Source organism: Lepidochelys olivacea (assembly GCF_965140295.1).
Source record: "Lepidochelys olivacea isolate rLepOli2 genome assembly, chromosome: 1".
In the NCBI taxonomy this organism is placed as follows: Eukaryota; Metazoa; Chordata; order Testudines; family Cheloniidae; genus Lepidochelys; species Lepidochelys olivacea.
Window position 1 is genome coordinate 193821653 of NC_140411.1, and position 127735 is coordinate 193949387.

Genomic DNA, 127735 nt, shown 5'->3' on the forward strand with positions numbered 1-127735 from the left:
ATAAAAACTAGTGTATGTGCAAACTATTAAACATTATACTCAATTTAGGGAAACTGAGGCTGAGAAGTATGGTGACTTTCTTAAGGTTACATAGGGAGCTGGAATAGAAACGGGAGTAGTTTGAATTCGAATCCTTTGCTCCGGCCACTTAAACTTATCCCATTTTAGGAATTTGTAAACTACAAAGGTTCGGGCCCTATAGATTAGAGAGGAGTAAATTATAATTCCCTACACCGTAATTTATTAGTTGCATGGAGATTTAAGATTCAGATTTCAAAGATGCAAAGCTCAACTAAGTGCCCAAATCCCATTTGGTCCTCTCATAATCTCCCCTTTAGGGCACGTTTCAGTTCTACCCTGATCATTTATCTGCTGGAGTTTATGCATCAGGTAAGAGTGAAATCACAAAGGCATGTGGACATGCGTAGGGAGGCTTCATCAAAGAAATAGGTTTAAAGATAGGGTTTGGAGAAGAAGGGCAATAATATGCAGGCACTACAGTGCCTTAGAGCTAGCATACCATTTAGTGAAAAAACAAGCCTCAAAGCTGCTTGTAATTTAGATATAACCACCACTATTCAATGCCTCAGAGGAGGTATTGCTATTCCATTGCACATTTTAAAACTTTGGTTTTGAATTGGTTCCTTCTTCAGAGTACATTTAAGAATGATATGAAAATGTATTATATTAAGGCCCCGATCCTGAAAAGCCTCATAGACTTTAACAGCACTGTTCAGTGCACACATTTAAATATGTATTTATTAGGGCTGTCGATTAATCGCAGTTAACTCACACAATGAACTCAAAAAATTAATCACGATTAATTGCAGTTTTAATCCCACTGTTAAACAATAGAATATCAATTGAAATTTATTGAATATTTTGGATGGTTTTCTACATTTTCATATATAGTATTCTGTGTTGTAACTGAAATCAAAGTGTATAAATATTTGCACTGTAAAAATGATAAACAAAAAAATAGTATTTTTCAATTCGCCTCATACAAGTACTGTAGGGCACTCTCTTTGTCGTGAAAGTGCAATTTACAAATGTAGATTTTTTTTTGTTACATAACTGCTCTCAAAAACAAAAGAATGTAAAACTTCAGAGCCTACAAGTCCATTCAGTCCTACCTCTTGTTCAGCCAATCACTAAGACAAACAAGTTTGTTTACATTTACAGGAGATAATGCTGTCCTCTTCTTATTTACAATGTCACCTGAAATGAGAAAAGACATTTGCATGGCTTTTTTGTAGCCAGCATTGCAATTTATGTATCAGATATGCTAAACATTTGTATGCCCCTTCATGCTTCAGCCACCATTCCAGAGGACATGTTTCCATGCTGATGATACTCATTAAAAAAAAATGAGTTAATTAATTTTGTGACTGAACTCCTTGGGGGAGAATAGTATGTCCCCTGCTCTGTTTTACCCGCATTCTGCCATATATTTCATTTTATAGCAGTCTCGGATGATGACCCAGCACATGTTGTTCATTTTAAGAACCCTTTTCACTGCAGATTTCACAAAACTCAAAGAAGGTACCAATGTGAGATTTTTAAAGATAGCTACAGCACTCGATCCAAGGTTTAAGAATCTGAAGTGCCTTCCAAAATCTCAGAAGGATGAGGTGTGGCGCATGCTTTCAGAACTCTTAAAAGAGCAACACTCCGATGTGAAAACTACAGAACTTGAACCACCAAAAAGGAAAATCAACCTTTTACTGGTGGCATCTGACTCAGGTGATGAAAATGAACATGTGTCAGTCTGCACTGCTTTGGATGGTTATCGAGCAGAACCTGTCATCAGCATGGATGCATGTCCCCTGCAATGGTGGTTAAAGCATGAAGGGACATATGAAACTTTAGCATATCTGGCACATAAATATCTTGTGACACTGGCTACAAAAGTGCCATGAGAACACCTTTTCTCACTTTCAGGTGACATTGTAAACAAGAAGCAGGCAGCATTATCTCCTGCAAATGTAAACAAACTCATTTGTCTGAGGGATTGGCTGAACAAGAAGGAGGGCTGAATGAACACTGAACGCTCTAAAATTTTACATTGTTTTATTATTGAATGCAGTTATTTTTTGTTCATAATTCTACATTTGTAAGCTCAACTTTCATGATAAAGAGATTGCACTACAGTACTTGTATTAGGTGAACTGAAAAATACTATTTCTTATGGTGTTTTTTTACAGTGCAAGTATTTGTAATCAAAATTAAATATAAAGTGAGCACCGTACACTTTGTATTCTGTGTTGTAATTGAAATCAATATATTCGAAAAATGTTGTAAACATCCAAAAAAATGTAAATAAATGGTGTTCTATTATTGTTTAACAGTGCGATTAATCAAAAAAAAAATTTTAATTGCTTGACAGCCCTAGTATTTATGTCTTTGCAGGACTAGAATCTTCTATTTCAAGTTGAATGCTGGAGCTAGTTGCAATTTTTCCTCAATGAAATTGCTCAAAATTTGGCCTTTTCAAATATGGATTCAAATGTTTTTAACAATTAATTTATGTATTTTACAGTTTTTCAACAAACTTTAAGTGAAATGTTTTTTCTGGCAGCTGTCCCAAAAATATTTCTCCCCCCTCCCCATTTTTTCAAGTTTGGGTTTTTTCCTTTTGTTTCAAAATTGCCTGGTTTGATCCATCAGCTTAGTGAAATTTTCCTCTCCCCACCCCAAAGCTAACAAGTTTGATTTTAGAATGTTTCCCCACTTATCAATCCCTTCCTTCTTCCCCCACTCCCCCTACCAATCATTTAAAAATATTCATTTAAAAATCATTTAAAATATTTATCATCATTTAAAAATATTTATTTGAGCTCATGCTCAAATAAATTGGTTAGTCTCTAAGGTGCCACAAGTCCTCCTTTTCTTTTTGCGAATACAGACTAACACAGCTGCTACTCTGAAACCTGTCAGAATAAACAGTTTCAAATTTGCATAACATCCACAAAATTTAATTTTCATTCTGCAACCAGGTCTAGTAACTATGCCCCATATCAGAATATATAAAACTTGTTTTCACAAAGACAATTATTATTAGTAGTAAATCACAACTATAACAATATACAATTTATTAATTATTATCATTATTATTATTATTAAGCACTGCAATAGTGTCTAGAGGCCAGAGCTCATTAGTGCTTAGCAATGTACAAATACATAACTCATCATCACTAATGAAAATATTGGCCTATAAAATTAGTATCAAATATAACCAATCCATATATAAATTGGTATAGGCATATTTTGAGATCTAAACCTTCAGACTGTCGTAACTGGTAATACTCATAGTAGTAATCATTATTTCTTATGATGGTAGTATCAGCATCTAAGTAGACAATCTACAAATTAAGTACTGGTGTCAGAATCCAACCTAAAGTCAAAATGATGAGCAGTAGATTTTAGCATGTCTAAACTAGTTCTGGGATTAGAGTCTTCACCCTCAATATTTTAAACATTTTTTTAGTACACGCTACATCTAGATGTCCGACACTTTCAGTGTAAATTCAGGATAAAAGCCTCAGATTCCATTAGATTGTATTCATAACACTTTTTATTCATTCTTGACAAATATCTGTAGTAGCAATTGTGTTCTCAAGAGCTTTTAGAGAGAGAAAAAGTGTCAAATACTGTACAAACACAGGCACACGAGCACTCTTGCAGGGAGGGGTTGTCAGCTGTTTTGAAGCTGCAGTTCTCAGCCAGCAGAGCAGAAGGACTTATTTCTCCCGGTCAATTAGTATACTTGTTCCATTGATAGGTAGTCACCAGTAGATGGCCAATGATAATCCCTGGAAAGTGGCTTTTGGAATTCAGACTGCTGGTGTCTGAGGAGGAGCAAAAAGAAAATGAAACTCGTCTACTATCATTTATCCTCTTTTACTCTCAACTCTTCTGCCATGCTTTTCAACGTCAGTCTGGTCTCCTTCACTTGATGTTGTCTTCTTGCTGGAAGAGGTGAAGAAAGGAAGATTAGTGGGCACAAATACTAAGGTGGATGCTACTTCATGCTCCCACCATGCAGGACATCAACAGCTACGGGGAATGGATTGATTGTGACATAAGTACTGATCTTATCTCCTGCTTCCTGACAGAAGGCGCCATTACTGCTGATTGTTTAGACTATTACCAGGTAATATTGGAGAAATGGGAAGAACAAGGAAAAGACTCACAGGTCACAAGAAAGACTGGATTGATTTCCTTTGGCTGCTCATTGGCCTGGCTTTTCTTTTTGTTTTTGCATGCTTGTAGAGAAATACAGCTGCTGCCATGGGACCCAACTCTTCCTCTTGTTTGCACTAAGACTGGTTCTTGCTCACCTGCTCAGAGTCAAACTGATTGCCATGTGTGGGGTCAGGAAGGAGTTTTCCTCCAGGTCAGACTGGAAATGACCTCGGGTTGTCTTTTTTTTTTTTTGCCTTCCTCTGCAGTGTGTGGGCCTGGGTCACTTGCCAGGATTATCTGGTTATATCTCACTTAATCATTTCCCTGCCATTGCAGGGGCCTCAAACACAGGTGCACCTTGGTCCCTCCTATTCTCTGCCTGTGGCACATAATAGTCTAGTCTCCTGTGGGCTGTAATCTCATTTTGGTTGTTGAGTTAGCGTCTGGATGCTGGGTGGTGGCCTGCAATACACAGGAAGTCAGACTAGATCACGGGTCTCAGACACATGGAGTTATTTCCTGTGGCCGCCAAACTCCCCTCACCTGCCGCCTCCCCTCCCCGCCCAGTGCGCTGCGTGCCTGCTCCTCTGCCTACCTCCAGGCACTTCCCACCACCAAACAGCTGTTTGGCAGTGCTTAGGGCTTTCCAGCAGGCAGGGGGGAAGAGCGCTATGGGGAAGAGGCGGGGAAGAGGCGGGGCCGTGCCCAGGATTTGTGGAAGGGGTTGGAATAGGGGCAGGGAGGGGGCGGAATTGGGGTGGGGACTTTGGGGAAGGGTTCGGATGGGGCGGGGCTTCATGGAAGGGGTGGGGCTGGGGCAGAGGGGGGCAGGTGTCAGTGATGTGCCCCTCAGGCCAATGTACTAGTCCTCATGTGGACCGCGTGGTGATTTAAGTTTCAGAGTAACAGCCGTGTTAGTCTGTATTTGCAAAAAGAAAAGGAGTACTTGTGGCACCTTAGAGACTAACCAATTTATTTGAGCATGAGCTTTAAGTTTGAGATTCCCGGGCTAGATGACCTGGTGGTCCCTTCTGGTCTTCAACTCTATGACTCTTCTGCCAAAACTGCACAATTGTTGTGACTTGCATGGTCATTTCCCATTGCAGTCATTGCTCTGTCCATATTGCTTTCAAAAGTTGACACTTATTCGTCCTAGCATGCCTGTGGTCTACCTTAAACATCCCTTGCACTAGGCTTTCCAGACATGCGAAATACAATCTCACCCTCCAGCTGAACAGATGCCCTGTATTTTCTATTGCAGCAAGTAGAATTTGTGGACCTTTTGAAGATAAGGCATTTGTGTGATCTGTGATGCATGCAAAAAAATTGAACTTCCACCAACTTTTATTAATATGATTTTAATGGAGATAATCCAGATACAATATACTTTGTTGCCATTTGACCATTTCCAGATTACAAAACCAAAGGCACATATCTGTGAATCCACGGAGAAAACTTTGACACCCTTGTGTATACACCAGGGAAATTTGGTCTTCCACAGCCATAACCCCAGCTAACAATGCCAGTCAAAAACCATTTTCCATCGCCGTTGCTTCGACATGATAGGGGTCCCCCAGAATCACCCTAAGAAAAGAATATTTTAGTTTAGATATTCTATGGTAAAAAGAGTAATAAAACCTAGGCAAAATTCCACAGTATTTTGGGCAACAACTTGGGCAACAACTCCATGGAGCTCAGTGGAAATTTTGCTTAATGACAGAAAAACTTGGCCCAGTAGGTCTGACTAGGAATAAAAGAAATGAATGCCATTAAATACAAATGGATAAGTCTGATCTGCATTGTATCACCTATTCTACTAACATTTGCTGTCATCTAACATGCACGGGATATGATCTTAGAATTATATAGACTCTTATTTTTTTGTCCAAACTAGGGGTACCTTCACTTGCGATTGAAAAGTATTATCTTTATTAATGGATTTAATGCAATACATTTTAGGATTCAATATCATCCTTGCAACTTAGAACAAAGACCAAATTCCGCCCTCTAATAGATGCACACATCTCATTGTCTTCTAACATACCAGCAGCTGCATGAATGCATCTGAGGAGCAAAGATCAGGCCCTGCACAAATAGTTCAACAATAATATTCCACAAATAGCTTTTTTAACTCCAAAATAAAATATGAAATAACATTTAAGTGGGAACAGGACTGGACCTTTAAGTCAAATACAAATAGAAACAATGTGGAACTCATGAGTGAGAGATAGCCAAGCATATTTGTTTTAAGTCGTGTTTCTTCCTTTCTATGACACTATACAGTTTAAACAGGCTTCAGAATGAAGAAAATATGTATGGAAAAATAATAAAGGCATTTGAAAATAGGGGAGTATGATAAAGAAATCTGCTCTGAACGATACTAACCCTTATAAAAACACAAGGCAACTACAATGCTATAAAAGACAACCTAGTAGCAGTATTCTCTATCACTAGGGTACTCTGGTAACAGTACTATTTGCAAAATTTCATAGAAATAGATGATCCATGGTATAGTTCCTCCACATTCATGATACAAATCTAAAGTCGACATGATGATTCAAGTCTACTCTACTTTGAGATTTTACCCCACATCTGGCAATTGGGAGCCAATCAACAAAGCTCCATCAGGGTGGTTACTAGAACTGGTCAAAAATTGCAAGAGAGAAAAGCTGATTTGAAAGCTGGAGTAAGCTTTCAGAGACATGTTCTGATTTCATCCAATATTTTGAAGGAAACAATTTAAATGTTGTGTTTCAACTTCACTGTTTTGAATTTTATCTTATACAATACACTAATAAAATAGAAGTCAAAATCAAAGATTTTGATCAGGTCATTTCAATGTTACCAAAACAAAAGTTCAGAAATTTCAATGTTTTTGTCCCAATTTGGAAATTCCAGGTTTTGACTAGCTCTAAGAATCACAAAAATCAGCCAGTGGTGCTTACTCCAGCTTTCAATGGGACAAGGCATCAATGCTGCAAATTGTGGCTTTCCTTGACTATGTATGACACCCACTCACATAGCTGTAGTAGTGTTAACTCCTGATTGGTGGATTGGGGCAAATTCCTTATGTAGGCAAGGCCTTAGATACTTATTTTTTCAGTATCACTTTCCAACACTAGCAAAAGGACAGGACAGGTTTATAGGTCAATCCCACTTCCATCCTGGCCAGGACAGGATTTAAAAACACTCAGATTCTGGCCCTCAAGTTTTAAAAGAGCAGATATACTCATCTTAGTGACTGAGCAAAGTGATTGTACAAATGACATTACAGAATTCCATGTTTATTGTCTTTCAGTGACTCCACATCAAGTATGCCATTCACTTGTGAAATTATGCTTGCTTGCTTTCTTGCACTTCAGCTGTCAACCTTGTAATCCCAACCTGGCATCCAAGAGTCAGGCTAGGTTCAGGCTTTCTTTTAAGTCTTCATCTGTTTGAAGGCAGTATTTATCCTGAGACCTTGTGATCCTGACTTGCATTTCTGTGACCCATTGGCCCTGTAACTGAAACTTAGCAAACAGTGCTATTGATGCACACAAAGAAGTAAGTCTCAGCTTCTTCTTTGCTGTGTTGGTTTTGTAGTACTAACCAGAGTAATAATATTTCCTTTCCCACCACTGCCAACACATTTAATGCTAGTGAAGTCAGCAAGCACACAGATGGCAGATTTACTGATAAAAGGGTCTTTTGCACAGCTGTTTTTCAGAGCAGAACTATACATACATCAAGACAGTTAGCCAATAGTTCTTTACCACTTATAAAACTACAATGAAAGATCAAAGAGAATGATTTAATTTGAGCTGTATTTAAAAAACCTACTTTGCAGCCATCTTTTGTCCCAGACATCATCCCCGCACATAGCATCCGGGCTGTGATAATCCCATATGTGGAATGACACAATGTTTGGTCAACAATTTCTACCTCAGCTTTCTGCAGAATTGCTGAACCCTGGTCATCTGGAAAACACATTGAAAGAAAGCCAACCTGATTTAACAGACTTCAAAAATACTGCTCATGTATTTGACAGTTAGTGTGTTAGCTTCTGGAGACTCCCTCCCAACAGTTTAACTCCTGTTGCTCCAGATCCAGGCAATTATCTCAATACAACCCATGAAGATAATGTATTGTTCAATACAAATGTAAGTTCAATACAACTTGTGTTAAACAATTAACTTCCTTTCTTTTAAAACTTACATCTCATTGTCTTCTAACGTACCAGCAGCTGCATGAATGCATCTGAGGAGCAAAGATCAGGCCCTACACAAATAGTTCAACAATAATATTCCACAACACCTAACACCATACAAAGATTAGTTCCATGCAAGTTTAATCCAAACTACATAAACACATGAGATTTTTAGTTCTACCTGGTTCTACAGAAACTCTAGCCAGTTGAATTCTCCAATCAGGATGTCAAGTTACCATCAGAACGAACAGTCGTAGTGTCTGGAGTTAACCTCCCTAAGACACTTCTAGAAGCTTACCCCCTTCAGACAGGAAGAACAGAACACACGCACTACAGGGCAGTAGGAAATAAGGAATCCTGCCCCGTCCTTCCATTTGAGTGTAGTCTTGTTTTATGCAGCAAAGAGTGAAGACTAACCAGCCACAAGTCAAATTCAACCTTGGAGTGAGCCAGTACAACTTCACTTGAGTCAACGGAGATGCATTTGCTTACAACGGAACTCAGTTTGGACCTATCAGTGAACGAAAGTAAAGAGCTCACCTGCTTCTTGCCTTTGACCCCAGCCTGTTATCCAGCACTTCTCGCCACTGTGTGTTTTATGTGAAAGTGGAGGTATGCAGATCGGTTGAATGACGTGTTTCATTGTGTCAGGCCATGGCAGGCTTAGCTGTAGCAGTGCAACATCATAGTCATAGTTTCTGCTGTTATAGTATTCGTGAACAATGATTCTTCTCACTGCAGACACAAACTTGGCGTTCCCTTGCGTGCGCATGCCTAAGTGCGCAGTCCAAGCTCGAGGATCGGATAGCCTGATTGACAATGGATTAATGTACAATCAATCTTCAAGGCAAATTCTTGGAAACATCTTCATGACACAATGCCCAGGAAAACCCTGGTGTTGAATTATAAAATGCAATTTTTAAACCCAAAAGAAGAAAACCAAAACCACAAAATATGGAACTAACAGAATACGTGCTGGTATCACGTTTTACCCAAAATGCTTTTACTGCAGCTTCCTATTCCCTTTTTAAGCTTCCTTGTTGTCTTAGCTACATAGTAATTCTTTGGGACGAGGACCTTGTCCTCACACCTCCCTGTAAAGGCGTCTAACTTGCTATTAGCAGCACACTGTTAGTAATACCACCTTGTAGATACCTGCATCGAAGGCCTTTTCTACACTGGTGGCAGCATATAGGGTATGTGTAGTTACACGCCACAGTGAAAAGCAGGCTGTGTCCACACTGTGGTGTGTAGGTAGCTACATGTGGCTCTGACAGTGGGAATGCAGCAAGACACTAGTCTGCTAAAGTTCGCATGGTAGACATGAGAGGCCCTGCTTGGGCATGTAGAAAGGTGCGTAGGGTATATACTGTAAGGTTCTGGCATGTCTTTACCTGCCGAAGCAGATCCTCACTGGCTACACTGTTATTTATACTCATGCTGTGAGGGAATACAGTGTACGTACTCAACATGCCACCAAAACTTAATTTAGACTATGTGAAATGAAAGGTAAATTTAAAAACTGGACTCCTCGACATCATTAGGATTTCTGTACATGTGAAGTGCAGGGGAATTATTTTTGTAAGATGATACTGGTTAAACCCCCTCATTATTTAATTCATAGTATTAAATGAACTGAAATCAAGTGACAGTGTTCAGTTAAGTCACCCTGTGCCATATCTACCAGAAACCACCACATTCAGAGGTACTGAAAATGCTTCAGGTCCATTAAGTGGATGTCACTGTTTACCTGTTTCCTTGAAAACAATGAGCCGCAGACAGAAGCCATTCCCTAGAGATCACCGATGCCCCACAATAAGCAACTCCAACAAAATGGAGGCTGACTTGCCAGGGCCATTCACCTTCCTGTGCATCAGAGCCTCCTATGATTCGATGGTAGATATCACTGATTTTACTACTGCCGCAGCCTTTAAAAGAAGATTGATAAGTTTATTATTTCTATGACACTAACACCCATCATGTGCGAGGATGCTTCCCAAATGGAGGAAGAAAGAATCCTTCTTCCCACCATCAACTTCAACAAAGGCATTTTGAAATGCATTTCACTGAAAGGCCCTGAACCAAAAACCCTGGAGACAGGGGGTCCTAGATTTATCTTACCTATTCTTGGAAAGAAAAGATGGTCTTGTGGTTACTGCACCGGACTGGGGAGTTCTGGGTTCTCCTCCTAGCTTTGCCACAGACTTCCGGAGCAATTGTGAGCCAGTCACTCACTCTCTGTGCCTCAATTCACCATCTGCAAAGCAGAGATAACCCTTCCCTACCTCGCAGAGATGTTGGGAGAATAAATTTACTGTGGGTGGGTTTCAATATATAAACTAGATACAGGGGGGTGGGGGGGAGACCAGATACCAGATACTTTTGGAGGAGCTACACAGCATTACTGAACTACTCTACTTGTTGCTGCCCTTCTCTTGAAACTGTGAAGAAAGCGGCAGTTGAGTGGGAGGTTTATGACTTGGATTCCTGTCCACTCAGGAATGGATTGGAGCCAAAAAAGTTTATTTCACACAGACTACACTTGCAGTGGTCAATAACTTGGCGTAGAAATCACTGTTGCCGGCTCCTGTAAACTTACGAATACAACAATTTTGGCCCCTGCTACTGGCAGTCTCACAATGACATGAAAAGCTCCACACATCATGTGACTTAGGACACAAGGGAGAAAGATTTCCCCCTTCCCGCCCTATCCCGCAAAGCCCTGTTACCTAGAAGACGATGCACTAAACTACAAATCTATATACCATGAGCTCTTATCCCAGCTCTCCACTGATGACTGTTTATGTTTCTAGGCATTTCACCACCTCTCTTATGAGCCACTCTTTTTAGGAGTTTCATACCCTTCAGGGGTTAACTATCACTCACTCATCCCACAGATGAGGTAATTAAGAGCTTGCACAAGGTCACTTCAGAAAGACTGGGGACTAGAACACAAGTCTCCATTGTAAGAGAGCTTAGTCTCACCCATTTTGCCACAGGGCATTCAGAAGGAAAATGGCAAATTAGGTGCTTCAATTAGCTACATGAACCATATGGCTCTGTCTCACTCACTAGCAGTTGGATCACTCAGACCTTTATGACACTGCCACTACTTCCATGCTAAGAGTTCTGCGGGGGGGGGGGGGGGTATGCTCAAGTGCTAGAGGCTCATGCTTTTAGATCCATCAGTCCTTGGTTCAGCCCCCAAGAGTGACTCAAACAGGAGTCTTGTTACATGTCTCCCTCTATAGACTGGTTTACAGCAAAGATAACAGCATGCCTTCCCTCTCACCAATTATTCCTATAACTGGAAGAGGTCTGTGGGAAGGATCTGAAGGTTGTGCACTTATGGTGTATGCAGGGGTAAAAAAACATATTTCTGTATCCAAGTTAACATAAGGAGCCCAGGATGTTTTATGTAGCAGAACACTGGATTTAGAAATGAATTTGTTGTATTAACATTTGTTTTCTTGTTGTCCTTTCATAGCCTGCATTTTCAGTGTGTGTGTTTTGGTTAATGGGAGCCATCACTTTAAGAACGGGATATGGCCAATAGAGTATTTGAGACACAGCAATGCGTGGAACATTCTGCCTGAAGTCCCCCGAGAGGAGTGGAGGACCGTACCTGCCTCCAGAAAGATCAGACCTGAGTTAGCATACTTACCCTTTCCACAAAGCAATGCCTCCTTTTCAAAGGTTGTTTGGTGGGCAGCCCTATACAAAAGGATCTTGGCTAGTCCCATTCCCAGCTCCCGTATCACAAACTCATTGCCATGCTTTGCATGAGAAGGTAAGCTCTTCAGGTGAGAGATGCTTTTGTGTTTGGACACTGCGTAACAATGAGGTTCTGACCTTATTTGAGTCCCCTGGCTAGAACTTATTTAAAAAGGGGACAAAAAATAGTCTCAGTATAAATTAGCAGGAGCTGGCAACATTAATTTGGCACGTGCACTGGGGTGGGCAAGTGAAGTTCAAAAGTCAGATGACAGACAAACACCATGATTTAAATGTTAAGTGTCGTGATTTTTTGGTGTCCAGCTTATGTTTTGGGATTGGCAATACTGGGATGTGTATGTGAGCAACTTGCTGGTATAAAGAGATACGAATATTCTCTGACTTATATTTGTAGCTAACAGATTGGAAAACAAACCAAGATTCTACCTTCTCATCATGCCAACGTAAGATTTTTATTATTATTGATTACATGTATTGCAGTAGCACCTCGGATCCCAATCACAGAACCGTTGTAGGCACAGTCCTAACCTAACATGGAACATTCCCTGCCAAAAGGCGTGAGCCTACACTAAGTAATGGAAGAATAATACAATAAATGAAATAAACAGATGCCACTGAGATAGCACAGATCTTCATTATAGAGCATCTCTTTTTTCATGCTTTGATCTGCATTAAAATAATTCATGTTGCCATTTAAGTTCCAAATGGTGCCAATAACACTTGACCTTGAAAGAGGCAGGTTACACTTCTCAGAGCGATTTGTCTAAGACCACCTGCAAATTCAGGCAGATATTATTGCATTGGTTTAATCACTATGTTCCATGCTATACTTTTTCCCGTGCACAGAGGACTAGTATCCTGTGATGTCAGCCATGCACCTTTCATTAGCACACAGCTCATAGTAAAAAAGTTAGATTTTATGTAACTTTTCAAGATAACTGTTTATCCTTGGCAGCTCTCCCTTCTCCCTCCAAATTTACCATGATCCTCAGAAAATTCAAATCACCGATGGTTTGCTGAGGCATCCATCCTCTTAATAGGATTTTATCATCATGTAATGGGAACAATATCTTCTAAATTAAGTGACTGAGGAAGCTGGTGCATCAGTTAAAAAACTCTCTGCAGTGTTGGCAAATTTTTAACTTGAATAGATCTGATTCTTTGACTGACTACCCAACTTCACTCTGCAACTCACCCTGCTCTCTAGCTCCCCAGACAAGAATCTATTTTAAACCTGAAGATTAAAACCACACACACAAGTTTGAGTTAAGGCTCCTCACAATACAAACACTAAAAAATGATGGAAGTTCCGTAACAACACAAATGAAACCTAATATCACTTGATTTCCAAACTTCAACTTATTAACAATGTTCTTAACACGTTCTGAACATACTTACCACTGAGTAGAAAGTGTATGTACTTTAAATAGGAAAAAATGTAATTTAAATATAAAAAGCTAAAATTTGAAGATTAATAATTGAGAGAGCCTCTTACTGCAGTTGCTTTCATCACTTCCATCAAGACAGTCTGCTGTTCCATCACACTTTGCATTTTGCTTTCTAATGCAAATATTATCTCTGCACTTGAAAGTTTGGTTGGTGCAAGGAATACCTGAAACAGGAAACAAAAAGGAACCATATGCTTCTGGAATGTCAATCCAGCAACGTGGACTAAGAAATGGTCTCCACTAGTTGGCCAAACCCCCACTACAAAAACCCCTTGTCAAGGTTCCTCCCCCACTCTGAACTCTAGGGTACAGATGTGGGGACCTGCATGTAAACCTCCTAAGCTTACTTTTACCAGCTTAGGTTAAAACTTCCCCAACGTACAAATTAATTTTATCCTTTGTCCTTGGAATATCCACTGCCACCACCAAACTCTAACTGGGTTTACTGGGAAACGTAGTTTGGACACGTCTTTCCCCCCAAAATCCTCCCAACCCTTGCACCCCACTTCCTGGGAAAGGTTTGGTAAAAATCCTCACCAATTTGCATAGGTGACCACAGACCCAAACCCTTGGATCTGAGAACAATGAAAAAGCATTCAGTTTTCTTACAAGAAGACTTTTAATAGAAATAGAAGTAAACAGAAGTAAAGAAATCACCTCTGTAAAATCAGGATGGTAGATACCTTACAGGGTAATTAGATTCAAAACATAGAGAATCCCTCTAGGCAAAACCTTAAGTTACAAAAAAGACACACAGACAGAAATAGTCATTCTATTCAGCACAGTTCTTTTCTCAGCCATTTAAAGAAATCATAATCTAATGCATACCTAGCTAGATTACTTACTAAAAGTTCTAAGACTCCATTCCTGTTCTATCCCCGGCAAAAGCAGCGTACCGACAGACACAGACCCTTTGTTTCTCTCCCTCCTCCCAGCTTTTGAAAGTATCTTGTCTCCTCATTGGTCATTTTGGTCAGGTGCCAGCGAGGTTACCTTTAGCTTCTTAACCCTTTACAGGTGAGAGGAGCTTTCCCCTGGCCAGGAGGGATTTCAAAGGGGTTTACCCTTCCCTTTATATTTATGACCCCTATTAGATATTCAGCTTATACTGGCAAAAACTGAACAGAGTAAGCTATACCAGCAAAAGAAAATTTTCCTCATATAAGCAGCATCTCCAATAAGGCTTTTGGTGACATAGCTATGCTGGGAGGTGTGATTCTTTTTCATGCTCCTAACCAGCAAAGTTATGCTGTAAAAATTTAAGTGTAGGCAAGGCCTAAGTGTAGACTGGAAAACAATGAAAGTCATTAGCAAAGACGTCAACGCTTTTATTACAACAGCATAAGTTAACCATAGCAACTCAATGAGGGAAGCTTTAATAATCATATTTTAGGTAAGGTGTATTCCAACCTCTGAGTCCTTCATATCTTTTTCTATTCCTTCTTGGGTCACATTAAATAAATGAAACACTAATTTCTTGCCAACTCAGAAATATCCTATGAAATTTCACATGGCTAGAATAAAAGTTAAATAGGAGTAAAACATGGCTAGCCTGAAAAAAATATTTTTGTTGAATTTCCCCAATTTTGGTCTTTTGGTGTCTTGCTGATCTGAGAAATATCTGTGCTTGAAACAAAACTATGCTGACTCCTAATAAGACTTACCTCTTACATAGCTCTTTACAGGCACTGAATCCTAAGAGCAGCCTCAGAGGTTTGTTGGGCTTTTTTACAAGCATCTCAGGAAGCTAAGCATCATTTCATGCCTACACAAAAACAATTGTCTAAAGATTTTCATGTTAGAGCTTGTCTATGCCCTTTAGAGTAACTCATTTGGGCCAGATATTCCAACTAGAGTTGGGTAAGTGATGGAGAGGAAACATACATGACCAAAAAGTAACCATACTTTTGGTGCAGTTCTGCTCATCTCTGCCATCCTCACAGTCATGTATTCCATTGCAGGCAAGTGAAGTATACTGCATCAAGAAGCTGGCATTACAGTTCTCTTTGGGCACAGCTGGAGTAGGAAGAAAGCAAGAGATCAGCAACGCAAATATCATGGTTAAGTCTGGAGGTCTGTGTAGAGTTTTATTAATACCAACGCTGCCACCATCTAAAAGATTTATACATCTTCCTCTATCACCAGGTGCTTTACACAGGTAAGAATTATTACTGTCTTATGCATGAGGAAACCAAAGAGAAGAACACTAAGTAAATCACCCAAGGTCACAAAACTAGTCAGTGGCAGATTCAGAAATTAAACCCACATCGGTTGTAATTATTGAGCCTACAAATTTATCCTAATTGTGATGTCAGCTGTAAAAATTGAGTGTAAGTTCATAAGATTTCACAATAACCTGTAACAACAAATGATGATACGCAAAGATACAAAAGGGAAACAAAGACTGAATTAGTCCAACTAAAAAGGCCTACTGATATAACTCCAGGACTGTGCTATGATCATGCCTGGTAAACAAGGAAAGTGTGGAACAGGATATTAGGGAACCAATATTGGTGTGTTGGAAACTAAGCCTAGTTGGTGGCCAAAACAACGAGAGGACGGGCTATTCCATCCATTGCTGCTTTGGGGCTCCTTAAAGAAGGAGACTTGGAGAGAAGTCATCATGGTTGCCACCCCACCATCTCCTGGGACACTGGAACTTCATCATCCTAATCTGAACAATGTCCTGACCAGACTGGGCCAGAGAGAGGAACCCAAATAACATCGCCACCTCCCCTGGCTCCAGCTGAATCCCAACCACCACCTGGGATGAAACGGGATTGGATTTTAACAAGAACAAACAGCTCCAGCCAATCACAACTAATTTCTTCTCTTTCCCCACAAAGGACAAATATTAACATCTTTAATACCACCTAAGAGACTGTCAAATAAGGGCATTTTCCTTCTGAAACCTCTCTCTAGCTAGAGAAAAAGGGAACAAGCAATATTATTAAAATTAAAGTCTTAATACTTTACATTTCAAATGCTTTAACTATTTTTCCTTCTTTTCTTTCTCTTTAATAAAAAAGTTTAAAGTGTTTACCATGGTACTAAGCAGGCTGAGGTCTCGATATACCAAACCCCAACCCTTATTTAACACTGTTTAAAGCTGCACGGTTTCAGGATCATGGTAACAACTTCAACTCTTTGGGCCTGTATATTCCATCTCAATTAACACACTACACCCTATTGATTTTAACTGTAACTGGTTATTTCCAATCTGATGTTCAGCCATCCCTTCCATTATAGTTTTCAGATAATGCATCCTTAATGACTGAAGGCTAGTGCACTAACCCACTATATAGCCTGTCCCCAACAGCACCCATTAATGTGCATTTCGAATAAAGTCGCATTGCTAAGATGAAGAGGATGAGGAAGTGGGTGGGACATAGAATGTTTTTGTTTTCCAGAGGAAAACAAACATGACTTCTTTCAGTTATTTTTGGATAACTGATTGACCTATATCCCCTTGCTCTTTAATATCACCATCGTGGCTATGGCAAATAAACAAGGCTCAAAAATTTTTCACAATTGTTTAAGCAACCAAATCTGAATTAATCTCAGGCCTGCAAAAACAGGCTGGAAATCTCAAGTTTTCTAGTACTATCTTCTTTAAATTCCAACAGAAAAAATGCTAACACATACTTTGGGTTTCCGTTTGCAAATAATAAGCAAATACTAACCACAAAAGAGTTCATCGCTTTCATCAAAGCAGTCATTTACCCCATCACAGCGCTGAGCCTGCTCAATGCATAAACCGGTGGAACATTTGAAGTACTCGGCTGGACATGCTGAAGGCAAAATGCATAATCTATCAATTCTCTGCTTCCAAATATTTGTAATTCACAACAGGAAAGTAACGCGATTAAAATATTGTAAGAAAACAAAGTAAAATAGCTCATCTTAACTAATTAGCCTCTCACAGTTTGTATGGTAACTTTTGTTAGTTTCTAAGGTGCCACAGGTACTCCTGTTCTTTTTGCGGATACAGGCTAACACGGCTTCTACTCTGAAACCTGTTAAAAAATATTGTTAGCTGTGTTATTACTGCCCCCTTAACTTACTGGAAAGCATTTAATGTTAGCCATACTCTTGCACCCTACTCTTCACTTAACTTTCACCATAGAAACAAGAATGGCCTGGTTCTTTTTTTAATATTCAGATTCCTTTCTGATGTCCATTTCTGTTTATGCATGTCAAATGCAAATGTCACTGCAGTATGGACCAGTCCAGTTCCAGTGTAGAAGATGGGCATAAGAAAGTTTAGAGTATAAGATTTATACACACAGTCCCCCTCAATTAAACAGATCTCAGTTGGGATTTTTTCCTACTATAGCCTCATGTATTTCCCCCTCCCTCACATACATCTTTTCTGTGTTACGCTGCCCAATAAAGATTCCCTGTGGTTTTACACCAACTACCTACAACTTCTGCTGTTCATAGCTGGTTCTTTAGTTATGATTGCTGCATGGTAGAGTACGCAAACCCATAGAAAAAACTGTATGGTCAGAGTTTGTTAATTGGTGAACTGTTTAATTGAGGGAGCTCTCTGGAGCAGCAACAACAAAGACAGGCATTAACAATGGCTTTGGTGTGTGTGTGTGGGGGTGACAGAATGGCAAATTTAGCTGACATTTTAGAACACTGTGAACCAGTTGATAAATCTCAGGGTAGGTCATTGACTTATTTTAGGTTTAAACTCTTTTACTTAAGGTTAATGAAGAAAACAGGATTTACTTGGAATATTTATTCTCAAGTTAATTCAGTTTCTCGGGAAATCCATTTGTCATGAATCTTAATAAAACTAAACTTGTGGTAAATATTTTAATTCAAAAAGGGATTTTATAAACATGCATGGCAAAAAACTGAAATCCATTTTACGTTGGCTGATGTTGTAGCTCCCATATTCCACCAGAAGCGGCTGCTCTGAAAGCTTGGAACTACACTGAAGCTCAACGTTCACTACAGAGCTTGCGACACGGAAAACTGTTTGGTGATCAATGTAGTAGCCACAGTACCTAAAAGTGAGTGATGATAACATTAGTTAAAAAGCCGCTTTTGCACTAAAGTGCTTCACATATTATTTAAGTATAACATCGCCAAAGTGCAGCCACCTAGTACACAGTATAGCTGCCTAACAGATTTCAGCCTAGGAGACAAGGGAAAATGAGAAATGTGATGTTATCCCTCACAGAGCAGATGAGACTGTTTTCTTTTTGGAGGGGATGGGGGAGAAGAGGTCTCATCTGAAAGACACATGCACAGTAAGCTACATAGCTCAATGTACTTCTCACTGAACTACAGAGGGGGAAATCGAACCTACTGCACTATTGCCAACCTCAAGCATTCAAAAAAAAAATAATCATGGGACTGACTTAAAAATTGAGAGACTTTATTTAAACACCACATTCAGGATTTTTGCCTTGTAGGTTCTGAGCCCTGAGGCTCTCACTGCATGCCTTCAAGCTGTTCCCTGCAGGAGTGAGGGAGAAACTTAACTTTCTTTAATGAATACTGAGATTTTGCATGTAGCCTCTTGACTCCAGGAGCTTGGGCTTGAACATATACACCAAAAATCCCAAGACTTGTGATAAAATCATGAGAGTTGGCAACACTATTACTGGGATTTGAACCTAAGATTTCAGTAAGCCTGTGATTTTAGATAAGGTATGGTGATTGGTTGTGCAGCCAAAGTGCTCGGGCACCATCGGGGGGGGCGGGAGGGGGAGGGAAATCATCATAAACCATCTACACAAAGTTCCCATCACTGCAGGAACAGGCTTTAATGGATAAAGTGAACTAAAAATGTTAACACTCCAGATTTAAGGTAGAAATGAGGAAACTATGGCAACAGTGTTAAACTGCTGACCGGTACATGGAAGTGTTCATCTTCATTGGAACATAACTCTTAACATGGAATACAGTGCTCTACTGCATTCGTTGCTATGTCCAGAAGCACCGGCACCTGGCAATTAGGTTTTTAAGTTCCAGAAATATTTTTTTTTCTTATTGAAACTGTGCTGGGGGAAAAGGAGAAGCTCAGCATTGTGGATTGACTGGGGTAGGGAGAGAAGGCTGCTTTCTTAAATCTTAGTACAATTTTACTATGGCTAGCCTTCTCCTTGTCAGTTTGACTAGTGCCATTTGCAAGAGAAAACTTAATAGCAACAGGCAGCTCCTTAAGTCCCCAGTGTATTGATCATAGAATCACAGGACTGGAAGGGACCTCAAGAGGTCATCTAATCCAGTCCCCTGCACTCATGGCAGGACTAAGTATTATCTAGACGAGTGGTTCTCAACTCTGGTCCACCGCTTGTTCTGGGAAAGCCCCGGTGCACCGGGCTGGTTTGTTTACCTACCGCGTCAGAAAGTTTGGCTGATCGCGGCTCCCACTGGCCACGGTTTGCTGCTCTAGGCCAATGGGGGCTGCGGGAAGGGCAGCCAGCATGTCCCTCAGCCCGCACCAATTTCTACAGCCCCCCATTGGCCTAAAGCGGCGAACCACGGCCAGTGGGAGCTGCGATCAGCCGAACCTGCGGACGCGGCAGGTAAACAAACTGGCCTGGCCCGCCAGGGGCTTTCCCTGAACAAGCAGTGGACCACAGTTGAGAACCACTGATCTAGACACTGACAGGTGTTTGTCTAACCTGCTCTTAAAAAATCTCCAATGAAGGAGATTCCACAGCCTCCCTAGGAAACTTATTCCAGTGCTTAACCACCCTGACAGTTAGGAAGTTTTTCCTAATGTCCCTTGCTGAAATTTAAGCCCATTGCTTCATGTCTTATCCTCAGAGGTTAAGAACAAAAATTCTTCTCCCTCGTGGTAGCCTCTGAAACATTCCACTGCACGTACAGTAGAAGGGTTTGGAAAATATCACAGGACCAAAATCTGAAACAGAATCTAACAACTTAGGGAGCTTTCTTATGAGCTGGGTGTAGTGCAGGTAACTATGAGAGGTGACTTGTTTGTACTGCACCTTTAACTTTCTAGCAGTCTTCCTGCCAAGGGCAGATGCTATTCTGAGAGGTAGAGCTGATGCAGTGCAGAAGAGAACATACGTGCTGTCTCTTGGAGACTTATTCTGTTTTGTTCTTTCAGTTAGTGTGAAATAATTCAAAATGGAACTAGATTATAGTTCTATTCAGGGCAAAATAAATACTGGAACCCAAAAACTTCACCATGAAAAGTGAATGTTTTGAAAACATTAAGAAAATGTTACATTGAAAGTATATTTGGTATAGATATGACAAACAAACTGGTGGAAAGAAGTTCTCCAAATGGTCTTCTGGTGACCAGCCTAAGTGGTCCCCGTGTCCTCATAAAAATGTAGAATTCCAGCTGCCCTCTTATTCCTAAGGAGAGGGCAGGAAACAGTCAGAAGGATAAAGGAGGACCTGGATGTTTTGAGAGAAAGGGTACCAGGGAAAAAATAAGTTACCTGGCAAGCAACCACCAAGCCCACATCTACTATTAATATTCAAGGGCTTTTCCCTTTGAAAGCAAAGTCTTTAAACAAGTGGACTGAATGAAAGATGGAGAACTGCCTTGGGTGCACATCTCGTTTAAGCTGCCATCTTGGCAAACAGCTTCTCTGGATTTCTGCCTAGATGCCACTTACTGAATCTGAGAAAGCTAAATTGCCCATAGATGCCAAGAAACACTTAAGCCAGCCCGTCCAGCTGCATTTCTATGGCACCTTTAATCAAAAGATGCCACAGAGGCTGCACGTGATCTGTAGACACTGCCATAAAACAATATTTATATTTAGCATGTGTATACACACACACACACAATAAATATATATATAAAAAGAATGCCATCCATCAGCCTTTTAGACTCATTTTAAAAATAGGGTAAGCTTTTGAAAGTGGAAAAAATTCTGAGCAACATTTAAGCACTGAGGCTCGTCTAGAATTTGACAGTAATAAAGGAAAAGTTCCCCAAACTAACAGTTTATCATAAGGAATAATCTGTCAGCTTTAAGGCCTTACCTACACTAGCAAAATACCCATCATTATCAAGAGGTGATAGCAATGGAAGCAGTTGAATTGATGCTGAACACCTTTAATTTGCAGGCATAGCCAAGAGCAGAATTGTTTCAAAAACAACTTTGGTTAACACCTACTAAACTCAAGAAAGGATCGTAGGAATTATTGGATTTGGGGCACTGTTTGAGAAGGACTGATTTGTAGGCTGGAACTAGAAGTTACATTTTATTCATTCTGTTTATTATGGTACTTCTGTTGTATTAATTTAGGCTCAATATCTGGGCCAAATATCTGTTTAATGTTGGACAGTGACTGGGTTATGTAAACACTTTTAAACAAGGTTTGGTATACAGAGACCTCAACCAGCTTAATACCATGTCATACACATCGTTAATAATTTTAACCTTTTATTAAAGATACAGAAAAAAAGTAAGACTGGTGTTGACATTCACTTGCAACCTCACTGCTTGAAAAACACCAGGACAGCACAGAGTCTTACTTTGAGACCTGGCAAACTTCTAACAGCATCGGGCCTTTTAGGACACTGCTTTTAGTTGTCACTTTCTAATCACAGGCTTACAGCAGTGTTACAGAATACATAGGTTGGCCAGCTAAGCCAGACACTTATTAAACAGAAGGAAAAGGGAGAGAGATAGGCAAGAGAAAAAAGAAGGTAGGGAAGGAAAAGGACATATTTAGGTGCACAGGAGGAGAAAAGGGGGCAAAGTCTCACATCTCAGGTGGTGTTTAGGATTTAGCTGAAACCAGCATTGATGGGGATGTCATGAGAGTCCCCCTCTGGCCAGGATATTTCTCAGGATGACAAAGGCCCCGGGGGGGGGGGTCTCAAGAGATGGTGGGATGGCAGCCATAATGGCGAAGCTTGCTCTAGTAGCCAATTATTCCCCCAAAGTCTCTTTCAGAACCTCAAAAGGGAGCGATGGGTAGAATTCCCCAGCCTCATTATTTTGTCCAGCAATTAGGCCTAGGTTCTGACACACTAATTTTCATTCACTGATCTCCAGTCCCCAACTCCTCTTGTTTACCAGGTATAATCTTAACACTGGCCTTGAGTTATATCAGTAGACCTTTTTGTTTGGCATAATTCAGTCAGTCTCTGTTTCGTATCTTTTCCTCCACATCACCATTTATCATTACAAGTTATTGTGACATCTTATGAACTTACAACTCACTTTTTACATTTGAGCTTACAATTAGGGTAAATTTCTAGGCCCAGTTATCGCAACAGGACCTGAACCACATTGTGCTAGATGCTGTATAAACAGATAAGAGTATATTCAATACAGAAGATAGCAGAGAAGTTAATCAGTCCACTTGTCATGAGGATTCAAGGAACTAATGGACATTAACCAGCATCTGTGTGCACCACAACCATCTGCTGTATAGAATGGAAAAGTTGTTCCTGTGAGGGGTTTCGGTGCAATAAAGCTCCCATGCAAAGCAAAATTAAGTATGAAGGAGATTCTGCTCCAGCAGCAAATGGAAAGAGGTATATGGCTTTTTAAATGGCACAAGAACAGCTATGCAAAGTGTGAGTTGTAAAACCCCAAACCATGTTCACACAGCTGAGCAGAAGGGAGCTCATGCACGTGCATTGTTGACCAAGCCCCCCCTCCCCCCCAGTTCTGTTGCCCTACTACTAGGAGCAGGGACTTACTGCATTTTGTCAGTGCCAATAGGAGTGTGTGTGGTTCATTTGCCACATGCTTGCTAACACTCCCACAGCAAGAGAGGACCTGCCAGAATGCGCACACAGCAGGAGGTTTATTAGACATCTGATTCCTCCCTACTAGCTAGCAGAGACCTGCTCCATACCTCAACTTCCTTCAATACAAGGGGGCCCCACTCTGCACCCAACACCTCCATAGTGAAGAAACCAGCTACCATACTTGACCACCTGCTCCCAAAGCCAGGAAAGACTGCCTCCTCTCACCCCCACAAGATGACCTGCCAGTGACTTCTGATGGGATGCACAATGAGGTGCTGAAGCAGAGTAGTTTTTAAAACAGTCCCTTGTGGAAATGTTTACAGCTTATCACAGTATGTGGAATTCTTCTGGTGGTGTTTTCACACACAGAAACATTAACTATAAGACATCTATTTTTAGAAGCCTGTAAAAACTTTAGCAAAATCAGTTCTCAGAATGTGTGTGCTCTCTGGGTAGGCAGAAGTTTTTTGGGCTCACTGAATAGACAGTGAAAGTCATACAGTAGGACTAGTGGGTTCCTGACTGATTACTGTCCCCATGTAATCAGAACAGACAGCTGTAGTAATTTTCGGATGCGGGGGTCCCAGTCATCACAGCTACAGTATATTCCAAGGCCTTACTCCAATCCTCAAAACCACACCAGTCTCCAGCAGCGTTTTAACCAGGTTCACCCAACATAGTTAATGCTGTCGTTAGAACTGGTCAGAAGTGCATTTATTTTCCAGACACTTGCTGCAAAAGTTTGTTTAGTTGAACATCTGGTTTTCCTTTGAAAAGCAGTTTTAATGGAAAATTTGACCCAGCCCTAGCTGTAATATCACCAGGTTACCAAGATCAGGAATATGGTCCCAGTCCTCACATTCGAAAATTACACCACTAAAATAAAGTTACCATGGGCCATACTTTAAAAAAAAAAAGAAAAAAAAGTCCTATGACTCAGCAGGCAAGCAGCTGGACCATAATTATTTTAAAAGAGGCTCTTCATGGAGAGATTCCCACTAATAAAGCCCCACCCCAGCTTCATTTTCAGATATCACATTGGATATGAAATCGTCCCAGAAGTCTTCTTACATCCTAAATCCTTCAAGGTACTGTGACAATATGTATCCCTATATTGACCCTTTTTACAGTTTTGCACAAAGTATGCCTTGTGAGGTATCATTTGAAAACTCATACTTTGCTGATCATTACTGTCCTGTAAAATATGTTTGACAACATGGTATGTAAAGTTATAAGATTCTACTCTATGACATTGCTGAGACATGTTCCGAGTTTAGAAAAGCAGGCACAAACCAGTTCCTCAGAGACGAAAGGCAAACTGATGCCTCAGACAGATGTCAACAAAATCAAATCGACTATCACCTGGCTAAGAGACCATTCTTTGGCAAGAAAAAAGGATGTGGGCAAGATATCTACATTTTGGCAAGGAAATAGCGAGAGGTTCCTGTCCCCACAGACTTGGTCTCCTGAACCTCAGCTGGAGGAGATTTTCGAAGAAAAAGAGAACTATAAGAAAGGGGAACAGATGCCCCAAAATACTCCCCCCTTTCTCTCCACTCAAAGTATCAACACCTCCTAAAAGACAAGGCAAGTAACACTGAACTGGAGGAGGGATCCTGGCTGAAAGGAATCCAGCCAGTAAGACTGCTGAAGCATGTGGTGAGAGAGACCTTTTCTTTGAATTCATTTAGCTTAAGTTAGATATTAGTTTGTGATTTACCTTTTTTTTTCTTGTAACCAATTCTGACTTTTGTGCCTCATTACTTGTAATCATTTAAAAATCTCTCTTTCTGTAGTTAATAAACTTGTTTTATTTTTTTTATCTAAACCAGTGTGATCAGACTGAAGTGTTTGGAAAACTCCATTTGAAATAACAGGATTTGTGCATATATCATTTTCTATTAATAAAATGATGGACTTTCTATGAGGTTGTGTTGTTCAGGAGAGAGCTTGGCAGTACAAGACACACATTTCTGGGGGAAAGTCTAGGACTAGGAATTTGCTGGTGTTACTCCACAGTGTAATTCAAGAGTGGTTGGCCATAGCACTCATATTGTATAGCTGGAAGTAATTTACATGATGGAGGCTGCGTGTGAGCAGACCAGGAGTGGTTACTCACAGCAAAGCAGTGTAAGAGACACCCCAGTCTGGAGAATTGAGGGGATACAGCTATTCAACAGTCCAGATTGTACCCTGGGGAATTTCACAGGTACTCTATAACTAGTTCAGGAAAAAATGAAGTCCTCCGGATGTCTATTTGATATGGGAAGTACTTAGTGTCCATGTAGTACAGTAACCAGCTTCCATAAAAAGTCAATGCCAGAAGCTTCAGAAGGAGGTTGAGCCTCTCATTTAAATACTTAACTGTATAGGATTATAACAATGGGAAGGCATTTTTTCTAGCTAGTGAGCTTTTCATATCCTCAAGTAGGCCCAAACTTGGACTAGTTTCTAAAGCAGGTTCAGAAGTTAAAGTTTGAGTTAACAGCTAACTGGATTTGATGTTCCAGTAAAGCAAGATTGTGGGGGCGGAGGAGAGCGGGGAACCCAACAAGTAAAGAGTGAAGGGAAGGGTTAAAAAAAACCAACAACCTGCAACAGAGTGAAAAATGGATGCAAAGAGCCTGTGGGGGGAAAACTAAAGAATCAGCAATATTCTAATGACAGGTAAATGTACCACACACAGGGCACACAACTATGCCAGCTTAGCACTTTGGGTAGGGGATGGGGATAGGGACAGAAGAACCATGCCTTCCCTAATAAAGTCCTCATGATACCTGATATGCTTTCACTAGACTCCAATAAGATTCAATAACTCTTTTGAGCAATCATGAAATTAAGTTACAGGTTAAAAAGTTGTACAAAAAATTCAGTTTGATTAAGCCGGTGAACCCAAAGCTATTTTGCATGGTTCACAGGACATCCGTCTTCATAACATTCTCCCATTCCTATCTCTTGCATGAGGAGAGAGAGAGAGAGAGCCCTTCTCTTCAGCCTAGCTGTTCTTTTAATTAGAAAAATATCTGATTTTAGGTTTATAGTTATACAAATCATTCCAAACAAAGGGGCATGTTACAGATGCTATGCTTGTTGCTGAATCTCTCTTCTTCCCGCTTTTTCTAAGAATTACTTAACCCAGATGCCTCAGTAGCATGAATGAGTTTACCGACAATTCCTAGTTTAATAACCATGTGGAAATACTTACATGTGTTCATTAATTCTCCACCATCCCCGCTCACAGCCCTTGATGCTCTTCTCACTGATAGTGTAGTTATGAAACTTCAGTGCTATACCCAGGCTCTTTTGAGGAGTCTGTAGCAAACAAGCAGGAAAGCTGGTAAAAACATTTTGTGCACACAGGGAATTAAAATCTTTAGATTTGTCTTAACAATTATTATGCTCTCGAGATACCAAGCTACAGGGGAGCACTGGCTTGCACAGTTCAACAGAGAGCACCTGAGCAGGCCTGATGGTTTTTCAGCTGCCAGCAAAAGCTAAGGTTGGCAGAGGCCAAGTGCAGCTGCAGGCTTTCCATCCCTCTTAAGCAAACAATCCTTTCCTCTTCTGACCATATATGGAATGCGGCTTTCAAACTGAGATCAAAGGCCTCTGGCTATTCCAACTTCATTAGAGCAAGGGCAGACAGCCATGGCTGACTGACAGCTAAGACTCTGAGGTACATACTGAGTTCTCCATAACATCATGCTTTTTGGTAGCGCATTGCATCCAGAGGATTTCAAAGCATTTTAAAACCCAGAGTAAGCCTGAGGATATCACAGACGTATGTAATCAACAGAGGTTCCACTTTACAGGAACAGAAGGCAAGTGACTAGAAGCTAGTAGTCATGATCTCATCACTACCTTTTAATGATGAGAGAAGTATAATTTGGCCACACGCACAGCATTTGCACAGTGCAGCACTAGTGCTTGGCTCGAGTTAGTTCTTACATACCAAAAAGCAATTCCTGTGTATGTTGTGAAGGGCCTTTTGAGTTAAGAATAGTAGGGGACAAGGTAAAAGCTCTCAGCAGTCTGGAGCAAGTTCACTATAGCCCCAGTTCTTCTCCCTTCATACTCGGTCATTCCAAATGTTCTTATCTAGTTTCCAACAATACAACAGCCACTCAATCTGTTCCCTTTCTATCTCTTATTCCTTGCCTGGTTCTCTAGCTCCCCTACTCATCCCCTCCTCGTTATCTATATATGCAGTTCTTTTTCACTATTCACCATGCAGCACTTCATTTTATTTGCTTTCTCACTTTTTGCTGACTTCAGTTTGAACATTCTAACATGCACATAAGAACACCACTAACTCCTGCCTCTTCAGTGAGTTACTCCTTCCCTCCCCCGCAACTCCTTGAGTGTGATTGATGGCTCTTTCTGATGCTTTGATTTCCTCTCCTTTAACTCACTTTAGGTTTCCATCCATTTCCACTCTACCAATACTGCATTTATCAAAGTTCCCAGTTGTTTCCATGCTTTCTATTGAGGCTCACATCTCTCCTCTGCTTAAGTATCCTAACAGCTCAAGACCAATGTGGAAAAATCTTAACTCCCTCCCATCACCGTGAAAAAACACCATTGTCCTCCTCAATACACATGTTTGAAAGCTTCTGTTTGGTTTTGACTCTTTCCTCCCACATCAAAACTATTAAGTCCCGATGGATTTCCTCCACTCTGTCTCTAGAGAGTCCAACTTATCTCCTGTTTCAGAGTAGCAGCCGTGTTAGTCTATATTCACAAAAAGAAAAGGAGTAAATTTCGCACCTTAGAGACTAACAAATTTAAGCTATATCTATATTTTGGCTCTTCCACATGAACCCTGCTCCCAAGCTACTCAAAATCCTACCACCAAAAAAAGAGCAGCTACTCCCCATTCTGAATCTCTTCACCTCCTTCCTCATCCAATTCAAAATTTTTCACCACTTTTAATACACTATTGCTGTGTAGATCACTGCTCTTAGTTATTTCCTTTGATGCCCTCCTGCTATCTACACTGACTCGCTCTTTGTTTGTTCCCTAATACCTTAACGAGTTCCAAGGGTACAAGGTAAGTTAAACAGAGTTGTCGGGCTTCCATTTTCCAGAAGGGACCAGGATACATTGCAGAATGCAAAGGGAAGGACTTCCAAGTGGGAGATCATTCTTCAGTTCTCTGGTAAAGCACAGAGTTTAGTGTCCCTGCAGCTCTCATGATAGAACTCTCTTTTGTCCTCTAGATAAACTCCTCCCCACATTCATGCTGATAATAGTTAGGCTGCTGGTGTACCGAGAACACTAGCTAACATGCTGACCAATATTGTCTCATTGATTCCTTGTGCTCCCCAGTTTGTCTGTATCCATCTGCTGGCTGATCCTTAGACTGTAAACTCTTCGGGGCAAGGGCCATTTTGTAGTTGTGTTTGTGCAGTGCACAGCACAATGGGGCCCTGGTCTATGACGGGGACTGCTACACACTACCACAATACAAATAATGACAGTTAAAATGAAAAAAAAGTTCTAACATACTGAGAAAAGTGACCAAAGTTTTCCCAAAAAATTGTGGAAATTGGTCGGTCTCCACAGTGAAACAAGGGCAACATTTTGAATCTGGTTTTTTTGTTTTTTTTTTTTTGGTTGTTTTGTTTTTAAACCAGCTTCGTTTTCTTTGTAATAACCTGAGCCCAATACTTCCTATAATAAGATCCTGTTTTCAGTTGCTTACAACTGCAAACCTAAACTGTGTGTGGGCTGAAGTTTTCTGTGCTGGAAGTCTGATACAGGCTAAATATTTCTGGCAAACTATTTCAGCGGTTTCTGAGAACAAAAACTCGGGCAAAATGTTTTGCCCATGTTAAAAAACTGACAACCAGACTGGGTGAAAAAAATTTTGCCAATATTTTAATGACCAAAAAATGCAATTTCAGTAGCAGCAAAACTATTAGTGAATTTACTGAAAAGTTTCAACCAAACCAAAAAAATCAAAATGTACCAGTAATGTTGAAATGTACAGTTACATTTCAGTATTACCAAAACATTTCAATTTTTCAGGCCGGAGTCACAAAGTGGGGGAGGGGGAGGAAGAGGAGGTGGTGGTTCCACTGGCCTCCTCATAATCTTTAGCCCAGGGGATAGGGCACTAACTGAGGATGTGGGAGACCTGGATTCAATTGCCCCCTCTACCTGAGGTGGAGAAGGGATTTTAACTTGTGTTTCCCACATTTGAGAAGAGTGCCTTAGTCACTGAGCTACGAGATATTCTGGCATGGGTCTCTCTAGTCTATTCTACACAGGTTTTTATATTGTGCTCATGATGGTAGTATTTGAGCACCTTCCAATTGTGAGTTAAACCAGGAGACTGCACATCTATCATGCAGCGTTTGTTCCCTCAGGCTGTCCACACTTTGAGCTATGGGCATAATTCCCAGCTTGAGGAAAGATACCCAGGCTAGTTCCGACAGAACTAATGCACTAAAAATGGAGCATAGCCACGGTGACATGCTGCCCTGAATACGTGTCTCAGACAGCAAGTGCTCAGGGTGGATGGCCCCTCATACTGCCACAGCTATACTCTTTTTAGTGCACTAGCTCTGATGAAGCTAATGCAGGTATGTCTCCTCAAGCTGGGAATTACACACCACCTCGAAGAGTAGACATTGCCACACTCTCCTGTTGAAGCAGTTCCAATTTGTATAAATAATTAATATGACTGGAGCAGGGACTCCAAGCTACAGACTCAGTCTCTTTTCCTGGTGAAGTGACTGTTCACTGACATCACAAATAACTAGGACTTGTCACTATGAATCCTGAAATGTACAATGCACGAAGAGTGCCTGCAGATCCACGGATATGAGAGGAGAACACAGAGGCGTTCAAAGTAATATTACTACAATTCAAGGTGTACACAAGACCCCACTTTTATTAAATGACCATCCAAAAAGGTACCAAGTATTTTGCAACATTAGTTACCTGCATTTATCAGCCACCTCTTCAACACAAGTAAAGACTGTGCAGAATCAGTCTGAGATGTTTTAGAAGACTGGCTGAACCGTTTGGAGTTGAGATGATCAGAAGGCAAACACTGTCTACACACAGCCTGGGGACAGGTGTCACTGCACTTCACGCTGTTTTGCATTGCTTTACATTTGTATACATTAGCACCAGGGGCCAGATTTTCCAAAAGAGCTGAGCTTCCCTTTAGGCAGCAAAGTGACTGTTGGGTGCTAAGGTGTTGACAAATCTTGCCTTACGCATTAAATGAGAGGCACTTAATTCTGGCGCAGAGGTGAAAGTAAGCCGGTACGGTCAGGTCCGGAGTACCTGTAAAAAAAGATCCAGTAGTGTACTGGCAAATAAGTGGAGCATTCAGTACCGGCTCACTTTCACCTCTTTTGGCTGCAGAACAAAAAGTTCAAACTAAAAGCTAATAAAAGCTTGGAAAGGGAAAACTCATTGTCACATTTGTGTTGTTGTTTCTCTCCCTCTCCTCCTCCAGCCCACGGTTCCCCCCGACCCCCGCACTAAGCAGGGGCTCCCCTCTAGCTTGTAGCAGGAAGCAGGAGGACTGGCTGAGGGAGAAGCCTCCCCAGGTAGCCTGCTGCCTGCATAAGAACAGTTTAAATTTAGCTGTTCACTCCGTGGTCTGAACCACAGATTCCGGGCTATTTCTGGCTTCCTTGTTAATTTCACTCAGGGTTGTTGCTGGGAGCGGGGTAGAGCGGGTTGTGTGAGACCAAGGCAGGGGCAGAAATACAATAGCCATTTGGCTGCACAGCTTAAATCCAGAGGTAATAAAAGCCAGTGGAAGGGGAAAACTCACTGTCACATTGGTTTCTCTCCTCCTCCAGCCAGGCTGCAACAGGGCTAGGCTCAGTGCTTCCCGGAACCCTCCCACTCAGCAGAGGCTGCAGCGGCTCCCCTCTAGCTTGGAGCAGGGGGACTGGCTGAGGGAGAAGCCTCCCCAGGATGTGTGCTGTTTGCATAAAAACAGTTTAAACTTGCTGCTCCCTCCCTGGTTCAGACTGGGATTCGGGGCTCTTTCTGGCATCCTTGTTAATTTCATTCACAGTTGTTGGGGTGGGGGGGTGAGACCAAGGCAGGGGCAGAATATAATAGGCATTTTACTGCACAGCTTAAATCCAGAGGTAATAAAAGCCAGTGGAAGGGGAAAACTCACTGTCACATTGAGAAAAGGAGGACTTGTGGCACCTTAGAGACTAACCAATTTATTAGAGCATAAGCTTTCGTGAGCTACAGCTCACTTCCTCAGATGCATATCGTGGAAACTGCAGCAGGCTTTATATATACACAGAGAATATGAAACAATACCTATTTCATATTCTCTGTTTCATATTCTCTGTGTATATATAAAGCCTGCTGCAGTTTCCACGATATGCATCTGAGGAAGTGAGCTGTAGCTCACGAAAGCTTATGCTCTAATAAATTGGTTAGTTTCTAAGGTGCCACAAGTACTCCTTTTCTTTTTGCGAATACAGACTAACACGGCTGTTACTCTGAAAACTGTCACATTGGTTTCTCTCCTCCCTCCTCCTCCAGCCAGGCTGCCCAACAGCCTAGGCTCCCTGTTCCCCCCACCCCCTCAGCAAGGGCTGCAGTGGCTCCCCTCTAGCTTGGAGCAGGGGGACTGGCTGAGGGAGAAGCCTCCCCAGGATGCCTGCTGTCTGCATAAGAACAGTTTAAATTTAGCTGTTCACTCCCTGGTCTGAACCCTGGAATTAGGGGCTATTTCTGGCTTCCTTGTTAATTTCACTCAAGGTTGTTGTACCAAAGCCTGGGCAGTTCTTTTCTGCCCCCTGGATGAGGCGATCTTCAATAATATAACACACAAAAAATACAATCAAAATCAGGAATCATTTCCAAGTTCAAATCTATCCCATTCCCTCCCCAGCAGAGGATTATGGTTGTGATGTCCAAACTGCTTGCAGATCCTCTTTGAAATGTTACTGTTTAAAGAAAAACAAAAACATGGAGAACATGGTGGGAAGATGTGTTCTGATGATCGGGGTTTATTTTGGGCAAAGCAATTTTGGTAAAACAACTAAAGATTCACAGGGAAAGCAAATAGCCCCATAGACAAAACCACAAAGGACTGGAGGGGAAAACTGGATATTCAGGGAAATTATTGTGCCTCCTTTGAAAGAAATAGTAGTTTTCATTCCACCCTCTTTATATATTGCATTAAACACCTGAAATGTCCTGAGGACATAGGGGCTCAGATCTCTTTTTGTTTTGTGGGTGTCGGTGTCCTGCAGAGTGCGGAGGCTGAAATTGACAAAACTTTCTCTAAGTATCTTGTATATTTCATGGCAGTTATTCTAGTTGTCCTTCATTCACCCCAGTCTTCCCCTACTAATAGCCACCCATTGGTGTGTCCCTGCACCCTTGCAGCTAACACCTCAGGAACTTCTGCTTAATGTGTGCTGCTTAATGGCACCTTGCCCCTGGACGGGGGGCTGTTGGTCCGATTCCTACACTAAAGAGCTATCTTTTCTGAGAGATCCATCCATACTGGACATATACATTTAGAACATACCTGGAATAAGAATAGATTTAGATCTAAAAAGTCAGAGATCAAGGATTGTTTAATCTCCCTCCCAGGCACATAAAAGTGTGGGTTGCTTGTATTTGGACTGTACGGGTGAGAAATGTAACTTACTTCCACCTCTGGCCCCGCCCCTTCTGCCTGAGGCCCCGCCCCTTCTGGGGGGAGGGGAAGAGTGGGACCCGTACCGGTAAGAGCTGTATTTTACTTTCACCCCTGCTCTGGTGGAAAATGCGATATCAGCTGCGTGAATGCTGAGCACTTACAATCTGGCCCCACATCCCAGGTGAATGGCAGCAGACAGAACACACTTTTTGTTACACAAGTGACTTCACACCTGCACATTTTAAATTATTTATGTCTAAGCATTTCATGAATAATTCTTGTTAACAAATAAATCTGATTTAATCTCCTGGCTTTTCAAGTAAAATTCGCAGCCACTGTTATTGCAGACCCGCTTGTCTATTTCGAGATGCTACTTTCTGTTGGGCCTTTCAGTGGTTACTTTCTAGAGGTGCCAATGCATTGCATGTATTCAGCAATAACCATTCTACAAGATGACTACCCCATTTCTCAGAAAGCACGTCACTACCTACCAAAAGCCTCCCTTTGGCCTACTCTTAGGATTCTGTTGCCTAAATTGTGCAAAATGCCTAAAGAAGAATAGACATTACCTGAAAATTCCACGTACAAATGCATTTTGGAGGATAGTAGCTTGGATAATATGGACTCACAATTCGCCCCTCAAAGTCAGTTTTCTCTTTTGTCAATATACTTTTTCCACATTCTAAAAACAGAAATATTTTGGTGAGGTTTCACATTATTTTAAATATCCCAGTTTTGGAGCCTGTTGGATAAGTGTCTAAGTTAGTTGCTGTCCTTTGGCTACACAACAGGACAACTTAAATGTTCTGTTCTGGCCCACCCACAAAAGATCAGAGGTCAGAGCTGTACAAAAATAGCAGCAGCAGAGTGGCACTGAAAATGCAGACACTGAACTGGCAAGCTCCAAGAATGCTGCCTCAGAAAATCCACTCCATGTCTCTCCCAAAACAAGCAAGTCACCAGATCACATTAACTGTTCGGTCCTCAACAGCTGCCAACTAACAACCTCAAGCCAACACACTGCAGCTCAAAAGTAGAGGTGGCTCACAGAAGTCATTTTACAAGACCTTGTCAGACTGATGAGCTGTATTTCGTGTTTGTAAAAAAAAAAAAAAAACCCACACAGTGAGTTTATGTCTGAAAGTTTACTTTTTAAAAGTTTAACCACACTCAGTTATACGGACCTAAAATATTACCAAGTAGTATATTTGCAACCAAAACACATCTGCATTGTAGTAGTGCATGAGAATCTCTGTTTTATAAAGCCCAGAAGGACCATTGCCATTATATTGTCTGATCGCCTATATAACACAGGCGTTAGGGACTTCTCAAAATAATTCCTGTTTGAACTAAAGCATATCTTGATTTCCAAAATTGCTATTGCAGGAGAATCCACCAGGACCTTCAGTAAGTTGTTCCAATGGTTAAACATCCTCAATATTAAAAATTTGCACTTATTTCCACTCTACGTTTGTCTAGCTTCAGCCTCCAGCCATTGGACTAAGTTATACCTTCATCTGCTAGATCGTAGAGCCCTTTTTCATCAAATTTCTGTTCCCCAAGCAAGTACTTTTAGCCCGATGAAGTCACCTCTTAATCTCAAAGAGAAAATGAAAAGAAATGGATTATTTACAAAGGTCTAAAACCTGCTTGTCTATATTTATTGCCCAAACAGAGAAATTTAAAACGTAAACAAGATCTGAAGAGTTAAACAACAAAATTGCTTGAATGCTGAATACTTTAGTACTCAACACCTTCAGTCTTAGTACTGCCAGTCAGACTCCAGCCTGTAGGAGCAGCTGCATAAGTAGCTAAAGCAGGGACCCAGGAATGCTAATAATCTCAGAGACTGGATTTGCTCTGCCCTGTGCTGATTGGCTGTTTGCTTCAACCCCTCCCTCACCATCTCTTCTCCTCAGCTTCACGCCACACCTGCCCCTGCAACATCCCCTCTCCTTTCAGTTTCCTTTCCATGTAACTTTTCCCCTCCTTACTCCCCACAACTCATACCCCACAAGCCAAGAATAAAATTGTGGCACCAACATGTTTGCCACCATCATATCATTCACTCTACTTGTCCATTATACCCATTTCCCCTACCCTGTGTCTGTCTCATTTAGACTATGAGCTCTTTGGGGGCAGAGACTGTCTAGTGCGCTGTATTTGTACAGCACCTAGCACAATGGGGCCCCATTCCTGGTTGCCTCTTAAGCATTCCTCTTATAAACATGATTAATTAAAATAACATGTCCAAACACAGTATTTGTTTATGTTTATAAATGGACAATGGCCCTTCAGTTGGTCAAAAATCTGCAACAACTTCTTGTCTCACCCATAGTACTACACTGTGATCCCGAAAAGCTGCCTGCAGTAAATAATGACTTCTTAACAGGAAGCTGTGAGTGGGAGGAATAGTTTACACTTGTGTGCCTTATTTATAGACAGTCACTCAGTTAACACAACAACTCCATCTACTGGCATATTGGAGTTCAGGACTTGTGACTAGTTTGAAATACAAGTTCAGTCAAGTTGTTTTTAAATGTACTTCCATGACTGCTTTCACTTAACAATAGATAATCCAAACAAGCATGACCACAGGAAGGGAAAAAAAAATAGGGAAATTTTATCATGCTGGGAGTCAGCATGATAAAAAAACAATTCAGAAGAGAGAGAAGTGGGTGCTGAAGCACATGAGAGAGAGATTGAGATGATATAGGAGGTAGAAGAGAAAGAAGGACTAAAGGAAGCTGACCAGGAGTTATCCAAATTCATTAAGTCAGCCTATGGGGTTTGAGTGGCATCTCCATGAAAAATACAAATTCATTTAAATAATAACTTACTTTCTTGTGTAATGACCTCAAAGTACCCGTGAACTTCCTTCAGTTGCTGTATTTGTGTTGACTTAAACGTTACCAGCATCAGGTTATTTGTGGAAACAAATGACATTAATGAGATGGTTGGTTCACAAATTCTAAAGGAGAAAACAGTGACAGCACACACATGAATAGTATTGTATTAAAAGCACATCAGTGTTGTTATTAAATGTGCAAAGTTTCCATGGACAACCAAGTTTGTAAAGCCATCTTCCGTCCAAACTCTACTTTAAAATCACTGACCTGTCCTTCTAGAACAGAGGTGGGCAAACGACAGCCCGCGGGCCACATCCAGCCTGTGGGACCCTCCTGCCTGGCCCCTGAGCTCCTGGCCTAGGAGGCTAGCCCCCGGCCCCTCCCCCGCTGTCCCTCCTCCCCTGCAGCCTCAGCGCCCCGTGCCGCACCGCCAGCCACCGGTGCTCCAGGCAGTGCGGTAAAGGGCGGGGGGGTTGGATAGAGGACAGGGGAGTTGGGGGCGGTGTTCAGGAGGCGGGGGTGGGGATAGGGGTTGGGGCAGTCAGAGGGCGGGGAACAGGGGGGTTGGATGGGGCAGGAGTCCTGGGGGGGCAGTCAGGAAGGAGAGGAGGGGTTGGATCGGGCGGCAGTCAGGGGACAGGGAGAAGGGGGGGTTGGAGGGGGCAGGGGTCCCGGGGAGCAAGTCAGGAATGAGATGGGGGGGTTGGAGGGGCGGCAGGGGGGTCCAGGGGTGGTCAGGGGACAGGGAATGGTGGATAGGGTAGGAGCCCCGGGGGGGCCATCGGGGGGTGAGAAGCAGGGGGTGTGGGGTGTTGGGCCACGCCTGGCTGTTTGGAGAGACACAGCCTCCCCTAACCAGCCCTCCATACAATTTTGGAAACCTGATGTGGCCCTCAGGCCAAAACGTTTGTCCGACTCTGCTCTAGAAAGACATGTGCTTTCATACTATTTTCTGGTCAGCAATCAGTGAAGCTAGCTCATGGTTTGCTACTTTTGCTTTTAGCGGGGGTAGGGAGGTGTTTGGGGGTTTTCCATTTTAATACTGAAAATAAACCAGACAATGCACAAGTACTTCTGATCAACTGCACCATATTATTCTTTTTAGTTATAAAAGGACACTCCTCAGAGAAAAAAATCTGGCCCTGTCAGTTCCGGTGGCATTTCAAAGAGCAACACACACATTTGATCCCCACAACTTCTAGTGATGCATATGCCCTTCCATATTCTAGTCTTATTCACATTTCCAGCCCTCAAATCTTGCTTCCATACTAAATATAATTGCCAAAGTCTGCTGCTCTGTGGAACTCAAAGCTGAATGAGTCATTCAGAGACTTCACAGGACTCATCTCAGCTGCAACCATAAACAAAGCTGGTGGTGGGAAAGTTTCCTAAATGCCTTTTCCTTTTCTTATCCGTTAAACATGCCAGCTCTCCTTCCTCTCTCGTCATCATTTCACTCAGCTCCCCATCTCTCCTGTTCAGCTGCTTGACCATTTTGCCACCAAATGTCTCAGTCATTTATGTGATCACAGACATTCTCCATAACAGTTCCTCCCCCTTCTTCCTCACTCCCTGACTGACTGAGAGGTTGGGGACATGTCACTTAATCCCTTAAGGTCTCTTCCTTTTCCTCCCTCAGGCAGTATTGACATTTTTGATTCCCTCTGGATTTTTAAAGACACAAAGAGCAGAATCGCTCAAATTAAGTTCTTATCTATCCAGGTAGGTTAGATTTTCTGCCACAGAAATAAGATTTTTTTTATTCATATTGACACTATTGAAATGTTTGCCAAGATAATAATATTTTAAGAACTGGGTATGACAGAAGCCAATATCCTGGACTCGCCTTATGAAACAAAGATAAAAATTTGCTGAATTAAGTTAAACTCCACTGACCTGAAGCCTAGAGTGGGCGCCCTAGCAGGCCCATGGAGAGGGGGGAGAGGACAGGTACCATTTGTGATACTGGCAGGCCAAATGCCAACTCTTGCCCAGGCTACAGGCATTAGCTCAGAACTGACAACCTCGTAGCTGGAGACCAGGCCAGGTCACCTGTATGTGAGTTTTGCTCAAAATAGGTATTAGTCTCTAAAGAATGTATTTAGTGTTTAGACTCTAGGAAATGCTTGTATGTTGCTGCATGTATCAATCTCACTTATACTATAAAGATTATAAGGTAGTATTTAAGTGTTTGCTCTGAAATTGTAAACCCCCCCAATCAGGAGAGAAGCATTACCAAAGTGTGAAATACTAGTTTGCCACAGGAGCGGTTATCTCCTGCCCAACAGAAGAAGGCGCATAGACACCATTCAAACCATTGTGGACAAAAGGACTGTTGATTGCTCCCCTCCGCAACCCACGAAGAGAAGAAGTGCACATGAACTCAACCCATCATCATAAATTCTGGGAGAAGAGAATAAAAATCTCAGACAAGAGGAAACTGCATCTTTTTGGTTGTTTGAACGCTGGAGGGCCAGAGATTCTAAACTGAACTCAGAGATCCCCAGGGGCTGTGCCCTGAAAGACACTTTGAATAGACAGATCACTACAACTCTGTCACTCTTAGGATTTAGATGGTAACTCACTAGTGTGTGTGCATACGCTTGCTTTAACCTGTAAATAAGTCAGTCCTTTTTTCTAGTGAATAAACCTTTAAATAAATTTATTACAGTACCGGCTACAGGTATTGTCCTTGGTGTAGATCTTCTAGAGTATCAACTGATCTGGGGTAAGTGATTGGTCTCTTGGGACTGGAAGCAACCTGAATATGGTGTGACTTTTCGTTTAAGTGGCCATTTACCACTAAGTCCAGTTTGTCTGGGTGGCAAGATAGTCCCGTTAGACTTCTCCAGTCTGTCTGTGACTCCATAGTAAGACTGATATAGTGATCCAGACGTTCACATTTGTTACTGGCTTGGTGAAATCTAATTATAGAACTCATCGAGTTTGGAGGGTCTGCCCTCTTTTCTGAGAGTATGCCCTGAGGTAGGCACTCTCGGTCATGAACCACTCCAGACATGGTACCAGCTGTAAGGGCGAGCGCTGGGGGTGTGGGGGTGGAGACAAGCGAGCGGGAGGGTGGGGCCTCAGGGGAAAGGGGTAGGGCCAAGGTTCAGGCTCTGGTGGTCTCTCTCCCCCCCCACACACACACACTTACACTTTTAGGACGCTTTCACTCCCCTGACTCCAGGCAGCTTGACACCATTTCCCTGAACTCTTACATTCGTTAGTGAGACACACAAGAGTACAGATGACAAAACCAGTAAGAAAAAAAAAATGGTCTTATCACCTTTCTAAGAACCAAAACATTTACATTCTGAAGCCAATCACAGTCTGGCTGGTTCGGGGAAATTGTATTGGCCTTTCACAGTTCACTTACAGAAAAGTGTAACAAGGATGTTGCCACTAATAGTGGTCTGGAAACCTGTATGAACTGAGCCAGTGATCTCAGTAAAGTTTCCACAGGATGGGTGTTCAGAATACAAAATCCTCCACCCTCTTACTGGGCAGGAAAAAGGGATTTAAAGGGCTACAAAATTAAGCTTTCCATCTGTACATGGTGTTCCCTCCAGGTCAGAGTTGAATCACTTGAGCAGAGCAGAGTGGAAGAAGCGGTCACTGCCCATATTACTCCTGTACTCTATATTATTATTCCAATAGTATTCAGTGGACCCAATCAGGGCACAAGAACCCATTGTGCTAAGTACCACACAAACACAGAACAAAAATATCTGTCTGACCCTCCAAAAAAAACCCTGCTCACCAACTCTCTCCAGCTACAAAAATTCACAGTACTCAAACTTTTAAGTAAGGTATAAACTGTACAATCCTTAAAATACAAATATTACTTGCACTTGAAAGCCATAGGACAGCTGAGAAAAGATCACACAGTGGAACTGGAGTAGTGTCAGCAGAACCAAGATAGTAGTTTTTAGAGCAGTGCAAGGTAATCAGTTTTCACACAAGAAAGCAAAGTTTCTTGTCATCTCCTAATTTATTCAAAGGATGAAATTTTGAAATTTCTTGCAGTCTACCCATGCTTCCTGAAAGGAAATGGAAATTCTGCCCAATAACAAGCTGCATATTTTCACACTTTTGCATCTAAGTTAACAATTTACCATTTTCCAAATGCCTTTTCATTAGCAAGACCAGTTTTTCCACTCATTTCTTCACGTAAGATAATGAAGTTCATTATCATCATTTGTACAAAACACAAAATTTAGTGAGTACTTAAACTAAAAAGTAAAAACACAAAAAAACCTCATGAAAAGCTTGCAGAACCAAAGAATTCTCATTTAAAATATATACATACCGGTAGAGTATCTTACTTTTGATTGGCATCAAGGAGTCATAAATGGTCAGTGAGTCAGTGATGCAGTTATCTGCTTCAATGCGAATAGACGCTATAGAGAGACGAATTAGATGGCCCACTAATGCAATCAATTTGAAATAACAAATAATTCTCCCTGAGGTAGCAGTGATGTCCAGTGGAAAGTGCCGATGCAGACGATCTGCGTATAGATCATATATGCAATTTGTTCCTGTAGAAATACCACATTTTCAACATTAATATTGACTCACTGCACCTAGTCAAGTCGGGGTTGGGTGCGGGAGAAGGAGAGTGAAACAAGATGGACAAATGTAACAAGTGTTTTCATAAAGTTTCTTGTGAACAGAACATGCCAATATATCCCACTGGCTTTTACAGCCTTATTTATCCACAAGTCTATGATTAAAGACAGTTATAGCCACAAGAAAATTGGGAGAGAATAAAAGCAGGGTGCATGCCAGCATGAATAAATATTTGAAGAAGCATTTGCACTAGAAGTACTGTCATTTTGAAAAGCTGCTATTTGCACAATACATTTGACATACACAAGGGTTCACGGGTCAACAGAAAAAAGAGGTAAATTCTAATTGTTCATTGTGAAAAGTTTGTCCAGCCACATGGCAGAAATCTGTGAGATTTCTGGTCTTCACTGTGCACCATTGATTTCTAAGCTTCAGAACATCCAAAGTACACTGTTGTGTTGCTGTCATTAAGGTTTCTCAACTGAAGTGTCCATCTGCTTAGATATTGCTCTTTTACTTGTTAAAAGAAACAGGCTAACAATTCTGCCAGCAAGTGTCTACAGCGCAAATAGTACAAATTATTAGGGTTTGGTGCAACATTCCCAAGAAAGCCCCAAACCACATATAACTTGTCTGGTTTCAGTTTATGACAAAAATTGAAATCTGAACAAAGCTCATTGGAAAGTACCACTGAAGTTGGCAAACTTTAATTTAAGTTAAGATGAGCCAGTTTATGTAACTGTCAAGCCCTTAGTTTCAATTCAAAAAGCTTTGGGATTTTCAATTTATTCATACCTGAAACTCTTAGCACTATTCTTTAAAAGGAAAGAGGGGGAATACAAAAGAATTGGGCCCACACAAGGTAATTACCTCAGTCTTTACAAATGAAAAGGGTACATTTTCCTCAGCTCAGATAGTTACCCCCTTGAAACATCAATGAAAAGATTACTGGAATATTTGTAAATGCATCTGTGGGTGAACCCAAAAGCAGCTGTTTTACTATGTTGCAACTGGTAAACCAAATTAAATATTTCTCTTAACATGACGAGTAGCAGCAAGTTCCTAGCAAGGTTGCCAACAAGTCTTCTTTGCAGAAGTGTAAATTATTAGAGCTGAGAGGCTAATCAGTGGTGAGTTAATGCATGAAAAAGCAGGTATTTCTGAGGCTTTCAAATGTCCCTTAATATTCTTGAAATATTTATTCACATCAATGACTGAACAGCATAAATGTCACATACCTTCAACATAAACTCAATTTCTCTCTCACATAGTTCTTTTTTTTTTTCAGAATTAGTGCAGTTATTAGTCACCAAAAATCAGTTTTTGATTCATAACAGATGTTCATTCCACCCACTGCCCCCAGTACAAGATCAGCTTTGCTGACAACTAATTTTTATTAATTTCATTTGACTACAGTAATTTTGTGGGTTATTTTAGTAATTGTGAAAGTAAATCATTTCAATAACTAACTGAAGTCAGGCATGAAACAAGATAGCACCAGTGCAAGTTTTCCTAGACCACTCTGGAAAATTAATTTAAATGTTTACCTGCAGCCCCATGGTATTCCAGTATCAAGCTTCTTTTAGATACCAATTACCAACTGCTCTCACATACACAGTGAGTGTATCATGTGGACAAAGGAGGACTAGAACGTGATGTCATCTTTTCCATTCATGTTTAGGAGAGAGAATCTCAAACATCTGTTTGTATCAAATGGTCCTCTTTTTCCTTCTCCCCTCCCTCTTTTCCCATCTAGAGGAGCCACATACAGGACTAAATTAATGCAAGATCTGATCTTCATGTTATTGCCATTACCATGGAGTTGGAACACACATCTTGTACTATTTCAGTCCCATAAGTGGCTCCTTAACATACTTAAAAAAGCATGTAGAAAGAACCCTGTAGACCCCGTGCCAACTGCTGCTATGGCCTAGAATGAATCCAAGAAACAATCAAGTACATGAACATTTTAGCAAATGAGATCTGAGTTTCAAGCAACTCCGATTTATGGCAAGAGTGTGAAACCAAGTGAGGCTCTGCATGGTGTCAACCCCTAAGGTCAGGAAAAACTAAGCAGTTTTGAGCAACTTTTGCTTTAAGTTATGGGATTCATTCAGACACTAAACTCATTATGTAATTTCAGAGGGAACAAAGTGGAGGACAATAATACACCCCGAAAACCTAAGCCTTGGAGTTTCACACAGACATAATTATAAAGCATATATCGATAGTGGTTTGTGATGTCTATCAAAATACCACCAAACAATATTTTCAGAGACAGATTCTGTGCTTGGGCACAAGCAGGACTTTGACTGCAATGGCAGCTCCACACATACATGCCATGGCTGAATTTTACCCTGGTAGAACAAAACTGAGCAAACTGCACATCTCATTACAAGGGAATAAAACATAGTGACTATGAAAACAAAACAAACAACCACCACCACCAAAATTACCTGTTCCAGTTGTTGAAGAATAATCTGATCGAAGCCCAGCTGCACTGGAAAAGAAATTAAAGTGAACCTGCTCATATTTTACATGGAATTCAAAAAATCTAATATTTAAATCTAGCCAAATCCATATAAACTTAGTAATGACTACACTTTACATATTTCAGCTATCAGTTTCATAATACTCTGTGGAGAGTGTCTGACACCTGAATAGGCTCAGCAGAGAAAGAGCAGTGAGAATTCTGTGGAATAAATTCATATAATTTTAGTAATTCCAGCTCTCACACTTTTAAGGGAGATTCAACACTGAGAAAATCCCATCCATCCTAGAACCTGTCCAATTGCTGATCATCAGAAACCCTATTTGTTTCTCAGGCTACACACCTGCCAGAGTGTGCTATCTGGCCACTATGGAGGCAGAACACACAGTTTTGTGTTAGATCTTAGGGGCCCACACTGCTCAACTTGCACATGTTGTAATCTGATTTAGGGCCATGTCATCAGTGAATGCACTGAATGATGCATCACCCGTGTCCTCGTCCTCACTAAAATCTAAAGGCCCCCAACTGCGTGAGCTGCTGAGCACTCAACTGCCACTGAAGGCAGTAGGAGTTGAGCATGCTCAGCACCTTCAAGATTCGGCCCTTAATACAGGATAGGAACTTCCTGGTCATCAGTCACATAAGAAGTCTCTCACTGCCTTCCACAATCAGGGCACAGCCCCCTTTCTAGGCAAACATAGATGAGAAAGGTCCTCACCAAAAAAGCATGGTCCTTTGCCTTTGTTCTTAAAAAAACAACAATCCTTAGATTAAAGGCAAACAGATTGAACTAATGTTAGTGAGAGGACTGGGATTTGTGTCTTACAAAATCAGGAAGTTCACTCTTATGGTGCCAACAAATTAAACTGAATTCAAACCTTCCCAAAGTTGGGGAGCCTTGGGATTCAGTGCTTCAGTTCATCTTCCACCTGAAATGGGACCTCGATGTAGCTTTTTGCTTTTATCATAAATTAATAGTGGAGCTGAGGATAGGAGACCTGGTAGTTTTATAACAGTTGCTATTCTAGGATAACAGACTTCTAATACATGAAGTAATTCATTAAGGATGCAGACATGTACAAATACTGACCACTCAACACAATGGAGTCCATGTCGACTGCAAGCCCTTGAAGGCTCCCCACTGAGGTGCGGTTGATGATACTTGTCTGAACAGAGTCCTTTAAAATGGCAGCCACACAGTCCTCGCAGAACACTTGGCCTTTAGCCTGTGGTACCACAAATACGATCCAAAAATGAATAAGAAGGCCTCCATTGTTGTTGTTACTGAAATTAAATGTACATATAGATTCTGTCATATTGCAATGTTCGTCAAATTGGACATTTTCATGGGCTTCTGGATAGTGATTTAGAAGAGTACGGTTCCCACTTTATATCTGGGTTCATTGTTTTGACACACTGGGCAGTCTCACTCTCTCTTCAGAAGACACGATTTAAGATCATAAACAATTAGAGTAACTTTCAGAGGGCCCCCACCTTCTACTGAGGCAAATGGAAATCTTTCCACCTGATTTGGAGTTGGCTTGGTTCCCTAAGGAATGAAGTAGGAATGAAGGAAAGATCATCTCTCCCATAATGTTATCCTTGAACAACCACTTTGTGGTATGCTAAAACAGTTTCTACTACTATTTAATCCTATCTTTAGGTTTCATAAGAGAACTGAGCCTCTATCTATCTTCTGTCTGCTCCCCTGGCTGAAGCCTGGTCTACATTTTAAAGTTATATCAGTATAACTACGTGGCTGGGGTGTGGTTTTACCACCAACTTAGTTAAACTGATACAAGCCCAAGCCTGGGCAGAGTTATACTGGTAGAAAGATACCTTACTGGTATAGTTAAATCTGGTCTATATATTAAAAAGTTTTTCTGACACAACTGTGTCAGTTAAGAGTGTGTTAAAATAAATAAAAAAGAAAAATTATTTATTTATTTTTGTCACACCCCAAACAGCTAACGCTATTCCAGCAAAAGCCCTAGTGTAGATGGAGATATTCTGGCAAAAAGTGTCATTTTGTCAGTGTAGAATGTTTTTTTCAGGGAACTGGTATAATTCTAAGTTGGTAAAACAACTCTTTTGCTGGAATAAGCTGAACCTGCACTAGAGAGTTTTCTCCTACAGCTATACTGGCAGACTTTTTTCAGTGCAGGCAAGGTTCATTCTCTTTCCCCTACAGGAATAGCTACATCAATATAAAACATCTTTATCGCAGTGTAACTGCATCCACACTAAGGGTATGTCTACACTACAAAATTATGTCAACCTAAGTTACATCAATATACAACCACCACAGTAATTAAATGGCTTTTGCATGTCCACACTATGCTCCTGGTATCAGCAGGAGCACTTTACCAATTTAATTGTCAGCGTGGGGTGTGGGAAGGCTTCTGAAAGCCATCAAGTCGATGTAAGCAACGCAGTGTCTACACTGACACTGCATTGACCTAACCAGGTCAACCCAAGCGCTACATCTCTCGCAGAGCTGGAGTTAAGTTGACATAGTGGGTGCAACATTTTAGTGTAGACGCTTACAGATTTAGGTCAGTGTAAACTGCCTTGCGATGACTTAACTCTGTAGTGCAGACCAGAGCTAAGGGGTTGTACTGCTTTAAACTACACCATTAGACAAACTATTAGTTTATTTCGTTCAACTGGTGCAAATCCCCAGGTATACACCAGTTCAGATTAACAGACGCTTATTTCAAGTTAGCTTAAACCAATTTCTAACAGACAAACTAAACTAAAGTAAGCCTAGTTCAAATGGATATAAAACAGTGTATACGCACCCTTTTGCATTGGTTAACTAAATCAGTAGGGTAAATTCATCTCTTTAGTTTCAAGTGGCAACCAAGATTTCAGTTCATGATTGTTTTGCCTCCCCCCAAGCCCGCCCACAAGTTTCAAACCCTCGACCTTTGTCTACACAGAAATTTGCACTGGTGTAATTAAACCTGTTTAAACACCTTTATGAGCTTAAGACTGATTGTACAGCATTAGCTAACCCCTAGCCAGGTTTAAGTGTTACCACACATGAAGCGGTACTGGTTTAACTCAGTTTAAACAGATTTAGTTTTATCAGTGCAAATGTGTGCATGGACCAGGCAGAACCAAAATAACTCCGAGTGAGTTTCACACAAAATTTAGTTTGTATGGTGAACTACACTCCCCAGGATTACAGCATTCAAGCATCATCACCACACCTGACAAAGACATGCACACACACTGCGTTGAGTTTTACCTGACATCGGAAACAATGGACTGTTTATAAAATTTGGAGAAGGCAGAGGTTGTGTAAACCAAGTTCATCTGGAAGAGAAAGAAAAATGTTATGTGGATGAAAAAGTTAGTGTTTCTACAAGTCAGCTACAGCTTGTAACTTCCAGACAGGTCTTAAGGAGAATGGGCACGTGCTCAGTATGCTAAACATGTATTTAACTATGTGTAGCCAGGACTTAACTGCACCTTCCGTGCAATGACTTGTTTATATTGTATTTACATTTCAGTGTATAGTATATAGAGCAATAGTTATATTCCAATCAATTTATTTTATAATTATATGGTAAAAATGAGAACGTAAGCCATTTTTCAGTAACAGTGCACTGTGACACCTGTGTATTTTTATGTCTGATTTTGTAAGCAAGTAGATTAAGTGAGATGAAACTTGGGGGTATGCAAGACAAATCAGACTCCTGAAAGGGGTACAGTAGCCTGGAAAGCTTGAGACGCCACTTCTTAGAATGTTCCAAAATAGAGTTATAACTTGGTTTTCCTACCATATTGTTGGAAGAAGCATACTACACTTCGCCACTAGATGGCATATGCCTGAAGTAGTTTTGAACCACTTTCCCTCCTGTAGACAGCATTTAATTCAGCATGGACATGAATTGCTAGACACTGTGGCCATCTCTTTTGGAGGAAGGCATGAGCTACAAAATCAAGGAGGGACTGATATTTTGTTTGTGCCCAATTTATAATGTTAAATGTAAGGAACTAAATAATAATGTCAGGAAACACTAATTAAAAACCTGTAAATCAAAGGGAGTTGTGAATGTTCAATACTTCTCCAGATTAGGCTTGAAGTGATTTATTAACAATTAGGTCTTTTCACTGAGGGGAAGGAAGGTAACTTGATGAGTTTCCCCTATTTCACTGCCTCTCATGTGAAAGCCATATACTGCAGTGACCTTTGAGCCAGAATGGAAGGACAAAGGTGCATCATTTCAAAAACATGTTACAGAATACAGGGGCAAAAGAACTTCCCCTCCTTACTCGGTGTGTCACATTAGACTATTCCATTTAATTTTCTCTATGGTTACATGAACAATTCCCTTCTCAAGCAGATAAGATTCAGGTGAAAAAGAAGCAGTCACCACATGGCCTCTAAAACACATTCTTTTCCTTTTAAAAAGCCCTATTTCTCCTACCCTCCCCAAAATTAAATTCTGTGGAATGGTAAAGATCAGAACTGGGTGTGACAAGGCCACTTATGAGAGTGAGACACAAACAGAGCTCACACCTGGATTTAGAACCTCCAATAATCAAGCAGGTTTGTCACTTTTTTTTTCCAGGCATGTCAACATTCAAATACCCCACCAAAAACGTGTGAAACAGAACAAGTAAATTTAACTTATCCACTTGCAAGTATTTTGTGAGCCAGATCCTACAATTACCCTCCTCCCCATCATGCTGCTATTTATTACAGAAGTGCAGTACATCCATATGTATATGGAAATAAGTTGCCAGTAGATAGAGCTCCAGAGCACGTAACAGATGATGGGTTTTGCAGGAACAAGAATACTAGTGATGCACTGTAAATGGCTTCCAATGACTGCTCTTGTCAGCATTGCAAACTCGCAACATTTTATCATTAGTCTTTCACTATATTTAGTTGGCAATACATAGCTCTTATATGAACATGTAACGGTTTCATTTTTAAAAGTTTCTGGTCCTCCTGGCTGCAGGAAAAACTGCAATACGTTAACAAAAAGGCTGAAACATCAGAAAGCAAATAAAAAATACCTAGCATTACTCTTCAAAATCTCCTGATTTGTTGCAGCCTGATTCATGATTGCTGAATGCTTGTGGCTGACAACACTGCCATCTCTGAACACCAGACTTCTCCCTCTCTAAATCTTCACTATTTTCCTAGAACAACTGCCTTCATGTCTCCATTTTCCTCTTTGGCACAAACTCTTGTGTTTGACCATTTTCCCTGAGTTCAGCAGTTCCACCACACTATGGAATGCTCTGTGAGCTGCTCCTGCTGTGTCTGACTGGAGCAAAGCATTTTGGGAAGAATACACTTCTTCAAAACAGGCAAGCATTAGGAGGAAATTAAATGCATTCAAGAGCTCTAAGGACATTACTGATGCTGCAGGCCAGGAAACAGTCAACAGATATCAAGTTAATAAAAAGTCTTCACATTCAATATCTCGAGCTTAATATTAAATGGCAGTTCATTTCTGCAGAGTGACCCGAAAAAAGGGGTTTATGGGATTCCATGTTGGTTTCTTTTCAGTGTCTCCCATATCAAGTACATCCATTGATGGATGCAGGACTGTGTGAAAGGTTTGTAAACTTAAATAGACCCATCCTGAGTTTAATTTGTAACAAACAAGACTCAAAAGCAACCAGGTTTTTTCTTCCTTCCACATGGCTGGTGAGACAAAGGCAGATAGGAGACTAAGGGAGTTAGCCAGCAGATATTCTACACAGAAGCACTCATTATGGGAGGAAAATGGCATGTCACCAACACCACTGCTAGCTCTTCGTCTGCCTGTGGGATCCCCCACCAGACAGGCATCTTGAACCTAAAGGCTTCCACCCTAGGCCAGGGGTGGGCAAACTACGGAGTAAGTTGTAATTAAGTAGATTAAGCAAAATAAAAACACCAAACATCTAAAACGCAGACAGATACAGAATTGGTAAATAAGTTGCCACAGGAACAAAAGGTAAGGGGAAAAAAAGAGTTCAGGCGAGGTGGCAGTTTCTCAAAGAGATGCTATTACAGGCACAACTGCAAGCTATATGGATACGAAGAAAAGATAGGAAGAATAAGAACAGACCAATATGGCTCCATCAAAAAGTGGAAACATGGATAAATTGCTAAGGAGAAATGCGGAAGAATAGCTCGAGCAGATAGGGATAAAATCAGAAAGACTAAGGCACGCAATGAGTTAAACCTAGCAAGGGACATAAAAGGCAATAAAAGAGTTTCTTTAAATACATTAGGAGCAAGAGAAAGATGCAGGAAAGAGTAGTTCCTCTACTTAGTGAGGAAGAAGCGCTAATAACTGATGCTATCAAGAAGGCAAAAGATGTTTAATGCCTATTTTGCTTCAGTCTTAAAAAAAAGAAAAAAAAAAGTAAATGTTGACCCGATGCTAATATTAACTGTGTGAAGTAACAAGGAAGCAAGGAGTTCAAGCCAAAATAGAGAATGAACAGGTTAAAGTTAGATACATTCAGTCAGCAGGGCCTGAAGAAATTCATCCTGGAGTACTTAAGGAACTAGCTGATGCCATCTTGGAATTGATAGCAGTTACCTTTGAGAACTCTCAGAGGACGGGTGAGATCCCAGATAACTGAAGACAGGCAGACATAGTGCCTTTCTTTAAAAGGGGAACAAAGAGGACCTGGAAATGTATACAGTAGTGAGCTTAACTTCAGTACCCAGAAAGATACTGGAACAAATTATTAAACAATAATTTGTAAGCACCTAAAGGATAACAAGGTTTTAATGAATAGACATCATGGATTTGTCAAGAACAAATCATGCCAAGCTAACCTAATTTCTTTTGTTGGCAGGCTTACTGGCCTAGTGGATGGGGGAAGCAGTAGATACGTTTTGATTTTAGTAAGGCTTTTGACACAGTCTCACATCTCATAAGGTAAGTAGGGAAATGCGGTCTAGATGAAACTACTATAAGGTGGGTGCACAACTGGCTGAAAGACCATACTAAAAGAGTTATTATCAATGGTTTGCTATCAAACTGGGAGGACGACATCTGTAGTAGGGGGTCAGTCCTGGGTCTGGTACTATTCAATAATTTCATTAAGTGACTTGGATATCAGAGTGGAGAGTATGCTTATAAAACTTGCAGATGACACCAAGCCAGGAAGGGTTGCAAGCACTTGGGAGCGCAGAAGTACTGATCTTCACAAATTGGAGAATTGGTCTGAATTCAACAAGATTAAATTCAATAAAAACCAAGGGGAAAAAAATCAAATGCACAACTACACAAGGAGAAATAACTGGCTAGATAGCAGTACTGCTGAAGAGTATCTGGGGGCAATGATGATCACAACTTCAATGAGTCAACAATGTGATGCAATTGCAAAAAAAGGCAAATTTTTGTATTGTAAGGTGTATTAACAGGAATATTGGATATAAGACATGGGGATCAGGGGGTAATTATCCTGCTCTACTCAGCATTGGTAAGGCCTCTGATGGACTACTGTGTGCAATTCTGGGTGGAAAGATGTGGACAAATTGCAGAGAGTCAAGGAGAGCAACAACAACAACAGAGGGTAAAAGGTTTAGAAAACCTGACCTATGAGGAAAGGTTAAAAAACTGGACTTGTTTCTCGTTTGAGAAAAGACGATTTCGGTAGGAGCAGGGGGAGACTTGATAACAAGTGTTCAAAATATGTTCAAGGGCTGTTATAAAGAAGACAGTGATCAATTGTTCTCCATGTCCACTGAAGGTAGGACACGTAGTAATGGGCGCCATCCGCAGTTTGGGAGATTTAGGTTGGATATTAGAAAAGAGTTAAACACTGGAATAGGCTTCCAAGGGAGGTTGTGGAATCCCGGTCATTTGCGGTTTTTAAAAAAGAGATTAGACAAAACACCTGTCCGGAATGATCTAGGTTTACTTGGTCCTGCCTCGGAGCAGCAGGCTTGACATGATGACTTCTGAAGGTCCCTTCCAGCCCTACATTTCTAGGATTACTCCAGGCGGCAAACCCTGTACACAGCCAGTGTTACTGCCAAAACTGAAGCTTCTTCTAATATCATTCATGGCTCTGAACTGTTTGCTAACACTGTAACATGATCTATGTTCTTACCACTTGCTGCACGTTCTGTGCCACTGAGAGGAATTCTCTTGACTCCTTCTGCCTATATTCTGGGAGAAAGTCTATGTTGGCGACACGAAATAATCCAACAAAATACAAGGCATCTTTGTTTTCTGCTTCAACTGCAAAATAGAGGAAGGTTAATTTCTTTTTTTAAAATTCTTTTTTAATAGCAACTCAGCTAGGGGAAGTATGTAACCCACACACCTTCTGGATATAGTGTTCTGTCCCATCTAGTGGCACCAAGACCACTTAAAGAGAGATAAAATGAGTCTGCTCTACAGCCTTAGCTAACAGGCAGTTGGCTTTTAGCTCATGCACTAAGCTTCAGAGGTCCCCGGTTCGATCCTGCCCGCCGATGACTGGGGTCTGTCGGTGTTATACGAGCATTCAAGTTAGCATGGTTAGCCACCATGAGGAGAGAATGCTTTGCATCTCTATAAAGTGATCACTTGAAGTGGCTGATGCTTGGAGCTGCAGTGAGTTATTCCAGCAACAGTCATGTTCAACATTGAGCTAAAGCAAAACTCACTGTGATGCAGGTTCCAAGGGTACGTCTACACTGCAATTAGACACCTGCAGCTGGCCCATGCCAGCTGACTTGGGCTCGCACAAAGAGGCATTTCATTGTGCTGTAGAAGTTCAGGCATGGGCTGCAGCCCAAGCTCTGGGACCCTTCCACCTCGCAGGGTCCTACAACCTGGGCTCCAGCCTGAGCCAGAACATCTACACACAATTAAATGCCCCTTTGTTCAAGCCTGGCAAGCCCAACTCAGTGCAGACATACCATAAGGGACAAAGGAAAGCATCTTAAAAGACCATCGTGAATCAATTCATGTGCAATGCAGGAAGAGACCTCGGATCAACTGAGGCCTAAAAGCAATTTACTGAGTGCCTTCAATAACATACTGATGTGTGAAATATGCATGAGCTTTCAGTAACTCACCAATGAAGAGCCACAGTAAGGTCCAAGTTATAACACCTATCACAAACAGCACCAGCGTAAAAAGAATTATTTTATTTTGAAAATTCCATATTGTTCTCTTTACTTTCCTCTTAGATTTGGATTTGCCATGGTTTTTCCTTGGAAGTATCTTCTTTGCCAACTTCTCTTCTGCATTTACTATTTGGATTGAAATATTTGATACCTAACAAACAAATAAAATCAATGTACAGTGAGCCACGGGGAACATTTCAAACAGCATTCAGCGAACCTGCACCCAGAAGAGAGGAAATTTTTCTTTTTACATTTCCCCCCGAAGTTACTATACAAACCCAATTTATTATTAAGTCAGCACTATATCTAGGAACCTCCCCTCAGCCCCCCCCCCCACCTCCTACATGGTGTGGGGCCCAGCTGTGCTAAGCACATACAAACACAACAAAAAGATGGTTCCAAACAATTTACAATCTAAACTGTATGTATGCAACCCACACTGCATTTGTGCATGACCAGCCCCCACATGGGGGTGGTGGGGGAAGTATCATTTTGGCAGGAACAGAAAAGTAAAGAGACAGCAGCTACTGCAGCTTAGGGTAGTAGTAATAAAAAAGCATCATGAACAATGTCGCCTATCACAGTGCAATGGTGGATAGAGCTGTGAGAAAGCAAGTTTTGCTTTGAGAATTCTTTGCTGACCAATTCTATTTTGGGGTGGAGCTTAGCAAATAGGTAACAGGAAATCCTTTCCAGTCCCTCGGAGTATTGGTTATGTCCTTACCTTTTTGTATATTTCAGCAGACAAGCAATAGAATACAAAGAGCAGCGGGAGAAGGCAGAGTGGAAGCTCAGTTAGGAGGCATTAGTGCAAATTGGGGCAGAGAAGGAGGTTGGAGTACAAACTAAATTTTTCCCCTCCAGAAACTGTCTTTCATCAGAAAAAACCATTTTGGGAAGAAATACTACGTATTTTGCTTGTTGCAAATCCAGAAAAGTTCACACTGGTTCTATCAACAACAGAGGTTTGTTTTTCTGTGCAGCTCTGGTTAAGAGCAGCATGCACATCTGTAGCTTAACCACCAGCCTAAGCCAGACTTAATTGGCTTTTCAGTTACAAAAGCAGCTGTATATTAACTTCCCTAATATAGTACTCCTTTTAAGAGAAGGGCTCTTGACATCATTACAGAAGGAACAGATATAATACAATACAAGATCCAGAAAAATCGACAACAGGCAGATAGGACGGGCAGTTCTCACATGCCCCCTAGCCTCTTAGGCCATCTTTAACTTTGTTTACCACAGACATAGCAAAATAGGAAGGTATGAAATGCCTGTATTTAACCATTAAACATCTAGCATCCAACCAGTCTATGTCATGTCAGTTTCTAAATAATTAGCAATTTTCTATACCCTTATGGAAAAGCACTACAGACTTAACAGACATCATCTCTTTCTTTAAGGTATCCTATTGAATACAGTAATCGAGAAAGCTTAAAAATAGAAAAAGGATATTGTTGTCTATTTGACAGCTGCAGTCAAAAGTTTTCAAGGAACTAGTAAATGTGGGTGTCCAACACGACAGCTGAAGGACCCTATCTTCAGAAAACACTTAGGACCCATCCTCTTTAAAAGAGTCAGGCTCTTTTAAGATACCAAATAGGACACCCAAAAGTCACTAATTGCACGTACAGGTCAAGATTGATTTCTATAGAAGCTGAGCCATCTTATTCCTATTCATTTCTTTCGGGCCTAACTGCAAAGACGGGTAGGTTTAAAAGAATTTTAGTGTAAGAAGGAGATGCACATACTCCCTCAAACTGTAGGAATGCATGATGGCTGCCTAGTACTTGCATTGTTAATGAGTGCATATGTAAATTCATACTTCAGATTTGATCAGTCTGTTAGCTACCATCATTTTATCTGGGAGAAAAAAAAAAGAACTTAATGTATCAAGCCTTTTGTGCATGGCAAGCTTTTGTGCATAATGCCGGAGCACCGAGTTGATGATAGCAGCGCTAATGGCTAAGCTGTATATTTACAAAATGATTTACTGAGAAGAGGTATTTAGTTTAACCCAAAACATTTCATAGTAATAGAAGCATTAAGAGTTTAAAACATCATGGATTAGGTTTTCTATTTTATTCAAACCATGCATCTTTCTCCTGCTTCTAATCAATTTTTGCACTATAAAATGCAGTTAAGCTAATAAAGCAATTTAAGTATCACAATACACTAAATTATTTAATGACTCCTCATTCTTTCTGCCACATGTAATCTCCAATGCAGTGATAGCCTTAGTTATACATTTGAAAGGTAGCTATACTTAGTTTAATGCTGGATTTCTTTCCTGGAAATAGATTTCTTAGCAGAAATCTGCTCCTTGTCATGAAACCAGTCTATCCCTTCCATTTTGTCACACTGACATTTGATATTTCAATTCTGTCAGTAAATGCTCATTGCAATGCATCAGAAGACACACAAATAGACTGAATTTTTAACTCAAAGCGATAAAACATAATTAACAATAAAAATTTAGAGGTTGTCAATTTACGAATAGGTTTAACCCTCTATGCACAGTGCACAGGTCTGGTACAATAGTGGAGGGTACTTAAATCACCTACTTACACTTAAGTCATCTTCAGGTTTGGCGGACGTGTGACTGTTTTGTTCATCCATTCTGGAGACTTACTTGTCAAGTTCACACCAGGTTTAAAAGAGACGCTATTCCTAGGCCTTATTCCCAGCTCCGTTCCAAGGAGAAGTGGTACTCATATCCAGGACAACTTGCTAAGGAAGGCATCAATTTACATTCATGAATTTCCAACTGTAATTTCATCTGCCTTGTTGCTCTGTTGTGATCATTAAAAGGACACTATCAAGTAACTTTAGCCCCCAAATGTTTGGGACTGGAGGTGGGGGAGGGTGGGGTCTGTTGTTTTTTGGTGTTTTTTTTTTTTTATAGAGTTTTAACAGACTCCTGCAGCATGTTAATGCACCAAAATCAGACTATTGACATTAACTGAATAAGAATTAGAAACAAGCAGACTTAACTAGCTGCAATGGAGAGAGCAAGAAATGAACAGATGGGTAAGTTACATCACTTAAGATGTAGATCTAAGAAATTCTTTCAAAAGTATGAAGAGCTATTAGTAACAGGTAAGAATTTTTATTGACAAAAATTTGACTATAGTTTCTAAAAGCAAGTCAAATAAATAAGTACTTTGGGTTGGTTTTTTTTAACATGCATTTTGTTTTGTACTGTGATATACAAATAAGTTGATCCAAGTAAGCCTCAAGTATCTTATATTGTTAAATAAAGCACCCTAAGAATTGGGATTTTTAAAAGTCTCTTCAGGGATAATTTTTTTAATATATATTTTATATATTAAATTGGGTGAACGGCTTCAGCCAAAAAATGATAATAATAATAATTTTTTAAAAAAAATTTAAACTATTCATTTCAGTCCTTTTTAAAACAGCTGCTCACTTAAAAAAAAACAACACCCTAATTTTTTCAAGAAAGCAAAAAATGCGGGGGGGCGAGAGGGGGGATGACACAAACCTGAAATGAAAAGCTGATAAAACATGGTTACAGTAAGAAAAAAAAAGAAAAGTAATTTTGGTTTGAAGCAAACTGATTTTTTTGCTCCTGATTCTTCAGTTCAGCCTCCCCAAAAACCAACACACACAAAAAAGGGGCAATTATTCATTAAGCTCTGTTAAAAAGACTAGTACCCCAGCAGTGGATGGGTAAGGAAGAACTAAGAATTTGACAGACTTCTAACAACAGTCTTGCAGAAAAGAGTTCCCTAGGCAGGGACAATGGATCAGACGAACAATCTGTCTAGTCCAGTACACTGTTTCAGGCAGTAACTAGTACTAGATGATTCAGAAGAAAGTGTACAATGTCCCTAAAAGTAAGTTTCTTCCCATATCTGTCCGATAGGAATTGGCTTATGCCCTGAAGCAGAAATATTATGTTTGCTTTCTGTTCATTTTCGGCTTAACGTACCCATAGTTGCTTTCACCCATGTAAATTGAAAATGTAAAATCTTGGCCTCAATTATGCCTAGGTAACCTAGAAAAACCTTATGGCTTATTATTGCAAACAGGAAAGATGAAGATAAAACCCAGTTAAGACTGTTTTCAGAGGTGAAAGTAAGCCAATATGGTAAGAAAGTGTCAACCATACTGGCTGGGCTGCTGATGGGCGGGTGGGGTGCAAAAGGGGAAGCTGCCCTGGGACTCTGGCAGCGATTTAAAGGGCCCGGGGCTCCCAGCCAGCGCTGCTGCTACCGCACCTGGAGCCGGAGCCCCGGGCGACGCAGGCCAGGCAGCGCTGAAAGGCTGGCTGAGGGATTTTGGCCCCAGCCCTGCCACTTCCGCCTTGCCCAGGACCCCAGCCATCCTGTGTACCAGTAAGTCATTTAAGTTACTTTCACGCCCGGCTATTTAGATATTTTAAGTCCTCCAGGGAAGAAGCCATCTCTTACAACGTGGTTGTACAACTCCTAGCCTGTTTAACTCCTGATCCACACCTCCAGGAGCTACTAGAATATAAACAATATATTAAAGAGTGAGTCCCACAGATCAATGATACACTGTCAATGTTTTCAGTATTTTGGACACACCTGTTCCTGTGTGTATTTTACAGACGTCAAGAACCGTGACAAAAGAACCACTTGTTTTATATTTGAGGCAAAGACAGCCAACTAAAGTTGCAAGTGAAACTAAATGAGGCCAGGTCAAGAAGTGTACCAATATTGGTTTGTTTCTGACTTCCAATCTCCCCTACCTCTTGGAAATATTGTGAAGTATTCTAATTACATTCTACACCTTGTATGAAAACCATACAGCTTATTTTCAATTTTACTGTTGAATCCAGTAGTTGTACGGGAGCCTCAAAATAATAGAATCTCCTTCTCTTCCACTTAAGCTCTTAGTTAACTTGTTACTTTTCTTACTTAAGAAGATGCATGACTTCTCCCCAAAGACCGTTGATGAAACGAAATATATTCTGATAGACAACACCATCTTGACAACTGGCATCTGCAATGAAAAGCTATCGATCCCTTGTCAAAGAGATCCAGACCCTACGCCAACAGTTGACAGAATGCACAGTCTGAAATAAAGCAGCCGGCTTGCACTGCAGTTTCCCTGAATGCTAATAGAGCAATTAACTCCGCTTGCACAGACTTAAAACTCAGTTTGGTTATTTGTATCCCACCATCATTTTCAATTAATGCAGAAAGGGTAAGCGAGCACATCTCCTAACGAAGCGCCCATTCGTCTCTTTGTGACATTCTAAGGACAGACGTAATCAGTTAATATTTATGCATCACTTACCTCGTATTGCGCCCACCAGTTGATTTTATTCTTGATTTCTCTGTTACTCATATGAAGTTACATATTTTCAACTGACTAGGTGCAGCAAAGCGAGCAATAACTTGAGCGAAAATGATTGGACATAAAGAAATCAAAATTCTGTCCTGTACAGGGTCTGAGACCTCATCTGAACCCTGATGTAGTCACAACATTACACCTGTGTGTGATGGGGCATCTTCCCCACACTGCCAGAAAAGGGGTTAAAAGCAGCCCTAGGGAGGCTGCGCAGGAGGCAGCCAGTCACAGAAGGGCTTATAGGAGCAGCCAATCAGGGCCAGGCTGGCCCATAAAAGAAGGGCTGCAGAACAGAGTAGTTTCAGTCACTCCCTGGAGCTTGAAAAGGGAGGAGGCGAAGGACAGCAAGCACCCTGGACCAAGCAGTGCGGCAGGCAGAGACCCAGAGAGCTAAAGGCAGCTCCTGGCAGGCTACTGGGATCTGCAGACTGAGACCCTAATACAAGAGCAAAAAGGGTACTGGAGCCATTGAAGGCAGTGGCTAGACTGTGGGCTGCAGTTTGCCACTGAAGGAAGTGGCTAGACAGTAGACTGCAGTTTCCCCTGAAAGGGGGGAAACAGAGTGTGGCACAGCCAGAGGGCAGTGTCACTGAAGAGGATGCCTCAGTCCTGGGAGTGATGTGAGTCCAGGAGCAGAGGGGACAGCAGGTCAGACACCACTGGAAGAGGGCGCAGGGCCAATTCCCCAGATAGCCAGTAGGAGGCTCCGCAGTGGTGAGTCACGCTCCATCACACCTTGCTACGGGATTTGCTGCATTTTCCAAAACATAAGAGTGGGATTTTCCAAGGAGCTCAGCATTGCCATGACACCAGCTCAGTGAAGTCAATGATAAAATTCCCACTCACTTCACAAGAAGAATGTGAGTGCTTTTGAGAAGTCCCCTATAAGATACTATTCACACTGCCTATCAAAGCCTTTCTGTTCTTTCATCTAGTGAAGATGTGCTGACATACAAGCTCAAGCTCTTTCTACTCAATTGCACAAGTTTAGAAAGGTCAAGCCTGGTTGGAACTTCAATAGGAGACATGCCAAGAACATCCATAAGCTACAGAGTGTGGATATCAGAGATTTATTGTAGGGGAGTACCCCAGACTGGTGTTGGGAGGCACTATTCTGCTCACACATCCATCACTTGTCAGAAATGAGGTTGCAAATAAGGCCCTAATAAATGTGTGATATTGCAGATCGTGCAATACTAAGTTTGCACCACAGTTTTGACAGTGGGAGCCCCCTGCCATCAGCGCTGCACATGGTGGGGCTCCTGTTATCAGCTTTTCCAACTCTGTCGACCAACAGGCTCCCAGTAAACTCTGAATTGCCTTTTCCTTCAACCCCTTTTCCTTCACCTTCTTTTTGTTTTCTTTGTGTACTCCTATTAGGGTGATGGGTACAGTATAAAATCCTATATAGAAGGGAGCTTGTTTCCACTTTAGAATTTAAGGTCCTTGCTTCATTGTTTCAGCTTAAAGAATTTGACAAGATCCTGGGAGCACTTACCCATAGGTTTCAAGGCCAGAGGGGACCACAGTCTGACCATCTGCCATAGGACAACACCAGCCATAAGACTTCCCTGAATGAATGGTGAAAATCACATAAGGATAAACCAAAGCAACAGCTCTGCCAGCTTGAAATCCAGGAATAGGCTGAGATTTTATACAGAACGCCCCAAACATTCTCCTCCCCCACACAGGTTTCAGCCTCCTGATGTTGCCATCCAAGTGCTCTACAGTTATTTCCCTCAGCTTCCACAGCAGGGAAGAACTCTTCACTTTCATTTTCTGCTGTCAGGGTGCGAGGGAGAGGCCACACAGCCTGCCATCAGCTTCCCTCAGGAATGCTGTGAGCCACATATATATTACACCAGAGTCAGTGTCCACAGTTCAAGAAGGAGGTTGATAAATTGGAGAAGGTCAGAGAAGACCTTTGAGAATGACTAAAGGATTGGAAAATATGCCTTATACCGATAAAGCTAAACAGATAGACTCAAGGAGCTTAATCAGAGAAAAGGTTATTGGGGACTTGATCAGCCTTTAAAGCCCAAATCCACAAGTGAGCTTCAAGTCAATGGAAGGTTGGAGCCTAAATTCCTTTGTGGATAGTCCATGTAAGCCTATGTACCTACATGGAGAACAGAAATCAGCTAATACAGGAAAAGTCAGTCTGGCAGAGAAAGATGTAACAAGACCCAATGGCTGGACACTGAAGCTAGACAAATTCAGACTAGAAATAAGGCACACATTTTTAACAACTTTGCAAGGGCTGTGGTGGATACTCCATTACTGGGAATCCTTAAAATCAAGATTTTTCTTAAACAAACAACCCATCCAAACAAACAACTCTGTGTATACTCTAGTTCATAAAGTAATTAATCCAGGTAAATCTTATGGCCTGTGTTATGCAGGAGGTCAGACTCGATGATCACAGTAGTCCCTTCTGGCTTTGTAATCCATAAAGATATGAACCCCACCTGAAAAGAAGTAGGTAGGGAGAAAGCCTAGATAGAGTTTTGGCTAAATTACATATGGTAGCCATCCTTCTCCCAACCACCAGCAGCACCTTCTTGTGAGGTAAGCAGGGTGATCAGAGGCTATTTTTGGCTGGATGTAAAACACTGACATATAGGACCTAGGGCTGGGGAAGTGTAAAAAGAGTGGGAGGGAAAGTAGCCAGTTCTGTACTTTTCACGTTATGTACGTTTACCTCTTGTCAGTCTATTCCTATTTCTCTCTGGTCTGCTTATATAATGACCTCTGCAACACGTGGACCATCTTAAAATGTGTTTGTACAGGACAAAGCAGGCTGGGGCTGAGACCCAGTTGGTGCCTAAAGGCTTGGCTACCATAGTAGAAATATAGTAGTTCTCATGCTGTTACCCAATGCTATTGTGTTTGAAGTTCTAGACCTTAAGAATCATATTTCCATTTGTATTAACTTTGTTACAGTTTTATCAAAGTTCATGCCAACGTTGCTATTTGTATTATACTTTGTGAAACATTTAAGCAGTGACCCACAATATGGCCTCAGTTGCTTGACAGTTGATCTGGAAACCAGGTAATGGGAGTTAAAGTTCATGTCTGTTACCTTCTGTAGAAGCTATAGTTCACGGATGGAAAATGTCCCTTTCCCCCCTTCCACACAGTCTCTATAGGCGAATCCACTGTTTCTGCTCACCGACAAGTTCAGATCCCTCAAATATTCCATTTCCAGCAACAGTGGTTCTTTACCCAACTCTACAAATGGCTTTTCTCAACAGAACCATTTGTTTGCTTCTCCGCTGGCAAAGCCATTGCAGTGTCACAGAAACACCAACTGGGAATGGGATCATTTTGTTCTCTGCAGAAGATGGTGCATTTCTCATCAGCAGGGCAAGTTTTCTGTTTCCTTACACATCCTTCTGATCTAAACAGGATTTTACCCTCCTTCAGAACCTGGGTGTCGTATATGGTGTTCTATTTTTCCTTTAGCTAGCCAAACAAGAAGAGATCACCAGGAGACAGTGATTTAATCAGACACTTTCCAGATTGGGGAAATCAGGTAGCATGGAAGAGATCCCCCACAAGGAAAGTCTTAATCTCTCACTCACATGATCTCATCCCCCCACCCCAAGAGAACTATTATGGACTGGGAACACCAAGGACCTCCACCACACACACTGTCTTCTGCTGGAGTAGATGCGTTGTTGGTGTCCCCTCAGGGAAGCATGCTCTCTGTACATTCAGGCAGGTGTCAGTTACCATTAGATCACCATTTCAAGCTTTGCTTCCACACTATGAGGGCTAGAAAATGTCCAAAAAGGCAAAGGCAATTCATCTTCCTCTAGGAGCTGGGGTTTTATGCACGGGCCTATAATGCTTCTGTCATAGAGAGACACATACATCCCAAACAGTCTGTATCTCAGTATTTTCATCCTCACTAGATGACATACTACATGTTTATACTGAAAATGTTTGTTGGAAATGTGAGTTTTGATCAAAGCCACAAATGAGATTGGAAATAGTTGTCAGAGTAACAGCCATGTTAGTCTGTATTCGCAAAAAGAAAAGGAGTACTTGTGGCACCTTAGAGACTAACCAATTTATTTGAGCATGAGCTTTCGTGAGCTACAGCTCACTTCATCGGATGCATGCCGTGGAAACTGCAGCAGACTTTATATACACAGAGAATATGAAAAAATACCTCATATTCTCTGTGTATATAAAGTCTGCTGCAGTTTCCACGGCATGCATCCGATGAAGTGAGCTGTAGCTCACGAAAGCTCATGCTCAAATAAATTGGTTAGTCTCTAAGGTGCCACAAGTACTCCTTTTCTTTTTGGAAATAGTTGGAAACCCTTCAAATATTCTAGGATAGCAGAAGAGGCTTACCTATATAATATCTGACCATTTTAAGTTTCCATTACTAGAGTTTGGTTTTTTTCCCCTCCATAAATGCAGCTGGACCCTCCCTCTTCTAATAGAATACTAAACCCATTGCTCACCCCTGGGGGTTTTCGGCATGTGTGTCAAGCTGAATAAAGCTGTAATTATGTTGATTTTTGTTAGCTAGACCAGATGAGACCAATATATACCAATAAATGCTTCATTTTACACAAGAGCTATTGATGAACCCATGCCTACCGTGGAATGCCAGGATAGTCAGTAGGGCCCCAATCCTGCAACAACTTCCATATATGTGTAAAACAAAGCACTTGAATACTATCATTGAAGTCTACGGGGCTACTCGTGTGCATAAAACTAAGCATATACCTAAGTCTTGGCAGGCTCAGAATCTAGAAGAGGAGGGTACCCAGCACCTTGCAAAATTATGACTTTGGCTAAGAAAATATTGAACAGTACACAACAGTGGTTTGCATTTCCAGGCACTACCTAGGCTGCATGCTAAAGCTGTACCTTGCAGGGCTGGTTCTTTCTAGTCATAGTTAATTTACACAGCTCACTCCTCCTCCTCCTTCCCCCCCCCCCCCTTTACCAAGTTCTTATCCTGGCAATAATCAGTCAGGAAGCAAGTTGAACTAACAAAGATATTTACAAGCCACATTGTAAGAAACTTTATTTTGTCAGCATTTCCAACAATCATGCTGCGTACTGAATGCTGCTTCTGACAATTCTCTCTGGGGCACACACATACAGACACATGATCCTCACTGTATTTTGCAGGATATTCTTCCCTGCTCAAACTGTATATGCAACCAGGTCGATGGAAGAATTCGGCCTAACTACTGGCTCAAGGAGGCCCCTTCTGACATAGGAAGCATCTGCTCTACAGCTACCTAGCTGTGCTGCTGTAGTGTAGACATATCCACCTAGCCCTTCATAGTTTTAGGGTAAAGCTAACCTAAAGCGATTATTTAACTACTTAAAATAGCTGGTTTTAGTTATTGGAAATTTATGGTTTTCCACTTTTCGTATGGATCTTGTGCCCAATTTTGTTCAGAAACTGAACAATAAATCTAGGAACTGTAGCATAGACATCATTATAGAGCATTCTCTACATCATGAACCGTTAGCTGTGGACAGATAATCCAGTTGATTTACCATTACCTACACAAAGTGTTTATCTTGTGCATTTCATTTAGCCCTGTCAGTAAAAGTAACCTAAGCAGTTTCACTTACGTTTATAGATTGCTATAGTTGAGAACGCAGAAGCAATGCAAACTAACACGCCAAGGAATTGTATTAATTTTTAAAATATGTTTTAGAACATTTGTGTTTTTAAGATTAAGATACACTATTTATGTCTGAAGCCCAGATTGAGCTGTGTCCATTTAAACAGATGTCATATCAAACAGGGAACTGCATCATTTTCTTAGTGCAGACCTACTGAAAATAAAGCTGTTACTTCCAGAAAATATTAACTACATTTAGAAATAAAAATTCAGTTTTGCAGATCTGATTGGCTTTGCAATTCATTTCATAGAGCCAGTACACAGTCTTACTAAAACCAAACAATACTCAGAGCAATGAAATCTCATTGTTCCATACTTTGAAACAAAAGGAGGCTGCCTTTATACTTGGCAGAAGGACCACAGGACCATCACTTCTTCAATTAAATACACCCTAGGCCCATTTATCTGCATCTAACAATCCAATTTGTCTGCAACAGGAGCTCGATGGAGAGCAACTGCAGAATACAATTCTTAAGGGACTCATCATAGAGAATGCCATTTCAAATACAGAACATATTCTACCATTAAATGAGATACACACATGCTGTCCACAACAGTGATTTTACATCATAGTTGTGGGATGGCCATAATTAGAATAATAGAATATCAGGATTGGAAGGGACCTCAGGAGGTCATCTAGTCCAAGCCCCAGCTCAAAGCAGGACCAGTCCCCAATTTTTGCCCCAAATCCCTAAATGGTCCCCTCAAGGACTGAACTCACAACCCTGGATTTAGCAGGCCAATGCTCAAACCACTGAGCTATCCCATTAAAGAATTCATGCTTAAAAAATACATCATGCATCTAAAAATGAAATTCATTATAGTTCTAAAGAGCTGATTTCCAGTATGACTCGTTTGATGATCGCTCTTTGGAAAGCATTAGTAATGAACATGTTCAACCGGAGCTGATCATTTTGTTTTCAGTCCTCACACTCCAGGAAAATAGTCAAAATACTGTACGTTACAATAAAGGATGTAATCATTCCGCTTATTGGGAATCATTTGGTAACAATAATGGCTCAGAATCCAGTTAGCATAAAAACCTACTTCAATGATTTCCTTAATTCATTTGACTGCTGTTTATTCACAGGAAGTTGATAGTAGTTACATTTATAATTCCACAAACGCATAGTCTAAAGCACGGTGTATTTTACATTCATGGGGAATCTCTTAGCCCAAAGCATTTCATATACTCTATATTTTCCATTCCACACTGCAACGCAGCTACATCTGATGGAACAGCTACAAGCCAGCCCAGGTCACAGAGTTGGAGGAGAACATCATATTTTTGGTCACAGACACTTAGGACTACGTATCACTTTTGCAAAACGTGCAACAGGAATTTTTTAATTTTTGGTGAGGCAAAACAGACAAACCCTTCATTTCAAAGTCTTTCTGAAAATCCCACAGAGAAAAGTGCCTTTCATCATTTGAGTTCCTCATAGAGGAAAGTAGAGTTAAATTTATCAGGGTCTGACACTATGATTCCGAAGAGCATAGGTCCTGTGAACTTGTTCCTTAAAACCACTAAAACTATCCTCTCCGATCAAATGCACTTCTGATAGTTGTGATACCATTTACATCTAGCATTTCAGGCCCTAACCTTACCAAGTGCTAAACTCCTCAGACTCCCAGTGACTCCTGAGAGACCTGCAGAGTCTCTGCATCCTTTTATTTCATAAATTTCAGCTCTTAAGAGTTTTACCATGAGCAATACCACCACTGCTCCGAGTTGGAGTCGCCCATCACCATCAAGCAAGCTCCTCAGTGGTAGGGACTGCACCAAGAAATGCCAAAAGAAGTAATGCCTATGGCTACTTTGAAGTATTCTCTGCACCCTCTTTCCCACTGAAAACAGACATCCATGTGTCAACACACTCAGGACTATTGCACTGCTAGCCCAATGCATTTCATACCCACTAGACACAAATCATGCAAGCCAGGCAAAGTGAAAAATGTGTTCCAATTCCAAACCCCCTATTTAATATAAGAAACATGAAGCAATTAACTGCTTACAATAGCATGCAGACACACTCTCTGAGCAGGCATTAAGTTACTCACTGTCATCTCCCAGAGCATCTGGCTGATTAATTTCAACACAATACAATGCCTGTTAAGGGAAACAAGTCCTTGCCACTGAATAGATGTACTATATTTCATGGGATCTACAGATACACGGCTTGACACAGCCATGTTCCACACTGTGGTGGTCAGTAATCACTACGGGCCCAGCAATCCTCCATACTCAGTGATGCAGATCCACAACTACCTCTGACTAGCAGAATATGGGCTTCTGCAGCACCCCTTAGCCCCAGACTTCCTACCTGGGAAACTAAGCCACTTAAAGGTGCAGTTCCAAATATGCCCATAACAGAAAGTTCACAGAAGACCCAGGTTAACCACCCGTTCCACAAAATGAATTTTCCCTCATGCTTCTAAATGAAATTTTTGTTAACTAAAAGTAGAAGCAAGTCTCTGGCCACATTCTACTTTCACTGCTCAATAACTAGCAAATGCCTACTGCTTGCAAAACAATCTGTACATACTGACCCCCTCTAGCATTTCAAGGTGTACAGGGATATGCCTAATTAGCTTCAGCTGCACCCAACTGCCGCAGCACAGGAGACCCTCCCAGGCAAGGCACTGAAAACCCTAGATTTAGTACCACAACCACCACCATGCCACCGGCTGGTTCAGCATAGTCTCTTTCTAAGGACACCCCTGGACTGGCAGGTCAGGGGCAGGGGTGTCTCCCCTTCAGGGAGCAACAAGGGTAGGACAATATGGGAAGTCAATCCCTGCAGCACCAAGTCTCAGAGCCTGGGTCAAGAGACTTGGGCTCATGAGTCTCATGCTGTGGTGCTATAAAGAGCCACATAGACAAGTAGGCTTGGAATCTGAAGCCCAGGGAGTGCCTGGGTTTTAGAGCCCACACCCAAATGTCTGTACAGCTATCCTTAGCACTGTAGCCTGGGCTCTGAGACTCACTGGCACGGGGCTGGTTTGCCATGTAGACATACGACACAGAGGCACCATACATTACTATCAGTTTTCTTGATTTCCCCCTAACTCTCTTCTAAATTAGTACCAAACACATTTATTTTTCCTTGGTCCAGATGCATTGCCCTCTCTCTGAGATACTTTCATGGCCCCATCACCACAGTACGTGTGCACCTCACCATCATTAACATATTTAAGCTCACAATTCCCCATTGGGAAGTACACTTATCCACATTGTACAGGTGCAGAGCTGAGGTACAGCAAGGCTAAGGCCCAGCATCTCAAAGGCAGTGAGGCTCCTAATTTCCACCGAAGTCACTGGGAGTTAGGTGCCTAAATATCTGTGCGGGGCTGGACTGGCTTGCTTAGCGTCACAGCAGAATTCTGTAGCAGAGCAGGGAATTGAACATGGGTCTGTCATGAGCCAAGCTAGCAGGCAAACCCTTGAGCCACTCTTCCTCTCATTCAGCCACTGATCATATCATCATCCTGGGCATTAAACATCAAGGGGTGAAGTAAGAAATGTTAGTTACCAGTGACACCTATTTGAAAACGTGCCACTAAAGCGAGTCATTGGGATACGTGTTCCTCTCTTCTTAGACCTTGGTAAGATGTGAAAGCACAGAATAAAGACAGAAGACACTGCCTGTAACGTCAAAGGTCTGACTTCTTCCAAGGTTTGAGCAGCTGGGCCTGGGCTCTCCATCAGTGAATGGTCACAGGTCTTTCTCCTTTCCATTTTAGTCTCATGTCAGTATAACAGCTTCTGAGCCTTCACTTCTCCACAATCTCTCCCCTCGGGTAGGCCTGGTATGAGGGATTTTAGTATCAAAACACAGGGATGCATCTGCACCCTACAGAGAGAGAACTTCTCTCTGCTACACAATCTTGACTGAATACCACTACCCAATGGGAAGGAGCCTCACGTTCTCTGCTCTGTGAAAAGGCCTCCCCCCTGCCACTGACCTGATAACTCATATTATTATTTGCTTGTATTACAGTAGCTCTCAGAGGCCACACTCAGTCTCAGGGCCCCATTGTGGCACAGAGCACAGTATAGACTCAAGCCCTTAGCCTGCAGTGAGTTTTATACGGGCAGGCCCCTATTATGGATCCTTGTTGACAGGATTTACAGGGGCAGAATAGACGAGTAACATTTCTCCTAAAGAGCGTCATTCTATATAGATTTCATTAGAGATAAAGGTCACCTCTCTAGCACCATTTATAAATCCATTAGGACTACAGACTCATTTATTTCTGCTGCTCTGAAGAGCATTATATCTTTATTTTAAGGTCACAACTGCATGGATCACTGAAACACCGCAAAGTGAGAGCTAGAAATCTCTTTCTGGCTGAGTCCATTCCTCCCTATACATCCCCCGTTCAATGGTTAATAACTCCCCCTCCCCACATTACCTCTTGGTCTGCTATTTCTCAGGCTTAGTAACAGCTGATCAGTGATTTTTTTGAGGGATGGATGTAGGGAAATGTAAAGAAAATCAGATAGTTGTTTTTTATCTCGCCTGAGGGTGATCAATAGATGGCATTTCCCCAGAAGTTGAGACAGGCATTGTGTTCTCTTTTTTGCTTTTCTAACTTGGTTTTAAACCATGCAAGGTGTTATTTATGTAACTTTGTGAGCTTTGTTAGGTTGGAAAGCATTGGTTAAAAGCATACGGTGCACAAGACATGGGCCACACCCACACTCTGCACCCTCACTCTCTAAATTTGGTGACCTTCAGTCTCAAACACAGATCCCAGCTCAGGCCAGTCTTGATGGTGCAGATACAAAAGATTAATTTTCCTTAACAGTTTAGTTGGGCAGTGAGTGCTAGTGTTTGCATTTACTGGGGCAGGATAGCATGCTTGAGCCCATCTCCTGGGGGCACAGTATGACCTTACAGGCCAGCTACCCTCTTTCAGTTTTGCAATGATTTATTCACACCTGGGGACTGAGAATAGAATCCTTTTTTTTTTTTTTTTTTGTGAGGGTCTCTTTTATTAACTCCTTTTACAGAGTAAAAAACCCCTCCTTGCAAGACCCCCAACTCCAAACCTTCTTCTGGCCTTGAGGTTAATACCATCAAGCATCTTCTCCCCCTTTCAAAAGATGCTGGCTGTCCTCTCAGAGCTGAGTTAGCACGCAAAACATACTCACACTCCACACATAGAGTCCACAGCTCTACTCCTGGAGTTTAGTGATGCTTTAGGACTCAGTAGGCCTCACCCTGCTTCTCTGCAGCTAGACCCTATTTTCTCAATCACTGGGAGCAAGTCTTTCTAGAAGCCTCACCCTCCAATTGAACTCTGGTAACCTTGCATCAATCCCCCCTGCTCATTAGCCAGTTAACTGCCTAAGCAGCTGGTTGATAGTTAATTGCTTACAGGTGGGCCAAAATAGATTTGTTCCCCTTCAAGAAGCCCAAAATGGGTACATTGGGCCTTAACTCCCTTAAAAGGCCAGCTAGCCTGTCACTGACTGACAGAACGTGTGTGTAACTGTACACGCACGCACGTACGTGCCTATGTTTCCATATTTGTAAACAGCTCTTGAGTCCTCTGGACACTTCCCTTAGTCTAGCATGCAATCCTTTGAATAAGATGTACCTGGGTCCTCTTTCACTTTACAGAGTCGCAGAAGGGACTCAGGACATATGACAGCATTTCTGGCAGCCTTCAGTACTTCCCCTCTCAATTTCTAAATGCTAAATGTACCTACTGGTTATTAGGTATTTCTGGCATGTTTTGTCATTGTAGTATTGAAGCTACTCAAACATTAATGAGTTAATGCTACCTCAGTGTGATACGTATTACTGTACATATGGGGAAGTATTACTGTACATATGAGGCAGAGAAAGAAAACAATGTGGTCAAGGTCAAAGAGAATCAATTGCACAGATGGGAATAAAATCCTGATCTACCAACTTTTCAATCTGGTCCTTAACAAAATCATTGCCTCAGATCCACAAAGGCACTGAGGCAACTAAAACCTGTATTTAGGCACATAAATCCCAGTTTTGAGCACCCTTGTGATCCAGAACCCCTTCCCTTACTCACACACACACACCTACCATCTAAACCTATAGGAGCCTAAACTCACTCAGCCCTTAAATTTTCACTGTAAAATTCCCTAGGTGCCTCAGTTTCTGCCTCTGGGCATGCATACAACGCTTCACTTTAGGCACCCAGACAGCTATATCACAAAGAAGCCCCCATGTGAGCCACAAATTAGGTAAGTGTTCACCCATCTATCTTTCCTGTGGGGTCCATTCAGGTAGGCATGCTCAGAGCATGCCCACCAGGTCATGTACCATTCATGGTCTGGTTGGCAGAGATGGTGGTACCCACCCTATAACTTTTAGCTCAGTGGTGAGAGCACTAACATGGGATGTGGGAGACCCAGGTTCCATTTGCCTCCTTCCCCCCACCCCGTCCAATGGGGAGAAGGGATTTGAACAGGGGTCTCCCCTATCCCAGAAAAGTACGCTAACCACTAGGCTGCGGGCTAGGCTGATGTGGGTTTCCTCTCCTGTTGAAGCTGTCCCACTGTATACAAATATTTAAACAGAAACTGGGCCAGGGAGTATGAGTGAGAATAATTCTGTAGCCTGGTTGTTATTGTACCCACCTATGAGATGGGAGACCATGGGTTTAAAGTCCCCTCCCCTGGCTTAGGCATTTAAGCTGCATGACCGCAGGAAAAAGGTTCCTAGCTGTGGATCTCAAGCAAAGATAAATGCCTTCCTGGAGCCTGGATTTAGGTACCCAGCTCCCTGAGAGGGGTGGAGCCGACGATATACCCTTCTTGTCTGCATCACCCTGCCTAGCAGATCACATTCTTATGCACCTGTCTCGCCCCCTGCATTGTATAGGGAGTCCAGGCACCCACACTCAGGCTTTGTGGATCACTGTGTTGTTCCACTGATTTTCTAGGCATCTAAAAGTTAGGCATTGCAATGCCTAAGTCCCTTTGTGGGCTCTGGGCACCCTTCCTCCCTTGATGCCATCTCCATTGCAGTGCAAGATATTTGCAATTGTCATTGACTCATGATTAAGTACTAAGCTTTTGAAAATGATGAGAATACCCAGTGAGCAACGAACATAAAGGTAGTGAGCAGGACTGTCTTATTGTTAACACTCTATTTTCCTCACGTCCTCACAAAGAGTAGGTGGTGTTATCTATAGAAATGTCCGACTGGGAGGCTACAGGCAACACTAACGAGCAAAGTCTTCACCTTCATTATTTGTTATTTAAAGCAAGTTTATGTTTTCTTAATTGCCCTTTGACTTCTCTTTAATTGAGCTGACTGAATTTTGTATTGAATTTCTGTTGAGTGCATTTTCTTTCCCATTGTCATTATAAATAGGTCGAGCCTGGACTCAGTTCTCATGTGTGTTGCTCACACTGTCATTATATATACTGTGGTTTGTCACGGGTACACTGCCTGATGTTCCAAGTTGCCCAACCCCGTAGTGTTGAGCAGAGGTGGGGGATATGTGACAGGGTCAGGCCAGATGGCTACAGGAGAGTGATCCTATTGGCTGCTTCATGGTTGAATGAAGAGGAAGCCCATAGGTCAACACATGTATTTCTAAGTCTGTATTAGATTAAAAGCAAGTCTAGAGCTGCTGAAACTTTCAATTGCTTGCTATCAAACTCCAGATAATATTGCCTACTGGAATGAAAATGTCCTGCTAAAGGATCCCCCCCGCCCCCGCAGCCTAAGAAGGGGATCCACAGGACCTGGAAACCACATGAGTACGGGGGACAACTAATGAAATAACAGGGACAGGAGTGCGGTCAAAGGGTCAAACAAAGGGAACCAGATGGGGACACCGAGCAGAGAACGCCTGACAGCGCCCACTGCTCCTCGAAGGCATCAAGGGAGTCTGTGGACGCCGCCCAGAGGAACTCTGCCAGGATATGTGAATGGACGGAGGATCGGAAATAGGCCCCACAGTCACAAGAGACTCCATCGGCCAACCTCCTCACTCTGGTTTTATAGATGGCCATTTTAGCCAGGGCCAGGAAAAGGTTGAGCAGGAGGTCCCGTGACTTTGTGGGGCCACAGATAGGGAGTGCATAGATAAGGAGATGAGGGGAAAAGTGCAACCAAAAACGTAACAAAATATTCATGAGGAGCCGGAATAGGGGCTGCAGCGTGGCACACTCCAAGTATATGTGTGCCACGGTTTCCCTCACGCCGCAAAAGGGGCAGGTGTCTGGGATAGAGGTGAACCGCGCCAAGTGCACGCCCATGCTCATGGCCCCACGAAGAAGCCGCCAACTGATATCCCCGGCGGGCCTCAGGACCAGGGTGGAGTATAGGCTGGCCCACCGGGGCTCCTCACCCTCCAGAGGTGGCAGGAGGTCCCACCATTTTGTGTCTGGGTGGGACACAAGGGTGAGGACATGAAGGGTGTGGAGCACAAGCATGTGTAGATGTTTCCTTGGCACGGTCTGGAAGCGGACCAGCTGCAGATCATGCAGGCGGCTCACGGTGAAGGGGCGGGGGGAGGTCGGTTGGGTCCACGGGGCACGGGCCCAATGAAAAGGTCCGGAGGGCCTCGAGTGGAGGGGTGCGCCCTCGTGCAGGACCCAGTCGAGGTAAACCCGAGCAGTGGGCAGCAAAGCGGCCCTCACCTCCTGAAGTACATGCCGGGGATTACGAGGCCTGGAGAGCCCCAAGTGCTGAGCGAGCATCAGGGGATCCAGCCAGTCTCCCGGGTCTTAGTCCAGGAGGTCTCTGACTCTTGTGACTTCTGCCAGGACCAACCTCTGGCACACCGAGGGGGACTCTGCCACCTGCACACGGAGCTGGGGGTTGTGTAGCAGGGGCTCCGTGAGGAGATCTGCCCCCACAGTGGCCGCCACAGACCTGGTCACTGAGAACAGTTTCCAGGTCCGGAGGAGGTCCTAGAAGGCAGATATATTTGCCCCAGGTTAAGTAGGTCCCTTTCCCTGGGTAAGGTAACAGGGAAGGTTTTTTTTTTTGGAAACAGAAAAGAATTTTATCTGTAACACTTACAAAGAATTACCAAAGGAAACAAAACAACTATGCAACAAAACAACGCAATCAGAAGGTATAACACAGCAGCTTTCAGGAGGGAGAAGTGTTCAGGCTAGCCTGGGCCCAGAGCGGGGAGGCTTCCTCGACACTCGTGGTCTTCCACCCCCTCGAGTTACCTAGTGCCGTGCCCAGTGTCACCAATCCTCCCTCTCCTGAGAGTGCCCGGTAAGATGGGCACGGCTGCGGGGTGGGCGGTTTAGGGGTGGGGGGGGTAGACACCCATGTATTATAGGACCCCTCCTAGATGACAGGAATGATGGTATCCACAGCAGCAACGGCTGGGGCTGGCGTCTCTCGCTCTTCCCCTCAATTAAAGGGTCAGACGGAGGGAACCGGACGGGATCACTGAGCAGAGAACCCCAGACAGCACCCACCGCTCCTCGAAGGCGTCAAGGGAGTCGGTGGACGCCGCCCAGAGGAACTCTGCCCGGATACGTGAATGTACTGAGGATCAGAAAACGGCCCCACAATCGCAGGACGTTTCATGGGCCAACCTCCTCTCTCTGGTTTTATAAATGGCTGTTTTAGCCAAAGCTAGGAGGAGGTTGACCAGAAGATCCCGCGACTTTGTGGGGCCACGGATGGGAAGTGTATAGATAAAGAGGTGGGGGGAAAAATGAAGCCAGAAGCGTAATAGAATATTTGTGAGGAGCCGGAAAAGGGGCTGCAATCTGGCACACTCTAAATACACGTGCGCCAGGGTTTCCCTCACATTTCAGAAAGGACAAGTGTCCGGAATGGGGGTAAACCGTGTCAGAAACACGCCCGTGCTCACAGCTCTGTGAAGGAGCCGCCAACTGATGTCCCCGACGGGCCTTGGGACCAAGGTGGAATACAGGCCGGCCCATCGAGGTTGCTCACCCTCCAAAGGTGGCAGGAGATCCCGCCACTTTGTATCGGGGTGGGACACCAGGGTGTGGGCGTGAAGGGTGTGAAACGTAAGTGTATATAAGTATTTCCGTGGTGCAATTTGAAAGCTAACCGGCTGCAGTTCGTGCAGCCGGCTTGCAGTGAAAGGGTGACGGGTTTGTTGGGATCTACAGGGTGGGGGCCCGATGGAAAGGTCCGGCGGGCCTGGGGTAAGGGATGGGCGGGGTGCGCCCTCGCACAAGGCTCGGCTAACATAAGCCCGAGCAGCAGGGGTCAAGGCGGCCTTCACCTCCTGAAGTACGCGCCGGGGGGTACGGAGGCTGGAGAGCCCCATGCGCCGAGCGAGCGTCAGGGGATCCAGCCAGTCTCTCCGGTCGTAGTCCAGGAGGTCTCCGACCCTCGTGACTTCCACCAGGACCAACCTCTGGAGCACCGAGCGGGACTCTGCCACCTGCACACGGAGCTGGGGGTTGTGTAGCAGGGGCTCTGTGAGGAGATCTGCTCCCATGGTGGCCGCCACGGACCTGGTCGCTGAGAACAGTTTCCAGGTCCAGAGGAGGTCCTAGAAGGCAGATATATTTGCCCCAGGTTAAGTAGGTCCCTTTTCCCTGGGTAAGGTAACAGGGAAGGTTTTTTTTTTTTTTTTTTTGAAACAGAAAGAAAATTTATTGGTAACGCTTACAGAATTACCAAAGAAAACAAAACAACTATGCAACAAACAACGCAATCAGAAGGTATAACACAGCAGCTTTCAGGAGGGAGAAGTGTTCAGGCTAGCCTGGGCCCAGAGCGGGGGGGCTTCCTCGACACTCGTGGTCTTCCACCCTCCTGAGTTACCTGGTGGCCTAGAGCGGGGGGGCTTCCTCGACACTCATGGTCTTCCACCCCCTCGAGTTACCCAGTGCCGCGCCCAGTGTCACCGATCCTCCCTCTCCTGAGAGTGCCCGGTAAGATGGGCACGGCTGCGGGGTGGGCAGTTTAGGGAGGGGGGGGTAGACACCCATGTATTATAGGACCCCTCCTAGATGACAGGAATGATGGTATCCACAGCGGCAACGGCTGGGGCTGGCGTCTCTCGCTCTTCCCCTCAATCAAAGGGTCAGACGGAGGGAACCGGACGGGGTCACCGAGCAGAGAACCCCAGACAGCGCCCACCGCTCCTCGAAGGCTTCAAGGGAGTCGGTGGACGCCGCCCAGAGGAACTCCGCTCGGATACGTGAGTGTACTGAGGATCGGAAAACGGCCCCACAATCGCAGGACGCTTCATGGGCCAACCTCCTCTCTCTGGTTTTATAAATGGCTGTTTTAGCCAAAGCTAGGAGGAGGTTGACCAGAAGATCCCGCGACTTTGTGGGGCCACGGATGGGAAGTGTATAGATAAAAAGGTGGGGGGAAAAATGAAGCCAGAAGCGTAATAGAATATTTGTGAGGAGCCGGAAAAGGGGCTGCTATCTGGCACACTCTAAATACACGTGCGCCAGGGTTTCCCTCACATTACAAAAAGGACAAGTGTCCAGAATGGGGGTAAACCGTGTCAAAAACACGCCCGTGCTCACAGCTCCGTGAAGGAGCCGCCAACTGATGTCCCCGACGGGCCTTGGGACCAGGGTGGAATACAGGCTGGCCCACCGAGGTTGCTCACCCTCCAAAGGTGGCAGGAGATCCCGCCACTTTGTATCGGGGCGGGACACCAGGGTGTGGGCGTGAAGGGTATGAAGCGTAAGTGTATATAAGTATTTCCGTGAAGCAATTTGAAAGCTAACCGGCTGCAGTTCGTGCAGCCGGCTTGCAGTGAAAGGGTGAGGGGTTTGTTGGGATCTACGGGGTGGGGGCCCGATGGAAAGGTCCGGCGGGCCTGGGGTAAGGAATGGGCGGGGTGCGCCCTCGCACAAGGCTCGGCTAACATAAGCCCGAGCAGCGGGGGTCAAAGCGGCCTTCACCTCCTGAAGCACGCGCCGGGGGGTACGAAGGCTGGAGAGCCCCATGCGCCGAGCGAGCGTCAGGGGATCCAGCCAGTCTCTCCGGTCGTAGTCCAGGAGGTCTCCGACCCTCGTGACTTCCGCCAGGACCAACCTCTGGCGCACCGAGCGGGACTCCGCCACCTGCACACGGAGCTGGGGGTTGTGTAGCAGGGGCTCCGTGAGGAGATCTGCCCCCACGGTGGCCGCCACGGACCTGGTTGTTAGAAACAATTTCCAGGTCCGGAGGAGGTCCTGGTAGAAGACCGGCAGCCCGGAGAGGTCTCGCGGAAAACCCCTCGGAGAAAGATAAAAGAGCTGCCGGTCATATCGAAGCCCTTGGAAACGGCGCAGGAAGGCGTGCGCCAGTATGCTCCACGCCGAACTACTTGCACTATAAAAGAGCCTCTGCAGGGCCTGGAGGCGGAAAACGCGGACCTGAGTGTACAGACACTTCAGGCCCTGCCCTCCTTCCTTCAGGGGTAGATGAAGAACTCCAACAGGGGCCCAGTGCATTCCCGACCAGAAGAACTCTAGAATCAATCTCCGGAGGTGGGTCAGGAAACCCGGGGCCGGGGCCAGGGTGTTGAGCCGGTACCAGAGCGTGGACAGGACTAGTTGGTTAAGCACCAGTGCTCTCCCTCGGAGGGAGAGACATCGGAGTAGCCTCGTCCATCTCCGGATCCGCTCTATCACCCCGCCCTCTAAATTTTGCCAGTTCTCCGGCGGGGGAAGGATGCGTGGCGGAAAGGTAAACGCCGAGATAGAGCAGTGGACCCACACTCCACCGGATGGTCTGAAGTGCGGGTGGGAGGGAGCTCACCTGCCGCCAGTCCCCCACCGCCAAGCCAGAGCTCTTGACCCAGTTGACTCGGGCGGAGGAGGCTGCCGAATAGATGGCTTGGCATGCCTCCACTCGCGCCAAGTCGCCCGGGTCCTGGACCACGAGGAGTACGTCATCGGCATACGCCGACAGGACCAGCCGCAGCTCCGGCTCCCGCAGCACCAACCCTGTCATCCTCCTGCGGAGGAGACAGAGGAAAGGCTCGATCGCCAGAGCATACAACTGGCCCGAGAGGGGGCACCCCTGCCGCACTCCTCGCCCGAAGCTGACCGGTTCAGTCAGAGTCCAGTTGAGCCTAACCAAACACTCCGCGGAGGCATACAGCACCCGGAGAAAACTCACAAACTGAGGTCCAAATCCAGACGCCTGCAGAGTGCTCAGGAGGTACCCATGGTCTACTCTATCGAACGCCTTCTCCTGATCAAGAGACAGGAGGGCGAACGATAGACCATCTCTCCGCCCGAGTTCCAAAAGGTCTCGGACTAGAAAGAGGTTGTCGAAAATGCTGCGACACGGGACAGTATAGGTCTGGTCTGGGTGGACCACGTCCGCCATCACGGACCCTAGCCGCAGCGAGATTGCTTTCGCTACGATTTTGTAATCCGTGCTAAGGAGTGAGACGGGACGCCAGTTTCGTAAATCGCGGAGGTCCCCCTTCTTCGGCAGCAAAGCGAGCACCGCTCGCCTGCATGACAGAGGGAGGACCCCGCTCTGCAAGGACTCAGCCCAGACGGTGACTAGGTCTGGGCCGAGAATGTCCCAGAACGCGCGGTAAAACTCCACGGTCAGCCCGTCCATGCCCGGAGATTTATTGGTGGGCATGCGACGGAGGGCTTCCGAGAACTCGGCCAGGGTGAGAGGCAGCTCTAGCCGGTCTCGGTCGCCCACGCTGACCGTGGGGAGTTCCTCCCAGAGCACCTCGCAAGCGTCAGGATCGGTCGGGTCCGGGGAGAAAAGGCTTGTGTAGAAGTCACGGGCCCTCCCACACATCTCCTCCGGATCCATGAGGGGGGTGCCGTCTTCCGCAAGAAGGCAGGTGACGTGTTTCTTGGCCCCCCTCGTTTTCTCCAGGGCATAGAAGAAGCGGGAGCCGCGGTCCATCTCCCGAAGGAGGCGGATGCGGGATCGAATGAAGGCACCTCGGGCCCGGTGGTCCTCAAGGGCCCGGAGCTCCTCCCGCTTCTCTCGGCACGCTCCGCAGAGGGACGGGTCCTCGGGACTGGCGGCCAGGCGCCTCTCCATCTCTAAGACCTCCCATTCCAACTGCTCTATCGCCGCATTTCGCCGTCGGCTGGTGCCCCGAGTGTAGTCACGGCAGAAGAGCTTGGCGCACACCTTCCCGAGATCCCACCATCGCCGCACCGAGGGAAAGGCACGCCACTGCTCTCGCCAGGCCAGCCAAAACTCCCGGAAGGACATCACAAAGCTCTCGTCCTCCAACAGGCTGTTATTAAAGTGCCAATAGGCCGGCCCCGGTCTCTCTGCACGGAGGGAAACCGTTACAGTAACTAAATGATGATCGGAGAATGGGGCCGGCCGAATGGCGGAGGAGTGGGCCTGTGAAAGATGGAAACGGGATAAGTAAATACGGTCCAACCGAGAGTGGTGTGACCGATGGGCCTCTACCCGGACGAAGGTGAACGTGGAGGTATCATCTGGGTGATGGTCACGCCAGACGTCCACTAGGGAGTGATGGTCGACTATCCCTTGGAGAATATTCGCAGCGGCCGGACTCGGTTCGGCCCCTGAGCGGTCCCGTTCCTCGAGGGTGGTGTTAAAGTCCCCTCCCAGGACCAGGCACTCATGCGAATCCAGGGTGCCGAGAAAGTCGGACACCTGCTGATAAAATTGTGGCCGCCTGGAGCTCATTTGCGGGGCATAGATATTAACAAGATTAACCACGAGCCCCTCTATACGGACTCGAAGGTGCAGCACGTGGCCCGGCACGGCCTCATTGACCCCTAGCACCTCAGGTTGTAGATTGGGGGAGAATAGGGTTGCCACTCCAGCCTGCCAGGTCACAAAGTGGCTAAAGTATAACCCGTCCCCCCACTCCAGCCGCCACCTGTCTTCGGCGGCCGGGTCCGTATGGGTCTCCTGCAGGAAAACTACAGTGTACCTCCCCTCCCGAAGGTAAGAGAGCACCTGGGACCTGCGGAGAGCCATCCTACAGCCCCTGGTATTCAGGATCGCAATAATAAGAGGCGTCATGCGGAGGGCTGGGAGGGTGGGGGCCTCGTATTGGCGGGGGGGTTCAGGGCCCCGGCGGGTTGCACAGCAACCCATGACCCATCCCGTGGGTGAGTAGATCGCGTCGGAAGTTGCGGGCTCGCTCGTAGGCCGCAGCACCGCGCTTTCCTTGCCCCCTGCCCTCCTTTATAAGGGCCCTTGTGGCCTGGAGGAGTTGATCAAAGTCCCCCCATAGCCGAAGAGCCAGCTGTGCCCTATCGCGGGCGCCACGGGAGTGCTCTAGGAACTTCCGTAGCGCATGCCGCAGCTCATGGGGGGGTGGGGTTACAATTCCCGAGGTATTCCCTGATGGGCCTCTTAATATAGCCTCGTGGTCCGCTAAGGCAGGTAGACAGGGTGCGGACCACCGACGGGGCGTTTGACAGGCTGGGGTTATTAAATTCATTTCACGCCTTGGGGTGGAGGGGGATGACAGGGGAAAAATTGCCACTCCTAATGGGTCGCGACTAGAAAGTGCAAAGACTGCTCCCTGGGGGGGGTCTGCAAAAGGCAGAAAGGAAATAGCCCCAGGGGCGGCATTAACATTGCAGGAGGAGGGACCTTGGGCAGGGGCAGGGGTAAGGCTCTGGGGTGCAGGAGGCGAGCAGCTAAAGGAAAGTGCCTCCTGAGCAGAGTCAAGGGTTAAGGGGGAAGGGGAGGGGCTCCCAATAATGCTAGGTGCTGGCTCCATGGTGGTTTTAGTGGTCATGGCATCAGGTGGTGGACCGCCGTCTGCAGGGTGCTCACCCGGGAAGGCAAAAAGGGGGAGGGAGCACGGGGAAAGGGAGGCTGGGGTAAGGCTGCCCAGCTCGAGGCCAGCCGGCAGCAAATCATCCCCTCCCTGGGTGACCGGGGTCAAATCTAGGGCCTCAATCTCCGCATACACGGAGGAGAGGCCAACTCCTGCCACCCCGGGGGCCTCTCCTCTAGGGCCCGCCTCAACGGCTGCCTCGGGGTCCGCGGGGGGTTTGGGTAGCGTCCAGGCAGAAGGGATGTCCTCAGAAGTCTCGGAGGGGAGGGTCTCCCGTGGAGGGGGGATTCTGTCCTCCAATGCCAGTCTGTCTTCCCCTCCCGACACCGGCGGATGGACTCGCTCGCGGCCGTGGCGGGAGGCTCAATAGCAGTGCCTCCTTTCCTGGTCTTCCGGGGGGCTTCCGCGTCGGGTGGATGCAGCGGAGCTCGAGCCTTCCGCTTGCCTCGCTTCCCCTGGACTAGGGTCCAGCCCTCCATAGCATCATCTGGGGGCTGATTAGCAGGGGTCGTGTCGGGGGGCGGAGGCGATGGTTTAGGGGTTCGGGGAGGTAGCGGTGGGGCAACATGAGGGGCGGGGGCTTCTCCTTGGGGAGGGCCCTCTCTTATACCCGATAATATCCTTGCCACACCCTCCTCCATGGGCTCTATTGGGTTGGTACTAGCAAGGGTGGAAACCCCTTGCTCGCCCGGGCGTTGTAGGGAAGGTATCTCTTGGGCCCGGACGGGAGCAGCGATGGGTCGAGTAGGAGGAGGGTTGGTTTCAGGTACTGGGCAGCCAGGGGCATCGGCAGCGACGGGGCCGATGTCCTGCCGGGTCTCGGGGGTCTCGGGTGCCCCTCCCCCCCGAGCCAAAGGGCAGTCTCTGCGGACATGCCCCGCTAAACGGCAGAGGTAGCACCGGGCCTCTCCGGTAGAATAAAAGACCCGATAGCGGGCTCCCTCGTAGGGGACTAGAAAGGACCCCTCAAGCGCCTCTCCGTCACGCGCCCCTGCCGGTGGTAGAAGCTGCACTTGCCGGCGGAACGAAAAAATGTGACGGAGGGTGGGGTCCTTGCAGCCCAACGGGAGAGGGCTGATGACAGAAACAAGTTTCCCCAGGGTGGAAAGAGCGGGTAACAGGGCAGCATTGGGTAAGAAAGGAGGAACGGAGGTAAGGACGAGGCGAACGCCCAGGTCTTCTAACGGTTCTAGGGGGACAAACACCCCCCCTACCGTCAGGCCCCTCTCCACCGCCTCCTGGGCGGCATCCTCCGAGGCTAAGAAGAAAACGACCTTCCCATACATCTTGGAGGCCGCCACAATAGCCGTGGGTCCTACCACCTTCGCCAACGCCTGCACGTATGTCTCCACGTGGGGCGAGGCGGGCACCAGGAGGCAACGGACGCCGTGCTTCCTGGTCAAGGCGGGGAAAGGGCCTCGGCCGCTGGTGATGGTGGTGGAGGCGGGGGGGGCGAGATGACGAGGCGGCAGGCAGGGGGGAGCCCGCTGCCGCCCGGGCATACGTCCTGGAGGCCGGGGGAGGGACAATCGCAGAGCTGGTGGAGGGAAATGCTGGGAGGGGCGCCACGGTTGATGACGAGGCCGCAGCGGTGGGGGCAGCCCCTGCCATGGAGGGCTCAGTGGTTTTAGCGGGGCCCTTTCCTTTCCACCCGCCCTGGCCCTTCCGGCGAACCGGGGGGGGTTTCCTAGAATCTGGGGGGGGGGGTGCAGCAGCAGCAGCAATCACCCTGGTGCCTCCTGCTACCGGTGCCCCAGCAGGGGGGGTGGCAAGTACCTTAACAATAGCAGTAGGGGGGGGACCTTGGGGGTCGGGCAGGGGTGGTGGTGGGGAAGGGACAGCTAATTTTATTAAAGCAGTCTCGCCCCTCTCGTTCCCCGCCATTGTGAGCAGGGAGAGACAGGGAGACACCGGAAGGAGGAGGGGGGAGGGGAGAAGGTGGAATAGCCCCTCCTTCCGCTGGCTGCGGACGGGAAGGGAAAAATGCCGAGGGGGGGGCTGGGAGGAGGGGGGGAACAAAATCGGGGTCCAGTAAAAGGGGCAAGTTGTGGGATAAGCAATCCGGGGGGGGGGGGGTGCAGACCCACACACGTTTGTCCAAAGAGTCTCGGTTGGTCGGTTGTTAGGTCCGGTCCGGAAGGCAAAGTTCAAAGTAAACAGCTGGATCCGAAGGGAGATGGCAGGTTGCCAGCAGGGACAGACTGCGGGGGGGCCGTGACAGTTGTAATAACGATGGGGGGGTAGGGGCACCGATGGATTGGGGGTGGGGGTCTCCACGCCACACCCCCTGTGCCGCCACAAACGCAAGTAATCACAGTCAAACTCCCCCCCACGAGAGTATAATTCAGAAAGTTACTCAATCTTACGGCCTTCGTCACGATGATTTATATTATTTCTTCTGTCTGCTGAAATCTCCGTCTCCAGCTGTGTTGGCTGCGTTCCAAGGCCTCCGGCATGTTAAGAATGTTGTAAGGTCCGAGCTGCTGGCAAAACAGCTGGGTCTGGGGGTTTCCACTCCCCCCTCCGGACAGCAAAATCGGCAATCTTCCCCCCCTCCTCCGGGGGCTCAGCTGAGGCAAATAGCTGCGCCCGAAAGCAGGCGTGGGGGGGGGATGGCTGGCGAAGGACGTAAACGGAAAAAAAACACAAAAAATGAAAAGAAAAAACAAAAAAGCATCTGGCCCGGTCGGGGGGGACTAAGGCAGGTGCAAAAAGTAAGAAAAATCCGGGCCAGGGGGCTTTAGGAAAGAACAGAAAGCAGATAGCTGAGGAGCAAGCAAAAGACGTTCCGTTTCCTAACAGGGAAGGTTCCAGAACAATCAGGAACTTTCCGGAAACAATTAAGACAGATAGGCTGATTAAAACACCTGCAGCCAATCAAGAAGCTGCCAGAATCAGTTAAGACAGGCTGGCGAATCAGGGCACCGGAGTTTAAAAAGGAGCTCACTTCAGTTTGTGGTGTGCATGCGGGGAGCTGGGAGCAAGAAGGACAAGAAGCTAAGAGTGAGAAGGTGTACTACTGGAAGACTGAGAAGTACAAGCATTATCAGACATCAGGAGGAAGGTCTTGTGGTGAGAATAAAGAAGGTGTTGGGTGGAGGCCATGGGGAAGTAGCCCAGGGAGTCGGAGCTGTCACGCCGCTGTTCCAGGAGCCACTGTAGACAGCTGCAATCCACAGGGCCCTGGGATGGAACCCAGAGTAGAGGGTGGGCCCCGGTTCCCTCCATCCCCCCAACTCCCTACTTGATACCAGAGGAGTTGACCTAGACTATGGGTTCCACCAGAGGGAAAGGTCTCTGGCCTGTTCCCTGATCCACTAGGTGGATCAGCAGAGACTGCGGGAATTGTTCTTCTTCCTTTTCTCCATGCTGGCCAGTGATGAGGCTAACTGAGTGAATGGCAGATTTGAGCCACGAAAGTGGCCAAACTGAGGGCTGCCGTGAACCTCCGAGGCGAGCAAATCCCGCAATAAGCGCAGGATTCACCGAGGCAGAGGAGGAACTTTGTCACAATTCACACAACACACACACACACCCCATCCAGCACAATAGGGCCCTCATCACTGCTGCTGTAATATTCAAATCAATAATAAAGCACTTTACCAGCATTAGTTGGTTATGTCTTAGTTGCAGCACCCTTATGGAGACTGGGAAATCTCATTCACTCATTTTATGGAGGAGGAAACTGAAGAACAGAGAGGTTGAGAGACTTGCCCTGTGTCCCTGAGGGAACCAGTCTCCCTCAAGATTAGAGACCAGTACCATGGCTAATCCACTAAATCAGGGGTGGCCAACCTATCGCTCTGGAGCCACACGCGGCTCTTCAGAAGTTAACATGCGGCTCCTTGTACAGGCACCGACTCTGGGGCTGGAGTTACAGGCGCCAACTTTCCAATGTGCCGGGGGGGCTCACTGCTCAGCCCCCGGCTCTGCCACTGGCCCTGCCCCCACCCCACCCCTTTCCTCTCCCCCGCCCCCCGAGCCTGCCGTGCCCTCGCTCCTCCCTCTCCTCCCCCAGAACCTCCTACATGAAACAGCTGATCGGGAGATGTGGGGAGGGAGAGGGAGGTACTGATGCGTGGGGCTGCCGGTGAGCGGGAGGCACTGGGGGCAGAGGGAGCGAATCGGGGGCTGCTGATGTATTACTGTGGTTCTTTGGCAATGTACATCGGTAAATTCTGGCTCCTTCTCAGGCTCAGGTTGGCCACCCCCGCACTAACTCATCATCAACTCACATGTGGCCACAAGCAAGTCCCCTCCTTCTGTTTCCTTCTCTATAAAAGCAATGCATTAGTTACTTACTACTCTAAGGTACACCTATCTTGGACCCTCAGTGCAGTCCATTAACTGGAACTAATTGGTTTGGTCACTGGAGAGGTGTGGGAAAGAATTCTGTTCACAACAGACTTCTAGCATTTGTCAGACCATTGACATTATAAGCCAAAATTCAGCCCTGGTGCAGCTCCATTGCAATCCCACCACCTTACTTCAGGAGCTGAATTTGGCTCTAGCTTTGAGTACGGCCCCGGTTGAAGCTTCAGAAGTAACTTGGCCATGGAGAAGCAGGGTCACAGATGCAGCAGCAGTATGGTGGGGAATGCCATTCTGTGAACATGCAGTTTCCAGCAAGCACTTTCTGCATGTTGCACAGGAAAGAGATAGAGGAGCTGGTCAACTACCCAGCTCACTCCAGGGGGTTCCTGGCACCAAAGTGCTACACGTGGCAGAGGGGTTCACGTAACCCCACTCCACAGGCAACTTGTGTTGGAAGTTGTGGGCTTTAAAGATTCAGTCTAAATGGATTTTTTAAATGTCTTTATTTTTAGAAGATCAAACAATATTGTCACTGATCTGAAGGATGAGGTTACTTGTTGAGATACAAGATTAAGTTTTGTAAGACACAAATGCCGAAGGTAACAATTCGCAAATAAATAAATACAGAAAACCAGAGTCTTTGCATAGTTCAGAAGTGAACAGTAGGGGGCAGCAGTGCGCGGGGTGAATTGGCACACAACACACACATCCATGTTCTTAGTCAAAAAGTTGCAGCTGAAAAAAAAATCCTAAAAAGGGCAAACTATTAAAAAACATGTTTTCGGCTGAAAGGGAGCTAGCTATGTGTTTGTAATCAGATCATGCCATAGAATGCGTCTTGACAGACAGCCATTTACATAATCTGCCTCGGCATCCCATAGCCTGTCATGCCGGACTGTGATGCGCCTTTGTTGCTCCCCATCTGAAGGCCTATGACATTCTGTCCCCGACGAAGCTGCTCCTCCGAAAATCCTCGCCGATTCTGCTGTGCTTTCCTGTCCAGACAAAAAAGCAATATTGGATCAACCTGATTATGCCTACATGATTTTAAAAGGCTTCAGGGCTCTGAAATTGACCCTTCACAAGTGTTCTCTCTGCACTGCAATGCTTTATTCTTTATTTCAGCATCCCATTGGCTACACAACACTGGCAGCCTAACTGCTTTTCTGCACTGCACACCGTGATGTACATGCCAGCCAAGGCCATACCAACACTTTGCACCTGTATTGTGCCATTCATGCTAGACTCCCCAAGTGCGTACAAATATGCTGACTCCCACAACACCCTGGGAGGTAAAATACTTGTATGATGACGTATGACACAGTCATGGGAAGGTTAAGTTGTGTAAGGTTATGGCATCCAGAAGCAGCTAGCAACAGTGTCCTGGCCACAGGGTATGATCAATGAGATGGTGTCTGATGGAACACAATTTGGTATCCAGCTAGAGCACCAGTGTAAATTGGGAGTCATTCCATGTAAGTCAATGGACCTATTCCTGAGTTATACCCACGTAAATGACAGCAAAATTTGGCTCCATTCTTTCGAATCCAGCAATTATACCTATTTTAGTGATAGGGCAACTGTGACAGAGAAATTAAGTGATTGGCTGAAGTTCACAGGATGAGTTAATGGCAGCACTAAGGACTAGAACCCAGGAGTCCTGATTCCCCATTACCACTAAACAAACCCTTGCGGTAATGACAGTCCCTGTCTTTTAGCAAAATCTATGTACCACTGCTGCCTTCCCCTGCCCCCAAAGTGCTTTAGGTGAAAGTATTTCAGTAGAACCCAAAGATGTCTGTCTCTTCCAATACAGCCAGGAGTACACAGCGGTAGTTATGGCAAAGCCAGTAAGGCTTTGGGCTCTGCTGTTAGATCTCAGGTTGTGGGTAATTTAAATAGGCATTCCGCTTAGATGGGTTTCTTGCTTACGTACCTGGGCGGGAAAAGTCATTTAAAAAAGGGAGAGAAACCAGTATAAGGGCTTGAAATGATACTAGCTGACATACAGCCATATAGGCCACAAGACAGAACAGTGTCACAAATTGAGGCTAGCCTTCACAAGCAAAACTATGATCTCACCCAGGCAGGGAACCCACCTGCTTCTATTCATCCTGCAGGTCAGGTAACCCTGCAATGTTGCATTATCCTGTTTTCATGTATGATCACAACCACCAGCATACTGTCACATCAAAATCCTCCACCAGGAAGCTGCAGTGTTTGGAATCAATTCAGGGCTCTCCAAGGGCTGGATCCTTGAAGGGGCTGTGCACTATGGTCTGCAATGCTTGTAAGTACATGGTCAACTGTTTGGCTGGATTTGGCTCACGGTGCTAGGCAGATTGCAGGAGGCAGCCCAAATTTCTCATGAGACTCATAGGTCAGAAGGGACCATCGTGATCATCTAGCCTTTCTGACCTCCTGCACATTGCAGGCCACAGAACCTTGCAGAAACATGGAAAAGATCTAGGAAAAATCAGCCATGTCCTGTGGTTTTTCAGAATGGATGGCCATTGCTCATTTTCACTTATTTACAATTATAAAGGGGCTCATGAGTTCCTACCCTAGACTCTGGGAACCCTCCTATCACTTAGTTAACAATTAACAGAAATCAGATAATGGACTCTCTTCCCACAAAACATTGCTCTTCTAGGAGGGATGCAAGCCTAGCCTAGACCTATTGAAAAACCAGCCATATTTTCATTTTCTCTCGATTTCTTTTCCAGAACCTGAAAAGCAAGCTTACTATCTACAATGCCATCTAGAGAGGATTTCTCCCCTCCCTATTTTTATAATTTTCCCAGCACTTAATTCTAACAGGGACTCATTTGCTCTTTGTTTTATTTTAATTAAAACCTTGGGAACTAATTCCTCCTTTTATTTTGATTCCTCTTTTATTAATCAGGTCAGGCAGGTATCTCTGGATAATTTGTTCATTGGCTACAGAAAGTTGAAATGCGATTATTAACAAAGACAGGCAAAACTGTGAATGAGATAGAAGACATCAAAGGAGATCCAGGCATATTAATAACAGTTGAGTACAGCTACAGTTTATATTACTTAGCATTATTCCTACCATCATATGCACTTCCATGGGCTAGGTGTGCTGCGTTTGGCATTAAGTGGTCCGCTGGATAGCAAGATCTACTGCTGCTTTTCATTCAGGGTGCTTGATTGAAATATGAGGAATATATATATGCTTCTGCTGTCACCAAGGTTTTACTTTTGTTCAGCTCCATTAGGCCTGATTCTCCATTACCTTGCACTTCACTCCAGTGCAAACTGAGTGTAAAAAGCCACCATGCTGACCTGGGTGGCATTTTACTCCTACTTTGCACTGACACAAATGACGATACAAAGTGCAAGGCAATAAAGCATCAGGCCCACTGACTTCTAAGGAATTATCAGCGCAGGAGAGTGAGAGAAAATCAGACCTTGAATATCTATGGCTTTGTCCACATATGAAAGTTCAACCAGTTTAACTTAAATGAGTTTTTAAATCTGTGCAAATCCCTGTGTGGACACTCTTATTTCAAGTTAAACCAGGCTTTATTCACTTCAGCTTAATTCAATTAAGAACTAGTCTGAAACCTGGTCTACAGCTAAAACTTAAGAGGACCTAGGTACCTCACTCAGGACTGTGAAAAATTTCCAGGACATTTTGGGAAGACTGATCGGTCCCCAGTTAATTTCCTAAATCCATTTGGTGCTTAAAGGCAGACAGTATTCCCACCATCCAATGGCAATTAGCTGTGGGAGGTTTTGCTTGGCACTTCACCTGTGAAACCAGGAGGGATCCCCTCTGTAACATCCATCATCCTTGGTGACAGCCAAGCTGCCTAAAGACATTAGGGTTCTCTGCACGGCCGCCATGTCCTTCCCTAAAAAGCCAGACATTGAAAATCATTAAAAAAATCTGCTTCTGAAGTAGATGATCTCAGGATAGCAACACTGTTTTCCCACCATCATTTAGCATCTTCACAGAGGTTTCCACCCAACATCTTAATTAAACCCTTTAATGCCACTGGTGAGCATAATTATCCCAGTTTTGCAGATGGTGAAACTGAGGCAGAGATGTTGACTGATTTGTTGAAGACCATGAGAGGAGTAGAAAGCAACGATTAGCATTCAGGAGTTCCTGCTTCCCAGTCCCATATTTATTTTGATACTGTAGTTCAGGAGGGAGCATGTAGAGAGAGAGGGAGCTTGCAGAGTAACAGATAAGAGTTTAAAATCCTGTGTGCCTTTAAGAGGCAGGTTCCATTACAAAAACCCATCCCTGCTTCAAGGGAGATTGCTCAAGCACAGAAACATTAGCTGGGTGCAGGAACTTCTGCTTTAGAGATATTACTTAATACAAAAAGTTGGGAGTAAGAAATCAAGAACCATTCAGTAATAGATGTGTGCCTAGCAGACAGCAATGGCATTGACAACTGCATTGTGCTCTATTATTATTATTTTTATTATCATAGCACCAGTTAGCACATGACACGTTAGTACGCACTATAGTTCACCCCCTTCTGGCGCAGACTAGTGCACTGTGTAAAAAAGCCTCAGTTTCCCCATCTGTAAAATGGGGATAATGATGCTTACTCAGCTTTCTGAAGAGCCTGGAGATTCCTGGGCAAGAACCCTCTGTTAAGAGAGCATATTCCCATCCCTTAGGAACTACTATGCCCTTCATTCTCACCAATTTTTGCCCAAGTACCCATCCACTACTGCTGCGAATCCCTTTAACAGCTCCCTATATTGTGCTATATCAAATTTAAGCTCCTTGTCTTTACTTTCATGACTCTGTGTCACCTCATGTCTATCTTCCTTCCTTCATCTTCCTCTCTGTCCTACTCCCAGTGTTATTCTTGACTTAGTTCTCCCCCTTCATCTCTGTCACGTTCCCACTTTCTCCCATGCCACCCCTGCACCTGGAACAGCCTCCCACTCCCTGTCCACCAAGGGCCAGATTTTCAAAAGAGCTCAGGCACCTACATAGGCACCAAATCAAAGGCCAGTTTTTTTTCAACAGAGCTCAGCATTCCAGCTGCTTGATGTTTTTTCATCAACACATTTTCTAACAAAAAAAAATGGCTCTTCAACAACAGTTTTCCCTTTTAGTCAGCATTTTACAGTTCTGCCCCCCACCCTCAAAGTTTGCCCCTTCCACCTTTAGTCTCTCTCTCTCACCTCTCCAATCTTTTGTGTGTGTGTGTGTCCCAGAGAGAGAAAGGAAAAAGGAAGAGAGAGGGAAAAACCAAACTATCTTTTAGTTTCCATTTAGTCAAAAAAAATCAAAAATGCTGTGAAAAAAAATAAAACAAAAAACCTTTTTTCCATTTAATCTTTAAAAAGTCACAGAAATCATATAGCAGATTTACCCACATTGGGTGCTGGGCACTTGAAAAAGCTTTCCCCATGTGCCCTGTCTTGTCTTCTCCTCCTCACATCCCATTTCTACTACGATTCCTTCCTGCCTTCTTCTTCACCCCAGTTCTTCCCTGAATATTCTCATTATACCCCATTATTCTCTTTCCTGAATAATGTTAGGCCTTGTCTGTCTTTGACTGTAAACGCTTCAGAATGGGGAATGTATGGTTTAATCTACACCTGAAAATTTATGATGCTAGATACATGATTTTTAGTAGATATAATGAAAAAAAAGATTGCTAAACTATACCAATTTCCAACCAACCACTGCTAAGGAAGCCATTGCAAGGCAGAGTGTGTGTCTGGGAAGTCAAGCCTCCTGTTTTACACATTTATATTCTACATTTCCCTGGCAACATACAGATTAAATTAAGGGATATGACGTACGCAAACCTTCAGACACAAAGCATTTGGACTGTTTGTGATGAGTAAGGTCCCTAAGCTCAACATATGTAGCAGCTTCCAACAGTGTCGAAATGGCCCATGATATTGCCCATTTAAGTTTATTTTAGAGTCTTGCAAATCCACAGATATCTGCATTTGCAGATGAGTTTGTATTTTTACCATTTTTGCAGATCAAGGATTGGATACCAGAAGCTGGGAGTGGGCAACAGGGGATGGATCATTCAAGGATTGCCTGTTCTGTTCATTTCCTCTGAAACACCTGGCATTGGCCACTGTCAGGAGATAGGATACTGAGATAGATGGACCATTGGTCTGACCAAGTATGGCCATTCTTATGTGGATCCAAATGTTTGTATCCGTACAGGACTCTAACAGTAAGATAAAAGAAAAGGAGTACTTGTGGCACCTTAGAGACTAACCAATTTATTTGAGCATGACCTTTCGTGAGCTACAGCTCACTTCATCGGATGCATACCGTGGAAACAGTCAGATGCAAATATATATATAAAAGGTGGAGTGCAGATTGTGGGTCGGATCCAAGTTAATTATTGGGGATGCAGATCGGATGCGGATCCAAGTTTTTGCATCCGCGCAGGGTTCCAGGAATTTTATTCACAAGGGCTAATTTTCTCATAAAATAAATGGCCAGCCAGTGACCACCTTTACCACAAACTGAAGCAGCTTTGCCCTATTTTAAGCAAGGAGCAGTCTAAGAGGCTGCTATAACGTACGCACACACAGAGCATGGCATGAGGTTTTAGCATTATGGGCCCCCTAAGGTAGCAGATGTACCATATGCTGTAGCAGATGCTAAGTATAATGTTGCCCATGTGACACCTCCCCTGGAGCAAGCACCACCGTGGTTGGAGCAGAGAAGCAGGGAGGGGAAGAAAAGTTGAAACTGAATGAGCTGGATGATGCTGGCAATTTGGAAAACAAAAGGCCGGTAGCAAAACGTCATGATGAGCCTGCCTGAGCCATCTGTAGCCTCCCCTGCATCTAGCATTCCGCTTCAGCAGGCTGCCACCAAAGCCGTGCTTTAACTAGCAGTGGGGAGTGGGAGAAGCGACACCGGAGAAACAGATGGGGTAGGGGATGATTGCCACATAATGAAACAAAGCAGCCGTCAAGACTGGAATCTGAGTTACCTCCCCGACAAGCGTGTGAAGCCTGATGGAGAACACAGGTGATGCAAGCACAGACTGTAATTCTGTGTGGAGACCGAACATGGCTGTGGAAAGAGGGCAAATACCAAAGGATACAAGTAGTTTAAGAAAGGCTGAGAAGGAGAAGGATGAAAGCAGGAGGCCACACCTCAGAGGAATGCTGGGCATCTCTTGCTGTCTGACAGTCAGACTGGAGCATCATCGTGAAGAAAGATGTGGGAAGATGTATATTTGGGATGGAAGAACAAGTCAAAATAAGACCTGATCAGACACAAAATGCAAGTCATTCTGCATTCTCAGCCTCCCCTCAAGCCAAACTCAACAACTCAAGACTTTAAGATGCAGAAAAGTTTCGTTAAAAATTTCTCTTCGGCCCCACACCACACTTGAGACTCCACAACAGGGTCTTACCTGTCTCCCCGACCTTCTTTTGCCTCTCCTGAATCACGACAATACCACTGGCGGCATCTTTTCTCGGCCCCTGCTGCCATTTCTTCTCAACCTGAAATGCCCTTGTGCAATGCACACTGATACCTATGGGACAGCCTGGCCTAGCAGAAAAGCTGGGCACTACCAGTGCTGGAGGAGGGCTTCTAACTTGTCCTGAAGAGGAGCTGCTGGAAGGAGTCCCTTCTCCTTGAGACAAACCTATCCAGAAGTCCCTGGGCCTTCACGCCAAGTGTTTCTATGGGACCTGTGGGATCAGCCTCAGGGGGACAGAGGGACTATTTTGGAGGGGATCACTGAACCAGAGTCCTCAAAAATGTAGATAAAGATCCAAAGCTGCATCTCTGAACTCTTTGGGGTTGGCTTATTACTGATTTAAGCTACCCAGAAATATACTAGGGGAATGCACTGAAAAGGAGCACGTAAGGTAATCGGGATGTTTGCGAACATAGTGCAGAAAAGCTTCTTGGACCAACACATGCAAGTAAGAAAAGTACTAGAGAGAAAGCAAGGCTTCACCTTGCTTGAAGCAGCAGCCCTGGTGAAGGAGCCACAGAGGTGAAGATGGGTACAGGCTGGTCTACTGCGTTTGAAACAGCCTACCAAGCAGTGGGGGTGGGGGGGTGTATTTTTGGCTCTCAGTTTTCAAGAACCTTGCAGCAAAAGCTGTTGGAAAAATATTAGTGGCAAAAGGGGCTGTTTATCTGGCCATCCGCCTTTGTTTTTGGTTTAGACAACTCAGAGCATAGCTCCCTCCCAACAGAAAATAGGGTTCACGCTCCTACTGCAGAGGACAACCTGGCAATCTTTTCCAGTATGTGAGGTGATACAAATAGGAAGTGAATGTTGGACTTACACACACTCATCTCCTCCGTCCTCTGAATTGCTGCAACATTTCCATTTTCTAACTCTTCCCAATCAAGAGCCTCAACAGTGAAATAACAGGGGTGCCTGAAGCCCCATCTATGGCGAAGGGGGAGACATTATGTAGGGCCCAAGACTGGGATAACAAGGGGTGTTTCATTTCAGGACTGAGACACATTGGAAGACCTGTGGGGGTGCCAGGACAGGAAAATAGAGGCTGCAGAAGAGGGTTGAGATGCACTGCAATTGCTGCATGAGGAAAGATTGTGCCTGCCCACACTAGGTTTGGCTTCATCCAACCCAGCTAAATCCACACTTTCATGCATTAAATAAAATAAATAAATAAAAAACCAAAATCTTGGGAGAAAGTACTTAGTGCAAAAGAAAAGCAAAGTGGGGGGAGATTGCTTATCTTTAGGAACTATTCACTACAACTGAAGTCCTTTTCTTAGTAAGAACCAAGCTGATGCAATTTTACGTGCATAGAGTTAAATCACTACTGGACACGAAATGCTGCCAAAACAACATCTGAAGTGGGCTAATACTGAAAACAGATTGAGCAAGAACACACACAATAAACTTCCCTTGCAATAGCTTACTAGACGGTGGAATCTTTTTCCAGGGCAAGAGGAAGGTCATTTACTTCAGTCATTTAAAATGAGTAGTTAACCCAGGTGACCGGCACTCGAGTCTGAGCTCCTGGCTTAGCCTTGCCTGGGGGTGAGCACTCCCACAGCAAAGCCATACCTACAGTTCTGTGTCACCACTGTGTCCACTCTCGCCGGTGCGTGTTGTGGGGCATAGCCCATGGTTTGTTGCGCTGAGATGCTCTAGGATTCTTTCCCAGTCAATTGCATGAGAACTTATCTGTCGTTTGGGAGAGTGGGGGGGATTGTGGGAAGGCAGTGGAGGATTATCAGCATGCAAGCGATTTTGTCTGCATCCTCACTGCCAAGTGGGTGGGTTCCAGTCTGAGAGAAAGCAAGCTCAGGCTCTAACCCACACTACCCCAGCCGGGCCTCAAAGCACCTCCAGTCCCGGGATGCACAGGTTTTTGTGTGGATAGGGGAGAGATTGGGCTAAAACGTGGGTAAGAGCCCAGGTGAACTGTGCAATGAAGATACACCCTACATTCGACAAAACCCCAGAGAAGAAACGGTAAGGAACAACCCTGCACTAGGGTCCTCCACGCAGCCTCCCCTCTTACTCCAGTGAGTGACCATCTACAACCGATCATTTCCCCCATCCATTGTTTTGTTCCCTCTGTAGCTCCCTTTCACCCCCGCCCCCTAAATCTCAACTCCTGTCTTCAACGACGCTAAGGCCATCTCTACGTCAAGCCCTTGCACTGCGCTCTACCATGTGGCGTTAGCGATGCCCCAGAGCACATGGCAGGAGCACTAGAAAGTGATAGATCACCACATAGGAGGTAAAAGGCAGAAGATACAAATAGCCTTTCAGAAAGAATCATAGGTTCATGGGGAAATAATATAGACCCCTTCTCGTTCCTATGTGGAATGGCATAAATCTTCACAGACCTGAGCTATTGCAAACTCACGGGGGCGTTCTCAGGTTTTAGCTGAATGTTTCCATGGTGATCTTTTTAGAGAGACTTTAATGCTGGTAAAAAACGTTGGGCTGACAACTCTGGAAACCTAACCCTCCTATATGTCAGTGGTGATTTTTCATTTTAGCTAGTCATGATTAAGATAAAAGACTTTACACAAACTGAAAAAATCAAATGTCTCTTTCCCTGTTTGGGGTAGTGATTTTTGTGATCCAATTTTACAGCTAAAATTTAAGCCTCACTTTTAATTTGAAACATTCAATAAAGGCTTGTCACAGGAAAATAGAGTTTTTCATATTTGTTATTAGGAGCTGTTTGCTTGGAAATAAGTGGCATGGGGGAACAGTTTGTTTTATTACCTTTATGCCTGTCACAGTGATGGCTTTTGGGTAACACATTAACTTGCAAAGATTCCATTATGTCCTTAGGGTAATATAAATCCCTTGGAGGAGCTAATGCACCACCAAAAGAGAATGGTAATGAGGTAAAGCAAACAGAAGCAAAAGATAATTACATTAGAGATTTTTTTCCTTAGCCAAAATGCACCGCTAGTGGAGATCGAAGCAGAGTAGAATAAAGACTGTGAGCTCATTTTCAATATCATTTTTTCTTTACCTTCCCATAAATCCACTGTCTGGAAAATATCTGTAGTTCTTACTCCATAGATTTCAGCAGCTTTTAAGAATTGAGAAATTTGTTCCATCTGCTTGAAAGCCATTTTTGATTCAGAGATCTTTGGAATGGGTTCTTTTCCCTTTGAATGTAAACTGTTTATTAACTTGCACAACAGCTAAGAGATAAAAATAGAAACAGAAGTTTAAAAAAAATTGATTAGTTCCAGATCACTAAAGCAGAAGGTAATTTGTGTGTGTTGGATTATGCTGTGTGAAGCTCTGACATGGGGAGAATCTCTCAGAGAAATCATTTCTTTAAAAAAAAAAAAAAAGATAGAAAACCACCACTGGTATCAATCTGAGTATTAAAGTGCCATTAAAGGTTTTATTAAATGACACCGATAACCTGATCAAATATACATTGATTTACTGCAAGAAATAAAACAATTATTTACTAGGGGTTACGTAACAATTGACAGTAGTGGGAGAAAAAAGGAAAACACAGCACTATCAATTGAAATATTGTTAAAGTACCATTGGCAGAGATTCAATAATTAGCCAGCAGCCAAGTCTTACTGCCCTGTGCAAACAGCAGCATTTGTGTGTTTATTTGATAAACCAATGGAATACAACATAATAGCTCTAGAATTATTCCCAAGGAGAAAGACATCATCAAACGCACCAGCAACACTCTTATTTTCTTCGCAAAAAAGTACAAACCTGATTGTAAAAGCAAGTCTCTTGTTCCTCTATGAGAAATTATAGCGAAGGAATGAGTCAAACCTAACATACATATCCCAATACAGTGGCAGAAAAATTATTCTGAAATATCAAAAACGTCCTGATCAGAAGGAAACCAGTAATAGTACAGTCAATACTAGTATATAGTTGAAAATAACCCATGACCTCAGTCCTATGCAGTCAGATGAAAATACACAGTTAGGGTATAGATGTTAATAGACTAAGATGCATTGTACACATATAAATAATTCTTATATGAAATTAGATCAACACTTACTGTTCCATCCATTAGCCATTTCTGAAAATTTTGCCTTCCAGGAGGTGGATGCTCTATCTTTTCACCACTCTGTATAATAATCCAATCCACCAGCTTGTTCTCTAATTCCAGGTCATATTTCTGTTCAATCTTTTCCTGCACTTCTCGGCTTAAACCATAGCTCGGTCCTCTGTTAGCCATCTCTGGAACAAAAATACCAATTGTTTATTTATAGGGTTCTGATAACACGAATTTAAGTATACACACCAGCCCAAATTTATACGTCAATGCAGATCGACTACCAAAAATCAAAACAAAAGCAGGCATTGGCTTTAATTGTTTTGCAGGGGCAAAAATTTAAAAAAAAAAAAATCATTTTTCCACAGCCAAACAGCAGCAAAAATCAAATTACAGTTTAAATTAAAATAGATTGCCAGTGAGATTTCTGCTGTAGCAACAAAGAGATTCTAATAGAGTTTCAGATCAGTATCATCACTGCCAGCAAATCCAGAAGTACTTTAAAATTGCCTACATAATACTTGTTAATAACAAGAAGACTATACATGGGAACTCAAGGGATCCTTTCAGAGATGCAATCGGGGTGTGAGGTTTAGAAATCCAGAGACCATCGAATGGAAAAGCACTGAGAAATTTAAGAAGAGATGAAGACTGCTGCGATACCCTGCTGCTGCAGCATCGTGATTTGAAGAACAGTGTATTGATTTGATTTTCCTCACATATGAGGAGGGTCAAAGCAGGGGCGTTGCTAAGAGCCATTGAAAGGCCTGCCTACTCAGCATAGCCAAGGAGGTATCTAATCTGCAGTCTGCTTAAGTGCCAACTTCCCCTGCTCGTTTTTGTTCACTTTCCTGGTCCAGTTCTAGTTTACTTCGGTTCGTCCATTAAACCCAGCATCAGACTAACTGAGCTCCCTAGAGTTAAAAATACTTATAGGAGGACTTGGTTGGTATCATTTCATTATCCAAATGTAACAGGAACCAATAGATATTGGAAAATGTGGAAAGTATTTTTCTCCCTGCTCTGCATCCTGTGTGCTAGCATCATTGGAGAGTGAAAGAACAAAACCAAAACCCAGGCTGGAGAGTACTAATTTAAAGTACTAACAAGCGCATAATTAGGGGTGGTGAATAAAATTAAACAAAAAAGAGAAATTGATTAGGCAGACTAAAGCAAGTCTTCCTAGCAGCAAGATGTCAAATAGTCTTCCAAGGAAAAAGCTAGAAGCCCCATCACTTGCGACATTAAAAACATGACTGGACTAAAAATGAGCAAATGTGCTGGAGAGATCAAGGATCATATCCTCAGCATGTGTGAGTCAGCATGGCTCTGTTGAGCTCTAAGAGATCTATGTCAATTTAGACAAGCTGAAGACCTGACCCTAACACTGCAGTAGCAGGGCGGGAGCACTAGATAACCCAAGAAGGGTGTTTTTTGGTCTAACTGGTATGGTTTTAGAGTTTATAAACCAAAATTCTTTTGATCCTTTCTCTAATTACACCAAATTTCATCACACATCTTTTTGTCCTTGCTCTGAATCCATCCTGCTGTAATATGGGCTCTTTTAGACACTCTTTTAGAGCTCTGAATGCAAGTGGTTTGTAAAGCCCGGATGTGGATTCAGCATCATCAAGTCTTTTCCAGTAAAACTGTATATTATTTCTTTTTACAGCTCCTTGTATATCTAGCACATGATTCTCTCCTCTTCCATTTCCTTCAGATTCTGAAGCTCTGAGCTCTCAGATTTATATTGCTCAGGACACCCTCAGGCTTAACCAGCTGCAGTAGATGAAAAATTTAATAGATGACCTCATTCATTCTTCTCCATAAGTATTGCATTTAGTGCTTTCTGTTTTGGGCAGTGGTAAATTTAAAACCAATGAAATATATTCTTACATAATTCAGCTGTTCCAGAGAATGCGTTATGTGACAAGGCTATTATTCAGCCAAGGCTATTATTCCGTTTCATGCTGCCTCAGGTGCACAGAAGCGATCAGCTACAGAAAACAAGAACAAAGACCTCAAACCAAGCCTTAAGAAGGTGGGGAAAAGAAACTGCAGCAGTAGCACAGAAAAAGGAAGAGCAGAATGTGAATTTGGTTGCCTTTACATAAAGGCAATGGTTATGGGCGTATCCTTCCATTAAAAGATGTATATATAACACTGGGATCTCGGTGGCAGTAGCAGGAGGCTCAGTACCCACTATCTGTGGCCTCCACAGAAGCTGTGTGCCAATGCACCAATGCCAAGCTGGCCACAGCTCCTGTTGTCTTTGAGGCAGCACAATGCTCACAGGCTGCGCACCAACATATTCCCTCCCACCCGCAACCCTGCCTCCCCAAGCCGGCTCTCAAAGGGGTGGTCCACACTGTAGAAGAGGAGGAGTGCGCCGGAGCATTCATGTTGATTGTTAATAAGTCTTGGGCCAAAGGGGAAGTTTCAGAGGACTGGAAGAAAGCAAATATTGTGGTGGTAATTAAAAATAATTACTTGTGTTGTACATGGGACAACACAAGTGATTATCGTCCTGTCAACCAGCCAGTGAGCTCAGGCAAAATAATGGCTAAGAGGAGACTTGCTTAATAAAGAATTGAGGATAATATCAGTGATATTAATCAACACGGATTTATGGGACAAACATATTTTGTCAAGCTAATCAGATTTTTTTAAAATGAGATTACAAGTTTGGTCGATAAAGGTAGGAGAGTTGATGTAATAGACTTTTGTAAGACATTTGACTTGGTATCGCACAACATTTTGATTAAGAAACTAGAATGATACAAAATCAACATAGCACATGTTGCGGATTAACAAATGGCTAACTGATAGGTCTCAAAATGTAACTGTAAGCAGGGAATCATCATCAAGCACTTCTTTATAGTGTGGACTTTCTTGGCTCTGTGTTATTCAATGACCTGGAAGAAGGAAGAAATCACTATGATAAAGTTTACCACTTCCCCAATCTTCATATTGTCTATGAACAATAAAGAGGATGGGTCTCTGATACAAAGTGATTTAGATTGTTTGGTTAAAATGGGATTTTATTACAACCAAGTGTAAAGTGTAGTTTGGGGGACTTTATCCTGGGAAGCAGAAGCTGCAAAGGGCTTGGGGGTCCCGATGGATAATCAGCTCAACATGAGCTCCCAGTATGACACTGTGGCCAAAAGGGCCACTGTGAACCTTGGGTGCACAGACAGGGGAATCTCAAGTAGGAAGGAGGGTATGTTACCTCTGCATTTGGCACAGGTTCCACTGTGTTGGAATACTGTGTCTGGTGCTGGTGTCCAGAATTCAAGAAGGACGTTGACAAGTTGGAGACAATTCAAAGAAAAGCCACAAGAATGAATAAAGGATTGAAAAACAGGCCTTATAGTGATAGACTTATAGCGCTCAATATATTTAGCTTAACAAAAAGAAGAGGCTAGGGGGTGATTTGAGCAGTGTACAAGCACCTGCATGAGGAACAGAAATTTGATCACAGAGGGCTCGTAAATCTAGCAGACAATGGTATAACAAGATCCAATGGTTGGAAGTTGATGCTAGACAAATTCAGACTAGATATAAGGCACAATTTTATTTTAAATAGTGAGGGTAATTAACCATTGGAACAACTTACTAGCGGTTGTGGTAGATTCTCTATCACTGGACATCTTTAAATCAACATTGGATGTCTTTTCTAAAAGACATGCTCTAGTTCAGGGGTGGCCAACCTGTGGCTCTGGAGCCACACGCGGCTCTTCAGACGTTAACATGCGGCTCCTTGTCCAGGCACCGACTCTGGGGTTGGAGCTACAGGCGCCAGCTTTCCAAAGTGCCGGGGGGGCTCACTGCTCAACCCCCGGCTCTAACACAGGCCCTGCCCCCACTCCACCCCTTCCCGCCCCCTCCCCTGAGCCTGCCATGCCCTCACTCCTCCCCCCCCCCAAGCCTCCTGCATGCCACGAAACAGCTGATCAGGAGGTGCGGGGAGGGAGGAGGAGGTGCTGATTGGCAGGGCTGCTGGTGGGTGGGAGGCACAGGCATCGGGGTGGGGGAGCGAATGGGGGGCTGATGACTTATTGCTGTGGCTCTTTGGCAATGTACACTGGTAAATTCTGGCTCCTTCTCAGGCTCAGGTTGCCCTTTCCTTCTCTAGTTCAACCACAACTATTGGACTTGAAGTAGGAATCAATTCAGGGAAGTTTCAGAGTCTGTGTAGTGCAGGCAGTCAGACTAGCCAATCAGAATGGTCCCTTCTGGCCTTAATCTATGAAAATGGATAAATGAACGCTGACAAAAATCAGCATTAATTTACCCATTGACTTTGGGTAGGTCTGCGGTGACTGGACGGTACCGAATCTCCACAAAGTGGGACGATACTGAGGGCAGAATAGTAACCTTTCATCACTGCCACATATACAGTCCTAATCCCAGTTCAGATTCACCACTTTCATGCCTCCCTTTATCCACAGAAAGAATGATACAAATCTAAATTATTCAAAATGTGGAAAATATAAGAAATGGCTAATTTAAGTCACATTGTGCAAGATCATCACATGTGGAATTCATCTAGCCGTTAGAAAGAAAAGCTGAATCCTGCCAGTGGCTGACTGTAGGACCTTGCACAAGTTATTAAAAAAAATAAATCTTTCCCTTTTCCTGAGCTGTAAAATGGGTACAGTACTTATCTGCTGAACCTCAAAGATTGTTGCAAGGGAGTTAGTGGATGAACCACGTGCAAATTATCTGTTGAAAGGTAGTCTAGAAATGTACAGCTGATGGTACAGTGCAGTAGCAGGGTTTGTCATCATGACTATGAGATGGACACAGTAGTCATGAGCTATGAAGGCACAAGTAAGATATTCAGCATATGGGTTTTATTCATGCTCTTGCTTTGTTCTACAGCATATTAACATGTTTTTTGACTATATTGCAGAGATTACAAGAAAATCATTGGTTTCAGAGTAACAGCCGTGTTAGTCTGTATCCATAAAAAGAAAAGGAGTACTTGTGACACCTTAGAGACTAACCAATTTATTAGAGCATGAGCTTTCATCAGCTACAGCTCACTTCATTGGATGCATACAGTGGAAAATATAGTGGGAAGATTTTATATACTCAGAGAACATGAAACAATGGGTGTTAGCATACAGACTGTAACAAGAGTGACCAGGAAAGGTGGGCTATTACCAGCAGGAGACGTCAAGAATTAAAACATTCAAAAACTAGTCGGAGAACACTTCAATCTCTCTGGTCACTTGATTACAGACCTAAAAGTCGCAATTCTTCAACAAAAAACAGACTCCAATGAGAGACTGCTGAATTGGAATTAATTTGCAAACTGGACACCATTACATTAGGCTTGAATAAAGACTAGGAGTGGATGGGTCATTACACAAAGTAACAGGTTTCAGAGTAACAGCCGTGTTAGTCTGTATTCGCAAAAAGAAAAGGAGTACTTGTGGCACCTTAGAGACTAACCAATTTATTTGAGCATAAGCTTTCGTGAAGTGAAGCTGTAGCTCACGAAAGCTTATGCTCAAATACTTTGGTACTCCTTTTCTTTTTACACAAAGTAAAACTATTTCCCCCACGTTTATTCCCCTTCCCCCCACTGTTCCTCACACGTTCTTGTCAACTGCTGGAAATGGACCATCTTGATTATCACTACAAAAGGGCTTTTTTCTCTCCTGCTGGTAATAGCTCACCTTACCTGATCACTCTTGTTACAGTGTATGGTAACACCCATTGTTTCATGTTCTCTGTGTATATAAAATCTCCCCACTATATTTTCTACTGTATGCATCCGATGAAGTGAGCTGTAGCTCAGGAAAGCTTATGCTCTAATAAATTTGGTAGTCTCTAAGGTGCCACAAGTGCTCCTTTTCTTTTTAAGAAAATCATTCTAAGTTTGTTTTTAAAAAGTTATTAGGAATATCTTACCTATGAGCAACTGCTTTATTTATCCTCAGTTAGCTTGTACAGATTTCTGAAGGTGAGGGGGAAAAACATTAAAGATAATATTTTTAAAAGCACTTCTAAATTTGAACTCTATTTTTTCTGTATTCCACAGATTTAAAGTCCAATATCTAGGCATATACAAGAGTGAAAAGAAAGAACTGTACATCTGAGAGATGTCCCCTTTACATTGGTATAAAGTGCTCCTCTTTCGTTCTAAGGGTAGCGCGATAGCAGGGTTTAAACTTCTTATGTGTCCAGGACTGAACACTTCCCACCTTTGGCTTTAGAGATGAATGATTTGAGGGTGAGAGCAGGAAGAAGGGGAATTCCATATTTGTGGGGAAGGAAAGATTGCACTGGCAAGGTGATTTACAAAACAGCTGTTTGAGGCTGCCTGTGGGTCTTCAGTTTTACATGAGGTCCCTGGTCAATGGATTAGCAAATAGAGCATTCCCAGGTACATAATAAACATAGTTTATCACCATCACGGCTGTGTTATATTCAAAAGATTTACGAGGAGACCATTGGGATCATCTAGTCTGATCTCAGACCAGAAATTATACAGTTTAGCAATTTCACAGCATCAAGCCAGTAACTTCAGGTTCAACTAGAGCATCTCTTTTACAGAGACGTCCAAGTCTTGATTTAATTTCTTCAAGTAGAGGAGAATCCCCCACTTCCCTAGTTACGTTGTTCCAATGGCTAATTACCCTCACTAATCAAAAAGGCAAAGACATGACAGTATCCAATAGCTAGAAGCTAGATAACTTCAGCCTAAAAGCTGGAGATTTTTAACAAAGAGCCTTTAGTTTTTTCCTCAGGCAGGTAGTTATAGCCCACAATCAAGTCAACTCAATTTTATTACACTGAGCTTCTTTACAGTGAGAAACTAAGACCGATTTTCCAGACTTCAAATCATTCTTGTAGCTCTTTTCTGAACCCTTTATACTTTATCAGCAGCCTTTTTGAAGTGTTGACACCAGAACTGGACATAATATTTGAGTAACAGTCTCACACGCAGTATCTTGTGTTCAGTGGTCTAACATATCTGATTATTGAAAATTACTGGACAGTTCTGATTTTGCTGGCTGAGATGTCATTTGAGTTGTTTTTAAAGAGAAGTGCTTTTATAATGAATAGGTCATGTATTTTAATCAATCCTCTGACAGTATGCAAATGTATTCAACAAAGACAAAAAGGAAGTTGATTGGCTGATTTGTGACATTACAGTTCAGCTAGAGAAGATACCATATTCCCCATCAGCAGAGCACAGAGTATGACACAAGAAGAGAATGGCAGAGCAGCACTTATGTACCAATCCTGGGCTGGGGTCCCAGCTGGTTGTATTAGTTTAAAAATGTACATAGCCAATGGAGAGCTCATGAACAAACAAGTCACTTCACCTGTCTATGATGTGATTCACGTTGCCATTAGACAACTCACTCACTTTTGGAAGGTTAACCTAAAATTTAACGCTGGATAGAAGGAACAATGGACATAATTTTGTCTGAATCTTAAAATGTTTCTATTTCAGTTGGAAACCACATAGCACTTTGTGCTTTCAGCTCAAAATGAGTGGAGATTTTGGCTGTTCCAGCTTCATTTTCACTCTAACCCCAGTACTGATGGGATGCCAGCTAACACCTCAAACAATAGTTGTCAAAGATAAATCTAGACAACAGGGTTATTCTATTCTATAACTTACAAGCATTAAACTATCTAGGTTCTCTGTCCAAGGCTTTAACTGAAGTAGACACCCAGACACTTAGGCCTAGTCTACTCTATGGATTATAATTATTTTGTTAAAGGGGCACTGGACCCAAATCCTACCATCCTTCCAGCATGCTATATCAGAAAAGCGTGAGAGCTTGCAGTCACTACCACCTTTACAACTATCAAAATGAATTATCCCACAGATTATCACATATTTCCTTCTTTCATGTGTCAAAGTCAGATTCAGGACTCACATAATTTGTCAGACCACTCTGTTTATTAGCAAAGCACTTTGCTAATGCACCCAGATGTGAGCCCCTCTCTGAGGCTCAAGATAACTTATTTATACAGCTAAGCCAAAGCCAATTTAACATAAGAGACAAAAGAAAGCAGAAACTGACAAATATACATACATATCTTATTTGCATACTAACGTTTACCAATCTCCTAGCTCAGTAGGAGCTCTAAGTTAATTAGTTTGAGGACCCATTGTCTCACACTCCTTAATGTTTCTCTTCCTGACAACTATATTTCAACAAACCCTTCAAGTAGCATTTCTTTAATGAATTATAATTTCAATATAATTCATTCTACTTTCACAATCCTTCCTTTTGGTCAAGCTACGCAATGACCAACAATGACTGGGTTCCACATATCAATCGCTCTTTATCTCTTTGTTCATCAGTGATATTTTAAATCATCAAATTAGCACTCTGGTTTGGGGCAGCTATCTGTGTAGCATGCCTGACACAATTTTGGATACAACAGGAAAGTAACTGAAAACATACAAAAATTATTAGGATTCCAAACAGGAGAGTTAGGGCTCCCTGAAACAACCAGTTTCCTATGCCAGAGAAATTGAAAAGGTTACTTAGCCACTTCCATAAAGAACTTGGCTCTTCGTGGGGAAGATATGCGATTTGTTCTAAGTGGCTAGCACGATCTATTACCTCATTGGTGTTGTCTGGTATATACACACAGCAGTCTTTTCCAATGAGAGCACAAGTCCCTCCTTTTGCTGCCAGCACTATGTCCAATGCCTGACGGTTTTGGAGGGCCATCTGTCGGATTGCCCCTGTTTCTTTGGCCAGGGCTCTTAAACTTTCTCCGGTTTCATTTGCCATTATTTCAACTACTGCTTGTAACCTTAGGAGCCTTTTTGCATGATGTATTACTCCCCCTAATGGTATTAAGGAACCGCCAATGGCCTCTTCCCAGGTTAAGGGGCTTATGTTATGTACATACCATTGGGCATCTGTTAAGTCCCTTCTTTTTTGCCTGAAATTGTGGAGGCGTTCTCGAGGGAAGGTTCCTAGCACTCGGAATTCTGGGAAGAGTCGGGCGGGATAACAGATTCCTGACCAATTAGCTGGTAGTGCGGTATAAGCTCTGGTCCCACACACCCAGTGATGGCCTATTAAGGCCAGGAAGGTTCGGTTGCACCCATTTTTGTCATATAGGTGTTTGCAAAGGAGGAGGAGTATCCCCCAAAGGGTACAGGGTAATTCTCCTTACGAGGAGTGGTGTTATTTGCATGATATTGAAAGATTGTATTGTTTTCACTAAGGTTACCGTAGGGGGAACATGAGTGATTTCTCTGTTTGATCCCAGGTTGAGAAAAAAAAAATCATATCTCCATACCCGGCCCGCCACTTTTTAGTTTTGTTTGAATAATCCCATACACCATTGGCCACAATATGCTGAAGGCAACGACTTTTCCCCAGGTTCAGCCCTGTCCCATTACACACCCAACACCAATGACCTTTTCCCTCCACCACACTTATCCATTTAGATGCATTTATTCCCACCGCTTCCCAAGTGTCATTGCTGTTCCATATTTTGTTAAACGGACAAGGCCCTCCAGTGAGGTCTGGGGACTTGAGTGGGATAGCCAGGACAGGAACACCAGTTTGAGAGTGGGCTGGGATGTGACTGCAGACCCAGCAATTAGAAATATTAAGGGTCTGAGCTATTCACACCTGCTGCTGGATAAAAGAATTGTCATCGTGGTCTCCCCAGACCGTAAGATACCAGCAGCCGAGGAACAGGCAGAGGTGCATGTTGGAGGCAAGGCTCTTCTGGTTCTGACAACCTCAACTGAGGGAACCGCAGTCACGGTTTTACGCCCACCAGGCAGTAGGCGCTAGGCTCGATACTGCTTTTTTTTTTTGTTTGTCGTCTGCTTCTGGCAACCCTTACGAGAGCGTAGATTGTAAGGTATTGCAAACTGTTCCTCTACGTCTTCTTCTAGAGTCAAAATTGACTCTGCGTTGTCCTGAGGTGACGATTGGTTCTCTGGGGATGGTGCCTTCTTACGCTGTGAAGCATGTATCCACGCTGCGATGCCAGATAGTTTAACAGCCGTCTGTGTAGTAAGCAGTGCCTGATGAGGACCCTTCCACCGGGGCTCCAAGGTGTGCTTTCGATGATGGCGCCGTATGTAGACCCAATCACCTGGCTCGAGGTTGTGGCAAGCGTCGGAGGTGGGTTCCGTGGGCCAGGCGGCTCGAACCTGTGAATGGAAGTGACTTACAGCTTGCATTAGTCCCTTGCAATACTGAAGGAGCGCACTGTGAGTCAAGTTCAAATCTGGAACGGGAGTGATGGTAGTCATAGCTCGCATAGGGCGTCCCATAACAATTTCAAAGGGACTTAATTTATGCCTTTGGGATGGAGTGGATCTCATGTCCATAAGGGCTACTGGCCAGCTTAATCCTGTAGAGTCACACATTTTAGCAAGCTTATTCTTAAGTACACCATTTTGTTTTTCAACTGCACCTGCACTCTGTGGGTGGTAGGGACAGTGCAACAGGTGTTTGATACGCAATATACGGTCCAGGTGTTGAACAAGTTGTCCAGTAAAACGTGTACCCCAATCACTGGACAGAGTAGCAGGAATTCCCTTGGCAGGCATAATATGATTTAACAAACATTTCGCAACAGACAGTGAGTCAGCCATGTGACAAGGAAAGGCTTCAATCCAACTGGAGAATAAACATACCATAACCAATATAAATTCATATTGTTGACACTTAGGCATTTGTGCAAGAACGGTGCTTGAGGCAGGCCCCGGAACCCCTGGGCCACTTTTACAGGTTTACCTGTAAATATTATGGCTTTGGCAAATGGTACAGGCTGCATAGTGGCGGGCTGCAAAAGAGCTAAAATGGGGGGGAGGGGCACCATCCTGTCTTTGTTACAGCAGAGACCATCCCCTCCTTTCCGACATGCGAAACACCCGTGTAGCAGGGCGGCCAGAGACCGGTAGAGTGAAAAGGGGGCTACAAAGGTGCCAGTAGGCAAGCGCCAAAAGGAATCGGGATGTAGAGAGCAACCTTGGGCAACCCAGGATTCTTTCTCGGTTTCTGGGGCAGAGGCTTGGAGCAGGGCGAGGTCAGTGAGGGACCAGGAGGGTAAGAGGAGAGCGGAGAGCAAGGGAATCAGACATTTCGACTAGGCACGCTGCAGCAGCCACAGCACGCAGGCGGGGGGGGGGGGTAAGCCTTGGGCAACAGGGTCTAAAGTGGCAGAGAAATAAGCCACTGGGTGGTTCTTTTCTCCGTGCATCTGAGTGAGAACTCCTGTTCGTGGCAGGAAAGGGTAAAAGGCTTAGAATAGTCAGGCAGCCCTAAGGCAGGGGCAGAAGCCAAACCCTGTTTGCGCGAAACAAAGGCAGAATTGGCCTCAGGGGGCCACGGCATGGGGTCAGGCACAGAGAATCGAGTGAGTTCCTGGAGAGGTTTTGCAAGGGAGGCATATTGGGGAATCCATTGTCTGCAAAATCCAGCCATGCCTAAAAACTTCCGGACCTGGCGTGGGGAGCGAGGTCGGGGAAAGCTAAGGATAGCTTGGACGCGGGTGGGAGAAAGTGCACAGGAACCCTGGGAGAGGAGAAAGCCAAGGTATGTGACAGAAGCTTGACAGAGTCGTAGTTTAGAGTGAGAAGCTTTGTGACCCTTATTTGCTAGGGCAGTAAGGAGCACTAAAGAGTCAGTTTCAGAGGCAGACAATGAAGAGAAACAGAGGAGTAGATCATCTACATATTGGACTAGTGTGGACCTGGATGGGAAAGCAAGGTCAGCAAGGTCTCAGGCTAATGCTTGGGAAAAATATGACGGGCTTTCAGTATAGCCCTGGGGCAGTGTGGTCCATGTGTACTGTTGTCCCTTGTAAGAAAAGGCAAACAGGAACTGGGAGTCAGGGTAAACCGGGACAGAAAAGAAAGCAGAGTACAAAACAACAACAATAAAATGAGTTGCATCTGGTGGGATAGAAGCCAGAATCTTTGACAGAGGCAAGTTTTGATTCTGTCCACCTATGATTTGCCTCTTCCCACCACTGCATGAAACAATCAACCTCTCCTTTTGCCAATTTAGTTTTAGGTTGGCCGAGTTTGTCTTTTAAGACGTCTACTCGGTCTTTGTCCCAAGATCCTAACAGTGGCCACTGAATTTTGGGATTCTCCTGAGTTAGCCTTTTGCATTCCCATACACATCTTCCCCCCCTCCCCCCACCAAGGTCAGCCTTTTGAAGCCATCCCTCACCCATGTCATGACGTTTTCTGTTCATTAAAACACAACAATGCTAGCAACAAGACAAACACCACAGACAAACAACACAAAACATAGATCCATGGTATTCTGAGTTATTCTTCCGCTAGTGCCAGCTTGCTTGTAGAGTCTAAAAACAAAGGAAACAATTTCCACCCCCCTGGTGGGGACAGATTATTGCTTCATAATACCACCACTTTCTTTTACAAATTTCCTTGCTAATTGCAGGAAAAACAGAAGAATTACCTCCAGGCTGAACTTATTTTGTTCTATAGTCAGGCTAGTGAATTACTCCACTCACTGGTCATTTATGAAATCCATGAGGTGGTGTACCTCAGTTTCCCCTCTTGTGCAACAGACCATGTTTGCAATAGTTTCTCTGCTGTACCAAGCTATAAGTTTATTCTCAGGTAATAGCTGAGACACAGCTTCAGATTTTAGCACTATACACACACACACAAAATTCTCTTTTGCCTAACATCCCTTGCACCGTGATTACTCTTTTACACAACTGTACCCCGATTACACTTCCATCTTGTACAACTAGACACAACCAGGAGCAGCCAAGTTAAGTTCCAATAGAAACCCCTTACATCCTTTAGTGATTTTGATTACATTACCCAATAGTCAAACAATTTTGATCAGATTCTCTCTCTGCCTGCAGCAGTCCCTTATAGACCATTTCTGTGGGAAAAGGGCCCATTTTCCCTCAGAATAGCTGAAAAGGCTTCTGGGGACAGAAGCGTAGGGGTGGTAGTAGCCACTCTATCTGATCCCCTTAGCCTAGACCATTTTTCCAGAAATTTACAGGAGTCCAGACTCTTCCTAAAATACATAAACTGAGCCGGCTTTCCTCTAGGGAACTGTCCCGACTTAGACGTCCGGTTACCCATACAGGAGGACTTTACACACCAATCACACAAGAAGGAAAGTCGGGTTCGTCAGAGCGATGCCCGGTGCAACACACAAAAGGAGCCCACAGGCTATTGCCTTAATCGCCCTTGCTTTCACACCAAGGGTTTTACCCAAGGCGCGGTGCGGCTGCGATTGAGCAGATTTCACTCAGACGGTGGGGACAGGAACCCTTTGGTCAGCCGATCCCCGGACGGAGACGGCGCCCAGACTCAAACACACCACAGGGAAGACAGATAGACACAGAGACAAGACAGTCCTCAGTCCGGAAAAAATACAGAAATAATTACCTGACCAGATTCCTGATGTCAGATCCCGGGATCCTTACCAGAACAGAGTGGGAACCAACAGGTTCGATGGCGTAGACTTCACTGTGGTCATGCACCCTTCCATTCTGGCGGAGGACCGCTCGGGCCAAATGCCCAGGTGCCGGCTTGCCACGGTCGTCCTAAGAACAGTCAGGAGTCACGCAGCCCCAGAGAAGATGGTTGCCATCTAGGTGGAACCTCCAAATTGTCAAAGTCAGATTCAGGACTCACATAATTTGTCAGACCACTCTGTTTATTAGCAAAGCACTTTGCTAATGCACCCAGATGTGAGCCCCTCTCTGAGGCTCAAGATAACTTATTTATACAGCTAAGCCAAAGCCAATTTAACATAAGAGACAAAAGAAAGCAGAAACTGACAAATATACATACATATCTTATTTGCATACTAACGTTTACCAATCTCCTAGCTCAGTAGGAGCTCTAAGTTAATTAGTTTGAGGACCCATTGTCTCACACTCCTTAATGTTTCTCTTCCTGACAACTATATTTCAACAAACCCTTCAAGTAGCATTTCTTTAATGAATTATAATTTCAATATAATTCATTCTACTTTCACAATCCTTCCTTTTGGTCAAGCTACGCAATGACCAACAATGACTGGGTTCCACATATCAATCGCTCTTTATCTCTTTGTTCATCAGTGATATTTTAAATCATCAAATTAGCACTCTGGTTTGGGGCAGCTATCTGTGTAGCATGCCTGACACAATTTTGGATACAACAGGAAAGTAACTGAAAACATACAAAAATTATTAGGATTCCAAACAGGAGAGTTAGGGCTCCCTGAAACAACCAGTTTCCTATGCCAGAGAAATTGAAAAGGTTACTTAGCCACTTCCATAAAGAACTTGGCTCTTCGTGGGGAAGATATGCGATTTGTTCTAAGTGGCTAGCACGATCTATTACCTCATTGGTGTTGTCTGGTATATACACACAGCAGTCTTTTCCAATGAGAGCACAAGTCCCTCCTTTTGCTGCCAGCACTATGTCCAATGCCTGACGGTTTTGGAGGGCCATCTGTCGGATTGCCCCTGTTTCTTTGGCCAGGGCTCTTAAACTTTCTCCGGTTTCATTTGCCATTATTTCAACTACTGCTTGTAACCTTAGGAGCCTTTTTGCATGATGTATTACTCCCCCTAATGGTATTAAGGAACCGCCAATGGCCTCTTCCCAGGTTAAGGGGCTTATGTTATGTACATACCATTGGGCATCTGTTAAGTCCCTTCTTTTTTGCCTGAAATTGTGGAGGCGTTCTCGAGGGAAGGTTCCTAGCACTCGGAATTCTGGGAAGAGTCGGGCGGGATAACAGATTCCTGACCAATTAGCTGGTAGTGCGGTATAAGCTCTGGTCCCACACACCCAGTGATGGCCTATTAAGGCCAGGAAGGTTCGGTTGCACCCATTTTTGTCATATAGGTGTTTGCAAAGGAGGAGGAGTATCCCCCAAAGGGTACAGGGTAATTCTCCTTACGAGGAGTGGTGTTATTTGCATGATATTGAAAGATTGTATTGTTTTCACTAAGGTTACCGTAGGGGGAACATGAGTGATTTCTCTGTTTGATCCCAGGTTGAGAAAAAAAAAATCATATCTCCATACCCGGCCCGCCACTTTTTAGTTTTGTTTGAATAATCCCATACACCATTGGCCACAATATGCTGAAGGCAACGACTTTTCCCCAGGTTCAGCCCTGTCCCATTACACACCCAACACCAATGACCTTTTCCCTCCACCACACTTATCCATTTAGATGCATTTATTCCCACCGCTTCCCAAGTGTCATTGCTGTTCCATATTTTGTTAAACGGACAAGGCCCTCCAGTGAGGTCTGGGGACTTGAGTGGGATAGCCAGGACAGGAACACCAGTTTGAGAGTGGGCTGGGATGTGACTGCAGACCCAGCAATTAGAAATATTAAGGGTCTGAGCTATTCACACCTGCTGCTGGATAAAAGAATTGTCATCGTGGTCTCCCCAGACCGTAAGATACCAGCAGCCGAGGAACAGGCAGAGGTGCATGTTGGAGGCAAGGCTCTTCTGGTTCTGACAACCTCAACTGAGGGAACCGCAGTCACGGTTTTACGCCCACCAGGCAGTAGGCGCTAGGCTCGATACTGCTTTTTTTTTTTGTTTGTCGTCTGCTTCTGGCAACCCTTACGAGAGCGTAGATTGTAAGGTATTGCAAACTGTTCCTCTACGTCTTCTTCTAGAGTCAAAATTGACTCTGCGTTGTCCTGAGGTGACGATTGGTTCTCTGGGGATGGTGCCTTCTTACGCTGTGAAGCATGTATCCACGCTGCGATGCCAGATAGTTTAACAGCCGTCTGTGTAGTAAGCAGTGCCTGATGAGGACCCTTCCACCGGGGCTCCAAGGTGTGCTTTCGATGATGGCGCCGTATGTAGACCCAATCACCTGGCTCGAGGTTGTGGCAAGCGTCGGAGGTGGGTTCCGTGGGCCAGGCGGCTCGAACCTGTGAATGGAAGTGACTTACAGCTTGCATTAGTCCCTTGCAATACTGAAGGAGCGCACTGTGAGTCAAGTTCAAATCTGGAACGGGAGTGATGGTAGTCATAGCTCGCATAGGGCGTCCCATAACAATTTCAAAGGGACTTAATTTATGCCTTTGGGATGGAGTGGATCTCATGTCCATAAGGGCTACTGGCCAGCTTAATCCTGTAGAGTCACACATTTTAGCAAGCTTATTCTTAAGTACACCATTTTGTTTTTCAACTGCACCTGCACTCTGTGGGTGGTAGGGACAGTGCAACAGGTGTTTGATACGCAATATACGGTCCAGGTGTTGAACAAGTTGTCCAGTAAAACGTGTACCCCAATCACTGGACAGAGTAGCAGGAATTCCCTTGGCAGGCATAATATGATTTAACAAACATTTCGCAACAGACAGTGAGTCAGCCATGTGACAAGGAAAGGCTTCAATCCAACTGGAGAATAAACATACCATAACCAATATAAATTCATATTGTTGACACTTAGGCATTTGTGCAAGAACGGTGCTTGAGGCAGGCCCCGGAACCCCTGGGCCACTTTTACAGGTTTACCTGTAAATATTATGGCTTTGGCAAATGGTACAGGCTGCATAGTGGCGGGCTGCAAAAGAGCTAAAATGGGGGGGAGGGGCACCATCCTGTCTTTGTTACAGCAGAGACCATCCCCTCCTTTCCGACATGCGAAACACCCGTGTAGCAGGGCGGCCAGAGACCGGTAGAGTGAAAAGGGGGCTACAAAGGTGCCAGTAGGCAAGCGCCAAAAGGAATCGGGATGTAGAGAGCAACCTTGGGCAACCCAGGATTCTTTCTCGGTTTCTGGGGCAGAGGCTTGGAGCAGGGCGAGGTCAGTGAGGGACCAGGAGGGTAAGAGGAGAGCGGAGAGCAAGGGAATCAGACATTTCGACTAGGCACGCTGCAGCAGCCACAGCACGCAGGCGGGGGGGGGGGGTAAGCCTTGGGCAACAGGGTCTAAAGTGGCAGAGAAATAAGCCACTGGGTGGTTCTTTTCTCCGTGCATCTGAGTGAGAACTCCTGTTCGTGGCAGGAAAGGGTAAAAGGCTTAGAATAGTCAGGCAGCCCTAAGGCAGGGGCAGAAGCCAAACCCTGTTTGCGCGAAACAAAGGCAGAATTGGCCTCAGGGGGCCACGGCATGGGGTCAGGCACAGAGAATCGAGTGAGTTCCTGGAGAGGTTTTGCAAGGGAGGCATATTGGGGAATCCATTGTCTGCAAAATCCAGCCATGCCTAAAAACTTCCGGACCTGGCGTGGGGAGCGAGGTCGGGGAAAGCTAAGGATAGCTTGGACGCGGGTGGGAGAAAGTGCACAGGAACCCTGGGAGAGGAGAAAGCCAAGGTATGTGACAGAAGCTTGACAGAGTCGTAGTTTAGAGTGAGAAGCTTTGTGACCCTTATTTGCTAGGGCAGTAAGGAGCACTAAAGAGTCAGTTTCAGAGGCAGACAATGAAGAGAAACAGAGGAGTAGATCATCTACATATTGGACTAGTGTGGACCTGGATGGGAAAGCAAGGTCAGCAAGGTCTCAGGCTAATGCTTGGGAAAAATATGACGGGCTTTCAGTATAGCCCTGGGGCAGTGTGGTCCATGTGTACTGTTGTCCCTTGTAAGAAAAGGCAAACAGGAACTGGGAGTCAGGGTAAACCGGGACAGAAAAGAAAGCAGAGTACAAAACAACAACAATAAAATGAGTTGCATCTGGTGGGATAGAAGCCAGAATCTTTGACAGAGGCAAGTTTTGATTCTGTCCACCTATGATTTGCCTCTTCCCACCACTGCATGAAACAATCAACCTCTCCTTTTGCCAATTTAGTTTTAGGTTGGCCGAGTTTGTCTTTTAAGACGTCTACTCGGTCTTTGTCCCAAGATCCTAACAGTGGCCACTGAATTTTGGGATTCTCCTGAGTTAGCCTTTTGCATTCCCATACACATCTTCCCCCCCTCCCCCCACCAAGGTCAGCCTTTTGAAGCCATCCCTCACCCATGTCATGACGTTTTCTGTTCATTAAAACACAACAATGCTAGCAACAAGACAAACACCACAGACAAACAACACAAAACATAGATCCATGGTATTCTGAGTTATTCTTCCGCTAGTGCCAGCTTGCTTGTAGAGTCTAAAAACAAAGGAAACAATTTCCACCCCCCTGGTGGGGACAGATTATTGCTTCATAATACCACCACTTTCTTTTACAAATTTCCTTGCTAATTGCAGGAAAAACAGAAGAATTACCTCCAGGCTGAACTTATTTTGTTCTATAGTCAGGCTAGTGAATTACTCCACTCACTGGTCATTTATGAAATCCATGAGGTGGTGTACCTCAGTTTCCCCTCTTGTGCAACAGACCATGTTTGCAATAGTTTCTCTGCTGTACCAAGCTATAAGTTTATTCTCAGGTAATAGCTGAGACACAGCTTCAGATTTTAGCACTATACACACACACACAAAATTCTCTTTTGCCTAACATCCCTTGCACCGTGATTACTCTTTTACACAACTGTACCCCGATTACACTTCCATCTTGTACAACTAGACACAACCAGGAGCAGCCAAGTTAAGTTCCAATAGAAACCCCTTACATCCTTTAGTGATTTTGATTACATTACCCAATAGTCAAACAATTTTGATCAGATTCTCTCTCTGCCTGCAGCAGTCCCTTATAGACCATTTCTGTGGGAAAAGGGCCCATTTTCCCTCAGAATAGCTGAAAAGGCTTCTGGGGACAGAAGCGTAGGGGTGGTAGTAGCCACTCTATCTGATCCCCTTAGCCTAGACCATTTTTCCAGAAATTTACAGGAGTCCAGACTCTTCCTAAAATACATAAACTGAGCCGGCTTTCCTCTAGGGAACTGTCCCGACTTAGACGTCCGGTTACCCATACAGGAGGACTTTACACACCAATCACACAAGAAGGAAAGTCGGGTTCGTCAGAGCGATGCCCGGTGCAACACACAAAAGGAGCCCACAGGCTATTGCCTTAATCGCCCTTGCTTTCACACCAAGGGTTTTACCCAAGGCGCGGTGCGGCTGCGATTGAGCAGATTTCACTCAGACGGTGGGGACAGGAACCCTTTGGTCAGCCGATCCCCGGACGGAGACGGCGCCCAGACTCAAACACACCACAGGGAAGACAGATAGACACAGAGACAAGACAGTCCTCAGTCCGGAAAAAATACAGAAATAATTACCTGACCAGATTCCTGATGTCAGATCCCGGGATCCTTACCAGAACAGAGTGGGAACCAACAGGTTCGATGGCGTAGACTTCACTGTGGTCATGCACCCTTCCATTCTGGCGGAGGACCGCTCGGGCCAAATGCCCAGGTGCCGGCTTGCCACGGTCGTCCTAAGAACAGTCAGGAGTCACGCAGCCCCAGAGAAGATGGTTGCCATCTAGGTGGAACCTCCAAATTGTCAAAGTCAGATTCAGGACTCACATAATTTGTCAGACCACTCTGTTTATTAGCAAAGCGCTTTGCTAATGCACCCAGATGTGAGCCCCTTTCTGAGGCTCAAGATAACTTATTTATACAGCTAAGCCAAAGCCAATTTAACATAAGAGACAAAAGAAAGCAGAAACTGACAAATATACATACATATCTTATTTGCATACTAACGTTTACCAATCTCCTAGCTCAGTAGGAGCTCTAAGTTAATTAGTTTGAGGACCCATTGTCTCACACTCCTTAATGTTTCTCTTCCTGACAACTATATTTCAACAAACCCTTCAAGTAGCATTTCTTTAATGAATTATAATTTCAATATAATTCATTCTACTTTCACAATCCTTCCTTTTGGTCAAGCTACGCAATGACCAACAATGACTGGGTTCCACATATCAATCGCTCTTTATCTCTTTGTTCATCAGTGATATTTTAAATCATCAAATTAGCACTCTGGTTTGGGGCAGCTATCTGTGTAGCATGCCTGACACAATTTTGGATACAACAGGAAAGTAACTGAAAACATACAAAAATTATTAGGATTCCAAACAGGAGAGTTAGGGCTCCCTGAAACAACCAGTTTCCTATGCCAGAGAAATTGAAAAGGTTACTTAGCCACTTCCATAAAGAACTTGGCTCTTCGTGGGGAAGATATGCGATTTGTTCTAAGTGGCTAGCACGATCTATTACCTCATTGGTGTTGTCTGGTATATACACACAGCAGTCTTTTCCAATGAGAGCACAAGTCCCTCCTTTTGCTGCCAGCACTATGTCCAATGCCTGACGGTTTTGGAGGGCCATCTGTCGGATTGCCCCTGTTTCTTTGGCCAGGGCTCTTAAACTTTCTCCGGTTTCATTTGCCATTATTTCAACTACTGCTTGTAACCTTAGGAGCCTTTTTGCATGATGTATTACTCCCCCTAATGGTATTAAGGAACCGCCAATGGCCTCTTCCCAGGTTAAGGGGCTTATGTTATGTACATACCATTGGGCATCTGTTAAGTCCCTTCTTTTTTGCCTGAAATTGTGGAGGCGTTCTCGAGGGAAGGTTCCTAGCACTCGGAATTCTGGGAAGAGTCGGGCGGGATAACAGATTCCTGACCAATTAGCTGGTAGTGCGGTATAAGCTCTGGTCCCACACACCCAGTGATGGCCTATTAAGGCCAGGAAGGTTCGGTTGCACCCATTTTTGTCATATAGGTGTTTGCAAAGGAGGAGGAGTATCCCCCAAAGGGTACAGGGTAATTCTCCTTACGAGGAGTGGTGTTATTTGCATGATATTGAAAGATTGTATTGTTTTCACTAAGGTTACCGTAGGGGGAACATGAGTGATTTCTCTGTTTGATCCCAGGTTGAGAAAAAAAAAATCATATCTCCATACCCGGCCCGCCACTTTTTAGTTTTGTTTGAATAATCCCATACACCATTGGCCACAATATGCTGAAGGCAACGACTTTTCCCCAGGTTCAGCCCTGTCCCATTACACACCCAACACCAATGACCTTTTCCCTCCACCACACTTATCCATTTAGATGCATTTATTCCCACTGCTTCCCAAGTGTCATTGCTGTTCCATATTTTGTTAAACGGACAAGGCCCTCCAGTGAGGTCTGGGGACTTGAGTGGGATAGCCAGGACAGGAACACCAGTTTGAGAGTGGGCTGGGATGTGACTGCAGACCCAGCAATTAGAAATATTAAGGGTCTGAGCTATTCACACCTGCTGCTGGATAAAAGAATTGTCATCGTGGTCTCCCCAGACCGTAAGATACCAGCAGCCGAGGAACAGGCAGAGGTGCATGTTGGAGGCAAGGCTCTTCTGGTTCTGACAACCTCAACTGAGGGAACCGCAGTCACGGTTTTACGCCCACCAGGCAGTAGGCGCTAGGCTCGATACTGCTTTTTTTTTTTGTTTGTCGTCTGCTTCTGGCAACCCTTACGAGAGCGTAGATTGTAAGGTATTGCAAACTGTTCCTCTACGTCTTCTTCTAGAGTCAAAATTGACTCTGCGTTGTCCTGAGGTGACGATTGGTTCTCTGGGGATGGTGCCTTCTTACGCTGTGAAGCATGTATCCACGCTGCGATGCCAGATAGTTTAACAGCCGTCTGTGTAGTAAGCAGTGCCTGATGAGGACCCTTCCACCGGGGCTCCAAGGTGTGCTTTCGATGATGGCGCCGTATGTAGACCCAATCACCTGGCTCGAGGTTGTGGCAAGCGTCGGAGGTGGGTTCCGTGGGCCAGGCGGCTCGAACCTGTGAATGGAAGTGACTTACAGCTTGCATTAGTCCCTTGCAATACTGAAGGAGCGCACTGTGAGTCAAGTTCAAATCTGGAACGGGAGTGATGGTAGTCATAGCTCGCATAGGGCGTCCCATAACAATTTCAAAGGGACTTAATTTATGCCTTTGGGATGGAGTGGATCTCATGTCCATAAGGGCTACTGGCCAGCTTAATCCTGTAGAGTCACACATTTTAGCAAGCTTATTCTTAAGTACACCATTTTGTTTTTCAACTGCACCTGCACTCTGTGGGTGGTAGGGACAGTGCAACAGGTGTTTGATACGCAATATACGGTCCAGGTGTTGAACAAGTTGTCCAGTAAAACGTGTACCCCAATCACTGGACAGAGTAGCAGGAATTCCCTTGGCAGGCATAATATGATTTAACAAACATTTCGCAACAGACAGTGAGTCAGCCATGTGACAAGGAAAGGCTTCAATCCAACTGGAGAATAAACATACCATAACCAATATAAATTCATATTGTTGACACTTAGGCATTTGTGCAAGAACGGTGCTTGAGGCAGGCCCCGGAACCCCTGGGCCACTTTTACAGGTTTACCTGTAAATATTATGGCTTTGGCAAATGGTACAGGCTGCATAGTGGCGGGCTGCAAAAGAGCTAAAATGGGGGGGAGGGGCACCATCCTGTCTTTGTTACAGCAGAGACCATCCCCTCCTTTCCGACATGCGAAACACCCGTGTAGCAGGGCGGCCAGAGACCGGTAGAGTGAAAAGGGGGCTACAAAGGTGCCAGTAGGCAAGCGCCAAAAGGAATCGGGATGTAGAGAGCAACCTTGGGCAACCCAGGATTCTTTCTCGGTTTCTGGGGCAGAGGCTTGGAGCAGGGCGAGGTCAGTGAGGGACCAGGAGGGTAAGAGGAGAGCGGAGAGCAAGGGAATCAGACATTTCGACTAGGCACGCTGCAGCAGCCACAGCACGCAGGCGGGGGGGGGGGGTAAGCCTTGGGCAACAGGGTCTAAAGTGGCAGAGAAATAAGCCACTGGGTGGTTCTTTTCTCCGTGCATCTGAGTGAGAACTCCTGTTCGTGGCAGGAAAGGGTAAAAGGCTTAGAATAGTCAGGCAGCCCTAAGGCAGGGGCAGAAGCCAAACCCTGTTTGCGCGAAACAAAGGCAGAATTGGCCTCAGGGGGCCACGGCATGGGGTCAGGCACAGAGAATCGAGTGAGTTCCTGGAGAGGTTTTGCAAGGGAGGCATATTGGGGAATCCATTGTCTGCAAAATCCAGCCATGCCTAAAAACTTCCGGACCTGGCGTGGGGAGCGAGGTCGGGGAAAGCTAAGGATAGCTTGGACGCGGGTGGGAGAAAGTGCACAGGAACCCTGGGAGAGGAGAAAGCCAAGGTATGTGACAGAAGCTTGACAGAGTCGTAGTTTAGAGTGAGAAGCTTTGTGACCCTTATTTGCTAGGGCAGTAAGGAGCACTAAAGAGTCAGTTTCAGAGGCAGACAATGAAGAGAAACAGAGGAGTAGATCATCTACATATTGGACTAGTGTGGACCTGGATGGGAAAGCAAGGTCAGCAAGGTCTCAGGCTAATGCTTGGGAAAAATATGACGGGCTTTCAGTATAGCCCTGGGGCAGTGTGGTCCATGTGTACTGTTGTCCCTTGTAAGAAAAGGCAAACAGGAACTGGGAGTCAGGGTAAACCGGGACAGAAAAGAAAGCAGAGTACAAAACAACAACAATAAAATGAGTTGCATCTGGTGGGATAGAAGCCAGAATCTTTGACAGAGGCAAGTTTTGATTCTGTCCACCTATGATTTGCCTCTTCCCACCACTGCATGAAACAATCAACCTCTCCTTTTGCCAATTTAGTTTTAGGTTGGCCGAGTTTGTCTTTTAAGACGTCTACTCGGTCTTTGTCCCAAGATCCTAACAGTGGCCACTGAATTTTGGGATTCTCCTGAGTTAGCCTTTTGCATTCCCATACACATCTTCCCCCCCTCCCCCCACCAAGGTCAGCCTTTTGAAGCCATCCCTCACCCATGTCATGACGTTTTCTGTTCATTAAAACACAACAATGCTAGCAACAAGACAAACACCACAGACAAACAACACAAAACATAGATCCATGGTATTCTGAGTTATTCTTCCGCTAGTGCCAGCTTGCTTGTAGAGTCTAAAAACAAAGGAAACAATTTCCACCCCCCTGGTGGGGACAGATTATTGCTTCATAATACCACCACTTTCTTTTACAAATTTCCTTGCTAATTGCAGGAAAAACAGAAGAATTACCTCCAGGCTGAACTTATTTTGTTCTATAGTCAGGCTAGTGAATTACTCCACTCACTGGTCATTTATGAAATCCATGAGGTGGTGTACCTCAGTTTCCCCTCTTGTGCAACAGACCATGTTTGCAATAGTTTCTCTGCTGTACCAAGCTATAAGTTTATTCTCAGGTAATAGCTGAGACACAGCTTCAGATTTTAGCACTATACACACACACACAAAATTCTCTTTTGCCTAACATCCCTTGCACCGTGATTACTCTTTTACACAACTGTACCCCGATTACACTTCCATCTTGTACAACTAGACACAACCAGGAGCAGCCAAGTTAAGTTCCAATAGAAACCCCTTACATCCTTTAGTGATTTTGATTACATTACCCAATAGTCAAACAATTTTGATCAGATTCTCTCTCTGCCTGCAGCAGTCCCTTATAGACCATTTCTGTGGGAAAAGGGCCCATTTTCCCTCAGAATAGCTGAAAAGGCTTCTGGGGACAGAAGCGTAGGGGTGGTAGTAGCCACTCTATCTGATCCCCTTAGCCTAGACCATTTTTCCAGAAATTTACAGGAGTCCAGACTCTTCCTAAAATACATAAACTGAGCCGGCTTTCCTCTAGGGAACTGTCCCGACTTAGACGTCCGGTTACCCATACAGGAGGACTTTACACACCAATCACACAAGAAGGAAAGTCGGGTTCGTCAGAGCGATGCCCGGTGCAACACACAAAAGGAGCCCACAGGCTATTGCCTTAATCGCCCTTGCTTTCACACCAAGGGTTTTACCCAAGGCGCGGTGCGGCTGCGATTGAGCAGATTTCACTCAGACGGTGGGGACAGGAACCCTTTGGTCAGCCGATCCCCGGACGGAGACGGCGCCCAGACTCAAACACACCACAGGGAAGACAGATAGACACAGAGACAAGACAGTCCTCAGTCCGGAAAAAATACAGAAATAATTACCTGACCAGATTCCTGATGTCAGATCCCGGGATCCTTACCAGAACAGAGTGGGAACCAACAGGTTCGATGGCGTAGACTTCACTGTGGTCATGCACCCTTCCATTCTGGCGGAGGACCGCTCGGGCCAAATGCCCAGGTGCCGGCTTGCCACGGTCGTCCTAAGAACAGTCAGGAGTCACGCAGCCCCAGAGAAGATGGTTGCCATCTAGGTGGAACCTCCAAATTGTCAAAGTCAGATTCAGGACTCACATAATTTGTCAGACCACTCTGTTTATTAGCAAAGCGCTTTGCTAATGCACCCAGATGTGAGCCCCTTTCTGAGGCTCAAGATAACTTATTTATACAGCTAAGCCAAAGCCAATTTAACATAAGAGACAAAAGAAAGCAGAAACTGACAAATATACATACATATCTTATTTGCATACTAACGTTTACCAATCTCCTAGCTCAGTAGGAGCTCTAAGTTAATTAGTTTGAGGACCCATTGTCTCACACTCCTTAATGTTTCTCTTCCTGACAACTATATTTCAACAAACCCTTCAAGTAGCATTTCTTTAATGAATTATAATTTCAATATAATTCATTCTACTTTCACAATCCTTCCTTTTGGTCAAGCTACGCAATGACCAACAATGACTGGGTTCCACATATCAATCGCTCTTTATCTCTTTGTTCATCAGTGATATTTTAAATCATCAAATTAGCACTCTGGTTTGGGGCAGCTATCTGTGTAGCATGCCTGACACAATTTTGGATACAACAGGAAAGTAACTGAAAACATACAAAAATTATTAGGATTCCAAACAGGAGAGTTAGGGCTCCCTGAAACAACCAGTTTCCTATGCCAGAGAAATTGAAAAGGTTACTTAGCCACTTCCATAAAGAACTTGGCTCTTCGTGGGGAAGATATGCGATTTGTTCTAAGTGGCTAGCACGATCTATTACCTCATTGGTGTTGTCTGGTATATACACACAGCAGTCTTTTCCAATGAGAGCACAAGTCCCTCCTTTTGCTGCCAGCACTATGTCCAATGCCTGACGGTTTTGGAGGGCCATCTGTCGGATTGCCCCTGTTTCTTTGGCCAGGGCTCTTAAACTTTCTCCGGTTTCATTTGCCATTATTTCAACTACTGCTTGTAACCTTAGGAGCCTTTTTGCATGATGTATTACTCCCCCTAATGGTATTAAGGAACCGCCAATGGCCTCTTCCCAGGTTAAGGGGCTTATGTTATGTACATACCATTGGGCATCTGTTAAGTCCCTTCTTTTTTGCCTGAAATTGTGGAGGCGTTCTCGAGGGAAGGTTCCTAGCACTCGGAATTCTGGGAAGAGTCGGGCGGGATAACAGATTCCTGACCAATTAGCTGGTAGTGCGGTATAAGCTCTGGTCCCACACACCCAGTGATGGCCTATTAAGGCCAGGAAGGTTCGGTTGCACCCATTTTTGTCATATAGGTGTTTGCAAAGGAGGAGGAGTATCCCCCAAAGGGTACAGGGTAATTCTCCTTACGAGGAGTGGTGTTATTTGCATGATATTGAAAGATTGTATTGTTTTCACTAAGGTTACCGTAGGGGGAACATGAGTGATTTCTCTGTTTGATCCCAGGTTGAGAAAAAAAAAATCATATCTCCATACCCGGCCCGCCACTTTTTAGTTTTGTTTGAATAATCCCATACACCATTGGCCACAATATGCTGAAGGCAACGACTTTTCCCCAGGTTCAGCCCTGTCCCATTACACACCCAACACCAATGACCTTTTCCCTCCACCACACTTATCCATTTAGATGCATTTATTCCCACTGCTTCCCAAGTGTCATTGCTGTTCCATATTTTGTTAAACGGACAAGGCCCTCCAGTGAGGTCTGGGGACTTGAGTGGGATAGCCAGGACAGGAACACCAGTTTGAGAGTGGGCTGGGATGTGACTGCAGACCCAGCAATTAGAAATATTAAGGGTCTGAGCTATTCACACCTGCTGCTGGATAAAAGAATTGTCATCGTGGTCTCCCCAGACCGTAAGATACCAGCAGCCGAGGAACAGGCAGAGGTGCATGTTGGAGGCAAGGCTCTTCTGGTTCTGACAACCTCAACTGAGGGAACCGCAGTCACGGTTTTACGCCCACCAGGCAGTAGGCGCTAGGCTCGATACTGCTTTTTTTTTTTGTTTGTCGTCTGCTTCTGGCAACCCTTACGAGAGCGTAGATTGTAAGGTATTGCAAACTGTTCCTCTACGTCTTCTTCTAGAGTCAAAATTGACTCTGCGTTGTCCTGAGGTGACGATTGGTTCTCTGGGGATGGTGCCTTCTTACGCTGTGAAGCATGTATCCACGCTGCGATGCCAGATAGTTTAACAGCCGTCTGTGTAGTAAGCAGTGCCTGATGAGGACCCTTCCACCGGGGCTCCAAGGTGTGCTTTCGATGATGGCGCCGTATGTAGACCCAATCACCTGGCTCGAGGTTGTGGCAAGCGTCGGAGGTGGGTTCCGTGGGCCAGGCGGCTCGAACCTGTGAATGGAAGTGACTTACAGCTTGCATTAGTCCCTTGCAATACTGAAGGAGCGCACTGTGAGTCAAGTTCAAATCTGGAACGGGAGTGATGGTAGTCATAGCTCGCATAGGGCGTCCCATAACAATTTCAAAGGGACTTAATTTATGCCTTTGGGATGGAGTGGATCTCATGTCCATAAGGGCTACTGGCCAGCTTAATCCTGTAGAGTCACACATTTTAGCAAGCTTATTCTTAAGTACACCATTTTGTTTTTCAACTGCACCTGCACTCTGTGGGTGGTAGGGACAGTGCAACAGGTGTTTGATACGCAATATACGGTCCAGGTGTTGAACAAGTTGTCCAGTAAAACGTGTACCCCAATCACTGGACAGAGTAGCAGGAATTCCCTTGGCAGGCATAATATGATTTAACAAACATTTCGCAACAGACAGTGAGTCAGCCATGTGACAAGGAAAGGCTTCAATCCAACTGGAGAATAAACATACCATAACCAATATAAATTCATATTGTTGACACTTAGGCATTTGTGCAAGAACGGTGCTTGAGGCAGGCCCCGGAACCCCTGGGCCACTTTTACAGGTTTACCTGTAAATATTATGGCTTTGGCAAATGGTACAGGCTGCATAGTGGCGGGCTGCAAAAGAGCTAAAATGGGGGGGAGGGGCACCATCCTGTCTTTGTTACAGCAGAGACCATCCCCTCCTTTCCGACATGCGAAACACCCGTGTAGCAGGGCGGCCAGAGACCGGTAGAGTGAAAAGGGGGCTACAAAGGTGCCAGTAGGCAAGCGCCAAAAGGAATCGGGATGTAGAGAGCAACCTTGGGCAACCCAGGATTCTTTCTCGGTTTCTGGGGCAGAGGCTTGGAGCAGGGCGAGGTCAGTGAGGGACCAGGAGGGTAAGAGGAGAGCGGAGAGCAAGGGAATCAGACATTTCGACTAGGCACGCTGCAGCAGCCACAGCACGCAGGCGGGGGGGGGGGGGTAAGCCTTGGGCAACAGGGTCTAAAGTGGCAGAGAAATAAGCCACTGGGTGGTTCTTTTCTCCGTGCATCTGAGTGAGAACTCCTGTTCGTGGCAGGAAAGGGTAAAAGGCTTAGAATAGTCAGGCAGCCCTAAGGCAGGGGCAGAAGCCAAACCCTGTTTGCGCGAAACAAAGGCAGAATTGGCCTCAGGGGGCCACGGCATGGGGTCAGGCACAGAGAATCGAGTGAGTTCCTGGAGAGGTTTTGCAAGGGAGGCATATTGGGGAATCCATTGTCTGCAAAATCCAGCCATGCCTAAAAACTTCCGGACCTGGCGTGGGGAGCGAGGTCGGGGAAAGCTAAGGATAGCTTGGACGCGGGTGGGAGAAAGTGCACAGGAACCCTGGGAGAGGAGAAAGCCAAGGTATGTGACAGAAGCTTGACAGAGTCGTAGTTTAGAGTGAGAAGCTTTGTGACCCTTATTTGCTAGGGCAGTAAGGAGCACTAAAGAGTCAGTTTCAGAGGCAGACAATGAAGAGAAACAGAGGAGTAGATCATCTACATATTGGACTAGTGTGGACCTGGATGGGAAAGCAAGGTCAGCAAGGTCTCAGGCTAATGCTTGGGAAAAATATGACGGGCTTTCAGTATAGCCCTGGGGCAGTGTGGTCCATGTGTACTGTTGTCCCTTGTAAGAAAAGGCAAACAGGAACTGGGAGTCAGGGTAAACCGGGACAGAAAAGAAAGCAGAGTACAAAACAACAACAATAAAATGAGTTGCATCTGGTGGGATAGAAGCCAGAATCTTTGACAGAGGCAAGTTTTGATTCTGTCCACCTATGATTTGCCTCTTCCCACCACTGCATGAAACAATCAACCTCTCCTTTTGCCAATTTAGTTTTAGGTTGGCCGAGTTTGTCTTTTAAGACGTCTACTCGGTCTTTGTCCCAAGATCCTAACAGTGGCCACTGAATTTTGGGATTCTCCTGAGTTAGCCTTTTGCATTCCCATACACATCTTCCCCCCCTCCCCCCACCAAGGTCAGCCTTTTGAAGCCATCCCTCACCCATGTCATGACGTTTTCTGTTCATTAAAACACAACAATGCTAGCAACAAGACAAACACCACAGACAAACAACACAAAACATAGATCCATGGTATTCTGAGTTATTCTTCCGCTAGTGCCAGCTTGCTTGTAGAGTCTAAAAACAAAGGAAACAATTTCCACCCCCCTGGTGGGGACAGATTATTGCTTCATAATACCACCACTTTCTTTTACAAATTTCCTTGCTAATTGCAGGAAAAACAGAAGAATTACCTCCAGGCTGAACTTATTTTGTTCTATAGTCAGGCTAGTGAATTACTCCACTCACTGGTCATTTATGAAATCCATGAGGTGGTGTACCTCAGTTTCCCCTCTTGTGCAACAGACCATGTTTGCAATAGTTTCTCTGCTGTACCAAGCTATAAGTTTATTCTCAGGTAATAGCTGAGACACAGCTTCAGATTTTAGCACTATACACACACACACAAAATTCTCTTTTGCCTAACATCCCTTGCACCGTGATTACTCTTTTACACAACTGTACCCCGATTACACTTCCATCTTGTACAACTAGACACAACCAGGAGCAGCCAAGTTAAGTTCCAATAGAAACCCCTTACATCCTTTAGTGATTTTGATTACATTACCCAATAGTCAAACAATTTTGATCAGATTCTCTCTCTGCCTGCAGCAGTCCCTTATAGACCATTTCTGTGGGAAAAGGGCCCATTTTCCCTCAGAATAGCTGAAAAGGCTTCTGGGGACAGAAGCGTAGGGGTGGTAGTAGCCACTCTATCTGATCCCCTTAGCCTAGACCATTTTTCCAGAAATTTACAGGAGTCCAGACTCTTCCTAAAATACATAAACTGAGCCGGCTTTCCTCTAGGGAACTGTCCCGACTTAGACGTCCGGTTACCCATACAGGAGGACTTTACACACCAATCACACAAGAAGGAAAGTCGGGTTCGTCAGAGCGATGCCCGGTGCAACACACAAAAGGAGCCCACAGGCTATTGCCTTAATCGCCCTTGCTTTCACACCAAGGGTTTTACCCAAGGCGCGGTGCGGCTGCGATTGAGCAGATTTCACTCAGACGGTGGGGACAGGAACCCTTTGGTCAGCCGATCCCCGGACGGAGACGGCGCCCAGACTCAAACACACCACAGGGAAGACAGATAGACACAGAGACAAGACAGTCCTCAGTCCGGAAAAAATACAGAAATAATTACCTGACCAGATTCCTGATGTCAGATCCCGGGATCCTTACCAGAACAGAGTGGGAACCAACAGGTTCGATGGCGTAGACTTCACTGTGGTCATGCACCCTTCCATTCTGGCGGAGGACCGCTCGGGCCAAATGCCCAGGTGCCGGCTTGCCACGGTCGTCCTAAGAACAGTCAGGAGTCACGCAGCCCCAGAGAAGATGGTTGCCATCTAGGTGGAACCTCCAAATTGTCAAAGTCAGATTCAGGACTCACATAATTTGTCAGACCACTCTGTTTATTAGCAAAGCGCTTTGCTAATGCACCCAGATGTGAGCCCCTCTCTGAGGCTCAAGATAACTTATTTATACAGCTAAGCCAAAGCCAATTTAACATAAGAGACAAAAGAAAGCAGAAACTGACAAATATACATACATATCTTATTTGCATACTAACGTTTACCAATCTCCTAGCTCAGTAGGAGCTCTAAGTTAATTAGTTTGAGGACCCATTGTCTCACACTCCTTAATGTTTCTCTTCCTGACAACTATATTTCAACAAACCCTTCAAGTAGCATTTCTTTAATGAATTATAATTTCAATATAATTCATTCTACTTTCACACATGCATATTTATGTAAATTATTATAACAACTGTTCATTACTACTGCTTTCCTTTAACTGTTAGGTGTGCCTGTTTGCATGGCCCATTTCACCTGCAGTGTATGATCAACAATAGCAGGCTATTAGCTTAGCAAAAAACATACAGTCCTTCATGGAGGGTTCACACCCCACTACTCTTCACACTGAATGATACGTGGGAATGACATAATAAAAATGGTTAGGGACCAGTCCTCAGTGACCAGGATGTGGGCACTCAGGCCTAGTGGTTAGAGCAGGCACCAAAAGCCAGGGATCAGAAGCCCAGGCTCAGAACTACACTGAGAGACCAGATGCCAGAGCCACGGACCAGAGCTGAAGTCAGAGGTCAGGAACTGGGGCCATGGGCCAGAACCAGGCAGGAACAGGGCTAGGTCCAAGCAGATGCAGGAGCTATCAAAGTCGTGTGCTAATGCCTTGCAGAGCCACTGAACTTCTGCTGCTGCTGGGCTTAAAAGCTGTTCTGCTGACCCTTCCAAACTATCAGGTGGTATCGCCAATCAGGCGGCCAACTACAGGCTAGCTGTGGTTGAAGGTTGCCCAGAGACTGGGTCAAGGGTAACCAGACAGCAAATGTGAAAAATTGGGACAGGGGGTGGGGGTAATAGGAGCCTATATAAGAAAAAGACCCCAAAATCGGGACTTGTCCCTATAAAATCGGGACATCTGGTCACCCTAACTGGGTCCGCTGCAGGCCCTGGTTCCTGACACCAATGCAATCACCTTGAACACCATCATCTCTCTATTGAGTAAGACACAGTTTCAGACACAGCTTCCCTATTGTGTATAACAGCAAGACTAGAGGGATCCGTGTAGCTTAGCAGCTGCAGAGGCATAGCTGAATAGAATTTTTCCTCTTAAAGAGAGTCTACATTTTTATTTGGTGTTAGAGGACTGCGATGCTATAAATCTCAGGTCCTGAACAATGCCTATCTTGGATTAAGGGACTGTATCTAATCACAATTAACAAAAATGATAGGTAGGAGGCAGGTTCAGTAAGGTCTGGCCCACTCAGCCAATAATGAAGAAGTAAATAACAGGCTAAATTGAAAGCTGATAAACAGGATTACATTTATTTACTATTTAACACAGGGGGAAAAAAGGTATGTTGGATGTAATATAAAACCAAAAGTATTGGTGGAGGAAGAACAATCAGACAGACAAACATGGCATAAATACACTACATTAATATAAATAAATGTAAATAGAACTGCATGAATGAAACCGAGTACACACAAAACAGAAGCATTCTCTCAATGGCTGAATATTTTAAATACACAAAGGAATTAAGATGTCCAGATCTTTGTCCATCATTATAAAAGCTTCTTCCCTTACTCTGTGGATTATATTTACCCCAGGTAAATTTACACCTAATTTTTCCCCCTGACCAGAATTGTTCCTTCTTTTTGATGCATTCATACCAGTTTCTTTGAGGGTTGCTCCTTAGTGTCAGACAGGTAGCACTGCCCCCCATTTTGGAAGACAGTATTAAAGATGGTTTTGTAGATTAAATTTGGATAGAGTCATGAATTTAAACTTCTGTTGCAGATCAGTTTGTAAAGTCAATCAGTCTATCCACCTACTGCACTGGCCAGCTAGATAGCTATTAAAATTCTTTTATAAAACAAGGGATATTTATAGAGGTTATAATTTATTCTTCAACAGTGATTCTTTCTCTATTTTTCCGCTCTATCTTGCTCACCTGCCTGCTCTACTTTTAAAGCTGAAAACAATTTCAAAATCATGAATATTTGAATGACCCTTTAGTGGCATATTGGACACAACTGGATACTGTGTAAATAGTATCATGGCAGGATGAACACATCTATAAGGCTTGTCTTCACTATCGGGGTAACTCGACCTAAGTTACACTACTCCAACTACGTGAATAACATAGCTGGAGTTGATGTAGCTTCGGTCAGTCGACTTACCCTGGTATCGTCACTGCGTTGACGGGAGACACTCTCCAGTTGACTTCCCTTAC

General features: G+C 44.3%; 2 protein-coding genes across 4 annotated transcripts; both read right to left on the reverse strand.

Annotated features, from left to right (window-relative positions):
- Nucleotides 1–5563: 5563 nt before the first annotated feature.
- On the reverse strand, nucleotides 5564–54543 carry TMPRSS7 (transmembrane serine protease 7; the record flags this gene model as incomplete). Its single annotated transcript, XM_084617474.1, has 18 exons — nucleotides 5564–5769; nucleotides 8008–8144; nucleotides 8915–9183; nucleotides 10125–10302; nucleotides 13605–13721; nucleotides 15463–15573; nucleotides 17241–17348; nucleotides 18439–18575; nucleotides 26481–26587; nucleotides 33491–33603; nucleotides 35762–35892; nucleotides 40083–40311; nucleotides 42799–42837; nucleotides 43924–44117; nucleotides 46087–46154; nucleotides 50919–51049; nucleotides 51874–52075; nucleotides 54493–54543. The coding sequence occupies 18 exons, from the start codon at nucleotides 54541–54543 to the stop codon at nucleotides 5599–5601; spliced, it is 2493 nt and encodes an 830-aa protein (XP_084473600.1). The 3' UTR covers nucleotides 5564–5598.
- A 28913-nt stretch (nucleotides 54544–83456) lies between these two features.
- Nucleotides 83457–95230, reverse strand: TAGLN3 (transgelin 3). 3 transcript variants are annotated; one of them, XM_084617959.1, is made up of 5 exons: nucleotides 95133–95230; nucleotides 94473–94654; nucleotides 93456–93630; nucleotides 86749–86851; nucleotides 83457–83965 (listed from the first exon to the last, which is right to left on the reverse strand). In XM_084617959.1, the coding sequence occupies exons 1-5, from the start codon at nucleotides 95146–95148 to the stop codon at nucleotides 83824–83826; spliced, it is 618 nt and encodes a 205-aa protein (XP_084474085.1). In that variant the 5' UTR covers nucleotides 95149–95230; the 3' UTR covers nucleotides 83457–83823. The 3 variants fall into 3 exon arrangements, with proteins under 3 accessions (XP_084474085.1, XP_084474087.1, XP_084474086.1); XM_084617961.1 differs by having other exon boundaries at nucleotides 94984–95184; XM_084617960.1 differs by having other exon boundaries at nucleotides 95015–95183.
- Nucleotides 95231–127735: the final 32505 nt, after the last annotated feature.

What these genes read in the sequence shown, in the direction of transcription:
- TAGLN3 (XM_084617959.1), bottom strand. An exon ending in AATGGCTAATGGATGGAACA is followed by an intron (nt 93,631 to 94,472) that starts GTAAGTGTTGAT and finishes TTTATCTCTTAG; the next exon opens with CTGTTGTGCAAGTTAATAAA. An exon ending in GACAGTGGATTTATGGGAAG is followed by an intron (nt 86,852 to 93,455) that starts GTAAAGAAAAAA and finishes CTGGCTTTTTAG; the next exon opens with GGAAGGACATGGCGGCCGTG.